The 101094-nt window shown below is 39.7% G+C and overlaps 3 protein-coding genes and 1 long non-coding RNA gene across 14 annotated transcripts; 2 read left to right on the top strand and 2 right to left on the bottom strand.

The window, feature by feature from the left end:
• Window positions 1-4068: 4068 nt before the first annotated feature.
• On the bottom strand, window positions 4069-9821 carry LOC119827790. Its single transcript, XR_005287716.1, has 3 exons — window positions 9781-9821; window positions 6152-6223; window positions 4069-5017 (listed from the first exon to the last, which is right to left on the bottom strand). It is a non-coding gene; the product is annotated as an uncharacterized LOC119827790 (long non-coding RNA).
• Window positions 9822-9941: 120 nt separating this feature from the next.
• On the top strand, window positions 9942-38480 carry Scyl3 (SCY1 like pseudokinase 3). 3 transcript variants are annotated; one of them, XM_038309533.2, is made up of 15 exons: window positions 9942-10306; window positions 12294-12389; window positions 13911-14116; window positions 20278-20463; window positions 22047-22160; window positions 23957-24013; window positions 25064-25166; window positions 26188-26299; window positions 29162-29239; window positions 30017-30156; window positions 31404-31588; window positions 32643-32814; window positions 34189-34350; window positions 35306-35976; window positions 36775-38480. In XM_038309533.2, the coding sequence occupies exons 3-15, from the start codon at window positions 13952-13954 to the stop codon at window positions 36829-36831; spliced, it is 2202 nt and encodes a 733-aa protein (XP_038165461.1). In that variant the 5' UTR covers window positions 9942-10306; window positions 12294-12389; window positions 13911-13951; the 3' UTR covers window positions 36832-38480. The 3 variants fall into 3 exon arrangements, with proteins under 3 accessions (XP_038165461.1, XP_038165460.1, XP_038165463.1); XM_038309532.2 differs by lacking the exon at window positions 12294-12389; XM_038309535.2 differs by lacking the exons at window positions 9942-10306; window positions 12294-12389 and having other exon boundaries at window positions 13980-14116; window positions 20339-20463.
• On the bottom strand, window positions 37438-80689 carry C12H1orf112 (chromosome 12 C1orf112 homolog). 7 transcript variants are annotated; one of them, XM_038309526.1, is made up of 24 exons: window positions 80522-80689; window positions 77312-77351; window positions 76224-76312; window positions 75203-75307; window positions 74324-74464; window positions 73595-73757; window positions 71363-71447; window positions 70825-70963; window positions 65287-65367; window positions 63159-63223; window positions 59000-59148; window positions 58641-58755; window positions 56624-56810; window positions 55285-55367; window positions 54630-54681; window positions 52806-52895; window positions 49288-49473; window positions 46971-47093; window positions 45017-45112; window positions 42920-43033; window positions 41211-41315; window positions 40499-40579; window positions 38671-38775; window positions 37438-37751 (listed from the first exon to the last, which is right to left on the bottom strand). In XM_038309526.1, exons 1-24 carry the CDS (start codon window positions 80630-80632, stop codon window positions 37551-37553), a joined length of 2706 nt encoding a protein of 901 aa, XP_038165454.1. In that variant the 5' UTR covers window positions 80633-80689; the 3' UTR covers window positions 37438-37550. The 7 variants fall into 7 exon arrangements, 6 of the variants coding, with proteins under 6 accessions (XP_038165454.1, XP_038165455.1, XP_038165456.1 ...); XM_038309527.1 differs by lacking the exons at window positions 77312-77351; window positions 80522-80689 and adding an exon at window positions 79416-79581; XM_038309528.1 differs by lacking the exons at window positions 76224-76312; window positions 80522-80689 and adding an exon at window positions 76351-76462 and having other exon boundaries at window positions 77312-77342.
• A 92-nt stretch (window positions 80690-80781) lies between these two features.
• Mettl18 (methyltransferase like 18) lies at window positions 80782-85172 on the top strand. Of its 3 annotated transcripts, XM_038349231.1 has the most exons (3): window positions 80849-80919; window positions 81191-81274; window positions 81842-85172. In XM_038349231.1, exon 3 carries the CDS (start codon window positions 82033-82035, stop codon window positions 83131-83133), a length of 1101 nt encoding a protein of 366 aa, XP_038205159.1. In that variant the 5' UTR covers window positions 80849-80919; window positions 81191-81274; window positions 81842-82032; the 3' UTR covers window positions 83134-85172. The 3 variants fall into 3 exon arrangements, with proteins under 3 accessions (XP_038205157.1, XP_038205158.1, XP_038205159.1); XM_038349229.1 differs by lacking the exon at window positions 81191-81274 and having other exon boundaries at window positions 80782-80919; XM_038349230.1 differs by lacking the exon at window positions 81191-81274 and having other exon boundaries at window positions 80796-80864.
• Window positions 85173-101094: the final 15922 nt, after the last annotated feature.

Genomic DNA, 101094 nt, shown 5'->3' with positions numbered 1-101094 from the left:
TATAAGCATGCATACACAAAATCCTCTGATACATTGAATTTGAGTCCTTCAAGAAAACACCCAGGATCACTATAGCTGGGACAAATGCTAGATCTATTTTAGTTTATTAAGAAACCTCTTTAGTGACTTCACTAGTTTTACATTCCTGTCAGCAGTGTATAAGGGTTCCCTTTTGTCTACATATTAATTACATGTAGTAATAGAGTCCATCGTGATATTTCCTAGCAGGCAGAGTGGTGGCTCTCACCTTCTGAATGCTGTGATGCTTTAATACGGTTCCTCAGTGTGACCACCAGCCAGAAAACTATTTCATTGCTACTTCTTAGCTGTAATTTTGCTACTGTTATAAATTATAATATAAAATTCTGATATGCAGGATATCTGATACATGACTCTGAAAGGGGTTGTCACGCACAGATTGAGAACCTCTGACATAGATAATATGTTATAAAGAGATTCACTTCGTATTACACTCTCATCTCCTTCCCACTCCTGCTGACCTTCTTCCTCCAGCTGTCCCCTCTACTCTGACAGTCTTGTATGTGCTTGTGTGTGACTCACGTTTGATTAGGTTTGCTTACAGGAACACGGGTGAGGGGTTTTACAGGTACATAGCCAACTTAACCAGGGTCTGCAACACTAAGGGAAATGTCTCTTCTTCCACCAGCAGTCATTGACTGCCTGCGAACCCTCGGGAGAGGTGGAGCCTCCTGAGACACTCCTTTCCATGACTGAACTGTTCATTCTCAGTGTGGGTGAGACTTGTACAGACACTCACAGCTCCTATGTGTTCCTGAGTACAACAGGCATGTCCTACCTGGAAGGCAGTGTTCCAGAGTACTCCACCCTTTCCATCCTCTCGTCAACATCAGTAGAGTTTTAATTTCATTTATCTGATGTTTGGTGTATTTTTACATTTTTTTAATGTTTACTAACAATTTGTATTTCATCTTTTGAAAACTGCCTATTTTGACACTATATTTTTAACCACTAACCAAACATATCAGAGAGATTAAAAATTGAAATTATAAGTACTTAGGCTATGTATTGTTTTCACTGGTGGGGTGACCTTGCCTAGGGCTTGAATGCTTCCTGTGGGCATAGACACAAAGTACTGAGAGGTCTTGGCTGTTGGTGGTTGTTCATGCTCTGGCCAGTGCAGAAGAGTAAGCCTTGCCGCCCCAGCTTGAGCGAGCCACATTGATGTGATGCAAAAGAATGGACTCGGAACTCCCCCTCACTCCTTTGCGCTGATGAAAACGAGACTGGAGCAGGGCTCAGTGGACAGAGCAAAGGACTACACCAGTGGGTCTCCACTGTGAGTTGCAATTGCTTTGGGGGTCAAACAACCCTTTCACGGGGGTTGTGTATCAGATATCCTGCATATCAGATATTTACAAAGCCTTTCCCAGTGCTTCACAGCGTGTCCCCACCACAAAGAACCAAACCCTTCTAGTTCAGATGATACAGCTACTGCAAGCAGAAGAGCTTTGCTGAAAACAGGTTGAGATGCAAGCTATGTGTCTTTCTAGTTGGCATGAGCAATCTGTCCCTTAATTTAGTCCAGGTTTTGGTTAGTCACTCTAATTTTAAAGAAACTGGAAATGTGAATGGTCTCATTGTAGTGTGGTGGAACTGATATGAATGGGAACTAAACCTGGCTTTCAAAGCTGGAAGAGTGGGGGAAGGAGAGGAGCATAGCGAATTTTCCAGGCTAACAAAAGGAGCATATCTACAGGAAGGAAATGTTTGATACAGGAAGCACACAACACACAATACTAGGATACAGAAGCATGAGACTCCAATGTATCAAAAAGCAATGGCCTGAAAAGCATACTTGAAGAATTAGGCAGATAACGTATCTCAACAATTAAATAGTATTAACTAGAATGCATTCAGTGAACTGAGAGAAAATAACTGCCAAACAATAACACACAGAGACCAAAATTATCCTAGGGTTGTTTTTCAAGAAAAAAAAAAGATTTAAATATTTTATAGTATAAAAAAGGCAAGAATGTCACTAGGCTGGTTTGTCAACTTTTAATTATCATATTTTATATAACAAATTTTAAACAGTGGCTTATAGCAATGACCAATCTCACAGTTGAATGGTTTCTCTTTGGCCAATTTGCTAATTCCCTGGCTTTGGGAACTGGTCTTTTGTGTTAAAAACTCACCATGGCAGCAGCTGTCATTTTCCAGTGGTCCTTTAACATAACACCAGTTGAACCAGACACAGTGCCAGGGACCAAGAAGGGCCCTAGATACGAAATCCTATGCCACTAGCGGGGAGTTCCCTCATCATCGTCGCCATCATCATCGTCATCATCATCATCACCATCATCTTTACTATTCTGTCTAAACAAGAGCTCACTCTGTAATCCAGGCTTTTCTCACACAGAGACCCTCCCGCCTTCTTGAGTGCTATGAGACAGGTGTGTGCCTATAAGCCTGGCTTTGGTGGATTCTTGAACCAAGTTTGTTCCGAGCATAGGATAGAGTAAGTGGGGATTGTACAAGCTCCAGATCAGTCACATGTATGAAGCATGTTGGTTTTCAAGGGCTGCTGTAAATGTACGCTAAAATCCTGGGTGGGGTGAGGCTTTAGGAACAGATCGCCCACAGCTGTGGAAACCACAGTGCTGGCAGTGCCATGTTTCCTCTGAAATGTTTAAATTTTCTAGCTTCTGGTGTTGCTGAGAGTGACTGGCTCCTGGTTTTATAGATGCAGCACTCTATACCATGACTGTGTTGCTCACGTGTCTACAGCCTCTTCTCTCTGCAGGTCTCCAGGTTCAGCTGTTCCTTTCAGCAGGACAATAATCACTGGAGTAGACCCACTCTAATGACCTCATTAACTCGATTGCCTTTGTAAAGACTTTCTGAATAAGGTCACCTTTTAGGATTTAAGACTTCAACATACATTTGGGAGACAAAGTTCAATCTCTAACATGTATATGTGTACTATGGAGATAAGTTTACTTATCCACCCATTCAAACCCAAGGACTCTAAGACAGTGGTGGAATAGCACAATATTTGATGGGTTTCTAAGAGATCTAAAAGGACAAAGCTGGATGGATGGGGAAGGATGATGAGTCTAGTTGGAGGAAGGGTGATGAACACAAAACACACTGTATGAAATTCTCAAAGAACTAAAAAATGTTTTAAAAGACATCATACACAGAGGAGAAAATAAAGGTGATAATAAATTTCTCATCAGAAACAATGTGAAAAGGAATAAACTGGTCATCTAGAATTCTATACCTGGCATCATAGTTTTTCCATGTTATCTGTTGGACTGGGCTAAATCATGCATCTGATAAAATGACATTTTTCCTGGGTGACTGGGTGTGCTCCTGGCGGAGACTGGCCTTTGACGCAGCAGACTGAATGGGAAGGACCACCCTCGCCAATGTGGGCACCATCTGTAGCAGTGCTGATAGCTCGTGTGAACAAGGGAAAGAGCATGACTTATCTCTCTCTTCTGTAGCGAGGGCCCTGCTGCCCCTGATTGCCGAGCCACTCAACACTGGGAATTACACCAGCAGCTTCCTTCCCTCCACCAAGTTCCTGGCCTTTCTATTCAAACTAGGACTACACCACTGACTCCTCCGCTGCTTCTTATAAGTTTACACTCAGACTGAACTGTGTCAAGATATGTTTTTGCTCTTTCGGCTTTTTGAGGGGCCTACCACCCAGCTCCCAGATAAATCACACACGGAGACTTAGTCTTAGTTATGAATATCCAGCCTTAGCTTGGCTTGTTTCTTGCCAGCTTTTCTTAAATTATCCTGAGTACCTTTTGCCTCCAGGCTTCTTCCTTTTTTTACTTCTGTATATCTTTCTTTCACTCTTACTCCGTGGCTGGCTGGGTGACTGGCCCCTAGTGTTCTCCTTTCCTTTTCTCTTGTTCTCCACCCCCCTTTCTCCTTCTATTTATCCTCTCTGCCTCCCAACCCCACCTATCCTTTCTCCTCCCTTGCTATTGGCTGTTCAGTTCTTTATTAGATCATCAAGTGTTTTAGGCAAGCAAAGAATCACAGCTTCACAGTTAATCAAATGCAGCATAAACAAAAATAACACATCTGAAAATAATATTCCCCAACAGAATTGCATCACCAGCTTTCCTGGTTATGCATCTTTCAAATAGAATATTATGGGACTTCATGACCTACTTAGTCTCATAAGCTGATTCCCATAGTAAGTTCCCTTAAAGAGCTATGTATATACTATTGGTTGGGTTCCTCAGGAGATCCCTGAAAAATAGGCCCAGAAAAATATCTTTGAAATATGAAGATTAAAAAAACAACAACAAGAACATTTTCTGACATGGTAAAACTGAACAGACATATCAGTTACAAATTCTTTGTGCTCACCACTGAAGGTGTTGCACAAGCTTAGTTAACTCTTGAACAAAAGTATTCTGTGGTGGGTGTGACTCCCACCATCCTGGCTTTCCTTTCTATAGTCCTGTGGTTCAAATTATAGCACCCGTCTTAGCATTCATCAGCCTGGCATCTTCATGGGTGCCAGTGCTTTGATGATTCTCTTCCCAAATGAATTGAGTGTTAATTTTCTCACCACTTTGTTTGCATCTGCTTGACAATAGTATGGTCAGTAAACCTGCCCCCCCCATTCACTTGGCTTCCTGTACTCAAGTCAGCAAAACCCAGAGCTAAGCACATTGTGTCAGTTCTCTTGTTCCTTCTCTAAATGATGATGTGGTATATGGCATAACCTCATAACCTCATTTTCAGGTAATGGTGTCATTGCTTCCCTTGACCCACCAGTAGTCTTCGTGTCCCCACTGTGAGTCACATCCCAGATGTTTCCCTTTAGCAGGGGCTTCCCTCTGGTCTGAGTGGACAAAGCCATCTCTTGGAGTCCTGAAGAAGCAGTGTTTGTTCTGCTGTGTCACTGGGAGTCTAATGGCTTGGCTCTTTCCTCAGAACACAACCGCTGTTTTAATGGCATCAGCACCTCGCTATCCTGGATTGTTCAGCAGTTAATCTGCTCCTGTGGACATGGAGAGTTTTATTTCTGTGATTACAGGCACACCTCTGAGACTTTCCAAATTAGAGAGCCCCAGCAGATAGGAATGAGTGGCTTGTCTAAAATTACTGTGCCCCCTGGAATCCATCCATCAAAATCCCACAGCTGCTGCCTCACCTCCCCTTACCAAACAGGGATCACCACAATTGTAAGATCCAAACTCCAGTGAGAAGTTCCATTTTAAAAAGTTCTGTAGTAATGGGCTCAGCTATTTTCAATCAATCTTGTATCAGAATTGTATCAAGAGAGAACCACCAGATATACACTATGGGGAGTTTATTATAGGATCAGCTCTTATGCAGCTTGGAAACTGGTGAAGTTCATGAAGAGCTGGAGCTTTTCCCCCTTGTTTTGAAGTTGCGATAGGCCAACTTGGCTAGCATCTGGAAATGGAATAGGAAACCAGTCCCTTCCAGGGAATCAAAATGGACTCAGATTAGGGAATGCAGCTTGACATCAGAGTAAAGAGAACTAGTTAGATGTGTCTGGACGCAGGAGTGTCCTTTGTGGTTATCTCGTCTAGAAATCGCCAGTGTATGTTAAATAATGATGAACAGTCAGGACAGATGATTTCTTGATTCTGTCGGGTGTTTGAACCAAGAGGAACCACACTAGAAGAGACCCTGCTGAAGCAGCCTTACCCATGCCTGAATAAGACTTTGATGATATTATTCACTACTAGCCAGAATCTGATGCTTTAATAGCACCAGACTTTCAGAAGAGGGGGCAAACCATTCTGAAATGTGCACATAACATAATTATGTTATGTTACACAGAAGGAGATGTATACCTGATTGTTCTCATAGCTCATCTCTCACAGGCAGGCCTTGAAGACCTCATCTCTTCCTATAGTGGAGTCATTCTATTGGATGTATGTACTGTATTTTTCTCATAAGTCTCTCCACTTATTAGGCAGCCATAAAAGTTCTCAAAATTAAGACAGCACGCAAAGTATTTCAGCCTGCAAACTGCAATCCAATCTGGGTCCAAATGTCCTATCTACCCAGAGAAGTAGGTGACACTGTATTCTTGCCACCAGAGGGAGCAGGGAGCCTCCAATGCACCCAGTTCCCTTCTGTAACTAAGTTTACTCCTTACCCTTTCAGTGGCTCCTTCTGGAAAACACCATTGGTACAATCAAATTATCATCTAATTTCTATTATTTTTTACCTAAATAAAAGAAAATAGAATATTATTAATTTGGAAATAGCATAACATTGCAAAAGGAATATGCATGTTGGAATAAACTGTGGGCATATTGAATGTGATAGAACAAGGAAACGTTTTCAGAGACAAACATGAGAATTGTTACATACTCATAGGAATAAAAATCCTTGGCCACGATGATAAAAAAGAAATGTATCCCAAGGTTGAAGGGTCAGTTGCCAGGCAGATGTCCTTGTAGGCATTTCTTTTATAGAATTTCAGTGGCCTCTGGGCAAGCTTGTGATGGCAGACTTTTGATAGTTTCTGTAGGCATCCATTTAAAAACCATTCTTCCTAAACCTCCCCATTCTCTTTTATGTTTATTTCTTGTTTTATTGGTTTTGAGACAGGGTCCTACCATGTCATCCAGGCTGGTTACAATATGCACTGAGTGATTCCCCCTGCCTCATCCTTTGAGTAGCAGAATGATAAGTCCATGCCACCAACCACATAGCGCTTACTTACATTTGTTTTTGTTAAAAGTCTCTGCATATCCTTAACCTTACCATTTTTGTCTGATTTCCTATTGCTAAAATGCCTTTTTGTGTACTGTGATTTGACCACATTTCCATGGGATTCCTGCAGCGGTCTTTTGCTTTTCTGTTTCTTGGAGAAGAAAGGCAAACAGAGGTGTCTTCTACTTTTCTTTCTAGCCAGAATCCAAGAGCAGCCATTGTACTGTATGTTTTGCTTTTCTCATCCAGGTGTCTCTTGCTCTCCACATGCAGTGTACCCGTTCACTGGGTTAGTAAATTCTTTACATAATGGCCTTTGTACCACACAAGGGAGAAGATAACAGTCGGGGGAAGATGTGAAAGAATTTTAAAACTCTTTGAAGAAAATAGTTGAAAATAAACTTTACTGCCAAAAATGAGGGCAAAATCTAATAAAACTCTAAAAACTTTGTGATCGATTTTGTTTTCACATGTTTGCTGACCATTGCTAGGTCAGTGCCCTACAGGTCAGGGTACTAGTAACCATTAAAGTTATTGGTTGTACCTGGCTCTTATTTGCGTCTCTGTTAAATAAAAAACCCCAAATTAACCTCTGCCCATAGAAATGAACGAGAAACATAATAGGTAGGAATTCCTGTACTTTATCAGTCTATGATGCCATCACACAAGGGCCACCAGTACAGTTGATGACACTAAGAAAAATTTTTACATTTAAATTATGGGATGCTATTTATGGTTAAAATGCTTTCAAATTCTAGCAACATTAAGAAAACTGTCATTTTTACAGTTCATAAAACATCGATGTTAGAACTCTGGGGTGATGGGAACATGGAAAGTTTAAGAAGCTTTGGCAATGGAACCGTCAGGGATAAAGGCTGTGATATTAGATGACATAGCCAAGGTGCACATCACTAAGCAGAGTAATCTGAGCACAGGAGGACACGAGAGAGATAGGTAGGTATCAAAGGCTGAGGGATGGCCGACTGAAGGAGGAGCTGGAACAAAAGTCCTAAACAAATGTCCACTTGAGTTGCAGGGATGTTGAGGAGGCCGGTGTGATGGACAGGTTGAGTGAGAGAAAGACTGAAAGGAGATGAGGTCACAGGACCCAAGTGCTGGATCACACAGGTGCTGTTGCTCCTGGAGGCCAGAAGAGAGCATCAGATCCCCTGGGGCTCGAGTTCCAGGTGAGCTCCCTACAGGTGCTGAGAAATGAGCCTAGGTCCCGTGTAAAACCCGCAAGTGCTCTTAACTGCTAAGCCGCATCTCCAGCTGCATGGGCCCCATAATTCACATCTTTAACACGTTTCCAGATGAAGCACTAACCATCCCTAAGGAACAAATCTACATCCCCATATGAAATACTCTCTCTCAAGGAGACCTAGACAACTCAACCCATCTCTATTTCCCCCTAATCTCTCTTTATTTGAACAAGAGTCTGCAATAATTCGTGTGCACTTGGAAGCTAAGAAGCATTTCACACTTCAGGGGCTGGTATCGTGAGGATTCAATAGAAAATCTATAATTCAGAGACAAGATACTATGAAAAATGCCTTTCTCACATCTCGGGCAGACTAAATAGTACTTGTAAGGATGATAAAAACTGAATTTGCATTGCCAAAATGAGTAACTTCAAGACAAGTCAAAAAAAGCTAAAAGGTTGCCCGCCGTCAGCCTTCCATTAGAGTATAAGAATCTTGTGAGGCCAAAATCTACACATGGTTTTAGAATTTCACCCCAGGCTCATGTGCAGATACTCTGTAATTTTGTTACGGGGAGGGGGGGCGCTAGGAAGATAGCTCACTCAGTAAAATGCATGGCACCTGAGTCTGATCCCAAGAACCTGTGTTTAAAGCTGCAGTACTGGCAGGAGGCTGTAATCCCAGCACTGGGGAGGCTAAAGCAGGTGGGTTCCTGGGTGTCCCCAGAGAGCCTAGTTTATCAGTGAGTTGTGAGACCATGTGAGAGCCCGTCCATGGTCCTACAGAGGAATATCACCTGAGGTTGTCCTCTGTCCTCCACACACTAACAAAACTGTCACCCAAGTCCAGTTAGGATAGCTGAATCTGTGCCAGTCCAATACTGCTCCCTCTTCCCGCAGAGTCAAAGTGATTGTCATCCCTAGTAGAGGGACATGTACAAGGTAACCTGTAGCCTCAAAACATCTGGAATCTTAATCCAGAGATTTAAGAAGTGATTTATTTAGAGACTTGAGTGACATTTGGGAGAAGTAAGTGAGTAGATAAATAGTGGGGAGAGAAAGTATTGAGTGTGAGTCTCTTCCAGTCCTCTCATTCATTCAGGAGGAAATTTCATTGTTAATTTGAGGAGGAGATGACCATCGTGTTTGGGAAAACGGGATATAGGCTATCCAAGATCCCATCTACAATTAGGCTTGGATGAACAATCAAAGAATGGATGAGAATGCCAGCAAGAACTCAGGGCTAAGGAAACTGCACAGAAGGTGAGTCAGGAAAGTAACTGTGTTGATGGCAGATTTCACGTGTTGGTGGAAGTGTCTCAATTCTACTCCTCCAGGAAAAGGGAACAAAATGATCAAGAGAATCCCTTTCTTTCTGCCTTTCAACTCTGTCTTAGCATGCTGAGTTTCTTTACATGACTTAGTAGCTGCAATTCATTCATGCCCACATTCTTTACTAGGAAGGCAGAGGCTTTCTGTGGTGCACTGATCTGCGTCGACAGAGCTCTGCTATGTCTCACTAGACAGAACCTGCGACAGCCCACACGCAGATGGGGAGATCATTTGGTCTTAGGCTACAATATGCTGAAGGTGAACAAGCTTGGGGACGTCAGCGATGTCGGAACTAGTGACCCTCTAGTGTGTACTGTCGCCTCTTCCTCCTCTTCCTCTCCCCTCCTATCCCTTCTCTTCTTTCCTCCACTCCCTTCCTCTCTTCTTTGGTCTTGAGGAGCAATATTCCTTCTAATTTTATTTTTCTACTGAATTGATCCCAGGCTTTCCATCTGAAACCTTAAGTCTTAAAGCCTGAATCACCATGACTTCAGATAACTTCACCAGTAGTTTAAAAAAGAAAAAAAAAATACCTTCCCAGGTAGCGTGGCCAATCATGATGGCCGGGATGCGGCGAGTCACTACCAGAAAAGTTCTGGCTCAGCCCCAAACTCCTCTCCTTTTGCCCCGCCCCTTTAATATCGTACTTGTCTGAAGCCAGAGTTGGCCATTTTGGATCCGGGCGGAAGTGAACTCCAATCAGGGCGGCTAAAAATCCAAACATTAAACTAGGACACCTGTGCAATCAAGGTTAAAAACACACGCAGACGGGTTTCTTTGAAGCCAGAGTAGGCTGCTAGGAGCAGGCGCGCGGCGCAGGCTTCCCCGGCGCCCAGCCCTGAAGATGACACGGACCCGCGCATCACCTGCGCGGCCGCTCTAGCTCGGTTCCGGGTTCGCGCACCTCGGTGGTGGCGTCGGAGGAACTGGAGGCCGGTCTGTTGACCCGTTTCCGGGCCCTGGTGGTGCTGTCTGAGCCCGGTGCTCGGGAGACTGTGGGTGGAGGGGCCTAGGCCTGCCCGTCGGAGCCAGCCGCCAGCCTCCTCCCGCCGCCCGCAGGTAACCGGGAGCCAGGGCGGTGAGGCAGGGCGGGAGCGGGGTCGCCGCTCGCGGGGAGCGCTGGGGCGGCCGGTTGAGCGCCGCCTGCTCCGGCGTGTTCGGGGTGCCCTCTCCCTGGCTTCTCCGGTGACCCCCGCCGTCCGGCCGAAGCCGGTGGAGAGCAGAGCGGCCGGGCCTGGAGTCTAGCGGGAAGGTCGCGCGGTGCAGGGTCCCAGACAGCGCCAGGCCCCCAGGGGCTTCATGCATAGAATAAAGATAACGCTTAGCTCCCAAAGTCATTTTTTTTTGGGGGGGGGGGGGCAGAAATTGGGGATCATAGTTACCGCTGGTTTGAGGGACTCGTGTGTATCCTGAGCCGAGGTCAGGCAGGGTACTTTTAGACCGCAGAGACTACATGATTACCTAGCACTGTGGTTTTGAGTTCTTGACCGGGAACGTCCATGGCTGCTAGAAAGTTTATCACCCTAGAGCCAAGTGCCAGCGGATAAGGCATAGTCTTAGGATTCTCGGGGTAATGGTGTAAGCTTTGGCACTTTGAAGCTAAGGAAACGGGAGCCAAGAGAATCTCTACTGACTGTTGGGAGAACTAACAGAGACATTTCTCTCAGAGGACACAGGTTTTATGGTAGAGTTTAGTTGTCCGGTGAATTAGGCAAGGGTGCTTCCCAGCCACAGGTGGTCCCTTCTGAAGCTTCACCTGAAGCAAAGAAAGGTTGGAGGGAGGAAAATAGGTAAAGGATTTTTTTTTATAAAGATAGCTATGGTTTATATTCACATCCTTGGAGACTGTCATCTCAACGTTTCACTATAGAAGGAAGAAGTGTGTTCTGTAAATTGTCTATGCCGTATTAGAATAGTCTTTTCTACCTTTGTGTGACTTTCCGTTTCAAATCTATGTGGCACTATTTCATATTTTCCTCCACACTCCCGAAACCAAGAAAGAATATTTGGAGTGTTATTTATGCCTCGCATTTCAGTACGCTCCTTTCGGCTCTTTCGGTTACGTCCTCAAGTTTTCAAAGCACTCGTTATGTCAATAGCGTTCCCGCCCCTCCCGTGGTGGGAAGACCCAGTGACCACTTTAGGGTGTTGTCAAATCCTGTCCTCGTACCTTTCCCTGCTGCCCTGGGCATAGAGCTCTGCTATTCGTTCAGCCTCACAGTAGACGGTGTCAGTAGATAGCTCTCCGTGGCTAAGCTTTCAGGACAACAACAGTACAAGGCTTCCATTCTCAGTAGAAACGGAGTCATCCCTTTTTTAAAGTGATTTTTTTTTTTTTTTAGGGTCATAGGCAATGCACTGCTGATTTAAAAAATGACAGTTTTAGTATCTTTCTAATCCTTTTGTAAACCTAAAGTTATTATCATGTTTGTACTTATAATACTGAATTAAAGGTTAATAGATATTGTAAAGCTCGGTATTCCAACAAGGGCCAGTTTTACTATTGAGAATGAAGAAATTAAATGCCCATGGTCCTTGCCTTGGATAGCATAGCTCATGAACCTTGAGAACTAACGATGACACTCAGGAGCATGACTTCCTGCCAGGCAGACACTCACTTCCTTGTAGTTCCTCGTTCTGTTTTTCCTTCATTGTTTGCTGATACTGAAAAGTTTTGTTTTGGAATGAAGCAAGAATGCAGGCCAGCTCCACCTACTTTTCAAAGTAACCCTCCCCTAACTCAGGCCTATGGCGTTTCAAGCAGGGGTTAGAGTGGAAATATCAATTGGTTTCAAAGAGCGTAGGCCAGTCAGAAAAGCTACAGACTCTAAGAGAGTCAGTGAAGAAACTGGATTAGAAACTAGCTGCTCATCCTCCAGACCTGAGACAGGTCTGAGATGGGGGTGCTGCGGGTGTGTTCCTCTGAGATGGGGGTGCTGCGGGTGTGTGTCTGGCCCTTCCCCCAGCCTGAGCTTGTTATGCCACTACCACTCACTACCTCGGTGCAACCAAGTTTTTGCTCCCCCTTGGCCTTCCTTCACCATAGCTCCAGTTCCACCTCCTGCTGCCCCAGTCTCCAACCCCTGGCTTCCCCAGCTTCAGATGTGCTACTAGTAATGGAGAAAAGCCTTGCCCAGTTCTGGTGAGTCTGTGCCTTTGTTCTGGTTGTGGACACTGAAGACAGTCTGTGAGGTGACTGCTCTTTGACCTGAAACAAGTCATTAGCTATGGCCAGGCATAGGAGGAAGGCCCTCACTGAGCAACCACCACTGCATCCCCAGATGAACGGAGTTGCTTTTCTCCATTATCCTGCATGAACTGTTTTTATCTGTTGTTCCAGTCAGAAGTGGGTGTTTCCTATAACTGAAGCTGTTGGATATTTTGATATTGTTCTTAATGTCACTTCTTTTTATATATATATTTTGAAATTAGACCTTAATTATATCATTCCCCTCTTTCCTTTTTCTCCTGCCAACTCTCTCAAATTCATGGTTTCTATTTCTTTAATTGGTGTGTGTGTGTGTGTGTGTGTGCGCGCTCCTAAATGCATAAATACAACCTGCTCAGTGTATACAATGTTATCTGTATACACACAACACACACAGAGAGAGAGAGATATGATTTCACTTGCTATTGGACATGCAATCGGGAACTCTTCCCTGTGGAAGAGCACTTCTGATTCTCAGCATTCCCCGGTTGCTGTAGTTCTTTGGCTAGGGTTAGGGTTGGGTGAGCTTTCATCTTTCATGTTAGCATGTCTGTTGGGGTCCTCATCGTTCAGGTCTTAGTTAGACAGGCATGTTAGTGACACTGGATGGTATCACCTCTTTGGCTTTCTAGTAGATACAATACCACAGCAAACTTCCTGTTCCTCTGGCTTTTACAAGCCGTCTCTTCCTCAATTATCCCTGAGCCTAAGAAAGAGAAATTGCTAGGGACATAAGAGCTCAGTGCGTTTGCTAAGCAGCAAAGTTAGTTCTTACCTACAGACAGTCTTAGATTTTGAAAAACTAATTTTCTGTAGCTTTTTGCCCTAGTGCATTTTGTGTTCCTCGTGTAGAAGTGTATACATCTGTACATGTTTTCAACTCTGGCTTCTTTTTAAGCATCACTACACAGATAACAAATTATTCTGTGGCTCTTCAAGGGGAAGGAAAATCTAAGTCGAGAGATTTGTGTCATGACTATTAGGTTTGTATTTATACAAAGACTATTTTTGGGAGGTGAGGGGTTCAAGACCGGGTTTCTCTGTGAACTTTAGCTGTCCTAGAACTCACTTTGTAGACCAGACTGGCCTTGAACTCAGAGACCAACCTGACTGCCTCCCAAGGGTTGAGATTAAAGGTATGCACCACCACCACTGTCTAAGACTATTTATTTTTTACTGCAAAGTTTTACAAGCCTTTATAAAAATTTTATGTGTTTGGGTTTGGGGAAGGAAGTACCTGTGACTATCTGGTGGCACACATTTTCTCTGAAGTTGTTAGTTGTTAATTAACAAGCATTCCTGATAACTTGCTGTTCGTTGACCATTTGTGATATCAAATGAAGCTGTCACCACTGCAGAAATGACGTAAGTTTGAATGGACATTTCGGTGTGAGCTGGCTCTCCAGCTTGGCTTATACTGCAGATAGATATGTAATGTTTTCTCCTGTGTTTTAGACCTGCTTGATCTGAGTAGGAACGGCCTCACTGCAAAAGGGATGGGATCAGAGAACAGTGCTTTAAAGAGCTATACACGGAAAGAATCGCCATTCACCTTGCCCTCTGGACTTGCTGTTTATCCCGCCACACTGCAAGATGGGAAATGCGCCTCCGTGTTTGTATATAAGAGAGAAAATGAAGACAAGGTTAACAAAGCCGCCAAGGTACTGGAATGGGGTTATCTTTATAGGGCTTTTTAATTACCTGGTTTCCTCTCCAAAGAACTTCATAAAGATGGAGGGAGGTCTGGTCACAAGCAGTGGTATTTTATTATCAGTGTCCCATAAAAACAGTTGTTGTTCTGTCCCTAACACACCATCCCCACAGCCGAAGAGCGTCACACAACTCATTGTGATGGTTTTTATCAGAGGGCTTTCAAGGAGAATGGTGGGTGGGTGACTTCACATTGCTGACCTAAGATATGGGATTAATCTAGTTTAACAAAAATGTTGCTATTGATGTTCTCATTAGTGTGTTGATGTGTTGAAAATAAAGTATTTTAGGAATTTTGTTATCTCTCTTGCCCCGAAACACTGTAATATCACAGCATTTTAAAAAGTATTTTATTTGTATTCTTTTGTATATGATTGCATGTATATCTATGGGCCATGTTCATTCAGTTGGTAGCCAAGGAGGTCAGAAAAGGGCATCAGATCCCTTGGAACTGTTAGGGTTAGATGTCACGTGAGTGCTGGGGATTATACCTGGGTCCTCTGCAAGCAGAGCTAAGTGTTCTTACCTGCTGAGCCATCTCTCCAGCCCTTGCCCCAACATTTTTGTGTGTTAGATCACAGAAAGTGTGTTTAGCCTGTCTTTGGTTCTTGGCGAGAGACCTTACAGGGTCATTGACTTCTGGAGGCATCCATTTTAGCCCCAGGTCACTGCCTTCACTGCACTCGGTTTGCTGTGTAATTCAGTGTCAGGGACAGTGACAGAGAAGAAATGATGCCTAGGCTGGTGGCTCAGTCGTGCACTACTCCCATGACGTGGCTGAGCATGTGATCTGTCCTCCAAAAAAGAAAAAAAAAGGTAAAAGAGAAAAGGAAAAATAGCACAGAAAAAGAAAGAATGAGCCCACCTTGGAAGAATATCTCTAATAAAATAGCCGGGTTTTTTTTTGTTTTGTTTTGTATTTTTTTTTAAAGAAAACAGTGCCATGTGCTGGCAGTTCCTTGGATAACCAACTTTCACATATTTTCTAATTCATCATCAGGGAGTTTCTAGAGAGAACAACACAGCTGTGTTGCTGAGTTCCTTCTGTTTCTGTAGGAGGATTGGGAAGTTTTCCATTTGAACTGAGAGCTGTTTTGTTGGAATCGTGGTCTGTGTCACTATGAGCTCCTTTTTAAGAGACAATAGATGGACACCATTATTCCATGTGCTGCTTAAATGCTTTATTACTTTAATGGCTATAAAGATTATGTTAGCAATATTGGTATTTCATTGCTCACACTAATTAGTTGTTTGATGTTATGTCTTAGATTAAACACAGAATTAACAGTTTTGACATGTTCCTATAGGAAAGGACGTGTAACAGTCTTCTCAGGACACATTTTTCATTGTGTGTGTGCCTGCCCATGCCCTGGGAATGGTACATGCTGGGTAAAAATCATATTTTTGTTTTTTTCACCCCATCTAGGTATTGTTAATAATTTTTATTGTGATTTTACAAAAGATGAGACGTCAGACTTTATACTCCTACGTGCAGTTAGCATTTAACGTGTTGGTTGACTTTGCTCTGTTAGACTGTGTGTTGTGTTTATGACTTAGAGTGGCTGTAACCAGTGAGGCACCATGCTTAGAATCTTTCTACTTCCTCCTCTCCCTGAGACTATTAATTACTACCTTTTGTAGCATATGGCCCTGAAGTAAACATAACACAGCTCATACTTTTTATTAAAAGAAAAAAATCGCAAAGATCTGCTCTTGGAGATGAAGACGTTTTGTGCTGTAAGGATTTTAAAGCTTAGAATAAAGAGTTCTCTGCCGTCGTCTCCAGATTCCCTGCTAAGTCCTGGCTGAAACTTTGCTGCTAGCCCCTACCTGTTTCTTCAGCCACACTGAGAAATCTGGGACAACAACAAAATGCTAAGGAGTTGGTGTTACCAGGATGTCTTCGAGTCTGAAGAACTGGCCATGGCACTTAAGAAGTATACGGCATATGACATGCTGCTTTAGGGATGTCGTGCCCTTGATAGACAAGTACTAGAGCAACTGCAGTTAGCAGCCGCCTCTAGGGTGGCTTCCTCGTCCTACCTCTGAGAGATTCAGTTATTACTAGGAAACAATTCTATTCTTTCTCTATTATAAATGAAAAATAACAACCATACTATACTGTTGGCCTCTGGAAGAAGGAATGTAGCCATTGGTTTGTCACAGAACAGTATAAATGGTAGCAATGTCTGCTGGACCACATTTTATCTTAAATGCATCAACTGTAACCAAGAGCATAGTCTTCTCACGGGGACTCAAGTTCAGTTCTAGCCTACAGTCTGTAAGAAATGAAACAGTCTAAGAATGTGGTTACTGTGGTTTGCTGCAGTCCAGATGCAGGTAGGCTTCATGGGAATCCCGAGCTTCTAGAAGTGGTCCCGAGTCCACTGGACTCCAGCGTAGCTCCTCAGCTTTTCTTTAGCTGCACTCTCTGGCATTCTGAAGTGCATGTGTTCTTCATGGTGGAGTGTACCCCAAACCAATAACTGCCCAGACTTACTGTCTGAACTCTGCCCATTACCTGAGCCTGGGTGCTCCACTGGGAGACCCACTGTCTCCAGAGTAGAAGTCTTTCTTCTTTGTTCCTTCTCTGCATTTTCTTCCTGGTTTGTGAGCTCTCAGACCATCCCCTTCTAAGAAGAGCATGTCTGCATCTTCGTCCTAGATCCACATCTTTAAGGAAGGAGCAGTTAGGCCTTCTTAGCTAGTTTATTATATTTGTGTCATAGCATAACTGATGGCCTTCTGTGTCGACATGTATGCTCGCAGGTAAGCTGCAGGAAGACATGGGCGCAGTTAGTGCTATGCAGCTCTGAAAGGCTTTTCTGGGCATGCATGGTAGGGGAAGCAAAACTGAAGTTTACCTGCATCAGGTGACCGCTTAGTGACTTTGTGTCTTCCTGCCAGCACTGAAGGAGGTGTTTTCCTGAGCAGTAGGAGAATAAAAGTCAGTACACAAAGATCAAAGAAAGGCTGGTCAGGGCTTAGCAGGAAAAGGTGCTCGCTGCCATGGCTTTTGACTTGAGTACAGTGCTCAGGACCCAGATGGTTGAAGGAGAGAATCCACTCCTGCAAGTTGTCCTCTGGCCCCCAGCTACATCATGGCCTGCACCCCCATGTACATAATAAATAAATATAAAAAAATTAAAGAAGAGAGGAAATTAATTAGAGCACTAAGACATAAAAGTGGAATGAAGAGCTTTTCTTGAACAGACAAAAATGAAATATTTCATGTTCAGCTTCAAAATTATTTGGAATAATTTGAAAAATTAAAGTATGAAGGAGGATACATAATGTTACACAGAAATTATAGTTTAAAATAAATTAAGAAGATATGCTCTCCAATTAGCTATACTCACTTAACCAACCTGCTGGCAGGGGAGCTTTGCTCCTTGGAGTCTTCGCTGTGTTCTCTTTGCTTTGCCTGAATTGTTTCAGTGCAGGTGTTCAAGCTTGTAATTACTGGTTAAATAACATGTTCTTCATCGCCTTCTGTTTCCCTTGTTTTTCTTTTTGTTTGTTTTTATCAAGGCAGAGTCTGACTTGGATATCATTTTGTAGAACAGACTGGCCTTGAACTTGCACTGACCCCCTGTCCTCCACAGTAGGTTATAGTGCACCACCATGCACTGACCCCCGTCCTCCACAGTGGGTTATAGTGCACCACCATGCACTGACCCCCGTCCTCCACAGTGGGTTATAGTGCACCACTATGCACTAACCCCCGTCCTCCACAGTGCTGGGATATAGTGCACCACCATGCACTGACCCTCTACTCACCCAGTAGAGTCAAGCTGAAATTTTCATCTTAGGAAGCAAGTACTAGGAAACGACAATCCAGAGGTAATCAGGCTGTAACAGAGCCAGGGTCATGGCTGTTACAGCACTCTGTTAGCACGCAGTTAGCCCCTTATTGGGCCTTGAGTTTCCAGTTGCTTTCCTCCCATCTGCCTCTGAGTGCTAGTTCCAATCTCAGTTCATGTTTCAAAACCAAAAGGGGAAGAGCCACTGTAATTTTAACTCTGTATTCAAACAACGTGGACTATACTTGTCATCATTCATGTATATTGTCTGCCTGCTAAGGAAACTGAAAGGGAAGGGGGATATTTTATATTAGGGGTTTCTAAAAATGAAGCCAGAGGCTTCTGCATGAATTCATTGTAGCTTGAGGGGAAACTGGAACTAACTTTGTAAACTCATTCTTTTGATGTTCAGTGTGTAACCCTGGCTGTCCTGGGATTCACTATGTAGACCAGGCGACCTCAGACTCACAAAGATCCATCTGCCTCAGCCTCCTGCATGCTGATTAAAAACATGTGCCACTGTGCCTACATGCTGTTTTCGAGTATTTTATATGTGTTAAATGTAGGTGTACATATATAAGGTATTTTTGCTGGTGAGATATGTAACTAAAAATGGCAATCACTTCAGATAACAAAAGTTTTTAAAATGTTGAACTATTTTAAAAGGATTAGATATTTGATAAATAGGTAAAAAGTTAAGAATATAAAATGAAATGTTTAATAAGAATATGTCCAGGGCTGGAGAGATGGCTCAGAGGTTAAGAGCATTGCCTGCTCTTCCAAAGGTCCTGAGTTCAATTCCCGGCAACCACATGGTGGCTCACAACCATCTGTAATGAGGTCTGGTGCCCTCTTCTGGCCTGCAGGCATACACACAGATAGAATATTGTATACATAATAAATAAATAAATATTTTTTTTAAAAAAAGAATATGTCCTAGAGTCGGGCTCAGCAAATGTTCAGGCCAGGATGAGCTAAGAATGTTTTATGATTTTAAAGGGGCTTTTAAAATTTGGCACCAGAAATTATATGTCCTTTAAACCTAAAATGTTTATCACATTCTCTGCTAACTGAAGTTCTTAAATTTGTGTATTGGAGATTTAGGCCCAGTTTATATTTTTAGTAATTATGCTTTTTTTAAAATTATTTATTTATTTATTATGGATACAATATTCTGTCTGTATGTATGTCTATAGGTCAGAAGAGGGCAGCAGACCTCATTTACAGACGGTTGTGAGCCACCATGTGGTTGCCGGGAATTGAACTCAGGACCTTTGGAAGAGCAGGCAATGCTCTTAACCACTGAGCCATCTCTCCAGCCCCGTAATTATGCTTTTTTATGTCCCTATTCTCCCCTTTTTGTGGAACCTCATTACCTGGATTAGACCTTCTGTTATTGTCACACAGGTTCCTCTGGTGCTAATCATTAAAACAAGCAAATTTTTTATTCCTTGGATTGGCTAATAGCTTCAGATTTCGTCACTCTGTACTATGGCATATTCACATAGTTAATGAATTCATACCTTGAGTTTTTAATTTCTAATAATTTCCCATTAAAAATGGATCACATTCTCAGGCTGAATATATTTTGAATTCCTTTTGAATATTTTAATGTTGAGTGGCAGAGATTATTGATTCTGCCACCAATTTAACCTTCCTTAGGTTCAGACCTCAAGTTCCCATGCATAGCAGTTCAAATTCCCATTCCTTCCTCCTGGTTAGGTCTTTCCCTGTGCCTGTTGATTCCAGAGTTTGAGGATTTATAGCCGTGCAGAAATTGGGCCTCTCCTTCCCCGCTCTCCACCCTCCGGGACAGTGGTCTCGTACTCTGCCCTCCCTAGGTTCCTTTCTGAGTCTAGCTGAGAGATACAGAGATTTTTGGTACAGTTTAGTACCCTTGCTACCCTACTCCGTGCCTGAGGTGGCTGTTAGTGTGTGATTCATTACAGGAGGAGAGGTGAGCTTCATTTTCACAGCTGCTTGACTCTGCTCCAAAATCTGGGCGCTTTGCAGAGTTCTTGGCCGTTTCTGGCATTTCATTCCAATTGTATGGCAATGATAGTTGGAAGGCGTGAGAGCTCAGCGGGCTTATGAGGGAATAGGAAATCTCTGTAGAATTATTTAAGCATTGGTAAATTGAATAAAGTTAGAACACGTTATAGATTCTTTTTTTGTCCTTGAAATCTGGGAGAGCATAGGGAAGTTAAAGGGACTTTCAATAAAAGCATGCCTTTTATTACAGTGCGTATGAAACTGTAATTAATCTGGTTTGAGTCATTAACTTTATCAACTCTGTTTGTATTTTAAAGCACTTAAAGACCCTTCGTCACCCTTGCTTGCTAAGATTTTTATCTTGTACTGTGGAAGCAGATGGCATTCATCTCGTCACTGAGAGAGTGCAGCCTCTGGAAGTGGCTTTGGAAACCCTGTCTCCTGCAGAAGTCTGTGCTGGAATCTATGACATATTGCTGGCTCTTATCTTCCTTCATGACAGAGTAAGTGGACTGACTGATGGGGACTGAAGTGACCCTCTGGGCGGTGGTACTTAGAGACCGATACAGAGAGAAACTGAGCCAGAGTGGAAGGAACAAGGGGTCCTGCAGATGGTTTGTGGACTCAGCAGCTAGTTGTCTGTCCCTGAGCAGTTATTTACACAGTTTTCTTCCTGTCTGCTGGCTCCCTGTTGTTTAAGTCTTTATCTAAACATAGCCAGTCAGTACTGGCTAAGAGGAAGGGCGGCCAGCCTATAGACCAAAGCTCCTCTTTGTTTTTAGAAGCTCTGCTCTACTCTAGATTTCAAAGAAAGATATAGCCATTTCTTCAGAAGAAACAGGTGGGTGAACCCAGTGAGTAGACAGCCCCATGGTGTGGCTAGTAGGCTTGGCTCTGGCGACCTCTGGGATGGACGTCGGGTCTGTGCTCACGTCTGGTCTGTTTGTTATCACTCTTCTGAGCTGTCGCTTCATGGTATGTACATTCTGAAGCATTATGTCTTCGGCAGTCTGCAGAGATGGGATGGCAGCAACACAGGCTACACATGCTGGCCCCAGGCTCACCTCAGCATCTTACAGAAGTCATGTGCATGTGCAGTTTATAATTTCTTAGAATTTCAGAGTTTGTTGAGGTTCACATGGCACCAAGAACTGTTAATGCTTCATTAGGGAAGAATGCCTTTTTTGTTGATGAAAATATATCTATAATAGAAAAGCAGCAGGATTAGAGGGCATGCTAACCCTCTGTCCCATCCTTGGATCTAATCTTCCTCTGAGGCAACTATGGTGCTCAGTGCATTATTCCAGAGAAATTTTGTGTGAATGTCAAGCAAATATTTTATGTTTATTCTCCCATTTTTCCCAATGGAAGCATATCATACTGTTAAACCCTTCCTTACTATACACCAGAGTCTTCTGTATAAACTGTACACACGTTGGATCTGTGAGGAGAACACCTAGTGTACTTTCTGTGTCCTGAGATGGACGATCCTGGCTTGAAAAAGAAATTTAACTACTCAAACTCTGGTCTCATTTTCTCCTTCCTCATATTTATTTGAGTATACTATTTTTTTTATAGTTTTAAACTAGATTCTTCTGTGGTGGGTGGTGGTTCTTGACATTCCATTTCCCCCTCTTCTGGTGAGATGTTGTTAATGCCTACTGACTGCCAGGCTTTCAGGTGGAGTGGTCTGGGTTCATGACAGCCTACAGGCAAGAGAGACCTTAGAGGGAAAGGGACATCACCTGCGGGAGCCGCTGTACCTTTTGTTTAAGGTACTGAAGCAGCTGAGCCAGGCCGTGGAGACTTGTGGATGTTTAAGGACATGTGTGGCTCCTAATTCCCGAGAAATGGGAGTGATGCTGTCTGTGCATAGGATTTGGTGTCTTCACGACCTTCCTGCTAGGTGGGGAGCTGTGCAGAGCCTTTCCTTTCTTAGCTGCGTCTGGTTTGTTCATTTACGCACAGCTCCATTGGTTATGCTGCGGGCGCCAGAGACCACATTGCTGTGTGCGGTGACTAGTGTTTAATTGTTTAAAACCTTCAGGCTTTGTGGTGTCAGTCCTCTTCCTTTTCTGTTTGTCAGGGACATCTGACACACAACAATGTCTGCTTGTCTTCTGTTTTTGTGAGTGAAGATGGGCACTGGAAGCTCGGAGGCATGGAAACTGTGTGCAGGGTTCCTGAGGCCACAGCAGAGGTGAGCCAGTGATGGTGATGTGGGGTGTCCTTAACTGTCAGGATTGTAGATTTGAAGATTTGTGCTAATGCTCATGTTCAGAAAATTGTAGCGTTTATTCCTCAGAAGTTCTGAGGTTCATGTATCCTGTATCATTTAGAATGTAAGGAGCCCAAGACTGAGAGGTAAACGGTTTATTCAACATTGAAGCCAGCTGCCCGCCTCTCTGTTCCCGTAACTACTTTGTGCCTCATTATGCTTATGCTCAGTGCTAAGGTCGGCTGTTTGTGTCTCTTGTATCCCAGCAGTTGTGTGTCATACCTTTATATCTCCTCCCGCAATAGCAGTTGTCTATTACGAGGCCAGGAGTGTCTAAGCTGCCCTGTGTCAGGACACTTATTGTGTGGAGTTGTGGGCAAAGTTGTTTTTGCCATGGTATTTGCTGTACATTCACTCCTAGTAGACAAGTGCTCTATTCTCTGTTCTGTTTCTTTCACTGTTTGCATGTGGTTCCTGACTCACTTTTTCTAAAAGAAATAAAAAATTTCTCCCTTCATAATGTCAGATCCCCTGTACCTGGAGTTATAGGCAGTTGTGAGTCACTTTACATGGGTGCTGGGAACTGGCTTCGGGTCCTCCGAAAGATAGGGACACTCTCTCTTTGATGTGTTGGTTCAGTCTATCTTCTTGGGCCATTTCTACACTTAGACCTTCATGAGTGGTACTGTGTTCTGATGCTGCCAGTTCTGTAAATATCCTCTCCTTATCTCTGACTCTGTCGCACACTTTCTTCTCTGAACTCACCTCTGATCTGACTAGTCTGTAGTCCAAAGCATAAATTCTTTGCCATGGGGCACACAGCTCCTCACAGTACCTGCCCATCCCACCTCAGCTCTGTTTAGCACCCATAGCCCCACACTCCTGAGCTGTTACTTACACGGGGGGCAGCTCAGATGCTTCCCTGTTTTCTGATGTGGCTCTGCTGCTGAACCGCCTTCGTCCTCCTATTGGCCTCCTAGAAAATGGAAACACAGATCAAGCCTAAGTCCATCTGAATCCTTCCTTATCTGAAAGAATTAATCACTACTTGTGGGTTTCCTGGTGCTCAGCACATATATTGGAATTGCTAGCCTCTCTCCAGGTTGTAAGCACTGGTTGGGGACAGGAGATCCTGGCCATTCATCTCATAGTCCTTGTGCCCAAAATGGCATTTTGGAAATGTAAGCTTTTCAGAAATAATCTTTGAATAGGTGAATAGGTGTGCCTATTCAGTGGGTGTTGTTTTTATCTGTACAGCCCATATGAGCCTCACATATGGCTTGTGACATATGGTCTGAGCCTTAATGTCTTGTGACAGCAAAACTTAAGATTCCCATGGTATAATAGGTGGTAAATTTTTGTTGTGCTGACTCCCCCCCCCAAAAAAAAAGGATCTCACTGTGCCTTCCAGGCTGGTCTTGAGCTTATAGGCTCAAGTAACCTTGCTTCAGCTTCCTTACTAGTGGCCACTATAGGCATGGGCCATATCTGACCAAAGCACCTTTCAGTTATTCTGTCTGTGGGAAAGTGGGTGATTCAGGGGCCTCTGATGACAAGCCCAACGGAAGAATAGCTGGCATTGATGCTTCCTGAGCCCATGCTGTGCTGGGGACTATAGTTACATCAAATTAGGAAGGCTGGACATTTATGAGTGGGGTGTGTGGCACTGATCAAAAGGTTTCCTGGCTCCTGCTTCCACTGCTTATTTCTTTTTTAAATTGAACTAAGATTAAGTTACCAAATATGAGTTATTTTTCTTAATTTATTTCTTTGTCTAGTTTCTCAGGAGTATCCAGTCAGTAAGAGACCCAGCGTCTATTCCCCCTGAGGAGATGGTGAGTAGATGCCTTTGTGAAACTAAGTCAGTCTCTGCTGTGCAACAGTGGAAAGCTAAAAGACCTCACCATTCCTCTGCCCAGTTTACTAAATTATAGATGTCTCACGATGACCTTGAAAATGCCTGAGATTTATCTTACTATCTCAGTTAGGGGACCAGCTTATGGACTGTGTTTGTATAAAGATGGCGATGCCCCAGTGTGGCGAGAGCATCATATCTATTTCATGAGAAGTTGTTATACTTTGCTAGAGGCCGTGATTCTGGGGGGGAAGCAGTGGCCTCATCTTTCCTCTGCATCATCCCAGCCATACGTCTTCCTAGCTGCTCACAGCTGGAACTCCTGGGCATGTGCAAGAGGGGTTGTTAGTACCGTGGTGAGGAAAGGACCATCTACTAGTCTAGAAGGTGAGCCTTTACACAGTTTTTACAAGCCCTAAATAAAGCACCAACCTCCAGAGACAATGTGCTCTACAGGAAATGCAAGCCCAACGGTAAGCTTAAGAGACCTAAGATTTGCAATCTCAGGGTTAACCAAATCTGTTGTATATGCATAGACTATGGATTTTTTTTTAAACTAATGATTTATGGATTTTAAGTCAGTTGTTCAGCATTTTGAAAATGTTGAAAATATCACCGGGCATGCCAGAGTATAAGAAAAAACATTGTTCTGTGAACTTGTGTTTTCACTGTGTGTGTATAACCATTGGACTATGTATAGTAGTTTTAACTCTGGGTTGCAGTCAAACACAATTCAGAAAGCCACAGATAAGTATTTTCTCTTTGTTCATATATGGTATTTTTAAATCTTTGATAAGCTTTTTCCATCAACTAATAGGTCAAAATTTTTTTCATTTTTGAGAGAGACCTACAATTTTAATTGACATACAATTGTACCAATTTGTCACATACGGTGTTCTAACAATTCTTAAAACCTGTAGAGTGTGGTACCATGAAGTTAGAATTGAGTATAGTAAATGCAAACATGGGAGAGTGTTGGAGACAGCCTATAAAGCAGGTCCTCTCGTTCTAATAGTCTTCCTGCATTTAGTCTCCAGAATTTGCAGCCCTTCCCGAGTCCCATGGCCATGCCCGAGATGCCTATTCCTTCGGAACTCTGGTGGACAGCTTGCTCCCCATCTTGAATGAGCAGGGTGAGTTGGAGCTGTATGGCCACATGCATAGACTAAGTAGGAAAGGCACCCGACCCGTCCTGCGTGAACTCCAAGGACTAGTCTTTAGTGTGGGGGGGATCCCGCCGCTCACCACACTGTTTACTTAAGACAGATAGCAGTACCAGAAAGGGGAGAAGCTCAGGGTTCCATAAGGATAATAATAAACAAGAATTTTAAGTAGGAAGGATTTTGAACAGTGGCTGTCCCCATCATATGTGATTGTCTTCAGAGTTCATTATTGAGTTCTCTTGTGGCTAACAAATGCCCTTAGTGACTGAGATGTAATAGCCTACTTCTGCTAAAATTTACTCAGTATTTTTTCTTGTGTGTCCTCTTAAAGCCCGTCTACTTAAAGAGAGTTCTCTGTTCCCTTCTGTGTTCTCTAATGGCATGCTTGGCAGCCTGTGTCACTCTGCCGGGGTGGACTCTAGGACATTAATTCTGCACCTGTGAAGGTTACTGAGGTGTGTGCCACATTGGGTCCTTTTTAGTGGCCTATCTCACTCTGCTGACACTTCTCCAGTGCCACTATAGCTCCTTCCATGATATGCAGTGTTCTGGTATTAGAAGGCTTGCTATCAACTTGAATATTTGCGAATTAAAGCCTCAGGCTCTAAGGCATTGTTGTTATGTACCTATAATGGTGGCAAATGTGTACAAGAGTTGAAAATACAGGCATTCAGTCAGCTCCCTGGTGAGAAGGACTTGCCCAATAAAGATCTTCAAACCTGCCCCCTTTTGAGCCACCATTTTGGACATCAGTAGGTTAAAAATGAGGAAATGGGAGGATGCAGAGGCACCTGCGGCCGTGTGGCTGTGCTGGCAGGGCAGCGCTGTGTACCTGCTGCGGATCTGGCCTGCACGACGCGAGTCATGCAGCAACAGTGGGGCTCTGTGTGCTTGGGCTTTTGCAGGTTGGTTTTTGCTCTCGTCAGTCTCCAGCTAGAAAGGTCCGGAAAGAGGGAGAAGGCACTGGAACTAACTTAGCTCTGGATTTCAGTTTCAGCGGATGTTCTCTCCAGCTTCCTACAGACCTTGCACTCAGCTCTGTTGAATCCCACGCCAACCTGTCGACCAGCGCTCAGCACCTTACTGTCCCATGACTTCTTCAGGTGAGGCATCAGGTGACATGACGGAGAGACTGGCTGCCTCTCAAGGTTCCATCAGAGAAACTTTTAGGACTTCTCAGCTGTCATGAAGGAATTTTATCCAGATTCACTAGGGATTTTGATTATAAAGAAACTAATCTGTGTGAAATAGTTTACAGTTATTTGTTAATTGATAAACATGGCCTCTGTCTGCTGCCACTGCATTACTGGGACATGTTCTCTGGTATGTGTTGGGAGGGGGGCAAGTTGTGTTTCTTCCAGCATATTGTTCCAGAATATGTAGAAGTCAGTTAGAAGGCAAGCACAGTGTAAACACTCTCCTGGGTTCACAGATGTCTGGAATTGTCAAGAGCAGTTTTAGTTGTATGGCTTTCACTTCTCTAACCACAGACCTGTGCCCAGGTTAGTTCCAAATTTATGAATTTTATTAGCAAAGCTAACCTGATGTTTTTTAAACAAAGTATCCTTTTGTGTTGTACTCAGGAAGCAGAGCAAAGGACAGCTGTGCTGCTCCTGAGATGAGCCACCTCTAAAGAGGCACATTTTGGGGTTGCTTCTGAATTAGTGCCTGTAGTTATCAGGAGAACAGTTGCCATTTATGGTTTTAACTTTTTCCAGTGTAGCAGGTTACAGCCTTCATTTAGTTCCTAAATTGACAAATACGATTGTATCTATTTACATGTACAGGTCTTTCAACAATTATTATTATAAACATGTATTTTCTTGTGTTTGCAGATGATTCTTAGAAATCCTCTATTTTTCATGATATAGAATCTTTACAAAGATAATTCATTGTAGTAAATTGTCACCACTATGTGTAATACAAGTTCTCTAAGAAATGTGTATTAATATAGAGGGAAGAAAAAAAAACCAAAGAGCACTCCAACCCACACTTGACACATCCACTGTGGTATGAGGAGTAAATGTCAGAGGCCACAAGATGAAGAGGTCAGCACCCATCATTGAGGCAGCTGAGCCATTTTCATTAGATTCAAGACAGTGGTGCTTAGGTTCTGCTGCAGAGGATAGGGCAGACACTGATGGGTTCAGGATGCAGAGGTTCACTTAGGTTTGACATGAATCTTAAAGTTTAAAAAATTGAAACTGAGAAAAATTTCATAGCCTAGAAATATCAAAGGGAGAAACAGATTATCATGGACACATAAAATAAATGTAGATAGTCTATTATTTGGGTCCATGAAGTATAAACAAGTTGTCCTTTTAAGAAGCTAAAGTTTTTTTATTTTTTTTTTTCTTTTTTGGTTTTTTTTTTTTCTTTTTTTTTTTTGAGACAGGGTTTCTCTGCAGCTTTTTTTTTTTTTAGAGCCTGTCCTGGAACTAGCTCTTGTAGACCAGGCTGGCCTCGAACTCACAGAGATCCGCCTGCCTCTGCCTCCCGAGTGCTGGGATTAAAGGCGTGCGCCACCACCGCCCGGCTAAGAAGCTAAAGTTTATGAACACATACTCATACATTTCTAGACCATATATGGTACCATTTACAGTGAGACACGAACACATGTACTCGGAAAAGCTCCCTGGCACACATATTGCTGGTGTGCTACAGACAGCGCTGCAGGTGCTGCCCAGGAACAACACACAATATGAATCAGCTCCAGAAAAGTGGAAAAATAGCTGGTGCGGTACAGAGTGGTTTTCTGAGTTTCTTGTGTATTTTCCACTGTGTTTTAACTCACGCACCCTAGAAAAGTAGTCAGTGGACTGTTTTCAATAAAGCATCTGGTCAACACCAGGCTAATGGGAATTAAGTTTTGAAGAAGTTAAAGTCACATGACTTTCTCTGTAGAAGAAGTCATGGGAGTCGGTGCCCTGGTGATGAGCTGTCCAAGGGTCACATGGAGATGTTAACATGGGAAGGGAGGTAGTAACTGTGCATGCAGTGTCGGCTGCTGAGCTTGTGTGCTTAACTGCCATGCAATAGCTCCCGTATGGTAAGTTGTGAGCCATAGCTCCTGGAACAAAACAGTTTACAGGTTTGGGACTCTCTGTGGATTCCTTAGAAACTGACCTTGCCTGAGTGCAAAAGTCAGAAAAATGAGAAAATACTTGTGACTCCTACAGAAATTCCACTTCCCGAGTGTTTTCACTTCAGCAAAGGAGAGAGAGACTTGGGAATCAGCAGCTTCTTTGAAATGTTTACGCCATTTCTCCCAGGACAGTCCATGTGCCAGTGTCCTGTGTCAGTGGAAAGTTTGGGGAAGTATACTTGCTACTTGTAGAAGGAGCAGCAGGGCTGTGCTCCGCAACCCAGCTAGCTTTACCCAAAATAATTACATGAAAACTGTATTTTTTAAAATACTGTCTGGCCCATTATCTGTAACCTCTTATTGGCTAATTCTCACATCTTCCTTTAACCCATATTTAGTAATCTGTGTAGCACCACGAGGTGTGGCTTACCAGGAGAGATCTTGACCTGTGTCCATCTCAGAGAGGAGAAGCGTAGCAACTCACTATGGCGACTGCCTGAAGTGTCTCCCCTCTCTTTCCCACAATTCTGTTCTGTCTACTTCGCCTACCTAATTTTCTGTCTCTTAAAGGGCCAAGGCAGTTCTTTATTAATAATGAAAGTAACATAGACACTCCTCCATCAGCTACTGAAGCCTAAAGTACACTAGCATGCGTGTCTCCATTTATAGCCTCTGGCAGATGTTTCTGGAATTATTAAGATATTAGGCTCTTCTAGGTTTGCTTCATTGCATAAATCTCATAAGCTACTTTGAGTCTTTCATACGACATAGAGAACATTTCTTCATTGAAAATGGTGGTATGGTCTGTGATAATGACATCAATACTTAACATGCCTTTAATCTATTGTCCTGCTATTTTATTTTATTGCCCTGCATTTAGGAATGATTTTCTAGAAGTTGTGAATTTCTTGAGAAGTTTGACATTAAAGAGTGAAGATGAAAAAACTGAATTTTTCAAGTAAGTTCAGATTTGCTAACTTGAATTAAACCTATGTTAAGCATGTCAGTGATCTAGGTAGGGATGGATCAGACTTCTGACTTCATAGTGGTTACTGAACTTTCCTACATGCCCAGGATGGATTGTACTGGTAATGCAGGCATAGCTAGACTGGTAACTTAAGTGTAAAGATGGGCGCAAGTCTCGCTTTGCTGGGAGGGAGGGCTCAGGACAGAGAAACAGGAGTGAACACACAAAGGCAAGCACTTGAATCCTACTGGCGGGCAAATTTCAAAACAAGAACAGGGAAGAGGTAGTTCTCGTAGATGTTATTTGTAGGTAGTAGACTTCTTGCATAGAAACCACTGAGGGGATGAAGGCGTCCGTGAGATGCTAGATCTCTCTGTACTGATCATTCCGTTCATGGAGGCAGGCTTAGAGCATGGGAGGCTTGGCTTGGTTAGTATGTATTGTTCAGTCAGCGGGTAAGAGGTTGATGTAGGGGTACTGATGGACCAGTGTAGGAGACACTGAGGTATGAAAGACAGAAAAGATAAAGCTGAGGGGAAGAGCCAGTGGCAGAGTGGAAGGAGCACTTGGAATTGAGGTTGGAGACTAAGCAAACTGGTGGGAGGGAGGTAGAGCAGTGGCCCAGGAAGGCCGTGAATTAACACTAAGTGTGTAACAAACAAAAGTAAAAGAACAAATAGCCAGAAGTAGGAGATGGATGACTAGCACAGCAGCAGAGAACAGAGGTCACATGACCAGACTGGGGACTAACCATCTCTTTCTTGTTAGATTTCTGCTGGACAGAGTGAGCTGCTTGTCAGAAGAATTAATAGCTTCGAGATTGGTGCCTCTTCTGCTTAACCAGTTGGTGTTTGCTGAGCCAGTGGCTGTTAAGAGTTTTCTTCCCTATCTCCTTGGCCCTAAGAAAGGTGAATTTTTTTCCAGTGTTATTAGTTATGAAGGAGTTTGGTAATTATTAGTTCATTTTTTGAGTGGAGTAATACTGCAGTATTCTAAAGTTAACGTTTGCCTCTAAAGGCACAGAAGAGCTACTCCTCCCTAATATGATAGCTTGAAGTCTGACTTGGGTACAAAAGCCCATGGGTAAATATGGAATATCTTTATGGAGCATCTTACATCGTAAGTGGTTACACACACACACACACACAGGCACACACAGATGTAACAGGGTGTATATATGAACCTTTAATGGGTAAGGCATACGTCCTCAGGTATCTTTTCGGTCATCCTTAGACCTGTGCTTCCTAAGTTACCCATGTTGTATTTTTAGTAAAAAGGTTGAAAATCTCCATACCCATTTTTATTTCTTGGAACTGTGGGTTTCAGAGCAATTGCTTTGAAACTTTGTAAGATTTGTAAGACTAGTCTTTAGACGGTAACACATCAGGTTAAAAAACTTACTTTTAATATGCTAAAGAATTTAGAGTTAGGTTGAATCCTGCTTTAAGAATTCATTTGTTTATCAAGATAGGGTTTCTCTGTATAACCTTGGCTGTCCTATAACTCACTTTATAGACGTGTCCTCCTGCCTCTGCCTTCCAAGTGCTGGGACTAAAGGCATGCACCACCACTGCCTGACTCATTCTCTTAAATTTAAAAAAAAATTAAGTTTATGTATATGAGTGTTTCACTTACATGTATATGTGTTACATATATGCCTGGTCCCATGGAAGATACAAGAGGTACTGGATCCCCTGAAACTGGAGTTAGGAATTATTGTAAGCCGCTCATGAGTCCTCTGCAAACACCATTGTTCTTAACTAACGAGCCATCTCTCCTGCCCCCGAGTTCATTTCCTTAAATGGTGTCATTCCAACAGATACTATGGGTAGTTATTTCAATTTAGATTTGTATTTTATTTCTGGGTTGAACATATTTAGTCTGGAATATTCCCTTACAGCTTTTCATCCTCACTGGATTTGAGGGAGAACCCATGAATCATCTCAGTGTTCTTTAAAGATGAGTTTTGCCCCACCCACTAACCAGGGCCAGACAGGATGCAGGCAGCACTTGAGACAGTAAAGCCTTTAAGTAATTTTGAATCCACATAAGAAATCCCTTTAGCTTGGGGCTTAAAATTCTAGACAAATAGATAAAATATGTGTAAATTCTGGACTCAGTGAATGACTTGTCTGTACCTTCTGATGCCGGGTAGAGAACGCACCAGGAGAGACTCCGTGCTTGCTCTCACCAGCACTCTTCCAGTCACGGGTGGTGCCTGTGCTTCTCCAGTTGTTCGAGGTCCACGAGGAGCATGTGCGGATGGTATTACTGTCCCACATCGAAGCCTACGTGGAGCACTTCACGCAGGAACAGCTGAAGAAAGTCATCTTGCCACAGGTTGGGACCACGCTGGCAGTGGGAAGATGAGAGAGTGCGCAAGACTGCTGCCACCTTGGGAAATGAAAGGAGGGAGAAGGTTTTCAGATGATAGTTCAAAGCCTTGAGACACTGGTTGAGTTTAAAAGTTACTAGGATATAAAAAGGTGAAATTATATTTCATTCCAGTCTTCTTGGCCAGTCAATTAACATAATATGTTTAGTCTTAGTCTGTGAGCTGCTGTGATTCTGTTTGCTCATCTTGTAGGTAAATGGGTGAGAAGACAAAACTAAGCCTAAGCAGGCCGCCCATGACCCTCCACTAGCATTGGTGCAGTAATTACATTATGAGAATTGCCACAGAGGGAACATGAGATTGTTAGCAGTGATTGTCAACCTGTTTATCCACCATAGGAATGTTAGGATTTGCTTGCCCAAGATTTGTAATCATTTTTTTATGCCATAAAAAATTATCAGAACTGTCTGTGGCAGTGCACGCCTTTAATCCCAGCACTCAGGAGAGAGGCATGTAGACTTCGGGAGTTCAAGGCTAGCCTGATCGACAGGATAGCTAGGGCTGTTACACAGGGAAACCCTGTATCAAAAAAAAAAAAAAAAAAAAAAAAGATCAAAACAACAAAAATATATCTGAAGCACTGAAAAACTAAAGTGGGAAATCAAGATGCAGCTGCTTGCTTCTAAGGGCCTGCAAATTATAAGCCTTGATGCTCCCAGAAACCACACTTAGTTTATAGATCTTGTTGTGCCTTGATGCTCCCAGAAACCACACTTAGTTTATATATCTTGTTGGGCAGCTGTATCAGGCAGTCCACACCCATTTTCATGGAGCCTTTGCTCTGGGGCTGGCTCATAATTTGCCTATTTGGGAGTTGGGTTGGCAATCCATGATGGATTGGAAGGACAAAACATTGTTTCTTTCCCATAGTTAGTTGAATTGCTGAGGGATGTTTAGGAAAATGGTATTTATTTAAAGCATTATGGCTGCAGGCCAATTGCTCTTTTCCCGGAGGCAGAGGTAGTGGCTGTCTGCACTCAAGACCAGTTTTGCTCCTAGGTACTACTGGGCCTTCGTGACACCAGCCATTCCATTGTGGCAATTACTCTTCGTAGCCTGGCGGTGCTGGTATCTCTACTTGGACCAGAAGTGGTTGTGGGTGGAGAAAGAACCAAGATCTTTAAACGTACTGCTCCAAGTTTTACCAAAACTAGTGACCTTTCCCCTGAAGGTAAGATTCAACTTTATTTTAGTAAGTTTTTATTATTATGATACAGGTTTTATTTTGAGGTAAATGGTCAAGCATGAGGATAGTTCAGTTTCCCTTTTCAGACTCTGATAGTAGGTACAAAGTGACCTTTAATGGTTTAGTAAAAATCCTTTTTTAAACCCACAAAGGGATACAGAAATTCCATACTCAATAAATGTGGATTTTATAGGATTATATTTAATAATGCTATGCCCAGCTCTATAGCTTATTTTCATGTATTGTATATTAAAGATGTATTTCAAGGTCAATACAGAAAAACCTCACTTTTACACCTATTTCACGGAATCAAATTCAGTGATTTATAGCCATAGCTGTTGTATCCACTGCTAGATTTTTAACCAGTGTATAATCTGTAGTACCATAAATATCCTTGCAGGTGCATCTTTATTATATGGAGTTCCACTGCCATTGGATAAGTCAGTCTCAGAAGGAGACTTTGTGGGTTAGAGGATATATTTGAATTTTAGTAGGGACTATTAAAGACCATTGTTCTTTTTAACACTAGATCCATAAGTTCTTTTGACTTTGTTGGACTATTGGGTAAAAGCTATTTGAGTACTTCAGGATTGATTTTGGTTTGTTCCCACTCTTCTATGTGGGAGGCAGCACAGAACTTTATATCAACAATGTCATTGCCTTTTTGCTACTTTGTATGACCTTGAATATGACCATGATTTCATTACAAAATTCTGGTCTCTCTAATGCAGTTCTTTGGCTTTTAGTGCTAGGCCCTGAGGGCTGAGGGTGAAGAAGAGAGGTGCTAGAGAGCTGAAGCCTTATTATGACAGTTGACTCCCCTTACCCTAGCTTTAAGGTAGGGGAAATACTCAGTGTAATTTTACTAAATCTTTCTGATCAATATCCAGTCTTGAATATATGCTTTCTGGTAAACTGTTAAAGACAGCTATTTTCCTCATTCAAGGTCAGATATCCATAGCATAACTTATTTTAATTATTTTCAGTATTATAATTTTGTGGTGGTATTACATTATTAATATTGTTCACTCTATACTCTTATACTAGCCTTTTATTCTTAAAAGGAATTCAGAATCAAGGGCTTAGATTGCTACCAAAATGATTTTAAGAACTGTTAACTTACCAAGGTTTCCTAAGAATTTTATCTATGTTATGCCTCATAGTTCTGTCCCATCCCTACCATGTTCAGTGAACACAACCTGTCTTAAACCTTCAGAGACAGGTGACCCATTTAACAATGGGTTTTGGTCAAATATTTGATATTCTTTTCTCTGTGTTACATATATCATTCCCCTTGACTGTTGCTCACCAATCAAGTGCTAGATCAGTAAGCCCATCCTCTCCCTTCACTTTCTTCAGGTTCTCCCATGCATGTTGTCTGCAGCCAGCAGAGTAGGCTCTCACACAGCTCAGAGAACCCCCCTTCTAACTCATTCCCTAAATGGCTGTTTTCTGGCAACACGCCCATCAACAGCAAGAAGCACATACAGGAAGAGTGTTACAATACTCTTCTACAGCCAGGTAAGAATTTTAACCTAGGTTCCTATGGCTTCGATCTGCTCCTGAGAATATTAAGCTTAAATTTTGAAAATCAAGTGCACGTTGGAATGTCTCTATACTTCTCTTTCACGTCTTTAAACTGCTGGTTACACTCCCAGCCTTTCCACATAGTAAGGCAACATTACTTGAATTCATTTCTATGTTAGATGCTTTGGTATTTTTATGTCTTCTGCATCATAAATGTATCAAAAATAGTTGTAAAGATGTTAATAAAGACGTAGTGGAAAATGTTTTGCAAATAAGTTTGAGGAAGTGGTAGCTGAGTAAACCTAAATTTCTTAGCACCTTGATAACATTTAAGAAAATCTGTTTCAGACTTATTTGGGGGCTGGAAAGATGGCTCAGCAGTTCAAAGAACAAATTACTCTTGTAGGAAACCCAGGTTTGGTCCCCAGCACTGGCTTCTAACTCCAGGTCCAGGAAATCCAATGCTTCTGGCCTCTGTACTCACCTATGTATACCCACATACAGACAAACACATAATTAAAAGTGAATCTTTGAAAAATAAAGTTGATTGGAGAGATGGGTTAGGAATTAAAAGCACTTGCAGTAAAAGGCAAGTTCAGTTTTGGGAACCCACATAAAATAGAACCAACTACGTAGCTGTCCTTTGCCTCTACAGCTGCCCTGTGGCATTCACGCATGCAGAATGTGGGAGAGACCCCACAGTAAGTAATTTTTAAAACAACTTACTTGAGCATACATTTTTAGATACAATTACTAGGTAAGACTGCATCTGTATTATTTAGAGACTTGTGCCAATGAGCGTGTGAATATTTAGTCAAAGATCTAATGATGAGCTAATTGTGGCATAGTATGCTTGCTTCCTTTAAGTGTATTTGGATATTTTTAAGTAATTAGACTTTGTTTGCTTGCTCTTAACATTTTATGAGACTAATTCTTGCATATCCCATAGGTGGTCAGTTTTCTCACTCTATTAAATTCCCTATGAATGGAATCTCAGATGTGAAAACCAATTCAGAGGACAATGGAAACCTCCCAGCAGGTTCTAGTAAGCCTGAGGAGTGGCCTGACTGGAGTGAGCCTGAGGAGTCCGAGCACCAAACTGCCAGTGTTCAGCTGCGGCCCCATGAACCTTGTGCAGAGACCCAGCACAGGAATCCGAAGGCAGAGGAGTGCTGGGATGACTGTGATTCTAGCTCTGGTACCAAAGTAGACACAGTGGCTGCCACCTCTGCTGCCATGCCTGTTACCTCAGGAGAGCAGAAGCCCACTGCAGCACGGCTTCCTCTCACTCAGCACTCTACACCTTTGAAATGCAGCCCTTCCTCAAAGACCAGTCACATACAGTATGGGAACGTTAAACCACCAGAAGTGTCCCAAGAAAGACCCCTTAAAGTTCGGTCAGAACTTGGTTTAGGAGAAGAGTTCACCATACAAGTAAAAAAGAAGCCAGTACAAGATCCTGAGTTGGACTGGTTTGCAGATATGATCCCAGATATTAAGCCTTCAGGTACTTTCCTTATTTTGCCCGAACTGAGGACAGAAGTGATGGTCCCTGACAAGGACGACGTCTCCACAGTGATGCAGTTTTCCTCAAAATTTGCTGCAACAGAACTGACTGAGGTGAGTTCATTCTTTGTACTAAATGTGCTAATCAGGGTTTCCCTTGGAAGTCCTAGTTAACAATAAACAAGTATTTTTCTCAATGAAGGTATCATACATAGCTAATTAAAATGATCAAATTAAACCTAGAATCAATAAAACCAGTTCCTATAAATGATTTCTTTTCATGGTTATTGAAAAAAAAAAGACTAATCCCTCAGACATGTCCAACCTATTGACATGACAGCCATTATCATGTACAAAGTTTATAGTTCAAAACTGTTCAAATAATCACATTGCCAAACTAAAATCTTGGGGTTGGAGATGGCTCTGTGGTTAACAGTACTGGCTATTCTTCTAAAGGACCCAGGTTTGATTCCCAGCACCCTTAGAATGCCTCACAACTGTCTGTAACTCCAGCTCCAGGAGATTCAGTCGCTCTCTGACCTCTACAAGAACCAGGCACACACAGGTGGTGCATAAAAAATGCATACACACGAGACACCATACACATCAAATTAAAATAAATCTTTAAAAGAAACCTCCATTTGTGTTATACCATGTGTAGGGCTGTCCTTGGCCATGCTTAGGTCTACCTGCTGTACGAGTAACTCCTTGACTTAGGAAAAAATCTGACCAGTTTTACTGGACTATAGTTACTTTCCAATGGATGTGGCATGTAGCATTACAACCAATGCAATCTCACTTTAGCTTTTGGTTGTGAGGCATCAGTCTCTTCTGGTATTATAAACAAATGGGTCATTTTTAAATGCTCGGGGTATATAATTTGTATCAGATAGTTGGTGTGTTCTGTTGCAGGGAGAGGCAGAAGGCTGGGAAGAAGAAGAGCTGACCTGGGAAGATAACAGCTGGTGACAATGAGGGTGAGCTTAAACTTCAGGAAGAATTCTAAAAGAAGTAATACCTCAAAGCAAGCTGCATGGATGTTAAACCCCAAAGCAGCCTGTGTTCCCCAAACCAGAAGCTCTTTTTGCAGTCTGTGCCAACCAACTCAAGAATGAGACCAACTCAAGTTGCTGACTAAGCCGTGAGTGGCAGAAGGCTCTCAGTTCCAAATTCTAGGAAGAGCCTGTGTGTGTGTGCACTTGACCAAGGCCAGTTCCATGAAAAGTAAGTAGCTAAAGAAGTGCTTTTTCCAGGAAAATTCCGGGAATAAAGAAAATAAAAAATTCAATCCGGTAAGCTTAATTTTGTGCCATTCCTTTAAAAGAGTAAGCTCTACTATGAAATAATGACTTAATGAAAAAAAAAGTCTAGCAGTAAATTATAACTTAAAACTGCTAAGGTTCCTTAAGCAGCTTATTTATTTGTCTACAATTTATCATCTGATAAAAAGAACGGTCCCTCCTTGGACCTACCTGGGCAGTTACTGTTTCACGTGTATTATTACACTGTACCAAAGTTCTCAATGAGAAACATCCCCCATCTTGTTCTCTGTGTCAAATAAAGACTATTTTCACATTTATAAAAGCTTTTATATGTGCAATGAAAATGTACAAACATAATTTACATTCATAATTTCATTTACAAAACATCCAGGCAAGGCAGTTGATGAAGAATCAATCAGAGTCCATTCATGTGTTACCCTCAGGTATACAGCATTTTAGCTTCTCAATCTTTTCTTTTAGTGCCTCCAGTTCCACTGGCAGCCAGGCTGGAGCAGGGGCCTGTTGAAGTAACCACTCAGTTGTATCCAAAGCCCCTACTGCTGCTTGAAATGCTGACCTATACTCTTCTTCAAAGGGGAACTCGTGCCGGGCTCTTTTTGTACAAGGCTGAGAAATAAGGAAAGCATAAAACAAGTAATGTCGTAATGCTCATTTGGAAAACAATTTAAGAGAAATTTGAGAGAAACTGCAGTCATGGGACCCCAAAGTGCTCCCTCCCCATCTCTAATCATATCTCATCCTAATTATGTGGCAGCCAAGGAGAACCCTCCTATGCTAGGGCCCCCCACTGACAAATGCTGTCTTGCCCAACAACTATCAATAAGTATTCTTTTAAAACACCATTAAGAGAAATAAAATGTGATTTCCCAAATACTAAGTTTGTAAATGATGAGAACCACAGGCTCAAAACATCTTGCACAGGGGAGAAGAGGGACTGAGATCCAGACATATTTAATCAGTTTTCCAAAGGAATGTTACAATTTAAACTCACAGGGCTTATAAGTATAACTGGTTTATATTGAACTTTATATACTTCAGGCTTACAGCTACATCTTAAAAGAAAAAACAAAATTTACTATTTATTGCCTAAAATCCCAAATTATAATTTACTTATGTTAAAAACACAATTTTGAATGTACGTAGTAGTGTCAAATTTCTTCCAATTAATAGGTACATGTGATATTTAGAGAAAAGTGATTGAGGCTGGCTGGATGAGGAGACAAGAGATGAATTAAACATGATGATTGATATCTATGAGTCAGAAAATTTATGTCATCACTGATACAATATGTAACTTATAATAAAGAGTATATTTGTTAAAATGTTTTACAACTATTTTTTGTAGTTCTTGTCTGTTGATAACACTTCAGGTTTTGTTTTTGATGTGCTTTTGACCATAAAATGGGAATTTTATATGTTTAGACTTTGATATTCAACATGAGGGCAAGAATCAAACTAGTTTATCAATAATGAGCAAAGACGTTCCATTGTTTTACTATTAGCCATACTGAAAAGCAGTCCATACCTGTAAAGCCAACCCATCTGCTTCCTCTATAGTGGGTTCCAAGAAAGTGACTTTCTGTTTCACACGATCCACTCTGGCAACTTCAGTTTCATCTACAAATTCTGTCTGTCAAAGATCATCAAAAACCACTGACAAATTAGCATTCTCTACTAGATACCAAGGGGTATGAGATTTAGAAAAGGAAACCAACTAGTTTGTGTATGTTTGTAAATGCTGAGTGTTAAACCATTCTGGCTTGACCTGTGACCAGGCAAATTCTAGGTTAGGCAGACTCATCTTTAGTGCAATCTGAATACAATCCCCTTAGAGCAGTGGTTCTCAATCTTTTTAATGCTGCAACCCTGTAACACCTCATGTTGTGACTATTTCACTGCTACTACATTGACTGTAATTCTGCTACTGTTATGAATCATAATGTAAATATCTGACATGCAGGATATCTGATATGTGACCCCCATGTTGCAAAGGTTAAGGACCAGAGTATTCTTAAAAGTGCCTTAGAACATTTTTCACTACAGAATTAAGTGTTATCTCTCCAAGGAAAATAAATCCCAGCACTCAGGAGGCAGAGGCAGACCTGGTCTACTAGAGCTAGTTCCAGGACAAGATCCAAAAGCAACAGAGAAACATCAAAAACACAAAACAAAACAAAAAAAAAACACCACATGTACTTTAAGTTCAGCCTAGATAATAACACATCTATTTATAATGTTTAGTAACAACTCATATAAGTAATTTATAAAATACATAGAATCCAGTTAAATATGTGCTAAAGTATAATTTATACTTCCTGGTATTCTAAGACTGGTTTGACAGGTCTTAGTATTCCAATTACTCCCTTACATTGTAACACCAGAAATATATGCTGGATCCCTATACTTAAAATTTTTGACTGTACTGAACAACTGTAGAAACACCACTTTAGACACCCTTAATTCCAGCACTTGGGAGGCAGAGGCAGGAGGATCTCTGAGAGCAAACTTAGGATCTCACTGTGTAGCCCTAGCTATCTACAAAAATAAAGTCTGTCTCTGTATATTAGAAAAACATACTGATATCATACAAACCATAATTCTAGGCCTTATAATCATGTATAGCCAATTATGATCAGCAATGTTAGGGATTCATACTTTTTTATCTTAGTGCCAAGGTAATCAATGGTGGTATATCTCAAACTTTTAGGTACATTGACTTAAAGTGATTTACTTCTCTGATGTACGTTCTTTTGAGACAGTTTCTCTGTGTAACAGCTCTAGCTGTCCTGGAACTTGCTCTGTAGACCAGGCTGGCCTCAAACTCAAAGAGATCTGCCTGCCTCTGCCTCCCGAGTGCTGGGATTAAAGGTGTACACCACCACTGCCCACTGATTCATACAAGTTTTGTTTCCCTTTACATTTATTCAAAATGCTTCAGAATTCTTTCAAACACTCAGATACTGTGGGGATAGGCTCCAAGTATGAACATGAAATACATGCCCGAGATAATTTTATGTATAAAAGTATTTTTGTAAAATTAGTAAAATACTAAATATTACTAAAATGAGTAATTTTATGCATGACATACAGTTTCACTGCAAGGTATTTTCTATGTTTTTGCCTCACATTGGTGGCTCACAAAGTTTCAGATTTTGGAGTACTGGATTAGAGATGTTTACTTAGCCTATCTGTATTAGCATTGTGCAAAACACTCAGTAGTAATACAGCACTTGTCTAGCATATGCAAAGCTCTGGTTCAAACCCCAGAACCAAGAGGAAGCTAAGGTGATTACAAATAGATAATTTTAAAAATGATAAAAAATAAATCATGGGCTTTATACATAAATAAGTACCTTCTCCAGAAAGGCTACAACTTTGTTCTTGATGTCTTCAGAACTGAGACACTGTGGAACTAGCTCTTCATGATTTGTTACCTATTAAAAGATCAGTAAACAAGACAGATCGCGCAGAGTTCAACAACTTGTGGAGCCAATAGGTTTTTTTAACTACCTTACCTGAAAACTCATTTTAAAAGAAAGTAGTACCCAAGGATTCTCAGAGTTCTACAAAGACTTATATAATTTTGGCTTCTATATATGTGGTGCTGCGAGGTTTAATTAATTATTAAACCCAAGGCATGACTGCACAGAAATGGGTCAGAGCAGTAGCAATTCCAAAGGTGACCTTCCCCCAGTGCTGCTGAAGGCAGTGTCTGAGTCAGGCAGTTGACTCCAAATGTTTAATCCTTGCTAATCAGAGAATCTTAGGAAGAGTCACTTCATTTCTCTAGGCCTTATAATGAGGTTTTGTAAACATACAGATACCTTCTGAGCAGAAAATTTCACAACTGAGATACATAAGTAGCTCAGTATTTTTAAATGTTTTAGGATTAGGAATATTAAATTATGGGAGCATGGGGAATTTGGGAGATGGCTGAAGGGGAGAGGCAGGGAGGGGAGCAGAGAAAAATGTATAACTCAATAAAAAATAAAAAATTATTTCCTAAATAAAAATTTTAAAAAAATATTAAAATATACAGAGATCAATATGATAAACTGGTCTTACCTCAGCAAACTGAGTAAATGCCTCCAAAGTATGTTGCTCTAGCAGCCAATTCCTGTTGGCTAGTAGTAAAGCAAAGATACAAGGCAGGTTGGGCAGCACCTTGTCCTACAAAGAGAACCAAACCTTGCTGTAGAAAAAACTTCAATACAGGATACTGTCTACTTTTGGGACACATTATGTTCTTCTATTCCTTGCTCAAATTCTCCTAATAACTTCCAATTTCCTTTAGGGTGAAACCAAGGATTTACAATGACCTGCAAAGCTTTGTACTTGTTCTCTATACCCTGCTCAGAACATGGCTTTCTCCTTCCTTTCATATTTATACTCACTTATCACCCAAGTAAGGGCTCTTCTTATCCCCTCATACTGCCCCCCTCTTCTGCTTTATTTTCTCCCATAGCACTCGCCACTCACTACACTACGTGTATCACAACTTTGCTGTCAGCTGCTTCAGCAGACTGAGAATGGGGCTACTACACCGGCAGTAGTTAAACCAGCACCTCCACATGTGCTCATGTGAACCTGTCTTACAGCTATGAGTGCCGGACATGCTCATGAATCTCCCATCTCTTCAGGACCTGACCTTACCCGGCCAGGTCTGTAAGGCACTGCTATTCTGACAACAAAGCATTTGTTGTATGGATTCTGCAGCCATGCACCACCTACAAATCTGCATGAACAAAACAGCACTCTAGAATAAATTTATTTTATAATAAAGAATACATGTCTGAAACCAGCGTGGGCTACATCCTTTCCCAAAAAAAGGATGACTGCTTAAATGCAAGTTGGTATTTCTGTCAAAAGGAGAAAAGCTGTCACCATCTATGTTTATCTCATGAACCACAAGTTGACATGATAGAAACGGGTGAATTAGTGTCATTTTCTTGCGACTAAGTAAAAGAAACCTTTTAGAATTCAACTTCAAGGATTTTTATTCATGTGTACTGAAATACAGCCCGTCTTTGACTCTGAAAGGCTTTTCACCAGAGAGCTTTTTACATTCTCCCCTTTGACAGTAAAACAAAGACAAGAATCTAGAAATCCTGGGATTTTATTATAACAGTAAGACAAAACTCCTGGTTTAAGAGAATCTAATTTTGTTAGACGGTCTTAAAATTTGGTGGCAGTCTTCCCCTAGGTCACTAGAATATAATTTTGGAAGCAAAATACACACGTGTCATCTATACATACTTTACAGTATTATTAAAATACTGTCTCTAAAAATAAATGCTGTTTCATGAATCTAACCACACAATAACTTATTACCAAATTTCCTCACTAGACACTACTGCCTGTAAAACATGAATGACTTCTTCCTTTAGATAATGGCATATAACAGAATGTATCCCAGAGTATAGTAGGCAACTTGATAAATTATTTGAATGCTAACTCATATTTTTAAAAAGAAAATTACTTAAAAAGCACTCTATTTTGACAATGACCCTTCTTATCAGAAAGTATTTCTTTTTCCACAACTTTGTTAGTATAGGCACAAGATTTTAGCAATCAAAAACCTATACCTAGTGTGGTTCACATCACAACCCCAGCACTTGAAAGGCTGAAGCAAGAGAACTGCCTCAGGTTCTAAGCCAGGCTAGGCTATAGTATGAGACCCTGTCTCAAAAACAAACAAAAATCAAAAGCTTAAAATTCCCCTAGTCATTAGAGAGTGTTTTTAGATTTTGCATTTTTGTTAAAGAGTGTATTACCTGGATAGCCGAAGGTATAAAAAGTCTGCTCAGAGAAGATAAAAAATCCAGCACTGCCAGGCAGACATGGTCGGGAGGCTCCAATTTAAGTAGTGAGGTCAGTAAAGTTACTACCTAAAGAGGTAAGAACAAAAGAGCAGCTGTAAGTAGAGCTGCTTGCTACCAAGGTGTGGTTGTATGGGGAAGAGAAAGACAACAAAATCCAGAGCAGCTAGTCTGTAAAGCCTCAATTGTGGAAGCAGAGGGAGAGCATCAGATAAAGGAGTTAATATTTCTTCTCACCATAATAGTCTCTTGCCTCCAATTCGTGTACTTTGCTAATAAGCAATCAGAATTTTGTGGGAAATAGCTGAGTCAGGAGTCCTGGTGTTGTGGTGAATTCTGCATTCATGTAGTACTTTCAAAGTCACTGTCAGCAGCTAGCTATGGGGTTACAGAACACTGCCTCCATGAACTTAAGGGTGATCCTCTGTTTCCTTGAAAACATAAGATTGTTTTCAAAGACTGATACTGCTGAATTCCTTTTTTGGGCCCCAGCTTACCTGACTGGGCATAGGCAAATTTACATTACCATCTGTGTTCCAAAATCTGTGCCAGCTAAGCATTTTACATTTTCAATTCTACTAAAAGAAATTCATTATTTAAAGAAATGATTTGCAAATTTGTTCTATAAAAAAAAAACAGTAGATTTGGGCTTTAAAAGCGACACATTCTGTGTTGAATATATGGATATTAATATGTCAAATATCACACAATACTAATATATACTCAACAATCTTTAAAATGTAAAAAGCCATTCATTGCTCTTGGGTTGAAAATAATACAGTGAATTAAACCAGGAGGCTTGTTTGGCAGCTCCTAACAATGGAAAGGGGCAAAAGTAAAATCTACAAACTACACAATCCCTATTTGAACACTGCAACTGTACAGCTGTAGTTGCTTAAAGCTTTTTAAGACTTAAGTACTTCTTAAAATTGTCGTATTTAATTTTTCAACATGAACCTCAGAAATTTCAGTCAGCAAATTCAAACATTACTTCATCCAGTATGTTTTCCCACATTCTTTATTTGCAATAGTCCACGTTACACACACAGTAACTGAATGTAACTAATTAAAGTACTTGCTTACTAAGCCAATTTATATATACAATTAAACAGAAACAAAGCCTGAAACAAAGCTTTACCACCTACTTTTAGTTCATTTTATGTTCCATTTCACAATATATGATGACAGGATTCCACCTCTTCCATACTTTTCCTAAATAAGAAGTTATTTCTACTATTTTTTTTATGCTTCCTGACCCTGAACTAAAGCTAACGGGATTTGGCAGATCAATTCTGTCCAATATGGACTCATTTCAAAGCTCTGTCATTTCAGATAAGAGGAAGGCATTCCCATGTTTTGTTGCCTCAGAAGCAGCACCTTAGAGACACTCCAGACAGTAAATCTGCCAATGCCCAACCAGATAAGCTGCGGTCAAAGAAGAAATTCACAGTACCAGTTTTAGAAAGCAATCTTTTTTCAAGGAAACAAAGACATGGTAATGTTGCAATCTCAAAGCTAGCTGTTGGCAGTGCCTTTGAAAGGACAATAAATGCAGAGGTCAGCAAACTTGGTTATTTCCTGGGCAGTCTGGCAGGCTATTTCCTGGATTGTGCCACACAAAATTCTGACTACTAAATAGCCGAGCATAAAAAGCCTAAAGGTGACCGAGAACAGACAAAGGCTGGGTTAGCAGCAAGAACACTAAGAGAAGTGAGAAGGTGACAATCTTGATGAAAACAAGTAAAGCTGACACATGCGGTTTACAAGGAAAGGATTACAAAGGCTGGAGATGGATGCAGTGTTTGCCTAGTATGTACAAAGCCCTAGATTCAATTCCCAGCACTGCATAAAAATCTGATATGGTGCCACATGCTTCTAAAGATAAAGGATGAGAAGTTTAATGGCATCCTCTGCTACAAAATGAGTCTGAGGACAGTCTGGAAGACAGGCAGAAGGAAGAGGAGAAAGGATTAAAGGGCTTACAAGTAAACCAAATAAATCACTGCAGATTCACAAACAATGAGGAAAGAACCAATTGGGTCGCATTATTACCTGACTTATCAGCTGTGGATCTACAGTTTCGATGAAAAATGTCAGTAGCTGAAGTAAAAGTCGAAATGCTTGTTGAACATAGGGTTGACTTAGTACCTAGAACAAGAAAAAAAGTAATTTTGGTGAGAATTTCCAATTACATGATAGAAAAAGAGTTAGCTTTTCATCAACTTGACACATACACAGTTATTTGGGAAGAACCTCAATTTAAAAAATGTCTCTATCCACCTGTAGATAACCTGTAGGGCATTTTCCTAATTATTACTGATAGGGGAGGGCCCAGCTCTCTGTGGCTGGTGTCACCTGGACAGGTGTCCTGGGTGCTATAACAAACAATAGGAGCACATCAGTAGTAAACAATCACTGCTCCAAGGCACCCTCATGAGTTCCTGCCCGACTCTTCTGGATGGTGGGCTGTAAGATGTGACAAAATAACCCTACCATCCTCAAGTTGCTTTTGGTCATGGTGTTTACCACAGCAGAAAGCCTAACTTACACACATGAGAATAGCTGCAATAGTATTCTACTAAGCATTTATTATATACCAGTTGATACGTGGTTTAGAATTACTACCTCACCTATATACTTACATCAGCTAAGTGGTAGATATTATCATCCCATTTTAATAAGAAAACATAGGGTGAGAAAAATATTTGCTCAAGATCACATGGATAGGAACTGAGGCACCATTATTCAAATAGATGATTTAAAGGGATCTAATTACTGTAGTTGGCCACTTAAAAACCTGTATATCCACGGGTGTTGGTAAAATTCTACCTCTTCATAGCATGTATGTCATACTGCTGTGAAGTCACATCCCAACCCAGGCATCGGAATGTCTACTAAGTGCTGTGTTGAACGCAGAGCAGCCCCACTGAAGTGACACAGCTGCAGGATGGCAAGGTGGCCACAGGAACGGATCATAAACCTGGTCTTCCGGCCGGACTTAGGGTGTAACTCGGTGGTGGAGCACAGAGGAAGCCCTAAATTTGACTTATAGGAAACCTGAACCCCCCCAAATCTATTATCTGCAAAATAATTTCTATTACTTCCCCAAAGTTTTTGTTTTGCTCAACTTCCACTGGTTACCAGAGGCACATGCTCAGTTAAAGAAAACAAACATTGTACTTTAAATGTTTAGATCTTTAACATAACCATTTGTAGGGAATATGTTCTAACTTTAGCCTAATAAACACTTCATTTCCTGGCTTTGCTAGGAAGAAGAATACAAATTAGCTACAACACTTACTAGTCCCTTTCACTAGTAAGTAACACACTATTTTGTCAACCAAATTACTACTTAAAAAAAAACTTAAAATCACGAACAGACATCAATCCAACAACAACAACAACAAAAAGATGAAAATTGATTTTTAAAAGGGTCCAACAAGTTCATAAACATAGATAGAGGGACTGTGGTTTGCCACTGTGGTAGGGTCTAAGATTACTGGAATAAAATAAACAACAACAAAAAAAAAACTGCCTGAAAGGGCCTAAGGAGATGGCTCAATCAGTAAAGTACCTGATGTGTCAAAATGAGGACCCGAGTTCCTGATCCCCAGTTCCCACAAAAAACTGAATGTGGCAGGGCTCATCTGTAATCACAGTGCTTTGGGAGGAAGGGGTAACAGACACAGACTTACCCCAGGAGATCACTGGAGCTCCAGGCTCAATGAGAGATCCTGTCTCAAAAAGCACGCACACACACACACACACACACACACACACACACACACACACACACACACACTCCAAAAAACATGTGCATACACTCCTTTATCCCCTATGAATATATAACAACTACCCGAGAGAAAATACAATTAGGTGAAATCTAATCACAACTTTTACTTATCACCTCAAGAAATTAGAAAATTTAATCTATAGGAATATTCTAATATTCTCTTGTCAACAATATTCTATAGTTTTTAAAGAAAAGATGAGTAGCTTTCCTTACTTGTTGAATGCTTATAAAAGCCCAAAGCTGACCCGTGACTTCAATAACTGTAGTTTGTTGTCTAATATCCAAAGCATCACCAGCAGAATTACACACAGTTAGCAAGGCAGAGAGTGCTGTGTTCTAAAGGGGGAGAAAAGAAGAAAGTTTCAGTTTCCAAATCTAGTTTAAAGGACCAGAGGCCCAATTATAAACAGCGTATGAGTTACTTATTAACTGTTCATAAAATCCACAGAGATAAAGCCATTCTTTTCAGCTTTTTAAAACATATATATTAAAGTTTTAGTATAATTATAATACTAAGATCAATTTTCCTTGCATGTTCTCCTTTTAGATTAAAATGTTCATTTAAAATAGCAACAACATTGACTTTTACTAAGCTTTTGTCCTAGTTTTGCTGTTGTTGTCAACTTAATACAAGTGTAAATTATCTGGGAAAAGGAATCCCAATTAAGAAAATGCTTCTATCAGGTTACCTGTAAGCAAGTGTGTAGGGCATTTTCTTGATTGGCTAAGGGTGTGAGAGGGCCCAGTCAACTGGGGGTTATGCCACCCATGAGCAGGTGGTCTTGACCGTGGATAAGAGCAAGCTGAGTAAGTGATGGGGAGTAAGCCAGGAAGTCCTGTTCCTTCATAGCTTCTCCTTCAGTTTCTGCCTTGAGTTCCTGCCCTGCTGTCCCTTCATAATGGACTCTGAGTTGAAATAAACCCTTTCCTCCCCCAAGTTGTTCATGGTCATTGTGTTGTCATACCAATAGAAACCTAACACATGGTGAGCAAGGTTAGCCTAATTTAAAGTACTCATCAATAGAAAGCTACATTATTTTTTTTCAACACTGTGCACCCAGCAATCTGTATAGGTTACTAGATAATTTTTATTTCTGTTTTTTACCATGAGATGCTACAGAAACAAATTTTATAAGCAAATGAAATACTTAAGAAATATAGCATCTAGAATTTGAAACAGAAAACAAACTTTTCTAGACTCATTTTTGTTTCTACATACAAATACTCAGATCTCTTTCTGGCTTATACTAATGTCTGGGATGGTATATATAAGGAGAAGGTAATATTTTAATGTAATAATCAGTAATTATAATCCTATAATTCAATAGCTACAACCCATGTTAAAGTTGCCTTATACCATTTCATTCAAAATTAATCTACTTCCCTTTACAAGTAAATACGTTCAACAAGTTTTGCCCATAATTTAAAAGAAGTTAATTTTACAACAGTAGTGTTTTTACATAATACACTCAAAATATTTTTTATTATATAAACAGTGTAATACATCTTGAGAGTCTACTGACTGGGTTCGCTGAGTGATTAGAAACTAGTGCATATTAAATACAAATGACAAGCTTAAACTGACCCACTCATGATTATTAGCTGTGATAAAGTAAAGCCACAAAAACTTCTTTGGTTTTATGTAAATGTTTTAAACTATCTTAATAATTGTGGTCAACTGCCATTTTACAAAAGTATAGAAAAACAACTTAGTGTGGAAACATATGCCTTGAACAACTTCCAATCAAAAATTAAAAAGAAAGCTTCTAAGACCTTGAATGTATGCTTTTATCCCTGCTATGTTTTTTATACTTATCATAGCAGTATTTATTATACTGTGTACTGCTTAGCTAGAATATGCATCTACAAGAATAGAAGGGTTTCTTCATTTTGTTTCCTGTTATATCTATTCCCCCAATGACTAAAACAGAATTTATTACATATGAACACTCAAAGTTTATTTGTTAAATAAATGAATAATCAAATGAAGACTAAAGTGGAAAATTCAACTGTATATACTAGTCCATTTTTTAAAAATCATGTATCTTCTACTTCTAGATGAACCTCTTTTTTTGTTTTATGAGAAATCAGTTAAATAGAAAGCTATGTAAAGGCTCAGAACAGTTTGCTATAAAATGCATGTTGTATTTTGTCAAATAAAACAATCATATCTAAGATGGCCATAATGGTACACACCTGTCATCCAGCACTAAAGAAGCTAAGATCATGAGTTCAAAATCACCTGGCCTACTCAGTGATGAGATCCTCTCTAAGGGTGAGGGAGTGAATTATATCTGCTTAATCAAGATAGGTGCTACCAAAAATAGTAATGAAATGCTGTCATGCTTTCCAAATGTGTCTTACCCAACAGAGGAAACCTCCTGCTCAATTTATATTAATCAATAAAATTTTCTCAAAGGTCCTTTTATAATGTATAGATCTAAAAATACTGCTATGTTTTGAAAGAGAAGACTAGCAATTACCTAAAACAGTGCGAAGTAAACTCCCGAATTAATCAAAACTATCTCACCAGAGAGTCAAGTTCTGCCAGAGTATGACTGCTGCTCAACCAGTCCATGCACTGCACTGTGCATACTCTGATCACATCGCATGCAGCTTGTTTCCTAAGATCAGCAGATAATGCCTGGAAGGAAATACACTGCCACAGAGGCAAGTTGTCCACTTCTTCTGGAGAAAATCTCCGGATAAATTCCACCTGAAATAAGTTGAGAATAAAATGAGCAACTTCAGATCACTGGATATACAAGAACTGAATATTAACTTCAACACTTATGTCAGGTATATGACACAACTCCAACATTCAGGAGACAGAGTATAGGATCTTTGCAAGTCTGAGGTCGCCCTAGTCTACAAATGAATTCCAGGAGAGTCAGTGCCACATGCTAAAAGTTTGTCTGAACCAACAAAAATATTTTAAAATCTGTTTCTTAAATGCACAGTAAGATCACTGGGTACCAGATCAACATAACATAAATAAGCACAATGATTTTTATTGCTACTGTATTTGTTTCCAAAATGAAAAATCATGCTTAAATGAAGCATGATATAAAAAGCACTAAGAAATGATAAATAATGCATTTCATTATTATTCACATCAGATATTTTATCTTCTTTCTACTCATTAGATCTACTATCTTCCAAGTACTCATCACCTTATATAAGTACACCTTATGTCAAATTAATATTCTAGATATGGCAAGAATAATCCACCATGTTCCTCGCTTTTATCTTAGCATTTCTGCATTTGAGAACATGAAGTCAAGGTCATATGTCCTGTTTCAAATGGATTAGCTGGCTCTGCTCGGACTTAGAGGACATACTAAATTAATTTCCCAAAAGGAAGCTATAAAACAAAAAACAACCACAAAAAGATTGTGATAGGTAAATACAGTCTTCTACTGAGATGGAATCCAAAGCATTTATTGTGTTAACAGAAACAAGATACTGTTCTTTTAAAATGCAGATGTCAAGAAAATTCAATAAAGATATGAACTAAAAGTTCAAAACACAGTCCAACTGTTAGATTAGAAAAAAACAGTGTATTTAATTGCTAAATTTGTAGAACCTAATTAAAAAGTATACTAGTATATTTTTAAAGAAATGAGATAGTTCAATTTATAATATTTAAACTTCACAAAATATATGAAAACTTGTCATATATTAAAAACTAAACAAAAATTCCTCCTAAGTCCAAAGCAATACAACTAAATTTGATAGTGCCGGACCTTTCTATTATATATTTGTATATGAACTCTATTTAATTTGCAGAAAATAAATATCTAACTGACAAAACATATAGTGGCATTTCATTTATATTTTATTAATAAAGCTTGCCTGAAGATCAGAAAAGTAAAACAATCACACTGGTCAGCCTTACAGACCAGGCACAATGACACACACCTTTTAATCCCAGTAGCCACAATGACACACACCTTTAACCTCAGTAGTCACACTAGCTTGCCATAGAAACCTGGCAGTAGTAATGCATACCCTTTATCCCAGCACTAGAGAGGGTTATAAAACGGGAAAAAGACAGCTCCCAGTCTCAGTCTCATTCTGAGGTTTCCTGGAGGCTGGATCACCATTTTCCTACTGAGGTAGAGGTAAAAGCCAGTGGCTGGCTGCTTTGCTTCTCTGGTCTTCAAGTTGAACCCCAATGTCTGTCTCTGAGTTTTTATTAACTGTGCATCAAAAACAAGCAAGAGACTGGTCACCTGCTGTGACAGAGTCTACAAATAGAAAAAAAGGATCCTTCAAGAGCTGAGTGTCAAGCCAGGAGGTAGTGGTGCACACTTTTAATCTCAGCACTCGGTAGGCAGAGGCAGTTGGATCTCTGTGAGTTTGAGGCCAGCCTGGTCTACTGAGTGAGTTCCAGGACAGCCAGGACTGTTTGACAGAGTAACCCTATCTTGAAAATCAAAAAAGAAAAAAAAGAGAGAGCTGAGTGTCATTTATAATAAGCAACTTCAGCAGAAAATTAAAGTGCATCAAGAAAGCCATGATTTGACTGGAGAAACCAATTCAAGAACCATTCTTACTTATAATAAGGTTGAATGAATCAACATATGTGTCCCCGTTCAAAAAAATATACGACACATAATAATGTCCTACACAATAAATGTTTTTAAAAGGTGTTACCAAAACTGATCACTTCAGAGTTCAAGACTCTATCCTAAGGTTGAAACATCACTTTAAAGCTACTAGGGCTAACAGTTCAAACAAGAGGAGTGGCTTGTAAGAAAACACTGTGCAGAAAATTTAGATTCCTCCTTAAAACTAAGAAGGGCTTAAAATTAAAATGTAGTAAATTTCACCTTACATAAAAATACTAGCACAATGTGATGGTTACCTTTAATTGAACTTGACACAATCTAGAATTAGCTGGGCAGGGAGTCTCAATATGCAACTGTTTACATTAGGTTTACCTGTGGGGGTTACTGTAATTAAGTTACCCAGCCTACTATGGAAGGGAGTCCTAAACTGTGAGAAAAGTGGAGAAACTCAACAAGGCACAAGCAAAAGAGCATGGGTACATTCGTTTCTCTCTCTTCTTGACTGTGGGTGTGATAAATTTCCTGCCTTGACCTCCCTGCAATGATGAATTTTTAAACCTGAAATTTCAGCCAAATCAAGATTCCTCTTCCTTGAAGATGCTTTTGGTCAGTGTTTGTTATCACAGCAATAGAAAACTGTAACACACAATTATTAGTATGTTTAAATAAAGGACATTCCTTTTTCCTCAATCAGGAAACATCTAAAATAAGAGTCCTGAGTTATAATACACATTCAACTGTTATTCCCATGGAAAGAGAAACACATCTTAGCATGTGTCAGCTTTCAGCAAAACACATTCATTCTGATGTGTGTTAATAATGCTGCATCACTAATATAATCAGGATTCAAGACAAGACCAAAGGCTTTACTGGCAAATTTCTTTCATGTGGATTCCAAGCTCGACTCCTTGTCAGAATCACATTAAGTGCTTAACAACAAAAGCCAATTGCTGAGCCTTATTTACACCCACCACTGCATTTATTGGCCAGAGTCCACAACTTGTTTTTAAACGTAAACACAAATCTGCTACAGAAGTTCCAATGGTACCCATCTACAACGCTTCACAAGGCTACTCAGGCCCATGAGATAAGAAACTCAACCATGGCAAATCTTGTTGACTTCACAACAGTAAGCAACTGAGGCTTATCATACTTGGAATTTTTCCTTAAAAATCAATTTTACTTACTCTGAAAAACTAAGATACATCATTCAAAGCATAATAGAATTAATAAATGGAACAAAGACACAAAGCTATCTCATTGTCCATCCTAAAGATATTAAAGGAGGAGGTATTCCAGGACAACTGAATCAGATTTTATCTGTAACTTGAACTGAAACAGGGACATCAAAATCTACACAGACCTAAAATCAATTACCAAAGCATCAATGTTAATTTGTGCTCTTTAAAGGGAAGGGAAACTGAGTTCCATTTTCAGAGCTGACTAAAGACACTGACACAGACAATATCCTTGCCTGATGGGGTGGGGCCATGAAGAAAAAGAGACGCTTCAACAGGATTGACAGGTTGGTAAGCTGGATACACTCTCCAGGGCAGGATTTTATCTGGAAAGACAGGTGAGAAAGAAGAGTTAAAACAAGAGAGTCAGTTTGTAAGGCACAATTATACACCAAAATACTAATGACTCCTTCTGAGAGATTGGACTATAACTAATTTTAAATTTTTTTGATATTTTTAATTTATGGCTATTCTTTAATTTCTTTGCTTCAAAGAAACTTGGTTGCTTTAATAATGAGAAAGGAACTTTTGTGTTACATTTAAGAACATAGTAATACAGTAATTACCACTTTGACAATAAGATAGTATGTTAATGTTATTACTCAAAATAATTTATGTAATTTTAAGGATCTAAACACACTAATGTATAGCAAAAGCTGAGTTATCAATTATAAGGTAATCCTAGCCCTCAGAGGCTGAGGCAAGCACAATTTGAGTTCAAAGCCAGACTAGGCTAAATAAGATATCTCAGTCTAGAGAATAAATAAATAAATACATTAAGAGAGCAGGAGAGATGGCATAGCATGAAGAACATGTAAGTGGACCCAGACTATGTAGGCCACTTACAAACCACCTGTGACTCCAGCTCCCAGGGGTCTGACACTTCTGGCCTCTGGGCAAACCTGTATTTACATACATATAGAGGCACACAGAATCTAAAAAATTAATATTTTTATTATTCAAAAATAATAATTTAAAAAAGTAAGTAACAAAGACTGAAGTTCTGAGACATGTAAAGTATCACTCTCTTTCGTACAGCATGTGTCAGGCCATGTACGAAAACAGTAAAGACCAGGCTGTGAGCTACATCCAGAGCTATAAAGTCAGCCGTTCAGGTTATGCTACTCATCACTGGAATATAACAATCATTAAAGGTCCATGCAGAAATATATGACTAAGAAGCAAAGGGTAGACGGGCTCAGATATGATCATTATCAAAGGCTATGGTTAAAAACAGTGATGAGTCATAAGTACGTCATATGGATCACACCTCATAATTAAAATCACCATTAAAGATAAAGAACCCTAAGTCCATTTATGCTTGTCCTCAGTAAAAACCTCCTTTGTTTTCCTGAGAACATGATCACCATCACTGCATCCCTTGCACACCATCCTGACTAAACACAGCAACCACAGGAGCCCTCAGGTTACAGGGAGGGGAGAAGAGCGCTTAGCCATCACCGTCACATTTTCACCTTCACTTTATTTATTTATTTATTTATTTATTTTTGTTTTTTTTTTTTTTTCGAGACAGGGTTTCCCTGTAGTTTCTAGAGCCTGTCCTGGAACTAGCTCTTGTAGACCAGGCTGGCCTCGAACTCAGAGATCCGCCTGCCTCTGCCTCCCCAGTGCTGGGATTAAAAGCATGCGCCACCACCACCTGGCTCACTTTAAAACACAGTATCAACTGACATAGACTTTTCCCCCCTGAAAATGAAAAAATTCTCCACTCTATACAGAGGGGTTTTTACTACTTTTTGTATTAGTATTAGGATTAAATTAGCAATTAATAACAATTAGCATTAAATTTAGCTATTATTTCTCCCATTTTTATTACCATCCAAAAATATCACTATCTCTTTCCAGTACTTGAGAGGCAAAGGCAGGTGAATCTCTGTAAGTTCAAGGCCAGCATGGTCTACAAAGCAAGTTCCAGGAAAGCTTGAGCTATTAAACAGAGAAAACCTGTCTCAAAAACAAACAAACAAACAACTAAATAAAATCTTATCTCCAAAGAAAACATAGAAAGTAGGTGTTTTAGGTCATTTAATTCTACTTACCAGATGAGCCACTAAGGTGACGTGATGCACACCGAGTTCAGCAGTTCCATATCTAGACATTAAAAGAGTTTACAGTTAGGAAAAGAGCAAGAACACAGAAAACACCCTGGTGAGGACATGTGAACTATTACAGGTTGAATATCCTTTATCTAAAATATCTTATACTGAAAGTGTTTCAGATTTTAGATTTTATCGGATTTTAGAATATTTACATATATGCAATGAGATCTGGGAATGGGCCCAAATCAAAACATTATCTTTTATAATTATACTTATCATTTATAATTGGCTATATACATAACTTAATTTTTATTCAATATTTCTAGTAATCTTGGGCAGTAAACTGTTTCAAGGAATGTAACTTTTCACTGTTGATACCATCAGTGCTCAAAGCTTGGAATTTAAGACATTTTGGATTTCAAATCAGGCATGTTCAAACTGGACACCCATCACCAAGGAACATCACAGTAAATAGATCTGCCTAAGCATTCACCTCCTAGTTTAAACATTAAAAAAAAGGACACTTGTTTCCAAACTTAGTATACTGGCATGGAATCTAACCATTAAAAGATTACAGAAGTAGAATTTTTTTATTAACTTAAAACTATGTTGATCACTACTAATTCAATTCAAACACAGAAATGGCACTCTTTACCGAGCAAGGAAACACCACACGTCCATCGCTAGCAATGAGGTGGTCATGTTAGTACTAAGCACTGCATTCAGTAGAGCAGCATCCTAGTGAGAAACAGAAATGTCAACTTATTCCTTGGCAGATGCTCATGAGATAGTAATGCCACATTTCTCACACTAAATCAGAAAGCACTATACAAATCAAAATAAGAGATCCTAAGTGGGAAACCTCCACAGGCTAGTATCTACAAGAACTATAATGCCATTTCTTTATCTGTTGAGCACCTAACTATGTGCTACTCATTGTGTTAAGCTGAGGGGAAACAGAAAGCAATCTTAACTGTGCTAACTCAGCCTTGAGAGCCACAAAGACCATTCTCTGAAAGCTTTCAAACAACATGACAAGTTTTTCTAAATTATCTTCAACCTTTAAATCTAATTCCATTAAAAATAAAACCACCTAAAAAACATACTAATCATTACATATTACTATTCACTTTTTGTGAAAGAGTATAGTAGTCTGAACAAAAAATGTTCCCCACAGGCTCAGGTATTGGAACATTTGGACCCAATTCTGACAGTCAGAAGTTATGAAACTTTCAGGATATGGAGTCTTGTTGGAGAAAGTACATCACTGGGAGCAGACACCGAGACGTTATAGACTTGCTTCATACCCAAAGTGGAGTTTGCTTCCTGTTTGTGCTTGTGGTGTGATCTCTCAGCTTCCTATTCTGGTCACCAAATGCTGTGCCTCCACAATCGTTATGTGGACTCTCTTTATGGAACGTTAAACCAAAACAAATTCTCCCTTTTTTAACTCCTCTGTTTTTTATCACAGCAAAAGAAATGTAGCTAGTACATTAGGTAACATCCCCTTCTTATAGTATTTTCTTATATCTCCCTACACAAAACACAAAATGTTTTATCAAATGTTTTTAGCTAAACAGTACATCTAGTATTATATGATCAAGGACTGCCATTTCTTAAGACACAAATGAACAAAACGACAAAATGTACAAGTTGAGGTGACTAGGTTGAAGTTTACTACAGTCATTAATTCTCATGTTCTTCTACAAAACAAATACAATTTCAATGAAAAGAAAGCAAAGTGCCGGGCGGTGGTGGCGCACGCCTTTAATCCCAGCACTCGGGAGGCAGAGGCAGGCGGATCTCTGTGAGTTCGAGGCCAGCCTGGTCTACAAGAGCTAGTTCCAGGACAGGCTCTAAAAAAGCTGCAGAGAAACCCTGTCTCGAAAAACCAAAAAAAAAAAAAAAAAAAAAAAAAAAAAAAAAAAAAAAAAAAAAAAAAAAAAAAGAAAGCAAAGTGCAAGCCCCACTTTCCAAGTTTGTAGAGCACTTACCAGCTCAGGGAACACTGAGGGATGAAAAGAAGCAACAAATGCACACAGATGAACACAGACGTACTGATATAAAGTAACAGACGCCTTGGCTTGCCCTTTACCCTCTACTCCCTGTAAACAAGCAGTCAGAGACAGTTCACCAGAACACCTCTCAAAATTGTAGAAAATGGCTTTGAATAGGGACATCCTGCAGGAAAATTAAGAACATTGAGCACAGCATTAATAGAAGTTAACAAATAGCGGGTAAAATAATGTCATAAACAGGGTTAATTTAGAGAATCAAAATATCAGAAGATAAAAATCAGTAATAATTGGAAATGTATATAAATATATAGATATAAAAAATAAAACATATTTACTGCTGAAAAAAAATCTTTAAAGAATTTCTTGAACAAAACTTTTTCAAACTGGGCATGTAATTTTAGGAAGGAGATGGGAGGACTGCCAAGAGTGCCAAGGCAGTCAGGGCTACACAGCAAGACCCCATCTTAAACAAAGAAACAAACTCAATAAAATAAATTTTAAAATCTCCATCACTTACAATAGTGCCAAGTTATATAAAATCAAACTCAAAGTTTTTTTTATAGAGCTTAGCTAAATTATTATTTTAAACATACATGGAAGCATCATTTTAAGATAGAAATAGTTGAAACTTTCATAAAGGTTTCAAGTAAAAAAACTAAAAACAAACAAAATATAAGTCTGTAAGAGACAAAATAAAATGATATAATTAAGTTCATATGTTACAAATAAAAGAGGGTCTTAAAAAGCCAGAGTATGGGCGGGAAGGCACCACACACTGCCTTCTGGGAAAGGCAGGATTTTGCACTTACAAACTCACTGAGGCTGTGCTTACCTACACAAGACCAACTTAGTCAACACCCTTGCACAGGGGCAGGGAGACAGTGTCTCAACAGTCCCCCCTCCTGACAGTAGATGGTTTCTGATAGGAGAGTCGGTTTGCTTTAAGGGTATGGCCCCTGGTTGGTCGACCATAGTTCCATTTGACAGCCACACACCCGTGAGCATATGGACAGCATAAACTGAACTTAGTGGGTTATAAAAATACATGAGGACAAAGAGCTGAGAATGAATGGAAAGTTAGGAAAATGTAGGGTAAGATGGGTGGGTGAATATGATCAAAATATGCGGTATGTATATATGGAATTCTCAAGTAATAAAAATATTTTATATATATTTTAATGAAGGAATTAGGTCAAAGTTAATAGCAGAACAGGTCACAAAATTTCAAAGTTTGAACATTACTTCTTTTTGTGAGCATACCAGTTTGAACCTCAGATTAACCAGACCAGCCAAGAGGAAGAATAAAAAAAAAAAAAATAGGAGCATAGCAGTAATCCAGTTACAACAAACTAGCACCTAGGCTGCAGTGCTGGAAAAGGGTGAAGACCAGTGACGTTTCCTGGGAGACACTGTACAGTATCTATCACAGCTTTAAAAAAAAAGATTTATGTATATGCCTGTATGTTCATCTGTGTGAGTATATCTCCACATGCGCATCCAGAGAAACCCGAAGGTGTCAGATTCCTAAGGCTGGAGTCACAGGTATTTGTAAGCCACCAAACATAGGTGCTAGGATCCAAACTTTGCACCTCATGATTGAGCAGCAAGCTCTCTTAACAGATATGCCATCTCTCCAGCTCCTATTGCAACTCACTCTTCCATTCTGTTATTTGCATCTATATCCATTATAGCCAATGTTTTTAGTGCCACCAATGGGTAATAATCAGTGAATAAAATTAAAATATTTTTAGCATCAGTTATATACATTTTATATCTTTTACATGGTAGTTTTTCTACACAATAGCTATTAAGCAGAATATGATAAGGTGATTTCAAAATGCTAAGTTCAAGTGCTTCTCTGTCTCAGCATCCTGCAGAGGAAAGATTATAGGCACAGACCATGTCTGGCTTAAACTTAAATTTAAGATCATTTCAAATTAACAGAGCCCACTAAACCACTGGTAATATGGTTATATTATAAGCAAAAGGTTACCTAGTCATAGCTTCTGTGCACCACAGGGTCTGTACATCCTTAGGCTGAGAGCACAGCTTATCCATGACAACAACCAGGAGCAGGACTTGTGGGAGCTGCAGTTCACAGGGCAGGTCTTTTCAGTAATAAAGTCATATGTTAAAACAAATTGGTAAATATATCCAAAATATTTTCAGCAGAAATTTGATAGTTTTATACAAAGAAAGTACAAGTATGACTAATAGGTGATGCTTCAATAAAAGTATAATGAATTTTAAATAAAATTTTCAAATTTCACAAAATAGTGACTGCTTGAAGGGAAACAACTGTATATGACACGTCAAATCAAGGAGATGGTGTAAATCTGTTCTGAAGCTTACCTAGTTTACTATCCAAAACTGCCTGTACAAAAGGCTGGGATGTGAGCAGCTGACTGATGAGTGGGTCCAGTAACACAAGGAAAGCACCTGCTATTTCCTCCTGCCGTGCTTTGGACATCCTAGCAGCATACTGGCTTGGAGGAAACTTGCTGCAAACAAAGGTGAAAACCCTCACGTATTTAATAGCGATCTTCTGGATTTAAATAAACGTATCACAAGTTCATGTCACAGTAGTGAAAAAAAGCATAAAAAGTACGTATTTTATAGGAAAAAGGCTCAAAACACTGAACTGCTAGTAGAAAGATATGAGGACCTAGAAACTACATAACATAGCTATAATTCTATAGAGAAAATATTTTCTAGAGAAATATAGTACTATTTTGAGGCATTTTAATGCCATTTGATGAGGAAACCTTAAAAATGTAAATAACAAATATTTAATCTACTAATAAAATCTATGTTAAAAGATAGGTCTGATATATTCTGGCTTACTTACTTCTTTAGAAAGTTGTTTTCAATAGCTCATACTTGTAACCTCAATTCAAGAGGCCAAGCCAGGAAGACTATAGTGGGTTTGAGGTCAGAGTACAGACCCTATCTCAAACAATCAAAAATAACTAAATTAATTGAATTAAGTTAAAAATAAGATAAAATAAGTTACTTTAAGATAGGTAAAGGACAGTAATGCTGTACATCTTTAATCCAAACACTGGGGAAGAAGAGGCAGGAAGATCTCTGTGAGTTTGAAGCCAGCTTGATCTACAAAAGTGAGTTCTAGGACAGCCAGGACTGTTAAACAGAGAAAAACAAAACAAACAAACAAAAAAAAATAGGTAAATGCTGAATCTATTATAAATTTTGTTTTTTAGAAGCTAAAGCTTTTTGAGAAATAATATACAAACACTAAAGGGGGTTAAAAATACTTTCACAGAAATATCTCAGTAATGAAGTTTAACTTCAATTAAAAACTATATGAAATATAATAAGTACTCAATATTTTTAGCTACTTCATATTTAATTATGGTAAGTGTGACATTATAAGCAAACTGTCTAACATGTAATATAACATTTAAAAGGATGCACTTAACAAATACCTGAAGTCTTTCTAGTATGAGAAAGAAAAGCCCTATTTCACATACAGCCAAGTATCTATGTCACTTTGCTCATTAATCTCATCGCCTTACTCCTGTATTCCTTCTTCTGTGACACATGGTTAACAAGATGCCTAATTAAGAGATTGAAATAAATAATAGATGAATAAAATAAAATATAGGTAGTAAAATTCCAGATATGAACTACAACTAAGCATCTAAATATCTTTCAATTTCATGATGTATTTGTATATTACTTCACAAATGTTTAAATGTCTATGTAGCAGGACGTACTGTTTAAGGAGGTACTATGGTAGTGCTAAAAAGAATATAGAAAACACTGCCCTTTATATAGTTTATATTTTAGTGAGAAGGGACAGTTAAGTAAAAAAGTAAACTTGTATAACAGTTTCCTCTTATCTATGATTTCAGTTTCCTGGAGTCACACCATCTAAAAGATGCGAGGGGCAGGGAGCACAACTTTTTATTTGTGTGCTGTTCTTAGGGACATGATGAAATCTCACACCATCCTGCTCTCCCCTGCCTGTGATGTGAATCCTCCCTTGTACAGTATAGCTTTGCTGTATAAATCAGCCACCCACAGTTCACTAGGCAGCTTCTAGGCCATCGGCTCCACTGTTCACGCATGGCATACTAGTTCTCAAGTAACTTTTACACAGTAGCCTAAAGTCATGTCCTAATAACTGTGTCATTCACCTAACTTCACTGATCCACAAGATATCCAATCTTCTCACATAAAAAAGGTAACTATAGGCCGGGCAATGGTGGTGCACGCCTTTAATCCCAGCACTCGGGAGGCAGAGGCAGGTGGATCTCTGTGAGTTCGAGACCAGCCTGGTCTACAAGAGCTAGTTCCAGGACAGGCTCTAAAGCCACAGAGAAACCCTGTCTCGAAAAACCAAAAAAAAAAAAAAAAAAAAAAAAAAAAGGTAACTATAGCAAAGCAAAATATTTTTGGAGAGACAGACCAATTCACATAATTCTTAACAATATACTATTACTATAGTGGTTTTCTTATTAGACATAAACTCTATTGTAGGTATGTATTTATATATGTATAAGAAAGCACAGTAAAGAATTCAGTATCATTTGCCTCTCAGGCAACAATTGTAGGCTTTTAATATATTCCTTATGAATTGTAGGGTCTACTATGATATACCAGGTGTTAATTGCTATACAGAAAAAAAAAGTTAAGAAAAATGAACAGGAAGCTCTTTGAGGAAGCCATCTAAGGATTGCAATGCAATAAGAAATGAGAGAAAACCTGGAAAAGAATGTACAACTGAGGAATTGTTGTACTGAAATGGGGAAAATAGTAAGTAGCACGTGTTACATACTCATGAAAACGAACCAGCAGCGAGGGCAGGTTCATGTTGCAAAAGAGAAAGGGGCTACCTGCAGGAATTGCCTGAGCATGTAAGAAAATTACATTCAGAGTACAAAGAGGTAGCCTCAGGCACATGCACAATTAATTCAGGGCAGCGAGGGAATTACTATATGGGCCCTAAATCCAGGTCCAAGGAGAGAGTTTATATAAGCTCTCTTCTAAATCCAGGTCCAAGGAGAGAGTATATATAAGCTCTCTTCTAACTGCTTCCATTATTCTCAGTGACAAAAGGAATTAACATCAAGGAACAAAAAAAAGTTATGGATAGAAGTTTAGGACTTTGGGCAAATGAATTGACAGATGTCAGGTTTCAGCGTTAAATTTAGAGCTCTAAGATAAGTCAATGTGACTAACCCCTAATTAAAGAAGACCTTTACAGACAGTTTACAAACCTAATTTGAATCTCATAAAACTATCATAAAAATTAATAAAGACAAAATTATAACAACATACTTGTACAATATACAAGGCTGACTGGTACTCTTATTCCTTGAATGTTCTAGCTTTCTAAAATTAGCTGAATGAAAAACGGGGAACTTGGGTGGATATGGCTTCTCAGTGCCTTCATACAGGCGGCTTCCATGTTCCAACACTGGCGCTGAGGCAAAAAGAAGACTGTACCACATCAGGCACTTTGTACAAGTTATCCTAATCAAAACAAAATCCCTGAAGCAGGAGTTATTATTACTTCAGTTTTTAGGTGAGAAAACTGACAGCTAAAGATATTCTCAAACTAATACAGAACTATGTTTACTTTTATCTGAAGCCAGCGAGGTGGCTCACCAGGTAAAGGCACCTGCACCTGGGTACAGACCCACAAAAGCACATAAAGTTAACTTAATATCATGAGGAAAGGCTCTCCCTTTTTCTAAACCTTCCTGACTCTCACAACTTCTTTCCAAATATCAGCCATTTCTTGGTTTTTACACTTCTTCCTCAGGAATGATCCAGTAAACGTTAGTGGATAAAGTTTAAAATGTCACATCTTACACGAGTCTTAGTCATGCTGAGAAAAACTCCACAAATAAAAAAAGGCACTTCATGGCATTAGCTCATACAAAACAAAACAAACAAATAAAAAACCTTAAAGTTATAAAACATTTAGGCATTATGGCCATTTTCTAAAATTTATTCTCTCTCTTTTTAATTTATTTTTTATTAAATTGACTGAACAGATTATTAAGGGCATGTAGGAGAATATAAAATAAAACATGTCACTATTCCTGTCTATTGTGTTCCATCTGCTGCTAACACCCTCCAAATTAACTTAATAATTCTACTATGCAGATACAAAATGTAAATATGCATTATATGATAATCTGTGTGTATATTAGCATCTGTATGTGTGTATATACATACATAGGTGTATATATAATATATTCATATATATTATATATATATATTATATATATAATACACCCATACACAAATGCTTTGGTATTTATCATTATACTAATTATTTGTCATTTTAAGAAACTAGTAAAAAAGTTAAACTCACAAGGAATGCATCTTTCAAAAGCTTCCATCTCCCAATATTTTATGCAAGTAGGCAGACTTTACTCAAACGTTAAGAAAAATCATTCTAATGCTTTAGTATGCATGTTTACATGGCTTGAGTAGCACTGGCACACTTTAGTAACCATAAGGCACTCCTTTTTACCTGTATATCTGAAGATAAAGCTGGTGTAAAGTACAGCAAGAATCAGACAGAAAAGGAAGAAATTCCTAAAAAAAAAAAAAAAAAGAAATTCTACTCATTCTTTATATGTCACATGAATGTTTGATTCATATCTTCCGCCCATAACATACAAAATAGAACTTGGACACACCACAAACAAATATAAAAAGAAAGCTTACGTGAAAATGGAAGATGAGGGTAAGCATCCAAAGTTCTTGGCTGCTAGAGCCATCATCACCCACAATTAGTAGCTGACACTAAGGACCACCTCTGCTGTTTAGTTTTGGCATTTCTTGTATTATTGGCCTTTAGCTCATCTCTTTTTAATTTTCATTGGAGGGGGGAATTTTTATTTTCAAGGAAGAGCATAAAGGGGTGGCCAGAGAGGTAGGTGGATCTTGGAGGAGATGCCAGAAGAGAAAAAAACAAAAATGTTTTCAAACCTTAAAAAAAAGAGAAAAGAACATCAAAGTAGAAGGGGACTTGGGAAGAAGTCTCACTCTGCAGGAGAGGGGGATGAGAAAAATTAATGAAGAGTAAAATGACCAAAATACATGATATACATGTATGAAACCATCAAAGAATTAAAAAAAAATGAAATTAAAATTTTTAACTTGGGTAATAGTTGTTTTGTTTTGCTTTTCAATCACTAACATCTTTAATAATAATGTCTCTTTCAATGTCTGGTCCTCTTTCCACACATTCTTGGAAAACCTTTTTTTTTTTTTCTTTTGGTTTTCTGAACCAGGGTTTCTCTATTAAATGTGTATCCCTGGCTGTCCAGGAACTCTGTAGACCAGGCTGGCCTTGAACTCAGAGATCCACCACAGCCTGGCATTTAACCTATTCTGGTAACTTCAAATATCACAGCCATTCTGAGAATATCAGAAGGAGAAAGTATGTGTATATATGTGGATAAAGGGTTTGAATGTTTAAAGTTGACCCTAACTCCGAAATATGGTAGAAATAACTTATAAATAGTTGGGGCTGTTTTTTTGTTTGTGTAGAAGGAGCAGCGGGGATGCATCCCGCCACCCGGCTAGCTTTACCTCAAACAATTACACGGAAACTGTATTCATTTAAACACTGCCTGGCCCATTAGTTTCAGCCTCTTATTGGCTAATTCTCACATCTTCCTTTAACCCACATTTAGTAATCCGGTAGCACCACGAGGTGGTTGCTTACCAGGAGAGATCTTAACCTGCGTCTGTCTTGGAGAGAAGCATGGCGACTGCCTGAAGCGTCTGCCTCACTGCCTTCTACCCAGCATTCTGTTCTGTCTACTCCGCCTACCTAATTTTCTGTCCTATTAAAGGGCCAAGGCAGTTTCTTTATTAACCAATGAAAGTAACACATAGACAGATGACTCTCCTCCATCGTTTGTTTTGTTTTTTGGCTTTTACATACAAGGTTTCTCTGTGTAACAGTCCTAACTGTCCTGGAACTCACTTTTGTAGACCACGCTGGCCTCAAACTCAGATCCACCTGCCTTTGCCTCCCACGTGCGGGAATTAAAGGCATGTGCTACCAACCTCTAGCTTTATAAATAGTATTTAAACACAAACTAAGTCATTTCCTTCTAACTTATGCTTATAAAAATTATAATTTACTTACATAAATAATTTTCAGAAAATTAAATGAAAATATCACTGATGATGCTATCAATAAGTAGTATAACAGATGTTCAGTATTTAACAATCAATAGTTTTAAGCCATGAGATCTTCAAAATGAACTTAAAAGAAACATTCAAATAACTGGTTTGGGCAAGCTGAGGAGTATGGTGATGATTCAGTGGGTAAGAGTACTTGACAGAAAAGAAAAAGAACTTGAGTTTGAATCAGCAGCATCCACATAAAAGCCAGTCACGGCATAGCATACTGTAACCCCAACACTGGGAGATAAGAGCTAGACAAATTCCAGGAGTTCACTAGCAAACAACAGGCTCAGGGAGAGACCTTGCCTCATGAAACAGGGTAAAGAGGAGAAGACACACTCCATGTAGACTACTGCCCTCATGTGTACACACATGTGGCCCACTCTACCATACACAAAAGGACAGTTTAAAATTTAGTGTGTTTTACATTTATGTATTATAAAACTGGACCTTACCTTAATGTAGTGCAAAAGGGAGTTAGCCAAGAAACGACACAATTTGAGTGATTTCTGAAATATTCTATGGTCAGCATTATCCTGTTCAGAAGGAAATAAGTATAATAATGTAAAATTAGCTAAACAAGACAATATTTTCTAAAAAGACAGTAAGCAGATTATGAATTTTCCATGAAAACATATTTTCTTATTGTTTTATTCTTACCAATTAACAAGAGATACTTTATGAATTCTGCATTACTAAAAATAAACTGACTTATTGATTTGAAAGTGAAACTCAATTTATTATAGTTCTTTACTATATGGGGATCAAATTAATCAAAAGGAGAAAGTGATTGATATGTAAAAGGTAAAAGAAAGCAACAGGGAGAAAAGAGAATACAAACAGCCAATGAGTAATAGTGAAAAATTATAACCTAATTAGGTATCTTTTGGGAAAAAGAAGGAGTGAAGACTATTTGATTAGCAAATCTTAAAAAGACATGATACATGATATTCACAAGCTGGGGAGAAAAGTGGGTTAATAAGGACTTTTTCCAATTGCTGGTGGAAGCATAAAATAATTCCTGTTCAATTATATCATGAGTTAAGCAGTTAAAATTCTTTAATTAGCAACTTTGTTTCTATATCTACAACCATGAAAATGTTGCACCCAGTATGTGATTCAATGTTTTTCAACTGAAGTAAGCCAAACATCTATCACATATAGTGACTAAATATTAACAGCATACTCACAGACTATAATCCATTAAGGCATGAAGAACAGAGCAAATATATTTATTGTCATGACACAAAATTTCCAAGCATGGATAAAAAGTTTTATATTAACACCACAAAGTTAAGTGAAATGAATTATCTTTAATTTTGGGAATTATTTCACAAGAAAAAATGTTAACTGAATATATTTGGTTCTTTTCCTGCTATGGTAAAAGCCTAGTTAAATCCAATCAAAATCTGAGTTATCCACTAATGGAATAATCTACTTACATCTGACTTGCACTACAAACAAATAATTGGAAACGGTTTTCTGCAGTAAAAAACTGTGTAAATAGAAATTCACCTTTCTTTTATATTACTGATATGAACTCTTTCCAGGTAAAAAACACAGAATAAAAGCTGGACAGATGACTCAAAGACACAGGTGCTTGCCACACAAGTTTAAAGATAAAAGTTTGACTTCTGAAATACACAAAAAAGGAAAAAAAACAACTCTATAGGACTGTCCTCTGACCTACACACACACACACCCCCCTCCCCACACACACACACTATGCATGATGCATGTCCCACTCCCCCAGAGTAATTTCTTTTTAAGAACAGAGGTTAAAGATGAATCTACACTAATGCCAACTTTTATCAGCCCAGACTTTTATCAACCTGGCACTCACTATCAAGAGTAAAATAGAACACACTCTCAGCATGTTCTCTCCTGCAGGGGTCTCTGCAATTGCAGGAGGCAAAAGGGCAGTTTGGTTCAACACAACTAAGTAGCTAGTGTTGCTTCAAACTTTGGTAGTCTGACCCTGAGTAGTTTATTTTAGCATATTGAAGCATAGCACAATTTGGTGAAACGTTCCCAGTACTATTCAGCTCAATCCCATGTGCACAGTAAGCACATACAAAACTCTCCTTGAGGAACAAAGTAATCTAAAGAAAGATCCAAGATGACTACACTGAAACTCATTGTAAAGTACATTCGGCATCTTCCATAAAGATAGGATATACAAACTGACTGAGACTAGCAAGCTTATGAACAGGGTCTGGGGGAGGATCAGGACCACACAGAAAGAACATGGTCACCATCAGGTCTGCGCCCAGTCTTCTGGGCAGATAACAGGTTACACATCCCTTCTGAAGGAACCATCCTGTGTGTTTAACATTCCAGGATCCCTTAGTCCTTACCTGTGATACAAGGAAAATCATGCAGACTGTGACTAAAGCCTTACTTTTCCTTTATTACTAAGTAGCATTATACCTATTAAATCTTAAGCTTTTATTTCAATATCTTTAAAAAAACAAGTAAACAATATAAATACATTCACACTCTTATATGGCTCACTTAATTGTTAAAATAAGTAGGGAATATAAGCCAGGCAAACATTTTTTTCAGGGTTTTAAAATGAGTAACCGTATTTCTTTTCTTTAAATACTGGTAAAAATCTAAATGTAGCAGAAAATAAACGAGACTACAGATACCAGAGAATGTGCTTATTTTCTAAATAATACAAAAACTTAACAAGCAATGTATGGGAGCCAACACTTGGAAAAGGGAGAAGGATCAAGTTTGAAGACAGCCTGAGCTAGAACTCAAGGACCTGTCTTCAACTCACCTTACCATCAACCTAAATAGGAATGTGTGTGTGTGTGTGTGTGTGTGTGTGTGTGTGTGTGTGTGTGTGAAAGAGAGAGAGAGAGAGAGAGAGAGAGAGAGAGAGAGAGATGTCTTCCTCTATCTCTCTCCACCTTATTTTTCCATACGGGATCTCTCACTGAACTTGGGGCTTGTCAGGTTGGCTACAATAAATACTTAAATACTTAACCAGTGAGTCCTAGGGACTCATTTGTCTCCATTACCCCAACTCTGGGGTTTCAAACATGATTCTAAGGTACTAGGTTCTCATACTTGAGCAGAAAGCACTTTACACACTGATTAATCTCCTTAACCCCCAAATAATTATAATGACAATTATTAAGAATTTATGATAGAGATTAAATTAAGTACCTTAAAAATAAATTTTACATATTTTTGAAACTGAATGACTGGTGTCTAAAGCTTTATGATGAGTAATCTAATTCAATATAATTTTTAAAACAAAATTCAGTATTTTAGAAATAAGGTCATTTCAGGCACGATCAGGTAAGTCTAGGTGGTACCAGACTTAAGGGCACCCTTAATCCCATATGACTGGTATCTTAAGATGGAGAGACATAGGAAATATATCATATGAAGATGGGTACAGAGACTGAAATCTGCAGTTGTACACTGAGGAATGTCAAGGTCTGCCAGCATCAGAAGCTGAGAGAAAGGCACAGTATAGACTCTCCCCTAGACAGAACATGGCCCTGTTGCCATTTAAGAACTCAAAACTTCTAGAATGATAAGGAGAATAAGCTGCTTAGTTTGTTTTGTTTTAATGGCAGACCCAGACAATGAAGACTAGTTTATTCATATCCCATACTTACAATTAAATTCACTGGCTTTACTGTGACACTTCAAAAAGCAGGTACTAGTCTGAATGTTGGTGTTATGTCAAACTATGCTGGAACCACAAACTCGGTGCATATTCAATATTAAGTGTTAGGGCCTTTGAGGAAGTGATCTGGGCAAGAAGTCTTTATGAAGAGATTGCAGGGAGGTATCTAAGCTCTTTCACCACATGAGAATGCACTAAGGTGACACTTTCTGAGCTGAGAGTACGCCCTGACCATACATTGTTGTGATATCATGTTTTAACAAATAAAGCTTGCCTGGAGACCAGAGGGTGCAGCTAGCCACTAGTTAACCATAGAGGTCTGGGGCCTGTACAGACAGACAGGAAGTGAGAAGGTGGGGAGGAGACAGGATCTAGGTAGGCCCTTTTCGGTATGAAAAGTTGAAGATAAGAGGTGACTTTGGCTGGTCCTTTACTTCTTTGATCTTTCAGTTTTTACCCCAATATTTGACTCCAGGTTATTAATAAGATTAATTAGGATCATGTATCAATACACCTGCTTCTGTCTTGATCTTAGCTTTCCCTGACTACAGAATTGTAGAAATAGTTTGCTGTTGTATTCAAATAACTTAGTTTCAGGTATTCTGGTGTAGAAGGAACAGTAGACTACTACAAGATGATTACTACTTGGGAAACACCTTAATTATCAACAGTGAATAGCAGAAGGCACTGTTGACTACAGTGAGCACAAGACTGGACATAGAAGCCACCCCAGAACTCTTTCAGTCAGTGAATGGAGTTGGTCACATTTATCAGTCCAAAATTCACACAACTAAGTAAAACATGAAAATTTAGTTGAAAAAGTTTCCATTCAATTTCATTATCATACAGCTAATTTATTTAAAATAAATTAATATATATTTATTACACACTTAGCTACTCTATCTAGGAACCTCCCAGATTTTCTTTCAACTTGCCACTACAGGCTATACTATTCTTTGGGTTTTCCTCACCTCTCAACTGCCCAGGAACCTAATTTTCCTTTTACTACTAATAGGTGAATCTGCAGCATCAAGCAAAAAAGAAATTGAAAAGAAAGCTAAGAGTCAAGATATCAGAGGTTCTCAACCTTCCTAATGCTGCCACTTTTTAATACAATTCCTCATGTGGTGACCTCCAACTATAAAATCACTTTCATTGCTTCTTCATAGCTGTAATTTTACTACTATTATGAATCTTAATGTAAACATTTGCATTTTCTAATATCTTAGGCAACCCGTGTTAAAGGGTCATTCACCCCCAAATGGGTCACTACCCACAGGTTGCAAACTGCTGGGTCAAGTTCTCTGCCACTGACACAGGATACACAGGTAAGCTCTCCTACCAGTGAGGTCCTGGGAACCAGAAAGGGAACAGGAGTGAGAAAATAAAAAGGAGAAATGAAGGCAGCTTAAAGGAGAAAGAAAAAAAAAAAAGAAAAGAGTGAAACTCTTCCTACAGCTATCCTTCACGTCTGTATGTTTCAGAGCTCCTTTTCAAAGTCCTACGTTCCTTTTAGATCTGTCCTGTCAAACTATCCTCATTACTAGTTGCCACCAGTCTGGAACTCGGATTAAATGTCTACACTTCTATCCCTAAGGCTGTTTGGTAGGGAAGAAGACAGATGCAAAGGAACCTTCAGTCAGTTGTAGATCCACAAGAGGAGAAGTGATATTTCTGACATTTGGGAAAGAAATATTCAACTCATCTTCCCATAAAAGTTAACATATTAGTTCCTCAGTCCATCAATGCTGTAACTCAGGGATGATTAAATAAATTTAGAGTTAGTCTAAAACAAAAGTTATTGTGATAATATAATACTTTTATAGGAAAAGATGAATTGTAATTTCAAACAACCCTATTCTGCATGCTTAGAATGCAGCCTTTATTTCATTAAGGTGATGCCAATTCAACACTGTAACTTCTTGAAATCAAAAGAAACCTATCAATTTTAAAAAGAATAAACACCTACACATATCTACTGTTAAAGGTTATAATGCATTGGTGACAGAAAGGCTGACAATCTCTATATTAGGATGACCTTAAATAAATGTAAAACAGAGAAACTACAATTTTTTTCTAGGTCAGAAAAGAATAAAAGATTCTGAAGACAATGCTCTGACCAACTAAGTATGTAAAAATGATGGGCAGGCAAATGCTATTGTAACTGAAAGAATGAATGTAATACAATGTTCTAGGTAAAAAGTAGTTATGAGTTGTAAATAATTCTACAGATTTTCTAAGGGAAAATAATTAAAACCCTAGACCATACTCTTTATGTTTAATAAGATTTAACAACTGCGAAAATAATAACTCCCCTTTGTAGTGTTGTTTGATTTCATTTTACCTGTGCAGCTGGCTGTGTCATCTGTTCAGCTAACTGCAAACAAGAATGGAAGGAGAAAACAATGTCTTCACACAAGTTAGAAATTATCTCTTTGTGTTTCAATTGGCTCTTTATAATAGACTGGTGTTTAAGGCTCTGCCTAGATGGATAAAAAGAGAAAAAATAAAATCACCAGGAGACATGAAATAACATAAATCAACTTTGACTTAGAAATACCTTATTTGATACTGATAATTATCTAACAGTACCTACAAACACATGAATTCGAGCATACTATGGTTCGTGGTCCATTATTCTGAACTACCAGCTCACTAGCTACAACTGTAGGAAGTTTTGTTTGTTTTTAACAGATAATAGTATAGAGGAGTTCAGTTTGGTTTGGAAGTTACATGTACAAATATCTAAATCATCATGCAGCAGAATCAGTGAGTTTCCATACAACGACAAAAATTTTTCAAATGTAATCTTAAAACCATCAATTATTTAGAATTGGAGATATAGAAAACACAGTATGAAAAAGAAAATCTAACAAACTTACTTAATTATAAATTTCCATGTATTGGCATGAAATGCTTGGTCCATACCAGATATCACAGAGCAGATATCCAATAACGAATGAATAACTAAAAAGAAGAACAATACATCTCTCAGGATAATCAAATGTTACATGAGAAATTTTCTTATATTTAAATGGATCACGTGAACATCTGAACACTTGACTGAAGAATTAAAATATGTACTAGTTTGAAAATAATTTCTGAAAGCAAATGTTATATTTTTAAGGTTTCAATAATGAAATATTGAGCTGGGTGGTGGTAGTGCACACCTTTAATCCCAGCACTAGGGAGGCAGAGGCAGGCAGACCTCTGTGAGTTCAAGGCCAGCCTGGTCTACAAGAGCTAGTTCCAGGACAGGCTCTAAAACTACAGAGAAATCCTGTCTCGGAAATTAAAAAAAAAAAAAGAAATATTGATATTGCAGTTCACATCTATCTAATGACAATTAAAACCAAAAATGTTCAGTGGAATAAAAGTTACATCCTATTAAAAAATGTTCAGTAAACTAATAGTTACGTCCTATTATAAAATGTTCAGTGGAAGGCACCTATGTTTACCAGTGTACCACCAACAGCCACGACTGTTATACAGAAAAACCTTGTCTTAGAAAACCAAACAAACAAAAAGAAATTAAAAAAAAAAAAGTTCAGTGGAATAAAAGTTATGTCCTATTGTAGTTGAAATATTCTAGAGATATAATTCTAATTTAAAAAAAAACTACTAAGAAAACCTAACAAAAACTGCAACTTAATTTATACTAACTTACACTCATGCAAGTGTTTTATTCTAGTTGTTTTAGAAAGCTTGTAAAAATGGTTCCAATGGCCCCTTCTCTGGTCATAAAAATGTCTCTGGGCACAGATCTTTAACTTAATTTGATAAAAAACAATGACCAAAGCAAAACAAGCCAAGATTTGGTGTCCTGGTACTTGTCCTCCCCTTGTTATTCTTGAAAACCCCAAAGCTATAAGGGATTGGGCCTGTGTTAAAATGCAGACTTTCTCACCACTTCTGCCTCAGCAAACAGCCAGAGGTGAATAACGTCCTTAGCCATAAATGCAGGAATGAGCTAGCTGCACAGAAAATTACTGCAGATAATGGCAGTCTAAGTTGAGGCACATGGGATTGTGAATAAACAGACACTATTTTAAACAACAGATTTTCAAGTTGATTACTTAGAGAGCAAAAGGTACCCAATAAGTGGCCCCAAATCAACCTATAATCTTAACAGTAAAGTTAGAAATATAATCTTTGCTTTCCTATATTAATGCATTATTTTTAAAATTCTAGATGATAATCATTAATAAGCGATGAAATCAACGACACAGACTACAATCAGTAACTTCTGTATTGTGTTTGGGAGACAGGGCTTTACTATGTGGCTCAGACCACCTAGAACCTGGTAAGCTCTTTCTTCAGCTTCCAAAGTGCTATGCCGGCCTGTGCTATCACACCTGGATAATAATTAATAAGTTTGTAGAATGAAATAGTATGTGCAAGGCCTTGGGCTTAATCCCCAAAAAAGAAAAACAAAGAAATAATAGAATATAATACATGTAAAATAGATATTTATTATAATAAATGCGTGTGTCGGTATACATGTACACATTCAAAAGTCCCCCAACACACACACACAATTCCAGAAAGGAATTTAGCTCCCTCCCTCACACACACACTTTTTGTTTTGGGTTAAAGAGAAATAAAAAGTAAAGGCTGCTTTGTCAGACTATAGAGTAGCTTAAAGAGTATAAAGTTACATAAATCCTTTATTTGTTAAATCTTTTGTGTGGAAATTACATACTATATATTTTACTGGATATTCAAATTGATAATAGAGTATAAAAACTAAATTTTACAAATTTAAAAAAGTGAAAATTTACCTAGGGAGATTTATATTATTTTTATACATAAGCAAGAAAGCATGCATAAAGAGAAACATTAGTGGGCTGGAGAGATGGCTCAGAGGTTAAGAGCACTGCCTGCTCTTCCAAAGGTCCTGAGTTCAATTCCCAGCAACCACATGGTGGCTCACAACCATCTGTAATGGGGGTCTGGTGCCCTCTTCTGGCCTGCAGGCACACACACAGACAAAATATTGTATACATAATAAATAAATAAATATTTAAAAAAAGAGAAACATTAGTTTGATGATTTAATTGATTAATGAACTATAGCCATTTTCACCCTATTCTAATCAATAATTCTTTGCTCACCTTCTACCATCAACAAAGTGTTATTTTCATCTATGGAAGGGCCCATGCAAACCTTGTCCAGCAGTTCCATCAGCCGCTTCTGGAGAGAATAGGCCTCCCTGAAAACAGACTGGAGAAGGTCTGACAGTAGGTGTAAGCGTCCAGAATACAAAGATTCGCTATTCTGATCATAAAATATAAAAAGGAGAGAAACAGATCACAAACAGCTCAAAATTCAAATTTACTTTAGTCCATACTATCAGAGACTGAGATCATAAACAATGTTCTGACAGAATCACACTTTACTAAATGCACTTTGATAGATGCAGGAATGTAAACAGTGCACATTTTAGCATCCTACCACATGCATAAATCTAGTTAATGAGCAATTTGGCATTTACCCAGCAAAACAAAACTGCCTGTGCCCTACAAATTCTAAGCCATCTTTTGTGCTTTCCAGCTGCCTGAGTAATGTTAAGAAGGACTAAATTAATCCACTTTGCTATCTAACAGAACAATTTCAAGATTCCTGTGGTTACACATAAATCTTAACCATTTTTTTAAGGAAGGGGAAATTCAATTCCAAAATCACTTTTTAATCACTTGTGAAACAATTAAGTCTATCTTTGCTCCAGAGAAAAGTCTATCCCATTATCAACTAAAATGTAAAACCTTATGCATAAACACTTATCTGGCACTTCTGCCTACAGATCCCAGGCTATTTAAACTCTACATAGACCCACTGCTCACCTTACAATGTACAAATGTCTTTTTAATTATATGCAGGATGGATGAGGGAAGACTATGAATATTTTCTAGAATGATGGATTGCTGTGTGGTACAGACATGATGGACACATCCTGTAAGGCCTCCTAAGATCTGCACCATTGTCTGGAAGAAAGGAAAGGTTGGTTCAAGGTATACTTTTATGTAGGCAACAAAGGAATTAGATAGCATTCTGAGTGCTGGACCTACAGCCATAACAAAACATCATGTGCCTCTCTCTTTTCAGTGAGCTGCATTCTCTCAGAACACCACTCGGGATCACAACCCAATTCAGGTGCTACCTTAATTTGTCTTCTAAGACAACTAACATAAAATTATATAAAAAATTCAGAAATTGGGGCTGGAGAGATGGTTCAGCTGTTAAGAGCACTGACTCTTCTTCCAGAGGTCCTGAGTTCAATTCCCAGCAACCACATGGTGGCTCACAACCATCTATAATGAGATCTAGTGCCCTCTTCTGGGGTGTAGGTACACATGCAGGCAGAATACTGTATACATAATAAATAAATGAATAAATCTTTAAAAAAAAATCCAGAAATTGACCTTTAATATGTATTTAAGTCCATAAATTTAATTCAAGCATTATGCCATTTCATGAAGAATAAATGGTTTGTCTTGTTTTTTCGAAGACAAGATTTCACTCCCTAACCCTGACTGGCCTCAACCTCCCTAGTACAACAGGTAGGCATGAGGCACCACCCCTGCTACAAAAAACTTCTCAGTTTTTTTTTCTTTTGAGACAGGATCTCACTGTATAATCCCATCTGCCCTTAAACAGAAGCATCTCCTGCCTTAAGCATGTCACAACATCCAGCTCCATTCTTTTTCTATACACTTACTTACTTGTAAAATATTCCTTAGAGTGACCTGGATTTCTAAATTTTGGCTTGAGAGTTCTCTGGCTTCAGTGGTTAATTCACGTATCATTCTATCAAACAATTTCATAGTCTGTGAAAACAAATCAGCTTATAAACAGGACTAGAAATCACTAGATAAAAAAGGACACCTTTGAAGGAAAAAATACAACAATGACCTGATTATTCCTAACTATCCACTGTCAGTTAACCACTGGTCCTAATTTAAAAGTACTTCTACAACAGAGTCCCTAAACAAAGCCCCAAGTCTTACTTTGCTTTTCATTTCTGTGGTGTGAATGTATTTAGTAACAGAAAAATAACTCATTCAAAGTTCATCTGAGGGTGTAACAAGGGCCAAGTACTACTCTGAATAATAAAAACCCCACTCAACCAATATCCTATGGTATTTACAAGGGCATTTCTTGGTATTGGTTATGAATTTATACTGAGTCTTATATTTAGAACCCATTTATATATTTGGTTTGTTTTGTGTTGTGAGACAGGATCTCTCTATGGAGCTTTGGCTATCCTGGAACTCTCTGTGTAGACCAGGCTAGCCTTGAAGTCACAGAAATCTGCCTACCTCTGCCTCTCAAGAGCTGGGATCAAAGGTGTGTGACATCCACTAGGCAGTACTCACTTATATTTTGACTAGTTCACCCTTTTAAATATAAAAATCACTTTATAGTAATGAACTCACAAATAAAAACATCATGCAACTAGATTTAATGAAGCTACTTAAACAGTTATCTATTCCCAAATTAAACACATTGCAATGAAATGTTATACTACAAAACAGCATTATATAAAAAAAAAAGCTTAGTTGTATTATTATAAGGATATCTCAAATTGGCACAAAAGTGAACTATTTTTACTATTTATTTGCACCTGAATATATTTGATAAATAAGAAAAATAAGAGAATTAAGAAAATTAGGAACAGATTATATAAAGTTAAGATCAGATTTTAATATCTTCTATAGTATGCGAATTAACACAAAACTGTACCTTTGGTAAAATTTGGGAAAAGAAAGTCTGTTCCAGTGTCATGTGATTCATATGAGGCAAAAAATTATCAGTAATGATTTTCAAAATTCCTATAAAGCAAAATAACATATTTTGAAAAATATCGTACCATGTCAGTCAGTAAGTAACTGTCCTTTTCAAATATGAGAACATGTATGTAATGTCAACCCAAAATTGCAAGTCTCAAATACCATAATCTACAGAGAAACTTAAGTATTTCACTGTAAAAAGTATAATACAAGAAAAAGGGAAGAAAGAAAACAAAAACAGTTATTACACCCAGCAACTGAAGACAAGTTAAATAAATTAAATGGCATCCTCTTCTCAACAGGATGCACTACCATTAAAAATACATTTTTTAAAAAAATGTGTTTCCAAAATGGCAAGTATTCAAAATTTAGCAATTATATAAACAGATAAATATAATGACTCATACATTATATTTATTGTATATATGTCTTTCTCTCTCTCTCTCATACACACACATACACATACACATACACACACATACACATACACACACACACATACACACACACACACACACACATACAGAAATGTAAGGATTGAGATTATGAGTTGCCATCATAATCTTTTCTCTAAAAGGGATTCTGTCTGTGTACATGTTTGTATGTTTAAGTTCACGCACACAAATGCCATAGTATGCATAGACATCAGAAAACAGATTTCTTTTAAGAAATCATGAGAACAGATGGAGATGAGAGTAAAAATTTTCCAAATGACAAATTTGTCATCATCTAGACAATGAGCTTTTCCTAACTCAGAGTACTTTCTAAATGACACTAAGTATGTTAAGAGGCTGAAGGTTCTAACAGACTGAATCTTGGTCCTATCACAGCATAAAATTTCAATGTGCTTATACATCATCAAAAATGGAATTCAAAAGTTAAAAACACTATGACTGGAAGGAATTGGCTCATTTTATGTAACAGGAAGTTACCAAAGCTACAATAAAGATTAACGTTGATGGTAACATAAATCTGCAAAGTCATTTACTGACATACACATAAAATAACACAACATCAAATAAACACAACAACTTTACTTACGTGTGTGTTCAATCCATCTCTCAGAATGCTGATACATAGAGTAAATATAAAGTAATTAAGGAATAAATTCAAAAGGGACCCTTAAAATTAACCAATACTCCCCTAAAAGACTGAAATTATACACAAAGCCCTTATTTCTTTGACTCTGAAAATTTAACACTCATCATATGAACAAAGGTTTTGTGAAAATGTTAAGAAAGGAATTCACTATTACTTAGGGCTAAGTAACTTTATACTAAGTCATGAGATACTTAGGATTGGTGGAAGATAATCCAGAGTTCCAGGCTCTACGACAGGAAAGACGTTCTCCTTAGCACTTCTACCTTTGTCTCTGGCTTAACTGCATGTTACTTACACGTCTATCGCACCAATCTTACCAGACTGAAAATCTTCTGTTGTAGCAGGATCTTGCAAATTGTGGCAACTAAATTATGACATGAGGGTTAACAATAAACATAGTATAAACTATACTTTTACATAACTTAGAATTATTAGAAATAATATGGAACATATGTGCCAGTCACTCTTCTCAGAGGTGAGGTTAAAAAGTGAACAAAACCGAATTATCTGCCTCTATACTAGACAATACAGTTAGGGGGGAAAAATGGGGAAGGAGCAAATAAGGATCAAATGGTCTCCAGAAAACAATAAACACCATAAATGTAACAGGGTGGTGTGTTGGCTAGTTTTATGTCAAACTGACACAAGCTAGAGTCATTCGGAAGGGACTCCAGACTGAGAAAATGCCTCTGTAAGATGTGCCTGTTGGCAAGTCTGTGTGTAACCCCCTCTATTGAAAACAGATTCTTTTCTCATACAATATATCCTGATTACAGTTTCCCCTCCCTCTACTCCTCCCAGTTCCTCCTTCGCTCTCCTCCCATCAGGAACCATTCCCTTTCGGCCTCTTATTTGTAAAGAACAGGCTTCTAAGAGATAACAAAACTTAACAAAATAAATTATAAACAAAAACTACCACATCAAAGTTGGACAAGACAAACAACAGGAGAAAGTACAAGAATGAGACCCACTTATGCACACTTATGCAGGAATCCCATAAAGATACTAAGCTGAAAGTTATAATACACACACACACAGAGAGAGAGAGAGAGAGAGAGAGAGAGAGAGAGAGAGAGAGAGAGAGAGAGAGAGAGAGAGAGAGAGAGAGGGAGGGAGGGAGGGGCTGGTGCAGACCCATGTAGGCCCTGTGCTTGCTGCTTCAGTCTGTGAGCTCATATGAGCTGCAATCAATTGATTTGTAGTGCATTTTCTTAATTGATGATTGAGCCCAGCTCACTTTGGCCAGTACCACTCCCCTGGGCTGGTGGTCTTGGGTGCTCTAAGAAAGCAGACTGAACAAGCCACAAGGAGCAAGCTAGTAAGCAACCCTCTTCCCTGCTCTGCTTGAGTTCTGTCTTGACTTCCTCTGATGATGGACTGTGATATGAAGCTTCAAGCTGAAGTGAACCCTTTTATCAACCAAGACGATTTTGGTCATGGTGTTTTACCACAGCAATCGAAATCCTAAGACAGGTTTCAGGGAGCTACCTGAGATTGAGGGCTGTGAAATGGCTCCTTTAAGGAAGTAACTCTGAAGAAGACTGGAATGAAATGTTGAAAAGGCTGGAAAACAAATTGGGCTGAGAACAAAGATTCTGAAGGTTAACTTGGGGACTGAGTGTAGCTACCTAGCTAGGTATAAAGGAAGGGACAGGCTTAAATTATGGGCAATGTTCAGAATGTATTCTTAAAATTAAGACACATAGGCAGGGCAGTGGTGGCACACGCCTTTAATGCCTTTAATCCCAGCACTTGGGAGGCAGAGGCAGGTGGGCGATCTCTGAGTTCAAGGCCAGCTAAACCAAACAAAACAAAAAAATTAAGCCACATAGGTACGGTGAAGGAGAAATAAAGTGAGTTGCTTTCCACCCTAAACTTTGTAAGAATAATTATAGAATTATGTGGAAACAAGGAAAATATTACTAGCCCAGATTATAAAGACTGGACTCACAGTGACAGCAGGGGAGAAGGAGGATTCAAGAAGTAATTTAGAACCAGAAACCACAATATGCTGGTTACAAATGAGTATTCAAGGTTTACTTACAGAAGAAAACCTGGAAGTGAGATATGAGTTCTCAGTAGGCAGCAAGGAAAGTTAGAAATGGTGTTCCGAACTTAGTGAGGGCTCCTATAAGATTGGGGGAGAAAAACACTCTATTTTCATTCCCTCTAAGCCTAGCATTATATAACAAGCACACATTACATAAATAAACGTAGTAAAACAGCTGTTTCCAGGAGGAAATTCCACAAAGACAGCCTTCTAGGATAGCACACATATAATTCGAGCATGGCAGACGCAGGCTCACTGCAAACTCAAAACTAGCCTGCTGTGTGTAGCTGGTAGCAAACCAACCAGGGCTACACAGCAAGACTATCTAGAAGGCAAAAATAACTCCGTATTCACACAAGGAGTGTAAAAAAACGGACCTTAGTGCCACTTAAGGAATGGCTTTAACATGGTAGAAAGACTTGTTCTATTGTGAAACATCATTCCTCCAGGATTGCACTCTTGAGAAAGTAAGTGATGGTCGTTTGGTTTTGGAGGGGTGTGTGTGTGTGTGTTATATAGAAGGTAGAACCGAAGACCTAATTACTAAGATCACCTTTTAACATGAAGGGGGTCGACTTCCGGTTACAATTATCAACACAAAGCATGACACTAATTATCATTCCACCGACAGCGCGCAATTCCAATGCATTTAAAGCCAAAACCTGCAGCGATGCTTTCTAGCTAAAAAGGAAACTGGGGTTTGAAAGGGGAAAGCATTTTTTGTTTACAGAACATCCGTTAAAGATGCGGTCCCACGGAATAACTACAACTACATCCTTCAATTCTCACACTCCAGATACTGGGCGCCAGCGCTGGCCAAGGGGCTCAGGCCCGGCATCTCTCACACTCGGCAGCAAGTCTGTGGGGAAACTAAGGGACAGAGGAACAAACTAAGGCGTGAGAACGCCAGTCATCTCCAACAGTTCCAGTGGCAATCGTCCGACAAGGCCGGGCGGGCCTAGGCCCTGTACCCACTGCTGTCCTCGCTCCCTCCACCGCCGCCTCCTCGTAAACGCCTAGGGTTCGAGCCCAGCCACAGGCCGCCCGCTCCCGCGCGGCCCAAAGCTCGCAACCCGCCCCTCAGCGTCCTCCAAGGATATGAGGAGCCGGGGTAGCACCGAAGGCAGCTCCCGGCGGCACACCTCCCGCGACCAACTGTTGAGACTATCCAGCATGGCCCGGTTCGCCTCCGCCTCGTCGTCCTGAGACATTCTTGCGCCGTCAGCCCTGAACGGATTCGTACAACTCCCGCCACAGATTGGAACGGAGGTCACGCTATCCCGGCAGCCTTTGAGAGCGCTCCGCCTACGCCCAACCATAGAGAGGCGGCCCCTCTCCCCGCCCCCCACGCGCCTAGAGTCTCCTCTAGCCGTCGGAGGACTCATCTCGCTGGTGTGCACGGTGTGCCCTCGGCGAGCACCGCCAAGAGTTCCGGACACCCAGGTACTTCATTCACCCTGACTTCTGTCATTCGAGTGCTGAGACCCGAAGTCCTCAGGTTTGTTACCTTCGGTGCCTGGGGGCTCTGAGACTGCGCGTAGGGTCAAGGGTGAGCTGGACCTGTATCCGGGAATAACTCTCAGCCCCACAGTGCAGGGGGTTGGAAAGTAGGAATAATTTTAGGGGTGCGAGTTCTCCCCGCACACACCGTACAGCTCCTGCCAAGTGAACCTTCCACCTTCCAGAAATGTGCAGATTAAAACAGGTGTTATAAAAAGTCTGCTACGTGGCTAAAAATGTTTCTATACGGTCGATTTTACTTTCTACAGTGCTGGTCTTCATTCCGCCGTTTCGAATTACGATCTTGATTAAATATGCCGTTTGGATGGATTTATAAACGCCACATTACACCTGTACGTGTTTGAAAATGGATGTCTTTCTTACCCAAATAAGACCTTAAACTGTTGTGGAGGCAGATTAACAGAGATGAAGATGTGGCGGAAAGTAGGGGGCATGCGACAGCTAAAACACCCCGAGTAACTAGTCTGTCCTGTATAAAAATCTTGGGCTTTGTATTTCTGGTAAAGGCGGTTGCTGTTATAGCTGTTCTTTTGTTTGTTTTTATGTTTTTTTTTTTTTTTTTTTTTTTTTTTTTTTTTTTTTTGTTTTTCGAGACAGGGTTTCTCTGCAGCTTTCTTAGAGCCTGTCCTGGAACTAGCTCTTGTAGACCAGGCTGGCCTCGAACTCACAGAGATCCGCCTGCCTCTGCCTCCCGAGTGCTGGGATTAAAGGCGTGCGCCACCACCGCCCGGCTTGTTTTTATGTTTTATGTACTTATGAATACTTTACGGCATTTGTGTAATTTCCTAAATCACCCCCCCTACACACACAGCTTTTTTAAATAATCATTTTATTCCTTTCTTCTGTTTTTCCTTCTTTCCTCCCTCCCTCCCTCTCTCTCTTTCTTCCCCATTTCCAAGGCTGAATTGAAAGAGGAACAAAAGCCCCTGAAAAAAAATCTTTGGGAGCCTCTCTAAATATATCCAGTGTTGGATAAGCAGCTAACGGACATTGATCCCAACACAACTTGACTGTGTAAATCAAGCCATTTAATCCATCCGGAAGTTGAAGCATCATCCTTTGATAAAGCGAGTGTGCATAAAATAAGAGGATGGCCTTTCAATTCAACTTTAATATAGAAGAGGATGTAGAAAATAAACTAACACCCCTTGGAGATGGAACTTTGTCCCTGGATTCATCAAAAGAACCACCGGTCTCAAAAAGTCAAAACGGAAAGCAGGACAGAAAGTGTTCGGCAGAACCGTCAGACTTGCTTCCCGATGGCTTGTGGGAATCCTCGAGGGGAAATGCAGCCTCCTCTGAAGACACCGACAGTGCAGCTGATCGGTCAGCTGACCCGGAAGCATGTGAAAAACAGCCCTTCTTGAGAGTTGCTAAAGAACATGCTATGCCTAAAGATTTAAATCAAGTCTTAGAAAATACGGTTACGGAAATGTTGCCCGGTCCCCATGTCAACATAGCGGTAGTGAAAACTGTATTGTTGAAAGAGAAATTCCCTGGAGAAAACATAGTTTCAAAAAGCTTTTCTTCTCATTCTGATCTGATTCCAGGTGTCTATGAAGGAGGCTTGAAAATCTGGGAGTGTACCTTTGACCTCTTGACTTACTTCTCAAAGGCCAAAGTGAGTTTTGCTGGGCAAAAAGTGTTGGATCTTGGGTGTGGATCAGGATTGCTTGGAATAACTGCGTCCAAAGGAGGAGCTATCGAAGTTCATTTTCAAGATTATAACAGTCTTGTGATCGACGAAGTGACCTTACCTAACGTAGTCGCTAACTTCCCTTTGCAAGATGAGGGCAATGATATAAATGAGCCAGAAGGGAAAAGACAAAGGAAGTCGAAAGCAGCCCAAGAAGCATGTAAATGTCGGTTTTTCTCTGGGGAGTGGTCTGAATTCTGTAAACTTGTATTAAGTGAAAAACTCTTTGCAAAATATGACCTCATTCTCACCTCAGAAACCATTTATAATCCAGATTATTACAGTGCTTTGCATGAAACATTCCTCAGACTGTTGAGTAGGAATGGCCGGGTGCTTCTGGCCAGCAAAGCACATTATTTTGGTGTCGGTGGTGGCGTTCATCTCTTTCAGAAGTTTGTAGAAGAAAGGAATGTATTTGAGACTAAAACACTTGAAATAATTGATGAGGGTCTCAAGAGGTTCCTAATTGAAATTACTTTTAAGTATCCCAGTTAATATATAGTGGCCTAATGGAGTAAACAGAGGAACCCAGAACTTGTGACTGTTTAATCTCTTTTTTATTATTTTTTCTGAAATTATGGTGTTTGTATGGTTCTGCTTATTAAAACAATAAGCCATGTGTTTTCTATGTAAAACCGCAAGTTTGCCTGAGCATTTGATGAGCTCTTAAATCACTTTGTATGAAAGGTCTTTCTCCATCTTCATTCTACTTGACCTTTCTACAGTCTCTAACGCTCCATAAACACATTCTTGGGGACTATTCCCATTTATTACCAGTCTTTGAATCTCTCTACAGTCTTTGTTAGTTCCTCGTTCACATGAAGTGCCTGGCTAGATTAGTAAAGACGACTGCATCCCTGAGTAATACTGAATTTAAGTGTTTGGTTGAAGGTTTATGTAACTAGGAAGACAGGGTTTCTCTGTAGATTTGGAGCCTGTCCTGGAACTAGCTCTTGTAGACCAGGCTGGTCTCGAACTCACAGAGATCCGCCTGCCTCTGCCTCCCGAGTGCTATATCGATTTCCATTGTGTAAAAGCCTTAGCATGCTGTGCAGTTGAATCTGCACTAAGATGAACTCGCAAGAATCTGACACAAAATGTGAAAGTGGCTGGGATGTGGCTCGGCAGTAGAGTGCTGGCTAGGATGCACGGGACCCTAGGTTCCATCCACAGAACTTCAACAGCAACATCAGAAATGTATGGGTGGTAATAAAGGAGCAGCACTTAAAGTTAACTCTCACCCCTGTAAGCTAGTATGAGACCCTGAGACCTTGGAAGGAAGACAAATAGGCTGTAAGATTCAGATTCTGGGCTGTAAGCTCCTCAAGAAAGAAAGGGAGGATGGAAACATTGTACTGCTTTGGTTGAACCTGGAACGAAAATTTTTATATCACTAACAAAATTGAGATCTGCCATGTTATATAAATATTTTCTTCCTTGGAAGAACCCTACACCATGCTATATCTTGGAATCAGTGTGTTATTTATTAGAGCCCTGACAACTAGGTACTATGTTTGTATAGTATTTTACTTAGTAATTATAGTCTTGTGTGTCATCCCAGTTTAGTAATGATTAGTCATTTTCAGTTTTGAAAGCTAACAGTTTGCAGCATTTATATGTGCATAGCTGATAAGAGTTATATAATACTATTATTTAATACTTATTACACCAGCAGATTAGGTTATAATAACTACCCGTGCTTTATAGGTAAGTTGAGGCTCAAAAATTTTATTTGTCCTAATCACATGCTTTTACCTTAAATCATAATGTTTTACTTTATGTGTGTGGGGGAGAGGTGGCCTTGCTGTGTAGCACACACTGTCAGTCAATTGACTACGGAGCATAGGCTGACCTTGAACTCACAGCAATCCTGCCTCAGCCTTCCTAGTGTTGGATTTATAGGTAAGGGCCATCACGCTTTGCTTGAGTCAGAATCTTAAGTCCTTTAAAAACTTGACAATTTTCAGCACCTAGATGTCTCAACGTATCAATGCCTGTTTTGGTCATAAATCTTGATCCTCTTATTCAGGAATGATGTTTAACTGTACATTCCCACAAATTCCATATATGCATTGAAAACTTTCTGCACCCCATAAGCCTCTCTGCCGATGCAATAACCCAAATCAGACCAAATCAAACCAAATTAGAAAAAGCCCAGGTTTAATAGATACCACTGCTCTCAGATGGCTTTCCAGATCCCCAGAGAGGAAACAGGAAAGGAAGACCGGAAAACCACATGTTCTCTGGAGTACAATTTAAATGCCCTGCGGTAATGGTCCTGAGCATCATTGGGGAGGGGTCATTGTTTGGCAGGCTTTCTTGCAGGTGGGCTCTGGACTGAGGCAACTTCCAGGGGAAGGGGCTTGAGATGGAACTTCCACCCGAACATTCCAGACTCTTTGGATACACGGTTGCTATGGTGTGGCCTTAACCCAAATGCATATGTATGTATGTATGTATGTATCCCTAATGTCTATGCAACTGTATGTTTCCTAATGTATATGAAGAAAGTAAATCAAATACTTTGACTCTCATCAGATAAATTCACAGAGGTAGCAACACAGAAGACATGTAGTGTGCCAGATGCTTGAACAGACATACTGTCAAAATTGCCACAGCTAACAATTCCAGATACACACACACACACACACACACACTAGATAAGAGAACACAGACCCTCCCAGCCGAAATGGCTAGTTGAGGAGTTACGAAGCATCGATGCTTTGATAATCAGAACGATAATCAGTATTAAAGTTTTTGAGACAAATAAGTACCTCAATTACCAGGTAAATTAAACTCTTGACGAGAGGGTCTCCCTTGAGGTCTTTCTAGAAGCAAAAGATGTTCAAGACACAATTTCAGCCCTTAGGGAGAAGACGAATAAAAGTAGATGATAACAAGAATGAAATTCAGTACTGGGAACTAGATAAATACAAACATTAAAGATTATTCTGGGGTAACAGCCCAAAGGAGACAGATTTGCCCAAGACAGCTGGCTACAAAAGAGATTTGAGATAGAAATGTTGATTACAAAACCAGTCCAAGAGAATGATGCCTAGAAGGATTTATGGAATAAATAGTTTAATCATTTAAGAAGACATGTATGTTCAGACATTGATATCAATTTCCCACAGCACACGAGAGCTCACTAATATGTACAATCAGTGGGTGTTAATTGAAACATATCAAAAAAACTAAAATCACATTTCCATATCTGTAAAAACAGGGCTTGTGATAGTAGCTCCATAATTCTTTGAAGAATATGTAAATGTTGGGTATCTTGGGCCAATTAGGTTTCCTATGTATGAGTAAAAAAAAACTCCTTAAGAATTGGGTTTTTTAGGTTTTTATTGTTTACATCGTGTGTGTGTGTGTGTATGTGTTACACACATGAGTACAGTACCCATGGGGTGGGTTCAAAAGAAGAATCAGATACCCTGGAGCTGGAATTACAAGCTGTTATGAACTGCCCTACAAGAGGTCTGGGAATCAAACTCCGACTGTCTGTAAGAGCAGCAAGCACTCTTCCCTGCTGAGAAGTCTCTTCAGCCACTCTCTCTGAGACTTCTTGTAATGTTTAGCTGCTGTGCTTTCCCAGTTGGATAGGAAATCCTGCTCTGGTTGTGTTTAGGTTATAACTCTTAGTCCAGGGTTTGTAGGGAATCTAAACTCTAGGATGAAAACAGCCTGTTGTCTCCATTCTCTGGATGTAGGTTCTGTGATGACAATTAGGGTAGTCACTAATCTGATTATAGGGCAAGGCAAGTTCAAGCATCCTCTCCACTATTGCTAGAAGTCTTAGTTGAAGTCATCCTTGTGGATTCCTGGGAATTTCCCTAGTACTGGGTTTCTCCCTATCCCTATGACAGCTCCCTCTATCAAGATATCTCTTTCATTGCTCCTACTCTCTGACCCTCTCCCAACTCAGAGTGGAGGCCCAAAAATGAGAGCCTATTTCCACCTTGTCTGAAGGTCAGAGAGTAACAGCTTGTTCAAAGTTGTTGACAACAAGTGTGGAGCTGGGTGGTGGTGGCGCGCGCCTTTAATCCCAGCACTCTGGAGGCAGAGACAGGAGGATCTGTGTGAGTTCAAGGCCAGCCTGGTCTACAGAGTGAGTTCCAGGACAGGCTCCAAAGCTACAGAGAAACCCTGTCTCAAAAAACAAACAAACAAAAAACCAAGGGTGGCTACACATAAGCTAAGTATGGGCAGGTCAACAGAGAAGTTGTCCTATGCTCTAAAAAAAAAAAAAAAAAAATCCAGACATGCAACTTCTAGAATTTATATGCACTAGATTCTGAATCTATTTTACATAGCATAGAAGCCTATAGGACTTGTGGGGATAAATACTATACATCTGGAAATTCCATCAGCTCACTGGCACACCACATCCCCATTATCTGAGAATCTTCAGCAGGAGGTACATTTTTTTAGGGATTTGCTTTTGTTTCCGGAGCTTTCCACAAACAGAATTTTATTTCCTGTTTGCTTCGCTGAACTCAAATTCCTTTAGGATTTTCCCAGTGAGAGCAATTTTCTTAGCTCTGGAAAATACAGAGGAACGTTTCTAGGAAGGGTGGTGCAGATGTTTCAAACACCTCCATTTCAGCTCCTTTAACAGGAAATGCATCCATGCCTGAATATTAGCATTAAAATAACCACATTCTTAACTGCTTTTCATTTTCCCAGATGGGAGACGATATCATGTATAACTTCCCTCCCCCAAACTTCAGAATGTTATCTTTATTCCTAATGCAGTTCAGTATAAATAGAAAAGCTAGATCAGGTTTACCCCAATGATGATGTGGGTTCTAAACTATCCGCCCCACGTGTGTTCTGTCAATATTTCATTTCTTCTGTGAGCCCATTCCAAAGACATGTTGTCTCTCTCAATTTGTTTGATATCATTTATGAGTGTCTTGTAGATGTTTTAGTCTATCCATCAAATTAAACAACAAAGCAAATGCAAGAAATTCAATTTTAATACTTTTCCTCAGAAATGTTTCTGAATGAGCCTGCTACTCCAACCTACATAATGCTTACATTTTTCTACAGTATTTTAGGAAGAATTACATTCCCTCCACCCTAGGAGACACTTGGTCTCCGCGGTCTTCCCTTTGTAACCAAACAACTCTAGCTTGTTCTGACATCTACCTTCAGTCCCATTCTATCAAGAATTCATTGAGGATTGCCTGTATCTAGAGTCGGCAATGTCCGTTCTCAGTAATGTCAGTTGATGATCTGTGTTTCTCGTGAGACATGTTTGCCGTCGCGCTGTTCAGTAAGTCAGAACGCTTCCAGTTCTACTGTACTCCTTATGGACCTTTATAAAAGCAAAATAATGAGCAGACATGCCCCCAATCATATCTGTGCCCTGTGTGTACTGTTTTACTGAGACATGTGCATTTCCTTTGTTGATCAAGGCACTTTGTCAAGTTTGATTTATAAAGAGTGACATTCAACAAGGGGAAACAAAACACTAGATAACTGCTTCGGACTTAAAGTTTTCCAGAAGAGGAGAGATGCACAAACAGCCAAAGACCAAGCAAGTAAGTAAGACAGAAGGGAAGGAGAGAAATGAAGAGTTACAGAGGTAGATGTGGGTTTTAGTAAATAAAGTTTACAGTAAGGCCGGGCATTGAGGTGCACACATAAATCCATGCCCTTGTGAGCTGAGTTTAGCTTGGCCTGCATAGTGAACTCCAGGCCAGCCACAAGTGAATATTGAGACCCTGTCTTCAAACAGAGTAGCAGGAAGTGCTGGTATAGGTAAGATGGTTTAGCCTAAGGGAGAAGAGCCAGTAATTAGAGAACCAAGAGGTTAACTAGAATCCACAAAATAGTTGAATTTTGTTTGTTTGTTCTTTGAGACAGGGTTTCTCTGTGTAGCCCTGGCTGTCCTGGAACTCACTCTGTAGACCACGCTGTTTTGGTGGAAGCCTCGCTCCAGCTCCTGGCATCCATATATCCAGTGCACTCTCAAGAGTGCACTGAGGGTTGGGGACAGAACTCAGTTGACAGAGCACTTGACTTGCAGGATTGAAACCTAGGAACTGAAAACAAAAGATGAATCCTCGGGACAGAAAAGTAAAAGTATATACTGTTTATCCTTTGTAAATTTAGGTCAAACTTGTAGCTATCTTAGGCTCTTATATTTTGTGGAATGAGTCATAAATGTTTTTTTTTAAAAATGTCACCCACTAAGTATCAACTTATATATCAGACACTGACCTTAAAACTGGGATACAGGGCTGGAGAGATGGTTCAGAAGTTAAGAGTACTAGCTGCTCTCTTCCAGAGGTCCTGATTCAATTCTCAGCAACCACATAATGACTCACACCCATCTGTAATGAGATCTGGTGTCCTGTTGTGCAGGCAGAATACTGCATACACAATAAATAAACCTTTTTTTTTAAAAAAAAAAAAACTGGGATACAAACATGAATACATTTTTGTGTTTGGGGAGAGATACCTATGTTGGTTGGATATGAAAAGTTTTAATGACTATGTTTCATATGTGATGTTTGATCTCCACGGTCAACTAGACAGGATTTAGGTTCACCTGAGAGACACTTTTCTGGGGATGTCTCTGAGGATATCAGCTGAAGAGGCTAGCTGCAGAGGGCAGAACTGACTGTGGACAGAGCCATCCAATAGGCTGGGGTCCCAGACTGAAGAAGATGGAAGGTAAATGAGCTGATTGGCCCAGCTCATCTTCCTGCCTCCTGGCTCAGATGTAAGATGAACAGCTTTCTCAGGTGCCAGCGCCACAGCTAGAGCGTCTTCCACGCTCACACTCTCCCCAACACAATGCACTCAGCCATCTTGAACTGTGATCCGAAACACAGTCTCCCTTCTTTTCTTTTTCTTTCTTTTTTTTTTTATTGATTTTTATTGAGGTCTACACTTTTCTCTGCTCCCCTCCCTGCCTCTTCCCTCCTCCCCTTCAACCTTTCCCCAAGGTCCACATGCTCCCAATTTACTCAGGAGATCTTGTCTTTTTCTACTTCCCATGTAGATTAGATCTATGTATGTCTCTCTTAGGGTCCTCATTGTTGTCTAGTCTCTTTGGGATTGTGATTTGTGGACTGTTTTTTTTTTTTTTTGCTTTATGTTTAAAACCCACTTATGAGTGAGTACATATGATAATTGTCTTTCTGTGTCTGGGTTACCTCACTCAAAATGATGTTTTCTAGCTCCATCCATTTGCCTACAAAATTCAAGATGTTGTTATATTTTCTGCTGTGTAGTACTCCATTGTGTAAATGTTCCACATTTTCCTTATCCATTCTTTGGTCGAAGGGCATTTAGGTTGTTTCCAGGTTCTGGCTATGACAAACCAAAAGGTGAAAGGCAGATGTGGTGGCTAGCATTGTCGCTACCATACGTTTTTGTCTTGTAATTCAAATATTTGCTCAAATATTTGACAGACAATTTATGTGTGATAATTGGGTTTTGGAGACAGAAAAATCTCTCCTTACTGTCTTTAGTCCAAAGTCTTGGATCTATTACAGTGTTAAGACTTTGTGCCTGCTTCGTTGTCCACTTTCAGCCTTTGCGGTTTCTCACAGGTGTTTCTTGCCTCTGTGCTACTGTTCTCCAGATGTTCCTCTATGCTGCCAAGTCCTTTGTTTAGAACGCAGAAAACATTTCTTCCTCCAGTCACTTACCCCTCCCCCATTTCCTCACAGGACAGACTTAGTCAGAACAGCAGCCTCCTTTTGTTCTTTTGTAACTCCCTTTTGTGATCCCTGACTACAGTCTCCCTTCTTGAAGGAACTTTTATGTCACAGCAGTGAGTAATTGAGCTAAAATACTCTGCAAGTTTCTGGTAGAGCCATCCTGTTGAGCCAAAGGGTGCAATCATGGAATAGCATGAGGAAGGGAAATACCTCCAATGTCAATCATCTGGGCACGACCCCACCGCGAGAGTTTTGTGCAGAAAATGGAAAGCTGAGTACAAAGCCAGGATATCTTTCCTCTTTTCTTTTGATGGAAGATTTCCAGGAACTATGTTTAATAGTGAGGGGATGGCTCTGCCCAATATGGACTTCTTTATGAGGAGCTGTAGGCTGAAGACAGGTTCCTTCAATCTCATACTTGGAATTTTAGGTGGGTGCTTTTCCTCCTTTCTCAATGATGGCTTCCATTATCCCACTGTCAACCCCAAAGACTAGAGATTTTATTTCATTAGGAAAGATGACTAATTTCCTGGTATACACATAGGCAAGCAAGCAACATGAGAAGGAAGACTGGCAGTGTTGGGACATTACTAAAACAGAGAAGGAACAGAGGCGGTCTTAGAGACAGCAGAGAAGGAACAGAGGCGGTCTTAGAGACAGCAGAGAAGGAACAGAGGCGGTCTTAGAGACAGCGGTTGTCTTTATGTCTGCCTGTAAGTGGATTTGCCTCACACTGATACAGGAGTAAGCATGGGAGACTGGCTGGCAGAAGAAGTCTGATTTCTGGAACATGTTAATTCTTTAGTTCGTTGGGGGTTTAATGAGCACCTGCTATCAGAGAAACATTTTTCTAGGTGCTAGAAGAGAAAATTTTGCATTTGTAATAGGCTCCCAGGTGATCCAGTGGTCCTGGACTGTGGGTAATACCCTGGATAGCCAAGCTCCAAGGAACCTGGTAATAGGACCTCAGTCAGGTGTAAAGCTGGCTCATTGATTAACAATAGCCTTCCTTCTCACACCTGTAAAAAGGGTACTCATAGAGACAAGAGGATCTGAATTCAAGATTACTCGATGAATTTGAGGTTACCAAGACAGATGGTAGTTTGAATGTAACTGGCCCCCATAATCTCATAAGGAGTGGCTTTAATAGGAGGTGTGGCTTTATTGGAGTGGGTATGACCTTAATGGAGGAAGTGTATCACCATAGGAGCAGGCTTTGAGGTTTCCTATGCTTAGGATACTTCCCAGTGTCTCAGTCAACTTCCTATTGCCTGCAAGGGGTAGGACCCTTGGCTACCTCTTCAGTATCATGTCTGCCTGTATGCCACCATAGTCTCCATCACGATGATAATGGACTGAACCTCTGAAACTGCAAGTCAGCTCCAATGAAATGTTTTCTGTATAAGAGTCGCATTGTTCATGGTGACTCTTCACAGCAATAAAAGTCCTAACAAAGACAATGACAGACGGTCTTAAAAGAGTTTTCATCAGCCAAATACCTTCAAATTCTAATTCTAACAATTTAAAATGCATATTTTACAGGCACTTTTACCTGTTGGTAAAAAATTTTTAATGTTTTGAAGCTGGGCATAGTGGCACATACCTTTAATCCCAGCAAGGGGAGGTGGGGAAGACAAGTGAATCTCTGTGAGTTCAAGGCCTGCCTGGCCTACATAGTAGGTTTCAGGACAGCCAGGGTTACATAGTGAGGCCCTGTCTCAAAAATAAAGCATAAGAATAAAAAATTTGTTGTTTGAGAATTTCACACACACATATAATGTGTTTTGATCAAATCTACCGCCTAGTCTCTCCCTTCAAATCCTTCTATATACCACCATCACTTTTCACTGCACACTCCATGTCTTGTTTCTTGTTAAGCCATCGAGTCTGCTGAGTACAACCTGTACATTAAGCGGTGCAGGATGATCTGTGGGCATGGGCAGCTTTGCAGGGGCCACATTTTTTTTTTAAAGAAAACTGACACTACCTCCCTACCTCCCTGAGTAGCCATCAATTGTCAATAGTTCTTCAACTATAAATAGTACTTCGTGAGCCCTTTCTTTCTCTCTCTCTTTTTTTTTTTTTTTTTTGGTTTTTCGAGACAGGGTTTCTCTGCAGCCTTTTTAGAGCCTGTCCTGGAACTAGCTCTTGTAGACCAGGCTGGCCTCGAACTCACAGAGATCCGCCTGCCTCTGCCTCCCGAGTGCTGGGATTAAAGGCGTGCGCCACCACCGCCCGGCTTCGTGAGCCCTTTCTTATCCGTGCTGGAATTCTGGCTGACCTCATCTTGGGCAGGTCTTGTACATGCTCTCACGGTTGCTTTGAGTTCAGATGTGCAATGGCCACATTTTAATTGAAGACACCCACACCCTCTGGCTCTTAACAATCTTTATCCCCTCTTCCAGGATGAGCCCTGAGCCCTGGGAGGAGGAGTGTGATGTAGATGTCCCACGTGTAACTGATCATTCGAAAGGCTCTTATTCTCCGCATGTTGACTAGTCACAGGTCTTAGTATTCATTGCTACCAATTGCAAAAAGAAGACTTATCTGATGAAGACTGAGAGATAACACTGATCTATGGATTTAAAAATAGAGCTTAGGGGGCAGTTTATATAGTTTAATAGTTTAATAGTTCTGTGTCTATTTGGCAGAATAATCTAATTAGGTTCTCCCGTAGGGCCCTTGTCATAGCCAGTCATGAGGTTTTGACCAAGTTAATGGTACCAGGCATGACTTTTGTCTTGTGAAATAGGCATTAAAGCCACTCAGCAAGTGGTTGGTTGCTCCCATAACATTTGTGCCAATAAGGCATATCTTACCAGACCAGTTATTATTGTAGTTTATAGAGTTCACACTGGATAAGTCTATTATTACTTTTCTCCCCCAGTAGTATGCATAGAACCTTACAGCACTATGAAAGCTAGCCTGTAGGGATGAAGCTTCCAGGTTGGTACCAGCTTTATTTCTCCATGTCCTTCCTATGACTTAAGTCCATGTTGCTGTCAGTGATAGGGTCTTAAGTACATGTTGTCTTCAGTGATAGAGTCTTACATTCAAGTTCTGAAGGGTAACCGACAGCAATTATAATAGCTTATGCTATTTAAGGGGGGAGATCTATGAGACCATATGGATCAAGAATTTGAAGTGATAACCAATACTTGGTATTGGACTTTTTATTTGATAGCCTATGGTGTCTGGAAGATATTCCATTCTTATAGGGTAACAAATTTAAAGTCCTTTTATATGTGTATACATTTTAGAGAGCTTCTACAGTAGTAGGCATCTACATGGCATTTTCAAAGGTCTTTGTGACTCTGGCTTTCCTTCCACATGCTCTCTTCTTTACCCTGCTCTCCCATCCCCCGCCTCACTTAACCCTCTCTGTTCCAGTTTCCCCTTTCCCATTCATGCAGCCTGTGTTCTATTCCGTTTCCTTTGAGTTCCCCTCCCATGGCGTCTTAGTTTCCTGCCTCATGGTCTCAGGCTGCCTCATTCAGATGGTTATCTCACCTCCAAGCAGTTATCTGCATTATTTCGTTTCTCTTTACATACGAATAATATCCCATTGTGTATATATGCCATGTTTTCATTTTTTATTTGTCAGCTGGTGGGCATTTAGGCCATTTCCAATTCCTGGCAACTGTGAACAGAGCAGAAATGAACATAGATAAACAAATATCTCCGTAGTAGGAGTATGTAGTCCTTTGGGAATGTGCCAGAGGTCGTATAGATGGCTCAAAGGGTGGAAATATTTATAGCTTTTTGAGGAAACCTACACTTATTTCTGTAGTGGATGTACCAGTTTGCATTTCCACCAATAGTGAATGTTCTCCTTTCCCCACAACCATGCCAGAAAATGTTGTCATTTTTTTTTAAAAAAATCTTAACAGCTTTGAATGGGGTAGGATGAAATCTCAAATTAGTTTTAATTTGTGTTTTTCTAGTGGCTAGAAGTGTTGAACATTAAAACATATTTCTCAGCTGTTTCTCTCTCTCTCTCTCTCTCTCTCTCTCTCTCTCTCTCTCTCTCTCTCTCTCTCTCTCTCTCTCTCTCTGTCTGTCTCAGAATTCCATGTTTAGTTTCATGCCCCAACTTTAAATTGGGCTATTTGTTTTCTTGGCAGTACTTTGATTTCTTTGTGTATTCTAGACACCAACCCTCTGTCAGATATACAGTGGGTAAAGATTTTTTTTTCATGTTCTGTAAGTGAATTTTTCCTTTGCTGCACAGATGCGTTTTTAGTTCTATGGAGTTCCATTTGCCAATTATTGGTCTTAAGGCCCATGCATTTAGAGTCCTTTCCTGCATAATTAAGTTGAAGCATATTCTCTATCCTCCAGTCCTAAGTGAGGGCAGGGTATCCTGGTCTGTGGGAAGTCCAAGGCCCTCCCCCACTCCATCCAGGCTTAGAAAGGTGTGCATCCAAATAGACTAAGATCCCAAAAAGCCAGTATGTGCAGTAGAGACAAATCCCAGTGCCGTTATCATTGGCTTCTCAGTCTGCCCCAATTGTCAGCCACATTCAGATGGTCAGGTTTGGAAAATGCTGCTTTTAATATGTATCTGGGGGCTTAATTCTCTTCTATTAACTAATGGGTTTGGTTTTTTGTTTTGTTTTGTTTTGTTTTTGGAGGGGCGGGAGAACAGGGTTTGTCTGTAGCTTTAAAGCCTATCCTGGAGATAGCTCCTGTAGACCAGACTGGGCCTCAAACTCACAGAGTTCCTCTTGCCTCTGCCTCATGAGTGCTGGGATTAAAGGTGTGTGCCACCACCACCTGACCCATGTGTTTTGTTTTTATGCCATTACCAAGCTTTTTTTTCATTGTTTTATCATAAACTCATAGCATGATTTAGAATAGAGGCTAGTGGTACCACCAGCAGTGCTGTTAATTGTTTAGTGTTGTTTGGCCTATTCTGGGTCTTTTTGTGTCTCCATAATAATTTTAAGACTAGTTTTTTCAATTTCTGGGAAGAAGTACATTGAAATTTTGGTTGGACCTTCATTTAATCTATAGATTGCTTTGGTAGGCTGACCCTTTTCATGGTATTAATCCTACCGCTTCATAAGCACAGGAGGTAGATGAGGAATTAATAAGTCTTTCCATTTTCTGCAATTTCTCTTTTCAGTGTCTTAAAGTTTTTAGTTCGAGACCAGCCTGGGCTACAAGAGCTAGTGAGTTCCAGGACAGGATCCAAAGCTACAGAGAAACCCTGTCTCAAAAAACCAAAAAAAAAAAAAAAAAGTTTTCATTTCACGGTCTTTTGCTCCCTTGGTTAGATTTATTTCAAGATATTTTTGAGGCTGCTATGAATGGAAAGTCTTAAAAACTTATAGGATGGAAAGGAATGGACCCAATCTAAAGGGAGGAGCTGGGAGATCCTGGAGGAACCAGGAGATCTGTAGTGTATGACCGAGGATTCTTACCAGTGGCTCAGGGAAATGAGATCGCAGAGGAGATGCATTGGCTGCAGGGTGGGAAGGAACAGGGCCTCACATAGGCAGGGAGGGATGTACCAGACAAGTGGAGAGAGAGTGGGCTAAGGGCATGGCAGAGCATGCCTAACTGGAGGTTCAGGAAAGGATTAGCTGGACCTTTAGGAGGGAAGGGACCAAGCTGGTGGTGCAGGGGGAGGGTTGTCCTGCAGAAGCAGGGTAGCTTTGAGGGTAGAAAAAGAATATATCTATGTGTCGGGCAGTGGTGGTGCACGCCTTTAATCCCAGCACTCGGGAGGCAGAGGCAGGCGGATCTCTGAGTTCGAGGCCAGCCTGGTCTACAAGAGCTAGTTCCAGGACAAGCTCTAGAAACTACAGGGAAACCCTGTCTCGAAAAACCAAAAAGAAAAAAGAGAAAAAGAATATATCTATGTGGTGTCGTAGAGGAAGGAAATTCTAGAGGAAACCGGTGAGTCTGTGGGAAGGAGACGCAGGCCTACTTGGTGGAATACGCAGGGTGAGTTCAGGCAAGCTTCGGGTTTAGAAAAAGGAGACCTGGCTGGTGGCTCAGGGGTTAGGGCACGGAGCCTCAGATGATCTGGGTGGGCCCTAGCAGTGAGAAGGAGCTGATCTAGCTGGAGGGATGGGAGAAGGAAGTGCCAGGCTTTTTAAGTCTTCATGCTGTTTTTCGAACAGTCTTACTCGCTTTAGTACTTTTTTTTCTTTGTGCCATGACACTGTGTGGATACCAGAGGACAACTTACAGGAGTCATTTCTTCTTTTACGTCGTGTGGATTATGGGCATTGAACTCAGTCAGGCTTGGCGACAATAAAATAAAGACACTAACAGTGCCTTTACTGAGACATCTTACTGACCCTCGTGCTTTGAATTCAAACAAACAAATTCTTTTACAAAGCTACCTACACCCCCAAATTCAAAGTCAAAGCTACCTTTTCTATAAGGCACATGATAAACTTTGAGCATGAACTCTTGAGTTTCCTTACTTCCCTTGCAGATTAATGTGTAAAGTGTTTCATTTCCTATACTGGGATGACTGTGATGTAGCTGAATGGGATTTAGCCCCAGGCTCATTTTAATCTATCAGACAAAGGGGCTGAGAATACAGACATTTCAGGGAAAGTTAGAGAAACCTTCTAGGCTGGGTGTTATTTGTGAGTTTCTTCAGTTAGGGTACTGTGGCTTTTTCTTGATGCTTAGTCTCTAAGAGTATCTCAGAGGCAGCAGACCAAGCAAATGTAAGAGGCCACAAAAGGAGCAGGTGTTGGGGTGTGATGTACAGAGCACAGAAAGAGAGGCCAGACAGACTCAAGTCCTTGTCCAGGCTCTTGTCCTTTGTAACTGTGCACATCCTCATTGAATGACAAAGATTTGTCTAATGATTTCTTTGGTCAAATGTTGGATTGTTTTTTTTTTTCATTCACCTCTCAGTTATTGAGATTTTATACACACACATCTAGGATTTTATCCTTAAAAGTATCATCTGTAAGTCATGCTTCCTTTTGTTTCCATATTCGACTAAAACAAAATTTTGGATACTGTGACTGACAATATTTAGTCAATTGCTTCCTTTGTTTATCTAGCTCTAATCAAGGATTGCCCCATTCACCTTAATGTCAATCATGAAACCATATCACAAGATAACAGTTTCCCTAATGTCAATCCTATCCCACCTCTTTCCTGATTAAAATGTCCAACAGCTTCCCATTTTCAAAGACTATAACCTCCAAAATGAGCATACAGGACGTTTCATTATAATTCAGGAAGAAAATACCAAACCATACACGTGTATTAGCTTTTTAAAATCTAAAACATACAGAAGAAATTAATGCTGAATTCATCTCCCATGGTATAAGATGCACCATAAGCTTAGTACAATCCATAATATTCCACCAATAAGGTTCCTTCCTTCCTTCCTTCCTTCCTTCCTTCCTTCCTTCCTTCCTTCCTTCCTTCCTTCCTTTCTCTTTAATACCTGAGAACCATAAGGGCACATCTACAAATAATCTATAGATAAGAGGGCTCCTGATATCTTCATAAGGAAGTTATAAAAGTGGGGACAGGATGGAAGGCTTTCTGAAGGACATTTTAGGTAGAACTTACTACCTGTATTGTGGTTCCTCCAAAGCAGCCTTTCCCTAGGAGACTGTTGGAGAAATACCAAACTCCTGAGGAGAAGTTAGGGTTTTAGTATATCACCCCTTTACCCAAATAAATACCCCTGGCTATTTACTGTCTCAAATATTTTTGTCTTCATTTAAAATTCTTCTTAATTTAGGCCAGACAACCATTTCCATCCTATTATAAGAATACTTATAGAGATGCTGTCTCAAAACAAAATTAAACAAAACAAATAAAATAAAAGGAATAATAAATAAAAATAAATAAATAAATAGAAATACTGCTGCTGCTACAGCTGTCTCCCCTTCTGTCATCATGCAACTCTCCATTCTATGGAATTATCATTTAAGAAGGAGAGCAATGGAGAGGACCATGGGGAGCAGAGGAGACAGGGATGGGATGGAGCAGTATCCTTAAGACAAATAAATGGGTAACTAGACCTTGGGAAATGTATGCTGATTAGCAGGCAGCATTCAGAGGAGCTCTTAACCAGAAGGCAGGGTAACAACAGGCAGTACTTACTCCTGGATGATGTTGATTCCTCAGTGCAAGGGAAGGTTGCTGAAGCCTTCAGGTCCTTGGTGCTAATACTTGGGTTCCTCACATTGTGTATATTGCTCAAGGCAAAAGCAAAACAACAAAAGAAACAGACGTACGACACTTCTAGCAAAGTTTAACATGCTGTCTAGTCACGATACTCCTCATAAGAAACCCTTCTTTATTCAAATTTCCATTCACTAGTGTTTCCTATCTTTTTGCCATTTGCTGAGTTGCATCAAGACAAAAAGTAGTTTGGCTCCTACTGGAGGGAGTTTTTTTTTTTTTTTTCCAATGTCTTGTGTTTTCCTGTATGGGAAAACTGCTGTTTCCTCGCTTTTGATTGTTGATGAGAACAGGCATAATGCCTGCTCTCTGTGGAGTTGTGAATATTCCCAATCATTGATTAGCCCTTCATGCATACTTACCAAACTGCTTCTATGCACAAGGTCAAAGCTGACACTTCTCCAGATGCTGAAGACCTTCAAGTCTTTCTGGGTAAACAGTAAATACGAAAGCACATTTATCTACATAGCAAACAACAGAAACACGTTTTTAGGGTTCAAGGGAAAAGCCTGAGCTGGCTGTTTAGGGTAGTCTCTTTAGACATTGGTCTTGGAGCCACAGAAGCTGCCAACTGGGGAGAAAGTACTTTTGTAAGGAAGGTGGTTTGAGAGGTCAAGGCTGAAGGACTAGGATGGGGCATTACCTTAGCCTGATTGGGGCAGCGCCCTTGGAAACAGAGGTTGGAATCAAATTACAGAGTTTGAAGAAACCATCAAGGAATTTTAATTTTCCTTGAGACAACTGAAAACCATTTAAGGTTTTTAGCAAAAACAAAACAAAACAAAAACAAAAAACAAAACAACAACAACAAAACAACATGATATGAGATTGGACACTTCCTATGTGCCTTACTTGATGTGCAGAATGTTGTTAGGGAAAGGCATAGTTTGAAGACGGGCTGGACATCGTTATCTGTCTGATGCTTATTGTGTGACTTCACCATAAATGACAAACTCAGTCTGCATATCTGTGTAGTTTAAACATTTAACTCCCATATTGCAGTATGAAGGGCTGTATGATAGGCTGTTTTATGTGCTTACCTTTATGCTTTCTTGATATCCATTATTTCTTGCTATATATATATTGGGACTGGTGAAACTGATAGGTAAATGACTATTTTTCATTTATCTCTGCTGTAAAATTATTATTATTATTATTATTATTATTATTATTATTATTATTATTATTATTATTATTATTATTGGTTTTTCTAGACAGGGTTTCTCTGTAGCCTTAGAGCCTGTCCTGGAACTAGCTCTTGTAGCCCAGGCTGGTCTCGAACTCACAGAGATCTGCTTGCCTCTGCCTCCCAAGTGCTGGGATTAAAGGCGTGCATTACCACTGCCCAACTTGCTGTCAAATTATTGCCCTCAAATAATAGCAATCTCATGCACACACACTGATATATGAAAGTATTTTACTTTCCAGAAACATTTATAGGATGCCATTCCAGCACACTTTTGCTCCTTTTGAAGAGAGCCATTTCCTTTTTCAGTGTATGTTTCTATGACTGAGAGTGGGGTTGAGCTTTTCTCACATATGTATATGGATGGTTTACATTTATTTGTTTCTTTGTTTTGGTTTGGAATCAATTTTTTGGCAGTTTGTTTTGTCATAGGGAGCATTCATTGTTTGGGTTTGGAGAGGGCATTTGTACATTTGTGTCTATGGTTGTCCATACGTGTGTGTGTATGTGTGTGTGTGTGTGTGTGTGTAATGAATTTCCCCGTTTTTCATTTGCTTTTCAACCTTGTTTATGGAAATTCTTGACATAAATTACTTTTAAAACTCAGTATTTTAAAACTTCTGTTTTATGGTAACAAGGTTACCATAAAATCTCTTCAAAATGTCTCACTCAAATATTAGATAATTCACAATTCCTGTGTCCTTTATCTTGTCTCTTTCATTTGTATAATTTGCAATTAATTAATTTACACCATGTAAGGAGAGACTCTCTAATTAGTTATCTGGTTAATTAGTCCTCTGATTGCCTCCCCAGTGATTGATTAGGTGTCTAGCCCCGCACCCCCTGGCTGATGCTGTCTTCCTCATGCGCAGCAGCTTTGGCCCCTCTGCCCTGGGCTTTGTTTAGCATCACCTGTGCACCAATGGTTCCACCAAAGATAGAACTCTGACCTCTCAGACAGTTAGTTCTCACACCTCTTCCTTTCCACATCCACTGACAATGGAGGCCTTGTTAGTCCCTGTACAAATAGTCTCGCCATAGCAGCCTCAGAAACTTCTGGTAGTCATTCTGAACAATTTAGAACAGTTCAGTTCCCATGCTTGACATCACACTAAATGTACAGATTACTTTGACAAGAATTGAGATTCCTAAAATATTGAATATGCTAACTTGGCACAGAGCTATAACTGCCTGTTTTTCTCCTTTTTTTAAAAAATCAAAATGTTGATCATAGTTTATTCAGTCAGCCAACTGATGCCCAGTGGGAATTCCCTAGAAGCCAGTAGCGTGCTAAAACTACAAAAACATGTAACCAAATATACCAGATTTGTTTAGTATATAGACAATATTTATGGATTATCCTAAATTCCTTCCTGTTGAGAATATTTTCAGAGTTCATATTAACTGGAG

The sequence above is a fragment of the Arvicola amphibius genome, chromosome 12 (assembly GCF_903992535.2).
Source record: "Arvicola amphibius chromosome 12, mArvAmp1.2, whole genome shotgun sequence".
Classification (NCBI taxonomy): domain Eukaryota; kingdom Metazoa; phylum Chordata; class Mammalia; order Rodentia; family Cricetidae; genus Arvicola; species Arvicola amphibius.
The sequence above is the reverse complement of the archived record's forward strand: the minus strand, read 5'-3'. Positions and strand labels throughout refer to the sequence as shown.

Excerpts from the sequence above, each read along its gene's own strand:
- Scyl3 (XM_038309532.2), top strand. The coding sequence starts at position 13,952 with ATGGGATCAGAGAACAGTGCTTTAAAGAGCTATACACGGAAAGAATCG. Across the intron at positions 24,014-25,063 it reads CTATTCCCCCTGAGGAGATG|TCTCCAGAATTTGCAGCCCT; the intron begins GTGAGTAGATGC and ends TCCTGCATTTAG. Across the intron at positions 32,815-34,188 it reads TAGTGACCTTTCCCCTGAAG|GTTCTCCCATGCATGTTGTC; the intron begins GTAAGATTCAAC and ends CACTTTCTTCAG.
- C12H1orf112 (XM_038309526.1), bottom strand. The coding sequence starts at position 80,632 with ATGTCTCAGGACGACGAGGCGGAGGCGAACCGGGCCATGCTGGATAGT. Across the intron at positions 75,308-76,223 it reads TTTCCCAAATTTTACCAAAG|ACTATGAAATTGTTTGATAG; the intron begins GTACAGTTTTGT and ends TTGTTTTCACAG. Across the intron at positions 58,756-58,999 it reads AGTTTTGGATAGTAAACTAG|ACCTGCCCTGTGAACTGCAG; the intron begins GTAAGCTTCAGA and ends ATTACTGAAAAG.
- Mettl18 (XM_038349229.1), top strand. The coding sequence starts at position 82,033 with ATGGCCTTTCAATTCAACTTTAATATAGAAGAGGATGTAGAAAATAAA.